The sequence below is a fragment of the Sander vitreus genome, chromosome 22, assembly GCF_031162955.1.
Source record: "Sander vitreus isolate 19-12246 chromosome 22, sanVit1, whole genome shotgun sequence".
In the NCBI taxonomy this organism is placed as follows: Eukaryota; Metazoa; Chordata; class Actinopteri; order Perciformes; family Percidae; genus Sander; species Sander vitreus.
The window spans coordinates 5312812-5435311 of record NC_135876.1 but is presented as its reverse complement, the minus strand read 5'-3'; the positions used below and the strand labels follow the sequence as shown (position 1 = coordinate 5435311).

Below are 122500 nucleotides of genomic sequence, written 5' to 3'. Positions count from 1 at the left end.
TCCTCTTGGGTCTTGAACAGAAAGAGTACAAAGCTGCTGGTGATGTTAAGACAGAATGAAGGTTGTCCTAGACGAGACCAACCAGAGGTGCTGTTGAGCGGTCGCTGCTGCTGCTGCCGATGTCCTAGAGAATGGCACTGCTAATGGACTATACATAGTATCCAGTCTCAACCCTCCCAAAGGCCCAGCAGGGTTAGCATTTAGCTAACAGCAACCCACATGGCTTAGCCTTTGACAGATCAACCAAGTTTTCCTTTTCATTTGGCCACTTTTGTACACATTTGACATTTCATTCAGCATAGTCCGTCACCCTTTTTGTATTTCATATAGCAGCGAGTTCCACTTCACTTTCTTCAAATATTCTTCACATTCTGCCACTGCTGACCATTTCTACATATTTAAAAAAAAAAAAACAGTGAACTACATCCCAACATTTCTGCTATTTGTCAAACTTTGGGTTCATTCTTACCAAAGTTTAAAGGATGACTGAAGGGAGGCTCGGAATAAACCCTAAAACAACCGGTTGAGTCATTAGCACTTACATGGATGTCACATATGCAGATTTTGGTAAGGATGTCTTCTTCATCTCTACTCAAAGTCCACTTACTCCTTTGTTCTGGAGCTTTCAGCCGTAACACACTTCATCAGCAGATAAAGGTTCCATCTTTACATTATTATTATTATTATTATTATTCTCCCACCCTCCCTGCTGAACTCGCCGTACACATTGGCTGATTGAACTTCCATCTTCTGATGAAGACCGTGTGATAAAGTCAAAATGTGAAGTTTGCTCAGTTGACATGGAACTGTATAGATGGTCAAAACGATGGCTTGAAGTGCAGAATCATGTTTCATGTTAACTGAGCAAACTCCATCCTCTGATGAGGAGGACCGTGATACAGTTGAGTAAAGAGAACCATGAGTGGAGATTGTTTTGTCAGCTGCCATGGCCATGATGCCCTGCACTGGTTTGGTTTGATGTCAGGGTTGCTATGATTGCTTGAAAACGTCCACGCCACTGAAGCAGAACTGGTAAAAGGTTAGAAATAACTTCAGATGGATGAACTGTGGACACAAAGTGCTGTCAGCAAAGAAATGGGCACTGAGCTTCTCCTGAAGAAAGGCATTAATGCTAATGATGACATTACATGGGATGTCATGGGATGTTACATGGGTTATTAGGACATTATCCATCTGTTTTACATGATCAGTTACTTTAAGGACTTTACTCAACCAGAAGTGGATGTCTTTCCTCCTTGCCCTCCTCTACACTCCTTCTAGTAGAAGAAACTATGTTTCAGTGGATTTCGAACTGCGCTGTTCAGGATGTGTGTACTCGGTGGCTTTCCGACCACGGCCCTCGGAGGTTGCAGCTTTCCATTCTCTCCGGACACCGCCAAGCAGAGAGCAACAACTCCTCATTGACGATGAGCTGGTTTGTGTCAGAGCAACATGGCACGAAATGATCAGATTCAGACAATCGGAAGGTATTTACATCCAACGGCAGCTCTCACCTCCACTCTGGAAGCAAGGTGGACAACTACGTAGCAGCACGTCAATAAACCACAAAGACAAACAACAGACAGACTGACTCAACCCTGCAGTGGTTCACAAGTGCACTTATTGCTGAACAATCAAGAGACTCATTGACTGGGTGTATTCATCACTGACTGCTTCACACTGTGCATTTAAACTGGATCTCATCATGGACTTGCTTGGACTTGTCCTAAAAGACAAGTGCTTCTGGTGGAACTCGGACACATCTCTGTAAAGTCAGTCCGTGTGTTCAGATGTATCGCAATCTGGCAAAAAGGACGTACACTTGACCGAAACAAACTGTGAAATCAGGTGCTGCATATATTTCTTTTGTCCTTTAGATAGAATGACACTACATTTATCATAGTAATCAATTATACAGTATATGTATATATATATATATATATATGTGTGTATATATATATATATAAATCTTTTTTCATTAAAAACTAAACACAAATAAAGAAAGAAAGAATAAGAGCAGATCCTGACTCTTATGTGTTGGTCCCTTAAGGCTTGCTAAGCTGAAATGACAAAATTGTCCTTTTGATGCACATTTTCATCTTTTTTTCCTTTTTTTTTCTTTTTCTTTTTTTTCTAGTAGAAAAGACCTTGCCACAAAAAAGAAAAAAACAAAATTATACATAACCTGGAAAATCTATGGCTTAGTAAATCTCCGTTTGCTATATTTAAATGAATGTACCTCCTTGTTGTTGATTATCCTACAGAGGAGAAAAAGGTTGACATGAAAGGAACAAAACTCAGAAATCCAAGAGTTTACATTTATAGGGCAACATCAGTAATGCTTACAAGTCTTTGTGTCTTTTTTTTTTTTCCAAAGCCGCCGCCAGCTTCTGTGGCATTATCTTTCCAAATGAACACAGTTTGAGGTGCTGGAGCGCGTTGTCCAGACTCGCTGCACGATGAGTTGTTGCTGAGGTGGTCGGTGTCGGTGCGTGTGGGTGGGGGGGTGGGGTCGTGATGGCACCAGAGAGTCGGCTGGACTGGGGGTGCTGTGACGGCGTTGTGTGTCTCTCCTTGCTTTCCGTACCTATTTCTTGGGTGTGCATAGTACGAGCTTGCTGTGTGCTCGGCAGGCTACTCTTCTCTGACACACACACACACACACACACACACAGTGTGTCTCTCACACACACACACACACACACACACACACACACACACAAACACACACCCCCCCAGCCGACATGAGAGGAGTTGGGTTGTTAAAGCACTGGCACTTTCCGGTAACAGCTGGTTGGAAGGCATGGTGGCAGCTGAGCGCTGTTGCTGTTGTTCTTGCTGTTTGTGGTTTAGCAGAGCACAGTATAGAAAATAGACACATTTATCCACTGTATATTGCATATGTTGATCATGTTCGCCAAAAATGAATGAGGTCATCATGTCCAGTTTAGTTTAGCAAAAAAAGATCCCCTGCCACCAAAAAGAAAATTAAAAAAACAAAACACAATAAATTAAACTGACCTGTCCGACTCCCTGGGGGAGTGACGGATATACAACAGTGCAAACGTGTTGCAGAGATGAGAGAGAACTATAGTGATGAAGGAGCCCGCAGGGCGGCTTACAGACCGTCCCATAAACCCCGGGTCCACGCTTCAGTTCCCAATGCTACTGTAAGACAACTCAACAGTAGGGCTGCACACAACGCCACCTTGACTCTGAAATACTCTGGATCATGGCCGAGTGGCTCCGACAGCTGCGGACCAGTGGAATAAAGCTCCACCTCTGTAAATCACAGAGCATGTTGGACCAAATGTGCACCGTTCATCCTGCTCGTCTTTGGATTTGACTAACAGGTCACTGAAGTGTGGTACGTGTTACACTGCTCAGCGTCCCTGTGATCAGAACTGATTATGCACCTCACGCATTCAAATATGTACGTATCATGCTAATGCCACATCACATGGATCTATCCAAAAGTTCCCTTGGGATCGTTTCCAGTGGGAGGACATTTCCCATGATTCACAGCACTCTTCAAAGATGTGAATGAGCGAGGTGCAGCCCTACTGAAGAGAAGCTTAGCTCTCTAATGCTGATATACAATGAGGCCGCCCAGCTTATTCCCAGCTGCCTGGCTGGCCTAACGGTAACCTGACGGGCTCTGAGCTATTATTGGTTGTGATGAGTGGTGGAGGCGGGACTTGAGATGGGTCCCATGTGATGAATGTAGCAAAGGAAGATGGAGGATATCCATTAATGGCTCGCAGCCCTCCCTCATTCGATCCATCCATCCATCCTGTGTGCACGTCAGCACACACACACACACACACACGCCTCCTCACGTTCAGGACTCATCAGTTTGTCAATGAAGGAAATGGGATGAGAAAAAAGAGCTCAGGGGGAAAAGTCTTCAGTTCCCTTCGAACCAAAGGGGGCACAGCGAATGAAAAATAATGAAGATAATAATACTGTAATGATAATGATATGGATGCCAGTCAGAGGTGTATGTGTGTGTGTGTATGTGTTTGGTAGGGATGTCTACATCTTGATGCCCTCCTGTTGGCTGAGCTGAGACAGGGTTTTCTTGATCCGCAGGGCGGTGAGTCGGGCGGCACTGTTGGCGTACCAACACTCCCTCATGATCTTGGCCATCACCCGCAGGGCCTGCAGAGGACGGAGGAGACGTTAGTTACAACAGGATGGGGATTTTATGCAGCACTTTCCATTCGGTCTTTGAGCAAAGCTCGGCTAAACCTGGACTGGTTCTAAATCCAGACCAATGAAAACCGGGACGTCACATGATCTGTGTGTGGGCAGACTCTTATTTGCAGTCACATGCTTCCTTCACGACACAGACTTTATACTTCCAGGTATAAAAGCTGCTGAAAATAAAATCATTTATCAGCTGTTTGCCGACACCTCTATCTGCTTCTGATCATGGTTTTAAAGAAAACCTAAAGCTTCAACAGCACATTTGGGTCCCGTTTTATCTGGTATATTCTGGGATGTAGTTGAATCTTCAGTTTACCCCTTGGTGTGGCTGTATGTGTGAGTCAGTCTCTCTCCGCGTCCGTCTGCTGAGACGCTAGTGCTCCATCTACAGTACGCACCTTTCTACAGTGCCGACACGTTCCAGGCCAGGCCACGTTCATCAGCTCTACACACACTCCTCAGCTGAAGCTAATAGCTGATGTCAGGGCTTGCACATTCAAAAGCGTTCAGACACGGCCTCATTTAACCTGACAGTCTGATGTATGGGCTAAATGGAGCCAACTCAAAGAGATGCCTCCAGGTCATCTAGTGCAATCACGTATTGGGTAAGAGCCTCTTGTTATTTTTTTCAGCAGTATGGCTCCTCTTCCGCCGCGTACCTGCCCGACGGATAAGTTAATGTCACATTGCTATGGGGTGGTATCTGGTGTGGTGGTATCGGAGTGATTTTATGATTACAAGTACGAGTGCATGCGCACGGTATCGGCGCATCCCCATTTTCAGTTTCAGTTTCACAGCCTGTTGAAAGTGTGTGTTCAGTGTTCGTACGATGTGATACACAAGTGTTTATAATGCTCCTATTTTTAAAATGAAAATAATTTGACAAAATGTCCAGAGGGCAGCAGTCTCTTTAATGGTCTGTCTTAGTGCTGAACTCACAGTGAACCGTGACTGACGGTGTGTACCGTTACAGCTCTACGAAGACTACAGCCAACGGCCAACTAGCATGTAGTTATCAGCAGGTGCCAACCTCCGGGTCTGACAAAGGAAGCCAATGAGGAAGTGCCAAAATATGAAGTTCCTCAAGTGGCCACGCGAGGCTGACTCCAAAAGAGAGTCAATCCCCACAGACCCCCATGTTAAAATGCCTAACTTTACAGCCTGGTGGTCTCTATAGCGACTTTCTAAAAGTCTGGAGTTAAAGTTGGCCTTTGAGTGGCAGGTGGCTGTCGTCACAAGAGGCTAATGTTAGCCGCTAGCTGTCTGCTCTGCTAGACTAGTGCTGGTGCCTTTTGGGGAATTTATCATGCAAATATCGGAGAAATAATATGGCTTGCTGTGCGTTTAGCGGAACTAAAAAGGACAGTAAAGAAGTCTGTGCTGTTTCTTTTGGTGAGTGACATTCTAGTATTCATTTATATGCTAGCATTAGCATTGTTTCTCAAGAGTCATATCACGCTGACGATAGCAACGTTACACATAAACTTCAGGACCTCAGGAGGCGGAAACTGGACGTGTAGACTGAAGCCTACAGTCTATGGGGAACAGACTTGTCCCTGTCCTACCTCACAGCTCTGCCAGCGGTTGGGAATGTTGGGCCGAAGCTTCTGCTCACACACCACCTTCCTCATCTCCTCCACCGATGGATCCGACTGGACCAGGTCGTAGTAGGGCAGCTGGTAGTCCTCATGGATGCCTGACAGAAAGACACCAGGTTCAAATACTCATCAGTGTGTCTGACCATGCATCTTCCCTCCACCACGCAGATGCTGCCATGTCATCATTCACCTCCCATAGAGCAGCGGCTGGCGATCTCCCAGAACACCAGGCCCATGGCGTAGATGTCCGCTCGCTTGAAAGACTCAAAGTGTTTCATGTTTATGGAGTCGTCCAGCACCTCCGGAGCCATATACCTGAGAGAAAAAAAGACCACGCGCTGTTAGCAAACATCACTCGTTTCTGTACCACACGGCATGTACGGAGTCCGTGATGTTACATCATGGTATACGTTGCTACCTAGCCTGATGAGCGGAGCTGACGGAGAGCTTTGCTCCTTCTACAACACAGATGATTTCCTCAAAGTATTTCTTAACAGCACTCCACGCACTTCAGCCAATCACAGGTCATTTCAGAGCGAGAGAGCAAGCGTTCCTATTGGCTGTTCTGCGCAGCATTGCCCGTGCGACAGAGAGGGTAGAGGCAGAGCTGCAGGAAGGAGGTCTCACTCTCCTTCTGGTGCTGTGTTGGCCTTCTACCCACTGCTCCCACTACACAACTTCCTGTCTTGAAGTCGCCGTGGTGACGCGACATGACTGAGCGCTGACAGGAGGTCACACTACAAGATCTTTCACCCGGAGGGTTACGTCTCCAAACTGCGTTTTGTCACCAAAAGTGACACTGGACATGTCCAGCCAGAAACAAGTGCTCCAAGTTGCCGATTATCGGCGATAAAATGAAGAAGAAAAGAAGGTTAGGGGGTGTCTTTGGCACACGTCTTACTGTTTGCAGCCTGTTTCTTCGAGGTGCAACACCAACTTTGGTCCATGTTTCAAATGCAACACATACAGTAAAGTTCCTACTGTTAAAGGAGACCCCTCCCCCAGGTTTCCCCTCAGCTCATGTCCTGTGCTCTCATTGGCTGCAACGTCCCGACACACAGGTCCAGGTATTGAGCCTGCTAGATATCTCGAAAGTGTCTATGAGGCATCTTTGAACAGTGTACACATGGCTCCCGAGCGCCGATTGGCCTTTGATGGGGGGGGTCGAGGAGCTCAGGAAAATCAGGGCTAAAGGGTTGCAGTGTGCACGAGCCTCTTTCTTTTCTGGCATTATGATGGTGGGATCAGATCAGACCATCAATATGTGACATGGATTCAGTCAAGGCCAGAGCTTTTGTCTCCACTGACCCGAGGCTTACTGAATTATTCAGGGGTGCTGGAAATCAGCCGCAGTGTCAAACCCCCGCCAGACATGTAGGCAGAGAAAGACATAAACAAGAAGAAAAAGAGGGAGAGAGAAAAACAGAGCAGGATGACAGCTGTGCTGTTATATCTGTGGGAGGAGGAAGGGAAAGAGTGCCGCTAACTTTCCATAACAGGACAGGAGACATGTGGACCGACAGTGGTTGTGTCTACATAACAGGACAGGAGACATGTGGACCAACAGGGACAGTGGATGTGTCTACCAACAGGGACAGTGGATGTGTCTACATAACAGGACAGGAGACATGTGGACCAACAGGGGCAGTGGCTGTGTCTACCAACAGGGACAGTGGGTGCGTCTACCAACAGGGACAGTGGGTGCGTCTACCAACTGGTACAGTGGGTGCGTCTGTTGTTCCAACCCCAGGCTGACGGCTCCAGTATCTGGTCCGGCCTGCATGCATCAGACCCCAGACTTCATCCCGCTTCATACTAGGTGGTGTTTAATGTCAAAGGGAAAGCACAGAGGCACAGATTTCAAGCTATCTGTGCTGTGCACAGCACAGCAGAGCTGAGGCAGTCTCTCAACAGTCCAGACAGACAGGCCGACAGTCTTTACGTTCACCGTCGCTCACTGTGACATCACAGCTGCCCACAGTCGCACAGAACGGAGTTTATCCCAAAAGGAAACTCGTCTCACCAGCTGACATTGTAACACTGCGCCGGTTTTTAAATATGCTCACCTTTGGTGTGCTCACGGATCGAAAAGTGCTCTATAACTGGGAAACATAACATTGATGACAGATTCCAGTTCCTCCAGTGGAGACAGAACACGCAGTCACCTTTTGGTTCCCACTCTGTGGTTTGGAGCGATGTCGATGGTGTCAGTGGCCGAGTCGTGGCGGACGGCCAGCCCCAGGTCGGCGATGCAGCACGTCCCGTTCTTCTTCACCAGGATGTTCTTGGACTTCAGGTCTCTGTGTGCAATGGCTGGCTTCCCTGGAGACAGACAGTGGCACATTCAACAGAAGCCCTGCACCAACCAAGAGTTCCATACATCAGCTATATACTGTAGAAATATATATTGGATATAAAAGAGAAAAAGGGATCAAGACAGTATTGATTTTTGCTTTGACACTTGGTTATCATAGTACAGCTCCTTTAAAAGAAGATTAGACATTTTTATATCAGGCCTTTGATTCTTCAGTCCAGTTTGATGAAGATATAAATCTGATGTCCAACAAGGAGATATTCATTTAGTAGTGTGCATTTCTTTAAAGTGACTATATGTAACTTTTAAATGTTTCTGAAATGTTCCATCTGATGATCATGAATGACCTGTCACAGCAAACGAGACTAACAGTGAAAAGAACACTATTTATATATAGTAGGGCTGTCAATCTATTAAAAAAATTAATCTAATTAATTACATACTCTGTGATTAATTAATCTAAATTAATCGCATACATAATTTTTGCCCGGTGCCTTAACCGATACTTTTTAAGAAAGTAAAAAAGAAAAGAAAAAAGAAGGGTACTAAACAACAGTCAGCAACATTAAACTTGTTTGTTTATTGCTAAGGCATCAACAACAACAACAACTTTGAATGCACCACGAGACTGTAGGTTACCAGTTTCATTGAACGCACCGTGTGTTTCTCCGACGGCAGCTGCACATTGTTACGTCCCGGTGTTGAATCCTCTACAGTAAAATACAGTCAAACTTTACACCGTTTAGCGTTAGCTGTCAGCATTTTAACCGTGTTTAATCCAGCTACTAGCTAGCGGTAGGCTAACGTTAGCTGCTGTCGAGTATAGTGTTAACTAGCTAGCGGTAGGCTAACGTTAGCTGCTGTCGAGTATAGTGTTAACTAGCATGACGTGCAGCGATGTTTCTGTTGCCTGTAACGTCTGTTTCAGAGCATCCGAGAGAAGCGCAGACATATCAGTGGCACCGAAATCCGCGTTGCTATCCAGTCTGGTAGATACCGATCGTGAAGCGCCGGTGCCGTATTAGCACCGGATTTCGGTACCCAACCCTATTCAGGAAGAAGATTTTTATAAGTAAATGTTCCAATCAATAATCCAGGCAGCACATTCTCGTCTCCCTCCTTCATTTTACAGTCCAATGGTGGCTAGAACGGCTCTGGGTCAAACGTCAATATGGAATGGATTAATCTGCGTTATTTTTTTTAACGCGTTATTTTTTCTCAGATTAATTAATCGAAATTAACGCGTTATTTTGACAGCCCTAATATATAGTTTGTATTAGTGCCTCTGCCCGGGTCTGATTTTTCCCGCAAAGTCACAGAATGATTTACGGCAGGTAGACGTCGCTACAGTAACACATTCTGAGGGTCACAGACTTCGGTGTAACACCTGAAAAGCCTGTTAGTGAGTATCCAGCCAGGAAAAAGGTAGCAGGAGATTTCTTTATATAGGCCTAATTGTATTTTAATTTGATTTTTAGAAGTTATCTGCTGTAGTTATGGCTGATACTGGGGCAGGACTAGAGCTGGGCAATATATCGATATTATATCGATATCGTGATATGAGACTAGATCTCGTCTTAGATTTTGGATATCGTAATATGGCATAAGTGGTGTCTTTTCCTGGTTTTAAAGGCTGCATTACAGTAAAGTGATGTCATTTTCTGAACTTACCAGACTGTTGTAACTGTCCTATTATTTGCCTTTACCCACTTAAACATTATATCCACATTACTGATGATTATTTATCAAAAATCTCATTGTGTATATATTTTGTGAAAGCAGCGATAGTCAACACTACAATATCGTTGCGGTATCGAGGTATTTGGTCAAAAATATTGTGATATTTGATTTTCTCCATATCGCCCAGCCCTAGGCAGGACCATCACAGGAAAGAAGGAAATTAAACGAAGAACTAAAAGCTAAAAGGGAGAAAGACAGATGACAAGCCAATCTCGATCGGGCTTTCAACAGATAGAGACAACCACGGGATTGTAAATGATTCAAAACCCACCCCGAATTGGCCCTCAGGTATGCAATATGTCTACTTCATTCATAAAATAACTTTAGATCGCACGATGTGGTTGTACGTCAGTAGCTGACATAAAATTACATCATCCTTCCATTTAGTGCCCGGTTTTTATTTAATTTCAGTCCGTGTTTGTGTTGGCCTGCTATGTTCTTTTCCCTTGTCGCCCTGTACTCGTGTAAAGCATCCGTGTGTTTCATGAAATGAGCTATATTCATCTAAGTTATTATTAGGTTGGTACGTCTTAATGCTTTGGCTCGTGACACAGTGAGGGTGATACCCAGTTTAGCTCACGATACATCCAAAGTAGACTAAGTCACCGTCTGCAACACTTGAAATGCAACGATGCATCTGTAACGTATTCTCTTATTGTAAATGAATGATTTTCTACTATAAGACCTCCCGGTAAGGCTAACTCAGTAAAACGGCACCGTAACGTAAAGACCTTTACCACAGCAGGTGTGGTAAAAACACTACCACTTTTGTCCAAAGCGGCCACTAGAATCAACACAAAACTGAAAGTTACAGATGGCCAAAAATCCAAAACTAATAATAACTGTGAAACTCCAAACAGTTTATGACAGAACCCCAGGAAGACCTGGAGCAGTGTGTGTGTGTGTGTGTGTGTGTGTGTGTGTGTGTCTCACCTTGTGTCCCCACTATCTCCATGTGGAGGTGTGCGAGGCCGCTGGCGGTGGACAGGGACAGTTTGATCATGCCCTCCACGGTGACTGTGTAGCGGTTCAGGTAGTCAAACAGGGAGCCGTGCTCGTGGTAGTCCGACACCAGCCACAGCTGAGTCCACGTGCCGTTATCTGCACACAGACAGACCACGGTTAAAGACGGACTCATCCCCAGTGTCAGTCTGCAGGACTTACCACGTTACCCATCATGCTCTGAGTGAGTAAATAGAAATATTGAAAAGAACTTGTTTCTTTACATGTTAATGAATCTGCACTGTGAAATGCGTGGTAACCATGGAGACAACAATCCCGGATTACTGGGTGATTACGATAACGTCTCAACATGATGAATATACGAGTTCTATGATGTGCAGATGTTTGTCAGACAGACCGAGGCTCAGCAACAAGGCTCGGCCCGGTCTAAACATTTTCCAACTGGTTTGAAATCAAGCCAAATTAATCGATTGTATTAATCGATTGATTGACTGATGTCTGCGTGAGCTGACTTAGTTAGTTGGTTAGATAGTTGTGATGTAGTCCAAATGTCCTTACACATTACATCACACATCCTATCCTTCACATCACATACAGATAGCAACCTGTGTGTGTGTGTGTGTGTGTGTGTGTGTGTGTCCCACAGCTGTAATTTAATTTAATTTAATTGACAGGGTTGGAATCCATCTTGATTCTCTGATGGCATTTCATTAGTCTGCTAACCGTGGAGCTGTTCTCCCTGTGAAGGTGAGTCGGCGTGTCCCTGCTGGCTCCAGTTTGATGCTCTGGAGGTTATCTGAGTCTATCTGAGTCTGAGTCTATCTGAGTCTGAGTCTATCCGAGTCTAGTCTCGCATGTCCAGACCTTCCTCCACAGCGCTGCGGAGGAAGGTCTGACTAGTCGACACAGCATTCCTGGATGGGAGAAAAACATGCTCGGGTTAATTGACATTTCTTTAAACCAATCACAATCGTCTTGGGCGGAGCTAAGCGCCGGACTCGGGAAGGAACTTGTTTTGGTGGAACATGTGTACGTTCAAAAGTTGTTTTAGTCGTGCAACAGAGAACTCAGATTGGACAGATAGTCTAGCTAGCTGTCTGGATTTACCCTGCAGAGATCTGAGGAGCAGTTAACCACAGTCCTCAGAAATCCACCAGAGTTTAGAACGCCAACACAAAGAAAGAGGAAGGGGACGTACATCCAGCCGAAAAGAGTGAAATCTGACGGAATTTCCGTCGGCAACGGAACAATCCCGGAAGTGGAACGCCGTGGATATAGACTAATCTGAGTATATCTAATTCCGTCCAAGTCTATCCGAGTCTATGAGGGTCTATGAGAGTCTATCTGAGTTAATATGAGTCTATCTGCATCTATGTGCGTCTATCCGAGTCTATCCGAGTTTATCCGCGTCCATCCAAGTCTATCCGCGTCTATCCGCATCTGCTGGACGCTCCTCACCTTTGTTGTCAGCAGCGATGAAGCCCAGAATGTTCTCGTGTCTCAGCATCACCGTCTGGTAGATCTCGGCCTCGCGGAACCAGGAGCGCTCCTCACGGGAGGAGAAGATCTTCACGGCCACCTCCTCGCCACGCCACTTACCCCGCCACACCTCCCCGAAGCGGCCCTTCCCGATGCTCTCCTGGAGGATGATGGTCCTGGCGATAGTCCTCTGGACCAGCAGTGGCAGGCCTGGAGAGAAACATTAAGAAAGCTATAGCAAGGTGGTGATAAAGGAGGAAACCTCCGATGTGCACGCCCCCCCCAAGTACGAGGCAACAGCATGATCAACAGGTCTGAACCATAGACTGCATAATATTAATGGACAGAGCATGTGTGACGTCACCCATTGGTTTGTGGAGACCTGCTATGAGTCTTCGAGTTTGCCGTTGCAGGCGCAGCCATCCTGGTTGCGGATGTTACGATTTTAGACGAGAGGGAGGAGCAAGGGAGGCGCGAGGGAGGAGCCATGTTACGTTACACACTTTCACTGGAAATCACATCATAGCCATGCCCTAAAACACCCCCTGGGGAGACATCTGTGCTTTTAGTCAAAGGGCTCCAGTGCGAGGACATATCAGGGACACTTTTGATAGAGGAAAGAAGAGAGAGGTTTACCAAAGGTAACAGATGTGGTGGGAAGAAGCTCCACTGTTGAGTGCAGGATCTCTTGGGGGGGGGGCACCTCTGAACACATGATACTCACTTTAAACATTAGATATTCTGCTCAATAACTGAGCACGTTCTGAGGAGACGGAAGCCTTTTTAAAAGTGCAATAATCAACATGTTGAAATACTGTGTGTCAGATCACCAGTTTGGTCAACTGCTGATGAGGAAACAGAAAATGAGAGAAGAAGGAAAATCCTTCTCCGATTTCAATAGGCACACACCCACACACCCACACTCTGACTCAGCAGTCATTAAAACAGCTCACACAGCTCTACCAACAAACACACACTTGCATATCGTGCAATATGGTGTAAATATCAAGAAAACTGAGTCCAAGTATTTGCTTGGCGTGTTTGAGGTGCCAGTCTCCACAGAGAGGAGCTCATTTATGGTGAGCATGCAGTGTGTGTGTAGCCTACACAGCCTGAATCAGGGCCAGCCAGTCAATAATTAATAGACTTCTACTGTACTGTAAGATGTGTGCAGCTGTAGACACGCACGCACGCACCAAAACAGAAAGAATGGCACCTGCGCGTATAAAACTAAGCAGCACACCTCTACCTCTTATGATTGGTCACTTTCAAGGCGATTCCACCCACACACACCTCCTTAGTTTACCCGGAGGTATACCGGCCTTTATTAACGATGTAGCACAAGACATCACTGTAAATAAAGGAATGTATAAGTGTCTCTCATCCGTTCTGTTGTTGGGATATGCTGTTGTTCGGATACTTGCAATGCTTGGTCATCTCACAGCTCCTGAGTCTACTGGGGACTTATTGACTTCATACAGCGCCAAACTCTACTGCTCCACTTCCTGCAGTTCAGTCTGATAACATCTGTAACCCATGCAGCTGAAGGCCGGGGACGGCGTGCAGAACGTCGTACCTGATCCAGAGCCCGAGGTGGTCATGTCATAGATGAGGTCCTTCAGCGTTGTTCCCACGGTGATGAAGGGGTGGTCCATGGAGGGGTCCTCTTCGTTGGGCACCCGGTGGTGGTGGTGGTGGGCTCCTGCACCGCCGGCCCCCAGACCCCTGTGGCTGTGGCAGACATAGAAGGCCAGGACCAGCAGCAGGCAGAACACACACACGGGGCCGGCAATCACCGCCGCCAGGGCCACGGGGCCCAGAGGCGGGGGCTTCACTGTGGGTTCTGCAAGACACAAGGGGGACAGACACACACAGGACATTGGTTAAGATCTGACTGGTGGGTGTAGGGGGTTACATCGGGCCAAGACGTCAACGTATGAGAGAGCTGGAGCACTTCTCTGGGAGCAGACGATGGCTGCATTCTATCTGTTTGGGTGATTCAGTAGAATAGCAGGAAAAACAGCTTTAACCACCGAGCAGCTGCTGCCTCTGTGATGAAGCACAGACATTAATGACGGCGAGGAGAAGACTTGTGAAAAAGGAGAGCTTAACAACAGAGAAGACGTGGTGAGGTGGTGAACGGATGAGCAGCTAACTGAGAGCTGAAGTTAAAGGTTTTGGATTGGGAGTGTAATAACTGCCAATTAACATTTTAAAAGACAGTGCTCGTTCAAAATGTGTCTGTTTGGAACAGGCCAGTTGCTATTTGGAACAGGCCAGTTGCATAGTCATATATATATATATATATATATATATATATATATATATATATATATATATATATATATATATATATATATATATATACACACACATACATATATATATACACACACATACATACATATATACACACACACACACACATTAGGGGTGTCAAAGTGAACGCAACGTTAACATTAGTATAAATACACATTAGGACAAAGAAAGCATATTAGTCGATTATCACGTCGATATGAGTATTAAATACTTGAGAAATAATCCTTTAAGGTTTGAAAAAAATCCTTTAATGTCAAAAATGACAGCCTTAATATTAACGAGTGAGAGTGTGTGTGTGTGTGTGTGTGTTTTTACCAGGAAAGATAGTCAGGTTAGGCTCTTTGTTGCAGTAGTCCGTGGTACAGCACATGGGGTAAATGCCCTTGTCTTGTTTGACGGACGGGGCACAGATGAAAGGTCTGTCTCGTGGAATCAGTTCATTTTCGTGCACACACTGGCGCTGCTCAGTGGTCAGCCGACCACCCGACTTACGGATGGCGACGAAGCAGACTCCATCGGTGAAGCAGCTGGAGTTGGCACTGCAGCGGTCACAGTAACACTGGAGGGCTGAGGAAGAAGACAGAAGACGATAAAAAAGAGACAAATGAAGCTTGAAATGTCAAAGCAGATAATAGACATAATCCAACAAAAGGTCACGTAGGTGGTGAAGCTTTAGATTTCAGAGCCAGTTACCTGGCAACAACACAGTTTATCACCTGCAGACTACAGGGACGTTTCTTACACATAGCACTTTACCCCGGGCCACAGAAACACCCGGGGTCAGCCCAAAGCCCTTAGTCATCCTTTCCACAACACTTTCACAAAAGTCAGATATTATTATTAACTATGAATAGTCATTTACTTCCTAGTAACAATAGACTAGGAAAGTCAATGTGCAGACATTGGTATGAAATGAACAGGGCTGTGCCATCTGCTGGAGCTGTAGAAAACATCAGCGACCAAAACACTCCTCTGCCACAGCTCATGTTTAAGTTAATTAGATATAGGATATGGGATTTTATATTACAGTGGTGCTCCTGTTGGAAGAGCTGTGCAGACATCTTCTTCATCATTGAGTGGGTTTCAACACAAATCATTGAGTTGTGTTACTTATGGCTAGAATAACCATAGACACTAAAAGAATGGACACAGTGACGCCATATACTTCGACGGACACCAGCAAAGTCACTTTTCCGGTGATGGCTGAGCGTTACTGCGCAGCCTCCAACTGAGCTTAAAGACTTAGATGTGCCGTGAGCAACCGGTCTGAAAGTTGGAAGTCTTCTGGTAGCTGTGCCAAGAGAAATCTCAATCATTCCTAATCTTGCAGAGACGGAGAGAGTAGGTATATGTAAGGAGATAACATGGACACAGGCAAATTATTGCTAACTAAAATGCTAGTTCACATTAGTAATTAAACTTAAACAGCCAATGTAAGTCCAAACTGCCTGCGAGCTTCTCCTGTACTGTACGGTAATTTCTCTACTGTGCGACAGAAAGTCGCGTGGTTATGACACAATCGTTAGCCTATTTTTACAAAAACGTCTGCTACGGAGCCATAAGGTGTGATACGAGGTAATGGAGCCTTTTATACATGGTCGTGTTTCTTTAGAAATAAACAATGGACAAATAGAGTCTTAAAACGCTTCAGATGTAAAGTTATTCGCTGTCAAAGTGACGCCAAAATGAATGGCAGTCAATGGAATGCTAGCGGGAGGTGATGGCTTGTTAGCCTACAATCTCCCCATAGGAGGTACGCTTTCCGGATGCTCGCTTACCCCCTTGAGAATAACACGATGCAGGCGTTTAACAAGAGCATCTAGTGCTCCTGATGGCTTTATTTCATTTGTTTTCATGTCAGAGACAGAGGAAATGAGTTGCAAAAATGTTGAACCGTGACCAGACATGACCCTTCATCTTCTCCAGGGGCAGTTAAAGCCATCACAAAGTCCAGCTGATGATGATGTGTCCATGTGTCTTCACATTGTTTGACTTTTTCTGTTTTTCAGTGTTACCTTCACTGAACTGATTCAGAGACATGATGGCCAGGTTAAAGCAACACAGACAGACCAGTGAATAATTCACAGGCTGTGCACTAAATTACTTATACTTTCCTTATGATACCCTTCTCACACTATTGTTGTGTTGTGTCTCTCTCACTCCCAGTCAGTCTTCCGCAGAGACGGAGCTTAAAGTACTGGTGCCAACACAATGGGCTACAGTGCCTTCTGATTTGTTAACAATAGGACAACAGCAGTGGAAAGCTGCAACGTGGTGCAACAGCTCCACAGTACTAACAGAAGATTTTTAAATCCACTGAATTATTAAGTACGTAAGTGAAAGAGAGGAAACACATGAGCAGTCTGAGAATGTTCAAATGATGGAAGTCAGTCCGTGCCAGAGGTGAATACCAGACAGACACCGTGTGAGGAGACAGTTAAATAAAAGCCAGCTGACAGTAGTCTCCTTTGACTCACACACACACACGTCTAGACAGCTAAACAACTGGAATGTCCCATGGGGTGTGGCGGTGTGTGTTAAATTAAAGGGAAGCTGGTAACAGGAAGTGGTGCTTCAATGTCTTGCTGTTTGGTGCCAGGAGCAGGAACGAGCTTTCTGTGATGTCATATGTGATGAAACAACACACAGCCTGCATGGTTGGATGAACGGGCTTCAGACTGTGTCCCCTTGCTGTGCCGGGAAGCAGATCCGAGACTAGATATCGTCTTAGATTTTGGATATCGTAATATGGCATAAGTGGTGTCTTTTCCTGGTTTTAAAGGCTGCATTACAGTAAAGTGATGTCATTTTCTGAACTTACCAGACTGTTCTAGCTGTTCTATTAATTGCCTTGACCCACTTAGACATTATATCCACATTACTGATGATTATTTATCAGAAATCTCATTGTGTAAATACCAATAGTACACACACACACACACACACGCTCAGCAGGCAGACAGGTCTGTGGATGAGTCAGCGGCAGACAGCCAAAGCCATTACTTTTGTTACTAAACAAGGAAACTCATCACACCGTCTTTCCTTCGGTGTCTCTTCCACCACAATGTTAGTCCACGTGCAGCTGGCTTAGCCTGCGCAGCAGTTTGAGGAAACCTTTATTAAAAATGAATGAATGGAGTCAACAAAGAAAACAAACAGGGGAAGGTTTTCATAAAACAACTGAACAATAATTAAAATCATTAAAAACAGCCCTTTCCATTGGGGGGGGCTGCACTCTTCCAATCAGAGCACTTCTACACATGAAGCATCTGCAGACAACTGTGCACACCACCAGAGACAACATTAGCACCCCTTTAGACAGCAGAATGCCTGAAACCCATGGCTCATGGTTCACTGATAATCAATATGTAATGCAGTAATGTTATGATAATCAATATGTAATGCAGTAATAATGTTATGATAATCAATATGTAATGCAGTAATAATGTTATGATAATCAATATGTAATGCAGTAATAATGTTATGATAATCAATATGTAATGCAGTAATAATGTTATGACCTTTCTCTCTCTCTCTAACATATTTCAATTCAATTTTATTTATAGTATCAAACCATACCAAAAGTTATCTCAGGACACTTTACAGATAGAGGAGGTCTAGACCACACTCTATAGTTAACAGGGCTGTTGGAACGAATTCTGAAATTCGAATATTAAAAAAATCAATACTATTCGAATGCTAAAATTACTATTCGAATATTGCTTTTTATGAATTTTTTTTAAATGTTTTATATGCAATCTTGCCTTTCTTGTTGCCTTGGCCTACACACGTGAACATTAAATGCTTTTGTTTAGTCTGATGAACAACGTTTTTGAATCGTATCACAATTGTACACGTTCCCTTAATGCATACATCCACGCGGTATCATCATCACAATACTATCAGAAATGGCAGAAAGCGACCTGAGGGCACACCTGACAACGTTACACCCTGACAAGCTAGGTGATCTGTCCGGGGAATTGAAGAATGACTTTTTTTTCTGCCTCTCTCCTCATCACGGGGCTTACCAGCTGTCCACCAGGCGATAACGGACAAACTGGCACGGTTCAAATGTAAAGATACGAGACCGATCAACGTCACGCAGGGGTCTGGATTTAAATATTTCATTCACGAGCTTGAGCCAAGGTACATTAAAGTTGACAAATTAAAGTCATTCATTTTGTCCCACTGTTTTATGGTTAATAAGAAAGCGCTCACCTGTTTTCAAAGGTTTGTTTTGTAATGTTAGTAGTCCCTCTAGTGGACAGATTGAGTAACAACACCACATGCTGATAGTGGCATTGGCGATCCATAAACCTGTGTAATATCGTAAATATTAATAACAGGATGAATTTGAGCATTTAATATTTGATTTTTCGAATATTAAATAAAATAACAAATGGAATTTGAATAGTATTATAGAGGAAGATTGACAGCCATAATAGTTAACATATATTGTTACTACACTTACTAGATCTAGTCTTATCCAGGGCGTTCAGGTTTCTCATGGCCTTCATCAATGGATAATCTACAGTACTACAAGTACCAGTATTTAAAAACTTGAGTAGGTCCGTACAATGTGAGAGTAATTGTAAGAAACTGAAAACTGCATTCTTTCTAAGTCTTCAGTGCGGCGCTATCTGCAGGTTCAGTCTATGCTGGACGCTGATAACTTCCTTCCCACCGCATTGATCCGTGAAACGGCGCTTTATAGCCGCGCTCGGTGTTGCATTGCTGGCTGTATGGTCGCCAGGCAACAGAGGAACAATACATTACAAAGCCGCCCGTCAGCAGGGGCCCAACCACTTTAATCCCTCCCTCCATCCACCCCCCTCTCTACGCCTTGCCTAGTGCTCCCTCCTTATTAACATCCTCCCTCATCCCTTTTAAACCCCTTTCACCCTTTTTAGAGTCAAGAAAAAACAAAAGAAATCTACAAGCTGCAGACAGTACCAGTCAATATTTTAGGAGTGAGTGTAATCTGCCGGGGCTGAGGCTGACGTGACTTCATGTGAATGGAGCTAGAGGAGAAGAGATGGGATCTTTCTTCAGTGGACTGTGTACACGTAGTGTGTGTGTGTGTGTGTGTGTGTGTGTGTGTGTGTGTATAATGTGTAATTCACTAATGGTTTTAGCTCTCGAACAAGCTCAACTTTTCCCCAAGGTTGAGTATGAAAACATTTGAATATGACACTCAAATACTGGTGTAGAGAACTCTGCTAATAGTCTAACTGCAAAAGCAACACACTGCGTTTTGGGTTTCTAAATATTGAATTAACTGGTCTGAGAAATGGTTTCGCTCAGTGGTGGCTTCGACATAATGAAGGTGTACTGTGAGAGCGCTGCTATGGGCCAGGTACCCAGAGAAACAGGGACAACAAACGGCTGCCTTCTGATTAGGACTCGATAAACCATTCTTCATAACACTGACGACGGGGGGAGAGAAAGAGACAGAGGAACACGGAGGAAGCCCCAGGAGTCGCTTTAAATGAAGAGACGATCAAGTTTAATCTAATAATGTAATACATGGACTACCAGCAGAAACGCCAAACACAGCACACAAATCAATACACACGCACACAGAGAGCGAGAGAGAGAGAGAGAGAGAGAGAGAGAGAGAGAGAGAGAGAGAATGCTGCAGAGTAGGGCTGTAATCTCCCAGTCGACTAATCGATTTATTGGTCGATACGTTCTGGCTCGACCAAAGTTCTGATTGGTCGATTTTTTGCCGTGTTAATTTCTTTCTCTCTTTTTTTTTTTTTTTTTTTTTTTTATTATTTTTTGCCGTGTTAATTTCATCAGGTGGAAAGCACTAATTGCTAACGGGGATGTTTTCAGAGCACCCCTGTTTCACAGGTAACAGGTCTTCAGAACACCCCCCTTGTTTTCCCTTTTTGGATCAGCCCAACCCACTGGAGACAGAATGAAGAAAGTACTAGAAGGCCTTGGTCTGGTGGTTTGCTGAATATTTATTTAATCGTGAGCGTTTAATTTATAGTCAGTCCTCCTCTACCATGTCAAAGACATCGGCAGTGTGGCAGCATTTTACAAAAATAGATAATGGAAAAAAAGTCAAATGCAAAGTTTGCAAGTAACAGTTTGCATATCACAGCTCAACTACAAACATGGCATATCACCTAAAAACGGTAAGCCAACTCGTCTGCGTTAGGTTGCAAGGACATGCACCGAGCTGCTGAAATGATAGTGTCCGTCAGTTATTATAACATATGACAAAAACAACTGTCTTATTGTATATTATTGTATAGTATTATGTTGCATATTCCTCAACAGTTGTTGTGCTGATATCACTAGTTGACATAGTACTATTTTCGGAAATCAAAGGTTATGATATTGCGAAGGTGCACGTGATGCAACGCTGTCAGAGCTGACAGACAGACTCGAGTGTGTCATTTCAGTGCAAAATAATTAGGTTAAAAAACGATTTAATATACTGCAAATAGCCTACTAGTTTTTTTATGTTTATATATAATTAATTTAGGCGGACAAGGCTACCCCCCGCAGCCGATTTTTAGTCGAATTTTCAGGATTTCAGTCGACCAAGATTTTCTTTGGTTGATTACAGCCCTACTGCAGAGACAAACACAGGGCTCCATCACTGGGATTTGGCATAATTTGTCCCCAACGTTTCCATCAACATATGGAACATACACATACACATTATATATATATATATATATATATATACATATATATATATATATATATATATATATATATATATATATACACATATATATATATATATATATATATATATATATATATATATATATATATATATATATATATATATATATATATATATATATATATAAGCACTGTCCCTGTTGTTATGAGGAGCACAGTTTGCTACAACATGCTCTCAGACGCTGACCAATAGGAGCACAGAGTGCTCCTCCTCGTCCAACTGTAACCATGGTGAAGCGAGAGGATGTTTCCTTTCATTTCAGTGAAGCAGTTACGGTTTGACTATCAGCCTGGGATCAGAATGAATCGTACCTGTGCACCTACTTCCTACTCCCTGGAGTCCCCCTGTAGAAGTAGGGCTGGGTATGGCAAAACGCTGATTAATGTCTGTACTACCTGCTATTAAAAAACGCCTCGTCATTGGGTACCAAAGTCCGATACCTAAGAAGCAAATCTCATCAGCGTCTCATCGGGTGCCGCAGCATGCTTGTGCCTGATCTAATCCCGCTGCTGATTGGCTTTGTGGCGTTACACGTCATACAGTAGGGCCCTATGATTTCCGCGATGCGGAAAACACGGACAGAATCGCGGAATCTACACACGAAAACGGAATTTTGTTATACACGCGGAATTTGCATATATTTTGTTGACATATTAAATAAACAATTTTTAACTTCCTTCACATTTTTCTGTTTAAAACAACGAGCAGAGACAGGTCTCTACCTAAACCGTGGTCAAATGGCACAGCCTGTTGCCTAGTAACCATACGTCGAGTTTGTTGCGAGGGAAAAAAACGTTGAAGCGAGTGGCGCCACCCGACAACCTTTTGAAATCAAAAGTTCATCTCAAGAACAAAGCTAGCTAAATCTCCAGTGGGAAAACCCCTCCAGGTTACCATGGAGGCAACGACAAAAATCAACAGATGCAAGGCGTGAGTTTGTGCTGACACACCGCTAGAGAAAATGAAGAGGATACGTCCGTTTCTTGTTAAACATTGCAAGCAGAGAGGCAGACCCACCCGCCGCGGGTCTTTGACCAGCACACGCAAAAAGTGCTGCGAGAGATCCGTGGAAAGAAAATCTTCGTTGTTGTCGACCAAAGCTCCGACAACCGAGATCGCAGTGTCCTCAACATTGTTACAGGTGAGCATCCAAAGCTTCTTCTTTTTTTTTCAAATATATTAACAGTTTAAATAAAAATGCTGAATGGTGAGTTTGTGTCACTGAGTTTTTAAAGGTCAATACTGCTTAGGAGTGAAAACAAATCAAGCAAATCCGAAAAATCCGAAAGGGCTAAAAATAAATCCGAAAACACAGAATTTGAAGAAGACGGATTTCATAGGGCCCTAATATAGGCAAGCAGGAAAAACACGAGGTCGACTCGACGGGGGGGGGGGGGCTCTCATGTATTGTGTATTAAGTGTCTGTTGAGAGATGCCCCACATGTGTAAAATGTCTAGGAAGAGATCAAAAAGGCGTGACATTTTATCCTGCGCGATTCTAATAGCGCGAGATGCAAAAAGACATCACAGAGCCTCCCTGAACATGTCCACCACCAGATTCCCCCTCATCACAGATTAGTGAAGAAGCAGGTAGCATTTAGTTTGAACTGTGCTGGGACTGACACCTGGACCCATGTAATGTTAGCTTTAGCTTATGACTAGAGATGTTCCGGTATCGGGAAGTACTGGAGTTTATGCACCGATCCGATACCACGTAATAAAGCCCTAAAGGAAATCTACATTAAAGTAGTTTATTTATGTTCTTTTTCCGTTATAACTGACTGTCAAACTGCATAATAAAAGAATGTTCTGTGGCAGAGAGTTTAACCTGAGCCAGACTGACAACAAAGATAGAAATCATATCACATCCATACAGGGATAGCAGTATACAGTTCTTAAAACAACATAAAATATATGACACACTGGTATCGGATCGGTACTCGGTATCGGCCGATACGCAAGTTCAGGTATCGGAATCGGTATTGGGAAGCAAAAAATGGTATCGGACCATCTCTACTTATGACTCTATAAGAAAATGCATTAAGATCTGGCAGAAAAAAAGGAAAAGCAGGACGAGTGCCATAGGAAAGTCACCAACCTTATTGTTAAAAGGTTTGGAACTTCAACCTGTGGTAAGAGGTCTTTCTTTATGTTGTAAAACGAGTGCGGAAAATCCCAAAGAGCTGAAAAATAAAACTAAGGATTTGTAAATGCTAAATGTAATTTTGTTTTTGTTAAATTTTTTTGTGAAAAAAAAAAGAATCACGATAAGTAGACTTAACTACCGATGGAGCTGCTGTTATTATATTATAATTATACCCTGCAGTTTTCTACAGTCTGCAGATTTCAGCCAGTTCTGACTCAACTGTCTGCAGGGTGAATCATCTGAAACGGTCTGTCAATGGAGCAGAAGCCGCTCCACTACCAGTCCATTCTGCTGCCAGGTACACAGTACGGGCATGTCTGGCAGACCTGCATCTACCTCATTATCTATCAGGGGGGGATCAGACACAGTATGCTGGTAAACCTGAGCACAGCTAGCAGGTGACTGATGCCCAATGACTGGCATCGCGTGGGACACATAATGAATAAGTTTTTAGCCATGTTTAAGTCCTGTCAGCTGTACTGTACACAAAGCCAATTACAGAAAAACGACTCAAATCTGCCCATTGATGCAGCCGCCCTTTCAAAATAAAAGAATGTGATGCACAGGAGGAGACTTCCACACTAGAAACAACCGGGACCATGATTACAGTTTTTTGCTAGACGACAGTGGGCACAACTGGAGTCACATGTGCAAAACTCTAACTACAGTCTGCCATGCCATGACTTTAAACACAACGCTGTGGATCTACAGCACTTTGTTCAAATGCTAACACACCGCTGTGAAAACTGGTAACCGCACATTCAAAACAGAATAGATTTCAGTCTGGTGCATTTCAAACACTGCTGACTGCAATTCCAGCTAAAAGCCTAAGCAGCTGTCTTGTTTTAGACTTGTTAGTGAACATATACGGTACTTATATAGAGAAAGCTCAGAAAGCTTGTATACAAACACCAAATAAGAATGAAACAATTATACACTGTACCGTTTGAGAGAAACCGGTAAAAGAGCAAAGATACCAACATGTCCACTTAAATTGTTCAAACTGTAAAGATGAAAAGTTGCTATGTTCTGTCTTGTGTCTGAGTGTGTGTCCTCTCAGTGTGTTCTGAGTGACAGTGTGTGTTGTCTCTGTGAGGATTGTTCAGCGTGTCTGGCTGCTCCGAGCCTGTTCTGAGACGCGTGTGTGAAGAGTTGTGTTGCTGTGAATGAGTTTTGCAGGTGATGTGAACTGTTGGTAGTGCAGACTGTAGTTAAGAGTTTTGCACATGGGGCTTCAGCCGTGCCCACTGTCGTTTAGCAATCGAAAAAACACAGTATGTTTCAGCCGGGCCGACACTACCTCTTTTGGTAGGACCAAATTTTGGACAGCGAGTATTCAGACAATGGACTGTACCGCTGATGGACATCCCAAAGACGTAAACACGATGCCGTCTTTAACAAAAAGGAGGGAAGAGTGCTCCACCCAGCCGTGGATTACTTTCATCACTACGGCAACCACTCTCCTGTATGGCATTAAGCTTAGAAACACTATCGTTATTGTTTTTTATCTCAACTTCAATTTGTTTCTGCCACTTGATGTTTCCTCTAATAATACTAAACTACGTGGTGCTTTTCTAAAAAACAGAGCACACCACCAGAGCTTTCACGGCATTTGACAAGAATAAAATCACGTACATCCTGAAACCTCCAGGGGAGGATGTGAGGTTGTTTTTGTTTGTTTTTTTAACCAGAAGGCAGCATTTCTGATGAAAAACACGACACACAGCTTCACCCGTTTCTGTGTGAACCAGCAGCCCAAGCTGTGTCTGTGAGGTGGACACAGAATTAGCACAAGGCTGCATTACATATAGTCATAAACATCTAATGTACTTTTACTTAAATGTAATTTTAAGTATTTGTATTAAGTATTAAGTGCATTGATGTTGATGGTTTTCAGGTAGTGAGTACCGGGACCCACAGGTGGTCATTTAAGTGGGTCCCGGGAAAATTGAGTGGGTCCCCGCGCTTAACTAACTTTTTGGTACGTCATATTGGAAGAACTGCAGCCAGCATTAGCCACACGTGTTGCACAGTGCTAACACACAGTCGGCACTTTATGCTCCACTTTTTCCATCATTGTCGGGTCACAGTACATCTGTAAAGCTCTCGTACAGCAGACAGAGACTGGCTGACAGCTGCACTTTGTGCAGACTGCGGTTGCACTACAGCGCAAGGCTTTCCCCCCCCCCCCCTCATTAAAAAATGAGAATTCCGGTCGATTCCAGCTACTTTCACGTAGCTCTGTCGTTTGTAAATTTGGTGTGCCATCAGTAGCAAGAAAAACGAAAACAAATCGGTGCTGCCTACACCGTGTTATCCTCCTGCTAGCGTTAGCACACAGGAGGCTGAAACAGGGCAGGTTTTAAACGTGCTTTTAGCCTCTTAACATGTTTGAAATGTCTTTACAAGTGCCTACCCATGTGAAGGGATTCCTTCACAGTGAACACAGTGAATCTGACTGCAGTAGATGTGAAAAAAATGCATAAAATGTGTGCTAATTCAGCTCTATTTAGTTCCGGTGTTGAGACGGCAAGATGAGTGCTTAGGGACCGTCTACAAACTACAATACCGAAAAGAGATACAAAACTATTTATTAATTTAATGATTAAATAAGGTAGTGTCTCCAAACTTACCTAAATTATAACGTGTCTCCTGCTAGTTGTACTACAGCACTTACTTTTTAAAAATAAGCATATGCTTATTGTTGTATCTCTTTTTGGTGTTGTAGTTTGTAGACGGTCCCTAAGCACTCGTCTCGCTGTCTCAACACTGGAACTAAACAGAGCTGAATTAGCTCTTTTTTGTGCATTTCTTTCACATCTACTGCAGTCAGATTCACTGTGTTCACTGTGAAGGAATCCCTTCACATGGGTAGGCACTTGTAATGACATTTCAAACATGTTAAGAGGCTAAAAGCACGTTTAAAACTTGCCCTGTTTCAGCCTCCTGGGTGCCAACGCTAGCAGGAGGATAACACGGTGTAGGCAGCACCCATTTGTTTTCGTTTTTCTCGCTACTGACAGCACTCCAAATTTACAAACAACAGAGCCAACGTCTTGAAATTGACCGGAATTCTCCTTTAACTTTATTTAAAAGTTGTTTTCTGCACAAGCCATTTTAACTAAAGTCTGTGAGGCGTAAAAGACCCGAACAGTGACTCATGGATGGTGAGTTTACTATATCTTATGTTCAAACTATGTTCTGCCTAAAAGGAAGTTTTTCCTTGCCACTGTCGCACCACATGTTTGCTCGTGGGAAATTGTTGTGTCGCTGTAAAGTGTGTGGTCTAGACCTACTCTATCTGTACAGTGTCTCGAGATAACGCTTGTTATGATTTGATACTATAAATAAATTGAATTAAATATAGCAACACACGCACACACACCGATGGGCTGCCATGTTAGTGTCCACGCTGCCCTGCCCCCCACTCCCATCCTCACATCTTTTCATGGGAGTTGATTCCTCCTCATTCAGCTCCCACGGTCATTTCCATAGGTCAGGGCCCCGCCCGCCCATCTGCCCCACCCCCACCCCCTCCATTATGGACGGCCCTTTGTCCATACCAGATGTGCGCTGTGTAAGTGTTGGGCACACAGACCCAGATGACCCCCCCCCAGCAGAAAGGCTGCTATCCGCCGGCTCCACCGTATGTCCTTGCAGCTTGGAGCTGGAGCCAAAGCTCAGCGCCGGCTGTAAAATGCAACAGATACAGCACACTGGCCTTGACTCTGGGCAAACATCACATCAAATGCCAGTTTTGGGCAGGAAACCAGCTCGGGGAGTGCAGAGGTAGCCTGAGAGCCTGACAGGCCACAACCTGCATCAACCTGACTGTGTCACTAAGGCAAGACACAGACCGATTTGTATCCTCCCCTGTGTGTGTGTGTGTATTGAATCTCTTAATAATAATACTGGTAAAAATGAAAAGCGGAGAAGCTGGTTGTAGCACAGAGTTGCATCATTTGCAGAACACTTGGACGAAAGCAGTTTTATCACAAAAGATGAACTAAAACGGAAGGCAGCGTTTTGTTCCTACAGACGGGCGGGGGGGAGAAGGCAGTGCATCTGGCTGATAAATATGCAGCAGCTTGATCTAAAGGTTAGACAGCTGCACACGCACGCACGAGGGTGTTGCAATTGTTGGGTTGTCTTTTTTAACTCTGTGTGAGTGAGACCGGGACACTGAAACACAATGATTCAGTTGGATCAGATTTTTATCTCAGTTCTAGCAAAGAGACAGAGATGGTTTGGGGTGCGGCGTCCCGCTCTCCTCCCAAACCCATGCCTACAACTAACTTAAAATAATTAGTAATATCTTACACTGCACAAACTGGCACACACACACACACAACCAGCCATACAGAGAGCAGTAGGGCCAGTGGATGAGACACCGGAGGAAGTTAATGGATCCAGAGAGGGCAGAGCTGTTTGAAGCAGCTGAGTCACCGCTCAGACTGAACCGGCTGACTGTCTGCTCGGCTGCTCCAGTCCGTACACACACTAAGTGCACCCATATTGTAGCATGTATCACTAGATTATCACGCATTACTGTGTTATTACTGATCTACATCACTGAATAGACCACATCTTGCACTAACTGTATTTTGACTCTTCACTACACCTCAGCATTTATCTAGACTGTCTATTCATATACATTGCGTTATAGCTGATCTACTTCACTAACTAGACCACTAGACTATCTTTTTATTGACTCTTTACACCATCTCAGCAGTGATATAGACTCTCTGTTCATGTATATTGCACATCCATCGACTTACTTGCACCTCACTACGTGCCAGCATTTGTAATGCCCACTTATTCTGCACTTTATGTAGCATGTTGTATTCTGTGTTCTTGCAACGCCTACGCTTTTCTTGGCCAGGTCGTCGTTGCAAATGAGAACCTGTTCTCAACGGCCTACCTGGTTAAATAAAAAAAATAATAATAAAGATCTCAATGTGTGGAGACATTTGTATGCATAGATTCAAATGTGTGAAAAATGGTTTCATGTTTTAAAAAGATGTGCACAAATCATTTCCAATGTGTGAGTGTCCGTTTGGGGGTTCACACACAACTCAAATGTACGTGTGAAACGTCACAGCCACAACTCAGATCTACAAGTATACCTACTTATAATGGGCAGGTTCAGAGGAGTTTAAAATGCAGGCCAAATCCATCAGTGTTTCCTCTGATGGATTTGGGTGCCACGGTATCAGAAACAGGGCAGACGCACAACGAAATCCACACTCACACGGGTCCCGTGAAATATGACAGCTACAGTTTATTGGGAAATAGCATTGTGGACACTGTTGATGAATTTACTGTTTATCAGACCCCAGATGAGACGAGAAGCTAACGTTAGCGAACACTGCGGTGGCGGTCCCTCTGCCTCTGACTCCCTGCTGCAGGAGAATGCTGTATTCCTCCAGCACGCTGTATTAACGTTAGTTTAAAAACGCTTTCCAGGTTAGTGGGGGTGCATACCGCTCAAAACCAACATGAAAAAACGTGATGTTCACTCAGCATTTTGTTTTGTTGTTAAACTGTGTGTAAAATTAGCGGTGACGTTAAATCACCGTACGGTACCGTCTATTTGCTGCATGGTTTCAAGGTAACGGTCGGTAGATAAGCCCGTACTTTTTGACGTTCAACACCATCCCTACTGACCTGAATTCCATGTTACAAATTATTCATTGGTTCATTTCAACCTATAGTAGTTTTCACTTGAAATGGAGAAGATCAATGACATGGACTTGGAGAAGTTCTGGATTGACCCAACAGAGATTTACTACCAATACGTCTGACATGAACTCTCACAGAAATAGAATCGGCAGCAGAGAGCAGGGTGGGGGGGCATTCATTAACGCCCTGCTGCTTTTCAATCCGTTGGCCACTGGCATGGCTACAACCACTCAAATTAGTCCTGGTTCCTTGGGCCGGGACAACGGGCGCCCAGGGTCACCCGCATGCCTGGCATTCCTCCCCTGTACGGACACACAGAGCCAGGAAACAACGCTACACATGCAGCTCACACACACACACACACACACACACACTATCCCCGCAGCCTGGTGGTGGGAGTGTGGGGGCATGGTGCAGAGGAAAGGAAGAAATATCAAGCTAAAAAAACTCCTCGACAGATCTGTTTAACCCTACAGAAAAGAGGAAGCACGGCTGAGAAATATCCCATTATGACCTGCTGCAGTTCTAAAGAAGTGGGTTATCTGTTAATTTCAAGAGACATGTCTCGTTTTCTCTTTTTTAAACTTTGCTATTACTCTTTATTAAAGCTCTAAGTATTGCTTATCCGATTAATCAATAATATAGATAGATATAATGATCAATGGAATACTGGACTCTAACTAATCCATAGCTGCAGCCCTAATCTCCGTAATGATCAACACTGACTATGACTATGTTATATGTACATCAGTGTTTTAATCTCCGCCACTGCTTTCTGCTTTCCATACGGACAGACAGCTGATGCCAGGGCGGGGCCATGAGGCTGATAAATAATGTCAAGATGTTAGGCTATGCCACAATATGTACATCCCCATATCTTCACATGTTCTCTAGAAATACATCCGTTTGATTTGAAAATGTTGATGCGTGTGATCATACCAGCGAGATGATTCTAGTGAACTCATCTGAATTCAGAGGGAACGCAGCTCGTACATGACAAATTAGAAGGCTTTCATTTTGAGGGGTTCAACCAGGGGCACGTTCAATCTCAAAACCGCGTGCACCGTTTTGCAACGGTTTCCGTGTTGAACATCATGTTCCCTCTGAACGGTGTGAAACGGCGTTGCGTTTTCTCTGGTTTGGTGGGTGTGTCTCTCATTTATTGGCTGCGTCCCAGGTGATACCCAATCAGCAGAGACCTGTCTGTAAACCACACAGCAGGGTGTTCCATGCATCCCCGTTTCAGTTTTATAAAGACGTTTTGTCGGGGCTGGGCCCAGTTCTCGACTGGAAGTGGATCTCTAGCCCCTCTGTCCCTACAAGTACCCTCTGAATAACAGAGGAGCTGCTGAGATCGGAAAACTGTGAAAACGGGTGGACACAAGTGAGACGGCTCCACCGACAGCTCTGCAAATAGACTAACACGTCTTGAAAATCACGGGATGGGCTTTTTGAGACACAGCCTCATTAAAATGAGAAGTGGATTCCAATGACGCAGTTTCAGCACATGCCTCGTGTTAGTTCCTGTTCATTTTTTGCATTCAAAGTGCCAAAACACGGTGACGCCTTCCTTTGTAGGCTACACAGTGTATACTATGCAGTGTGAAAGTGGAACACACTGTAGGATATATCTCCCAGAATTCATAGTTATTTCAGGAATCTCACACACCAGTAGAGCACCCTGGAGCATAGAGAGATGCACCGATCCACTTTTCTTCTGTTCCAATCCGAAACCTGGTTAAATAAAAATATTAAAAACGTACAAAGCAATGAATTTGAAGTGTAGGTTGAGCAGGCATTACATACAGCCAACTGTTACAGCGGTGCTCAGAAGTTTATGAACCCATGCTAAAGTTGACTAAAAAGAGGAATAAAAAAAATCATCTTTTGGAAATTGATCTTAATGCCTTAATTTAAAAAAAGAATTATAAAAAGAGGAAAAATCCAACCTTTAAGGACACCAATTTTCTTTGTGAATGAATAATGTAGCGTGAATAAATAAATGTTCTTCCTTAAAATACAGGGGGCATAAGTACTTACTTACACAGCAGCTTACACCCCTATGTTAAATTCCCATAGATATTGGCATGGTTTTATTTCAGTTAGCCTAATAGCTGGTTTGATTTGCATTGAGAGATGATCTTATGGAAAGTACCCCATGCCAATCTCTAGGTATGGTGAAGGGGATGTGATGATGTGGGGATATTTTAATTCCAAAGGCCAAGGGAACTTTATCAGGATGCATAGTATCCTGGATCCATGAAATAACTGGCCTTTAAAAATAAAAATCTGCCTGCCTCTATGGGAATTTAACATAGGGGTGTTCTTACTTATGCCCCCTGTATTTTAAGGAAGAACATTAATTTATTCACGATATATTGGTGTCCTTAAAGGTTGGATTTTTCCTCATTTTTTTAATTAAGGCATTAAGATCAACTTCCAAAAGATGATTTTTTTTTTTTTTTTTTAGCATGGGTTCATAAACTTATGAGCACCACTGTATATGTACAGAAATTGATTTGATCAGTAATAAAAGACAAGATCAGAAGTGCGTTTGTGTCAGACGTTGAATAGTTGAAGTGTGAAAATACAGCCGGGAATAATGTGCGATTTAGGGGCCCTAGAGTCGGACTCTCCTCGACCAGGTTCTGGGCTTCAAAGCAGTCACACCGTGCTAATGACACTGGTTTCTCTGCAGCGGCCCAACAGGCCAGGGGGGGACATTCTCCACCACCAGATTATGGAATCTGGATCGGTACGTGGATCGCCGACGGCGGCATCAGCACCAGATTGGATCTGCCCCTTCTCAACTGGACAGTGGCTTGCATTTGACTGAGAGTGCTGACACAACACTCATCCTTCAGACAAGCCACTCCAGCTAAACGTGGCCATTCACTTCCTGGGCCTAAAAAGGGGGCAGCTGAAAGGGAGGGGGGCACACTGGTGACAGAGCCAATCAGGCCGGAGGAGGCTAAGAGTAATAGTGACACCTCCCAATTCAGCCCACTGCCAGCACTGGGCTGTGTGCGCGTGTGTGCGATGCTGCAGGGGTGTGGTGCTGAACACTGAACAGCTACGTGACGGTGTCAATGATTCCTATCAATGCTTCTGCGAATGTACATTCAATCTAAATGGTATTCATGTCACATATGAGCTGTGTGCTGGTGCACGATGCTTTGTTCACATTATCTGCATCTCCCGTTTTGGATTCTCTTCTGAAGTAACTGGTGGAGCTCCGAGCGTGGAGCCAGCCATGACTATCCTGTTGATGGACAAAGAAAGCGGGATTCCCTCCCTTCTTGCCTGTCCTCGAGCCAACATATCAATTTAATAAGCAGCAGTCAGCTGTGTCTGAGGCAGCCGTGGGGTACCTGAGGACACAACGCTGCTTTCGGCATGGGGAGGTCCCGATGAGATCTGCTGACTGAAAAGCATGCTCTCTCTTTCGCGCTCCACACAAAGGAATGGCACACAAAGGAAGCGGTGAGTCTGTAAGTCAATAGGAAAAACACTATCTGCTATTGGTACATAATATGAGGAAATCTGCTGACCACTGGAACAAAAGGCACGCAGTCCCAGCTGCTAAATGAAAACGAGAATAAAGCATGGATGGTAGCAGCGGTGTGTCAGGGCCATTCTCTGATCAGAGGAGCTAGAAATGCCGAATCCAACTCACAAATCTTGCAAGTAATTCAATCCTGCTTATCAGGAACCATAAGCACTCCGTTCCAAATGGCTCTTTAAGGGACTCCCGTCCATCGGCATTAATGTGCCCAGTGGGTCTCCAGTCTTTAACATTTTCAGTGTCCTTCCGCTGCAATCACACGGAGGGAGCGATCATTGCACAGCTGGTTTCAAAGTCCCTTAGAAACGTGTAAACCGAACAAAGCAGCATTACATGGGCACATCTTGAATGGAGTTTAGCTGTATACTGTTAGACTGGGAGGATGAAGAAGAGATAAGTGTCCTCCCTCAGAAAGACTGTAGTGCCCCCCCCCCCACCAACACACACACACACACACTTAACCTTAAGGGAACAACATGTTGAAAGAAACTGTGTGTTACAGGCAGCAGGCATGACACAGCCACTAGTTAACACTGCTAACAGCTCAATAACAAACGAGCTAGTTAGACAGACAGGGGAACGCAGTCACAACGAACATTAACTCGAGAAAAGTCAGAAGTTTAATCGCCCACTTTACTCAGAAAGAGTGTGCACAAACATAGCTGAGCAGGATGCCCCTGTGTCTAGAAAAGAGAAACAGAAAGAGAAATATGAGACGGAGACTGTGAGCCCTCAGACCGCAGCTCAGCCCCGGGCTCCAGATCCGGGAGAAGCTGTAGCCACACGGAATATGAACAAGCAGAGCCGCTGCTGGACAACAAAGCAAACCTCTACCGTTAACCTAACGCTAGTGATGCTGCTGCTTGTTGCCAACTTTTGTTGAGCCGAGGATCTGCAGAGGACTGTTCCTCCCGAAGGGCCCAAAGCTGAGCCGCAGTCCAGAGGCTGGTCCCGGCTATAGTCCACCCGGTAAGCCCGGTGTGAGTGACTTGTAGCTGCTTCCTCCTCTCCAAACAATAAACATTCCTCAGACAATAAACATTCCTCAGACATGCAGCAGCAGCAGCAGGCTGGCCGCCGACCTGCGCCATCTTAGTTACACTCACTCACTGTGCTTTTTACGATTCTTGAACAAAGAGCTTTCCGGTGGAGCTGGTCCGACCCGGGACCGTTACTTCCGACAAACACACGCCACAACTTAAGATGTACAAACTTAAAGCTCTTACCGGTATGTTCTTGTATCCGTGTCCCGAACAGGAGGACGAACAGAAGGCATGGTATTGCATCCATCGTGGCTACGGACCAATCTGCCAGCCGACTGCTAACTTCTCAGAGCGCTGAGGAAGGTAGACGCTGATTGGCTAATAGGGCCGCAAGTCCCGCCTCCCGAGCGCTCGCTTGGGGAAAGATCGATGGTGATTTGCGGAGCGCCCTGCCACACCCCGCCCAATGGAGCAACTCTACCACTGCTGTAAACAAACACTGTTGCTGTTCACAATAATGACAGAGTAGACTATTTAATGTATGCATCTAATATAAGTATACATTTTATATAATACTTTTATTATATATTACCTCTGCAATAGATATTTTCTGATGCACGACACGTCCTAATCTTTCAACAACTACCTCATGAGCAAAACTCCTAAAACACAACCTATCATTACATCTGACTTAATACTTTATAAAAGTTTATACAAGATGTATTGCGTGTCAGCCTGAACCCAAAGGAAAACTCCAGTGTAGTCAAAGTGAAAACATAAGGGTCACTTCAACAGAATCCTCCATAGAAAAGGTTTAGAGCCAGAGGAAAAGAGTGAAGAAGAAAGGTGACACTCAGGTGATGGTCAAACAGAAAGAACATGTCGCTGTGTCTCTGACTGAGGAAACATATGATAATCATAATAATAATAATAATAACAGCAGCAAACAGAGATACCATTCTTCCCCAGATAACATATCCTCAATGACATGCTGTGGCTAGGCCTGTGTGCATCTCTCCATATGTCAGTCTTTCACACACACACACACACACACACACACACACACACACACACACACACACACACACACACACACACACACACACACACTCCCTAGTCCCTGGAGAGTGGGACAGAGATTGATGATGGCCTGTTATTTGATGTCCAACTGAGATCTGCCTGGCCTTGCACACACACACACACACACACACACACACACACACACACACACACACACACACACACACACACACACACACACACACACACACACACACACAAACCTAAAAGCTTTGCCTAAAAGCTGGGGAATAAGAATGGTATGGAGAACACCTTGAGGAGATAGATGAATCATGTACATGTCAGATACATATGTGGAATCTTATTTTAAATCCTAAATGTTATATTTACTTAAACAGATGTTTCTAAATGGAGGGCCCCTTCGGACACCCCATCCCCCTTAAGCACTCACACAAAGGCCCAGCTGCTCTCTGCAGTAGCCTAATCAAATGCTGTTCATGTCGTAGTGCTGATACCGGTTTTTATTTGCATTTACAATTTTGGCATTTAGCTGACGCATTCATCCAGAGTGACTTGCAATGTGTTGAACAGTAGAGAAAGCTCACATTTTGAATGACAAAATAACAAGACACCAACAGGAAGCAGTGTGAAGGCCAGGGATGATATTGCTGTGAACACAAAATGGCATTGCAAGGAAATAGGTGCAAATAAAGGATGAGCGGAGATACAGTGGGGGATGTCTGGAGTGAGTCCAGATGACCCAAGCGCTCTTTCATTAGTCAAATTAACATGTCTTCATCCAGGACAAAGAGGGGAAAAAGAGGAGACATCACTCATCATATTTGTAGGGTACAACACATGCACAGGAACATCTAGTCTGCTGAAAGGCTCAATAGTTGTCATGCTACCCCACCACTGTTACAGAGCATGAGGATTGAGGCGCTTCTTTTGCTATGTTCAACAATAGCTAACGTGCCATTATATACGAGATGGACACATTGAAAGTTTAGGAGGGGTGAATAGCTGTGGATGCGGGGAAGGGCCCATAGAAAATGCCTTTCTACAGGGCCCAGATGTTTGTGCTACGCCCCTGTCTACATCTGCTGGGCGTCCTGCTGGCCGGTGTGCAGGCGTGGGGCGGTGAGTTGGGTGGCCTCCGTGGCTCTGTGCCTGTGTGGGTTTCCAGTGGGATGTCCCGAGCTGTGGTGTCCATTTCCCGAGACTTGGCTGGATCCTGGAGAGCCAGTGCTGCTCTTTTTCTGTGTGCCGATCCGACGGCCACATTCTGCTTATTGATGAATAATACTTTTTATGAGGAAAATGACTTAATGTGCATTTTTTAATACTGTGCAGAGTGAGTTTAATCTGATGCTTATTTTTGTTTTTCAGTTGAAATGTTTTGCATGATGATTTGAAATAAAATATTAATATTTGTGTTGAATAACTGACAGACTATATATATATATATATATATATATTAGGGCTGTCAGCGTTAACGTGTTAATCGCGATGCGATAATTTTTTTTTAATCGCATTAATCACATGCCGGCATTTATTAATTTATTTTACACTTCACTCGGCTTTGCATCGTGCCTAACAGGCTACTATTTTGACCCTTTGCAGCACCGTTACTTATCATCAAGCTGCCACTTCCTCGTAACACATCCTGCTGCTGCAGGCTGCAGACATGATGGAGAAAGACAGCAGCAATGAAATCCTGAATGGCGTTTTTTATTTTCCAAAACTCCCGGACGGCTCGTAGACAAGTCGAAGCCATATGCACATTGTGTAAAGCCGAATTAAAATATCACTGAAGCATGTCAAGCTTGAGCTACCACCTACGGAGCTAAGCATAGTAGTACAGTTAACCAGCTAGCATGCTACCCACTCAGGCAAAGCAGTATTTTGGAGAGTGCTACTTGCCGACCTGTGGATGAAACCAAATCCCAAAAAATGACTACAGCTCTTGTGAAATGGGTGGCAACTAACTGCAGACCTGTCAGCATCGTAGAAGACTCAGGTCTTAAAGACGTACTACGGCTGGCATGTTCTGACCTGTCTCGTTGCCGTCGAGGGGGACAGTAGTTTTCACGGATACACAGCCTGTACGACACGGAGAAAGCAGCCACACTGGAACTGCTGCAAAGTGCTGCAAACGCTGTCTCATTAACTGGTGATCACTGGACGTCAGTGAGTAATCAACATTATTTAGGAGTTACTTCACACTATATTGACTCTAGTAAGGATAGGGATTTTTAGTTTTTTAGTTAGATACTTGGAGGAATTGTGCAATAATGACAGATTCACACATTTTTCTTTTGTTTACAGTAAATAAATAATTACAAATCTTAAAGTCAAGTTCATAAAGTAACTTTCTTTGCATTCATTTGATTCCCAATCAAGATACACTGGTAAGAATTGCTTTCGATTGTTAATATGTACTTAAAAACTGTTCTGAAATGCAAAATAATAGATTTTTAATCATGTGATAAAATCAGGGATTAATCGTGATTAAAAAAATTAATCGTTTGACAGCCCTTATATATATTAATGTATTCTGTTGATAAAGCAGGCTTTCAGCTGAATCATCAAATACAGAAAAATGCTATTTTATTTTGGAAAAAAAGGAAATGTTTGAACAGGAAAAAAAACACACAGCCTCTCTGCCCTGTAGTGTTTAACTAAAGGGAACGGACTGTTCCCTGTCCAGGGATCAGACTCCACCTGATATCTGGTGCTGTGGATGGAGCTCTGCCAGTCACACCACTGCTCTGCTTTTATTCTCTATTCTAGAAGCTGACCTAACCCTACAAAAGACACCAGTTCTTACCAAACACTGCAAGAAACAAATGACGTATCCACCTCGCTGCTAGAATTGAGTGTTCTTCTACTGAACTATGAGAGATGTGAGATATGATGTAAGATATGAGTAATGAGACTTTATCTTGGATGCTAGATTTAATCTAGCCTTTTTTATTGAAATAATTTATTTTGACTTTTGAATTGTTAACAATAAAACACATGCAATCCTCTCTTCAAAAGTGTTTCTGTTGTTTCACTATTTTTCTGTTGTCATTGTATTATACATATCACCCTCTACGAGTCTGTATGAGACTGTATGAATGTATGCAATTAGATTCAACTTTATAGGTACTGGGACACCAAAAAGCATTTAGCATCTAACCAGAAGTGCAAAGAAGCAGCAAAGGGTCCATGCTCTCCCAGGTCCACACCTGTCCCAGAGGAGCTGGTAACTTTCCATCAAGTCAAGGACAATTTGTCCTGCTGGACCGATGTCTGTGTGTCTCGGGGACTGTGCCATAGACAGGATACATAGACTGTATCCTGTCTATGGCACAGGCTAGGCATTGGGAAGGTGAAGCAACACTGCAGGGTTAAGTGTGGTGGCTGGGTATTGACAGATATATGGTACATGGACTGCATTTATATAGCGCTTTTCTAGTCCTAACAACTACTCACAGTGCTTTACACACTACAGGCAGCATTCACACACACATTCATACACTGTGGCCATACAAGGTGCCACCTGCTCATCAGATAAATATTCACGGATGTTCAACCACCGATGGTGCAGCATCGGGAGCAATTTAGGGTTCACTGTCTTGCCCAAGCGCACTTCAGCATGTTGACTGCAGGGACCAGCTCTACCTCTTGAGCCACAGCCGCCTGCAGAGACCATGATAAAAGCCTGCCTTGTCAGTGGGAAGACTGGCCCACCGCCGACACCACCTTTGCATTCGCCACCCACAACATGGGAACACATACTCCCATAGATGTCCACCTGCATCAGCGTTACCTCGTGGTAGCCTACGACCTCCATTTAAAGTGGCCGGTGGTGGTTGCCAGGAGGTCCGTTACAGCTGCTGTTTGCTGGGTGGGGCATCACCCTAACACCATCACTACGGATAACAGCCCGCAGTTTGTTTCTGCTGAGTTTGCAACCTAAAGGCTCTGACACACCAACCTGATGGCCGACCGTCGGCAGAAAAGGCTGATCAGTCAGCCCGTCTCTCAAAAAAATGCCTCGGAACACACAGAAGCGACGTCGACTTGAGCGTACGTTCTGCGCGTGCGCGAGACGTAATACATCTCCATAACAGCTAATCTGTATTGCCGCCCAAAAAATGAAAACCGGAAATGACGGAACATCTCTCTAGACCTAGTAAACACAGAGCACGCTGTCATCAGTCACTGTTTTCATCAGAGAGTGTTGATAGTAGTCAAGAAGGATCGTTGTTGTCATTACTTGCTGCACGGAAGAAAATACGATGGCTCGTAATAAGAAGATACTGGCTTGTCAGCTCTCGGGCTTCTTCTTGTGGAAGAAGCACTGATTCGCTAGTCAAGGGCTAGCACTCCACCAATCAGATTGGTCATTGAGTCCGACTTCCCACTGGCCGATTCAACAAGTCAAATCGGCCAAAATGGATGCCAACGGCTCCTCCGACTGACGACGGCATGGAACACACCGAACAGACTCGAGTCACCGACCTCGCCAGACGGTCCGACTGCCGATAATCAGGTTGGTGTGTCAGAGCCTTTTGTGGAGGACCGGGAACCGGGAACCACATCAGCACAGCCGTCTACCACCCGGAAGCAAACTGGTGGATGGTCTTCCCTTCTCAGCCACTCTGCCCTGCACCCTGCTGCACTAAAAGGCAATACCACACTCCATTACTGGCAGCTCCCAGCCCTATTGATGATGGGGGTGGGGGGGCCTTGGATCAGCTGCAGGCTCCTGCAGTTGTTGCACAAGAAGCAGCAGCGCCCCAACAGAGCGGCAAGGTCACAGGCTGTCATCGTCGGATGACACGGAAGTTTGACAATGGACGATGGGTGAGACGCTTCACACAACTGGACTTGGTCCGGTTTGCCGACATGGCCGAATAAATGAAGCGCTACATTTATTAACTGCCCCACAGTCATAGGGAGGCACATTTGTGTTTCCTAGGATGGCGAAGGCCTGACCCGCCCTACTCTGCCTCTGATTGACTGGTACCCGTTGTCTTTGTTGGTAGGATTGGTTAGGTTTAGGCAAGAAAAGTAAGAATGGTCAAGGTTAGGGTAAGAATGTCAGGGTTAGTCATCAGAGGAACAGTAAGGCAGAGTATGGTGGGACATTCCTCCGCCATCCTAAGAAACGCAAATTTGCCTAAGGGAGGCCGCATCCTGAATCCTGTGTGTGGTTACAGGACTGGTTGTCAGTCAACATTTTACTGATACGTCCACTTGCCTCACATTGACATGTGGTAATCGAAAATGTAATCCAGGTGACTTTACATTACCTACAAAATGTATCGGCTGTTGCAAATTAGTTGTGTATAAACTTAATTTCTAGGACAGGGTTGACACTTTGGTCCATGACAAGGAATGTAGAAAATTAATGTTTGCATTTCCATGGAATTTGCTGATTCATGGTCTCAACAGGATAAATTGGAATTGGTTGTTGTTGTTGACCCCTTTACTTTTCCATAGCAGTTCTGGCCTGATCGTCCACATTTACACAGTATTCAAAATTTAAACAATATAAATATATGTAAATATAAAAATTCATGACACATTGACAGTCATGCTCACCAGAGGATGAACCTTACAGAGGAACTTTTGCCCGATTACTGCACGCAGGGCTTTATTTGTTGTCTTGTTCCTCTGACCACAGCTCTGATCAGATGCAGTAGGGCCTGCACCATTTCGTCCAAATGAACAGTGTTGTAATATTGTACCGGTACCAAAGTAGCCTTCAGGCGGAGCATTTAACACCTTTTTATGGCACAGCATTCATTCCCTGGCAGGGCCCTTGCCCATTGGATCATGTTCCTTGTATGCTGCCTTTGCAGTTACTTGCTTTGAAGAGCAACTGATATATGGAATCATCTTCCATACTTCTCATGCCTAATAACCTTGCTGGGAGGTGGGAGCTCTAAAAACATCCCTGCTAAATGGCACACCGAGGAATCTGGGCGGATTCTGAAGATTGAGAGTCTGTGGATGGATGGATGGATGGAAAGATGGCAGGGGAGCAGGGGAAGGAGGCAGACTAAAAGCACCTGGATATTTTCCAGATGTCATTGTCCGCTAAAGCTAAAAGTAACACCTCTGTTAGCAGATGGGACTGCAGAGGCGGTAATCAGTCTGCCTACAGTGGAGGATATATCCATTTACATTATGCATGTTCTCAGATGCTCTAATGTAAAAGTATTTAAAACGCACCCCTGTTTAGTCAGTGACATGGCAGGGCATGAATAATTATATTCCCACTGTGGCTTTTTATACTTATATGTCTTATGAATATTCTGGTCAGTTTGGTATATTTGTAGGCTTAAGTCTGCATAAGTCAATGGGATTTTATGGAATATTATTAAGGAAGGTTGCTGTAAGATGTATCATCAAACTTTAAGCTTGTCATAATTTTACATCGCTAATGGAACTTTCATGAGTTCAATAATCAGCGTACTTTCTTCATCGGCTGAATCACAGGTGACCACTGCTCTAAAAGTACATATGATCCAGTACTGTACTTAAGTACAATTTAACAACAACCCAAACCTTCCAACCATATACGGTAGGTTGTTTGTTCCTCCCCTCTAATCTGACCCACAGGAGCATTTTCCGACCTCATATCTAAACCAGAGAATGTAACGGTCCAGTTTTAAACACATTAACGTTGTGAAACAATCAGTTTGGTTAGGTCAAGGCACCAAAACTACTTAGTTAAGTTTAGAAAAAGATGGTGGTTTGTTTCTCTGTTTCCTTTTCTTTTCAAACATGACCCCCGGTCTCCTGGGTGAAAGTCCTGTGTTTGTTTGACCCATCTAACCCCCCAACCTGGTTTTTGGCGCTCTTACCCCGATTTTCCACAGCCTGCGTCAGAAGCGGATCATCTTGCTGCCAGACTCGCAGATGTTATTGTCTCTACAAGTACTTTACAGAACAATCAGGTGTTTACTAAGCTAGTATCTACCTTCCACTCCAAGCACTCCTACAGTTAAACTCCATGCCTTCTCATTTCTGGGGTTGTCTTTACAAAAAAGATCTGTGATGTCTATTACGTTTTTCCATCTCCGAGATGAATCTCTTGTCATAAGTTGTGTTGTAGAGGAGACATATACTGATTCTGGGGGGGGTGTTTTAGTAAATTGACTGGATGTCTGAACGCCCTGCGGCTCACGTGAAAATAGACGTGGTGCGTATCTTTAGCGGAGAGTCGCTTCACGCGGAATATCATTGAGTTGAATGGCTGCGATTGTTCGCAGGGGCCGCAGTGCCTCTGGAACACAGCGCAAACGCACCCGGTGGAGAATAAGAGTTAAACTTCCTCATCTTACTTCCTGCTTTGCTCCCGTCAGAACTACTACGGCCACTAGAGGGCGCCGCCACTAGAAACAGAAATATAGGGCAGAATGATGCTGGAACAGACGACTTATGGGGGTGTTTTGAGAGGACAGTCTCCAGTTTTGAGGTACAGTACATGTACTTTACTTGGGTATATTCATTTTCTGCAACTTTATACTTCTACTCCACTACTTTTTACTCCACTACATTTATCTGACAGCTTTACATTTTAGATTATTTATTTTTTTATTAAAAGCTTATACAACACTAATAAATTAAATAACAGTTTGAGGCCCAAAGAAGTCAAACATTGCACACAACAAGCAGAGGTTAGAGAAAGGTGAAAAAAGGTGGAAAAGATAAAGTCAAAGGTATGAATGGTTTCTATTTTCTCTCTCATTAATCAGCTCATGACCTCCAATTTATCTGGTGACCCTTGGCATGCTGGGAACCACTGGACTCAACTTCCTTACTCCTAACATCTGCTTCAGCATCAACTGTCTGATCAGGTTACATGTAACGCTGTATCAGTCACTGGAGACCTTCTACTGCAGAACCACCACTTGTATTTTGATAAAAAGTACATTTTGCTGATAATACTTTTCTACTTTTACCTAAGTTTGAATGTAATGGAGTATTTTTACATTGTTGTATTGGTACTTTTGCTTAGTAAAGGTGGTCAGCACAATCAATCAATCAATTAACACTTATTTATATAGCACTTTACAGCAACCAGCAGGTATCCAAAGTGCTTTACATCAGGAACTAAGAATAAAACAACATATCATACAATAAAAAGAATGAAACATAGAAAACAGTAAAATCAGAAAAGGTTACATAGAAACAGGAGGAGGAGAGGGAAATTGTCACACCACTACTATGTATTAAAAGCTAAACAAATAGGTTTTGAGTTTGGATCTAAAAAGAGCTACATCTGTAATAGTGCGAATATCAGGGGGTAACTTGTTCCAGAGTCTCGGGGCAGCAACTGCAAAAGCTTGATCAGCCCCCCCCATTTATACCTTGACTTGGGAACCAGTAGATTTGAAGACCGCAATGACCAGTTGTGCTCACGCAGGGTTAAAATCTCAGACAGGCCATTTAAGGCCTTGAAAACAAACAATAAAATCTTAAAAACAATTCTAAAACGCACAGGGAGCCAATGTAAGGTGTAGAGAACGGGAGTGATGTGTGCATGTCTAGATGTATTTGTTAAAAAGCGAGCAGCAGCATTTTGCACAAGTTGAAGTCGTGAGATGGAGGTCTGATTCAGACCAACATAAAGAGCATTACAGTAATCCAACCTTGAACTGATAAAAGCATGAATCGCCTTTTCTAGATTGTGCCTGTTAAGGAAGGGCTTAACTTTAGCCAGGAGACGAAGCTGGAAAAAGCTAATTCTAACAAGTACACAATAGGCTCATAGAATATTCTTTCCTATACCTGCAACTCAAATCTTTGTCATTACACACATAAGGCCTCAAAACAACCATCTTAACCATCCACACTAGCAGAAGAAACACTGTAATACTCTAAATACTGCGTAAAACACTGATCAGACAATATCTCTCCCTCTCCCAAGATTTTCCTTATCACTAGACACACTATGACAAATAAACCCAACCTTCAACTCATACAAGGAACAGTACAAGGTAAACCACAGTCACTACAATGCACCAAATGGGTCTCTGGCACTGCCCAACCGTACAACACTCCTGGAAAGGAAACTGTCCCTCATATTGGACTCTCTCCACCACTCTGAGATGTATCATCAATCACACCTGCCATCCACATTACAAAAGTAATACTCATGGCTTTAACTGTCGCCCCCTAAACTGGAGAAGCAGCAAAAAAAAAGAAACATCTCAATATGGTTAGACCTCTTTATACAACACATGACAATGGAGAAACTAACTGCACACACATACACACACACACACACACACACACACACACACACACACACACATACACACGCACACACACACACGCACACACACACACACACACACACACACACACACACACACACACCTTTGTTAATTGTCCTGTAGTCATTGTTTTGTTTGGCTGTAACAAAGAGAAACCTGTCGACATGTTACGCTCCCTGTGGGCAAAGCCTATTAGCTTCAATGGTAAGTTGCTGAGTAAGGGGGTTCTCTGTGGTTTGGATGTTTGGACAAGTATAAAAGGAAAGGGTTAAACCAGGTGGGAAGCAACAGTACATCCACAGCCAACACGAGCAACAGCGGCATGAACATGAGGGGCAAGATCATCTTCTACGAGGACAGGAACTTCCAGGGTCGCTCCTATGAGTGCATGAGCGACTGCTATGACATGAGCTCCTACCTGAGCAGGTGCCACTCCTGCAGGGTGGAGAGTGGCTGCTTCATGGTCTACGACCAGCCCAACTACATGGGAAACCAGTACTTCATGAGGAGGGGCGAGTACTCTGACTACATGAGCATGATGGGAATGAGTGACTGCATCAGGTCCTGCCGCATGGTCCCCATGGTAGGTATACAATCACACTATCATTCTACTACGGGTAATATCACTACACAAAAGCTACTCCACCAGGGGCAGCTCTACTGATTTTGTACCTCCTAGAGTTAAGAGGAATTTAGGTAAGGAGTCCTTTTTGTATGTAGCAACAAGCCTGTGGAACAGGTTGCCAGGAAATCTAAAGATGGTCAGAAGTTCAGGAGGTTTTAAGCAGGCACTGAAAAAATGGCTCAGATGCCAATCTTAGTATGTTTTTTTTGTTACTGTATTGTCTTTATGGATCTATTTAATATATGTATGGATGTGATGATTGATGCTTGATCTGCTGTCACTTGCTCTGCAATGGAAATAAACCCCAGGGCTTTATTGTGTTATCCTGACTTTGTTTAGTTTTTTTAATATATGGTGCAAAGCTGTATCTTATAACGAAAAGGTCAACTAAAATCAATCAATCAATCAATCAATCAATCAATCAAAACGTGACACTATATATAATATCCATTTGTTTTTATTCCCTTCAATAAAACAGCACAGAGGCCAGTTCAGGATGAGGATCTACGAGAATGAGAACTTCGGGGGCCAGATGCACGAGCTGATGTACGACTGCGACAACGTCATGGACCGCTACCGCATGTCCAACTGCATGTCCTGCCACGTGATGGAAGGCCACTGGATGATGTACGAGCAGGCCCGGTACAGAGGCAGGATGATGTACATGAGGCCCGGCGAGTACAAGAGCTTCAGGGAGATGGGCATGAACGGCATGAGGTTCATGAGCATGAGGCGCATCATGGACTACTAAATATTCACCCAGTGTTTCAAATGCCAATAAATAAAGTAATTGATGCACTAAACACAAAGAAAAGGAATAAGCATTGTCTTCTTTGTCGTCAAGGAAATCTAGGATTTACTGCAGGGGCATTGAGTCTCTGTAAAAATAATAATAATTCATCAAAAATAATTAGTAGAAGAATAATTAAACTTTTTAATAAGTGCATACTGAAGATGGATATGCATGTGCGCACACACACACACACACACACACACGCACACACACACAAATAGAGGTGGAAAAAGTACTAAAATATTGTACTCAAGTAAAAGTACCAATACTTTGATGAAATATAGTACACAGTAACGTTAACCTACTGTTAGCTAGCAGCTGGAGTAAACACGGTTAAAATGCTGACAGCTAAATGGTGTAAAGTGTGACTGTATTTCACTGGAGAGGATTCTAACACCAGACTGTAGCTGCCGTTGTCTGAAAAACACAGACTCAGCCTCGTGGTGCATTCAAAGTTATTGTAACATACCCTTTTCACATCCAGTGGTTGTTTTTGCCGTTTTGTGCTCCTTTTTTTTTGTTTGTTTTATATTTTTGAACATACAAAACAGACAAATACAATTGAACAAGGTGCTCGTTTTTTATATATATATATAAATCTTTCGGTCAGGCACTGTTTTAAAAGTATCATTATATCATGTTGATAAGAGCATTAAAATGAGAAAAAATAATGGGACAAAAAGAAATCAAGGAGCATTTAGAATAGAGACAAATGTGCGATTAATTGCGATTAATTGCGAGTTAACTATGTCATTAATGCGATTAATCGCGAATAAATATTGTAATCGTTTGACAGCACAAAAAAATACCTATCTGAAAAATTACTCAAGTAAAAAGTAGTAAGTAGTTCATTTAAAATGTACTTTAAGTACAAGTTACTTAGTTACATAAAAAACTGTAAAATGGGGCGGGGGGTACTCTCCCTTGTAGTAAAAATAGGACAAGGGGTCATAAATCCAAAACTATTTTGTTTTGAATTAAAGAAAAATCTATACAAATGTATAAATATCTATAGAAATGTATACACATGTAATAACAACATAACACATGTCACACACGACATTTAAGACCCTTAGAAAGGTATAATGTGCAATTTTAGTTCAGACCATCCCATAAAACGTATTCAAACAATCAATTGAAAGTGAAAGTACCATACATTGTTAGTTCTGAGGGCCATCCTTCTTTTCTTCACAAACTCACAAATCACGTGTTTTGACTCCATAAATGGGTTAGACCCTAATGTTTACAGCCCAGACTAGCAGCTAGCTTCTACACACCAAAGTAGCCTGTATGAGATGTGTATATACAGTATCTCACAAAAGTGAGCACACCCCTCACATTTTAGTAAATATGTCATTATATCTTTTAATGGGACAACACTGAAGAAATTACACTTTGCTACAATGTAAAGTATTTACTTTATTTACTTTGCTGCTTGTATAACAGTGTAAATGTGCTGTCCCCTCAAAATAACTCAACACACAGCCATTAATGTAAACCACTGGCAACAAAAGTGAGTACACCCCTATGTTAAATTCCCATAGAGGCAGGCAGATTATTATTTTTAAAGGCCAGTTATTGTATGGATCCAGGATACTATGCATGCTGATAAAGTTGAATTAAAATAGCCCCACATCATCACATACCTTCCACCATACCTAGAATGCCCAGGTCTGGTGTAATGGTTCTGGGCGCGATTATTTTTCTTCCTTTCGGTTTTCGTTAGTCAAAGTTTTTTATTTTTTTTTACTCAGTAACGGATGGGATTTGTAATGTAGCGAAATACAATCCTTCACTCAAAACATAATCAAGTACCTTTTACCTTTTTTTCTCTTCCCTGTTGTGTGATGTGTTCCCCCTGTTCCCCCTTGGTGTTTCTATTGAATGTTACAGTTTTTTTTCGATTGCTAGATGACTCAACTGGAGGGCTCAACTGGAGTAACGTGCAAAACTCTAACTACAGTCTGCACAGCAGCAGTCCATGTGGACCAAACTCCAGTTTGTTTTTCATTGCTTGAACACAGTTTTCAAAACTCTACACACTTATCGCATGGCTTTAACCACAACGTGCACAACACTGTGGATCTACAGCACTTTGTTCAAATGCTAACACACTGCTGTCAAAACTGTTAACCTGTTATCAAACACTGCTGACTGCAATGGTTTCTTGTTTTAGACTTGTTAGTGAACACATACTGTATATACAATATATAGGGAAAGTTCTGAAAGATTTTTTTTGGAAATAAAGAAACACCAAATAAGAATGAATCAGTTATACACTATACTGTTCGAGAGAAACAGTGAACAGGTGAAAGAGCAAAGATACCATGTCCAGGTATGATGTTTGAGGTTACATAAGTACAAACGTGAAAAACACTACCTTTACTATAGTAAAACTGCGTTCTTACTGTTTTTCAGAAAGTAATGGAGGTGGAAGCAACGGAAACCCCACATCCATTTGTATTTAGAGATAATGCAGGTTCATGGTAAGAGAGGACATCCAATATTCTTTATTACGTACCTTTAGTGTTTAACTTTTTCCAGTTATTACATAAACTACTACAGGCCAAATACAGTAAAATTATATATCTATTGAAGCAAACTGCTGATTTTCATTCGTTTTTGTTTCCTAAAAAAATTGGTATGTTATAAAATAAAAATGTTCATGTAAAAGAATTTCACTCTTTTCTTTAGAAGAAGAAAAGAAAGAAATTAATTAAGAAAATATTGATTAGTGTGAAGTCACTCAAATTGTTCAAACTGTAAAGATGAAAAGTTGCTATGTTCTGTCTTGTGTCTGAGTGTGTGTCCTCTCAGTGTGTTCTGAGTGACAGTGTGTGTTGTCTCTGTGAGGATTGTTCAGCGTGTCTGGCTGCTCCGAACCTGTTCTGAGACGTGTGTGTGAAGAGTTGTGTTGCTGTGAATGAGTTTTGCAGGTGATGTGAACTGTTGGTAGTGCAGACTGTAGTTAAGAGTTTTGCACATGGGGCTTCAGCCGTGCCCACTGTCGTTTAGCAATCGAAAAAAAAACTGTAATATGGAAAGAGAAGTAGTACTAGAAAGAATGTACTGTTTTTTGCACTTGACACTAAGAAAAGTACTACAATAAAGTATATATATATATGGCTGACTGGACACTTGTCTTGTGTCCAGTCAGCCTTCTGATTGGTTAGGGGATTAGATTGTCACTTCCTGTGGCGGTGTGCGTTGGCCAGCTGCTGCAGCCCCTCACTCTCACACACCCCTCAGGTTCTCAGCGCCAGGGCTGGGTGAATGCTCTGCACTGGAAATGGAGCGGGTCATAGACCAGCACCACCCACGAAGTCATAGAATTATTATGAGTCATATTTCTATAGTTAGGGGAGGTATATGGCCGCCCACCAAGAGCCCGGTTCTGTTCGAGGTTAAAGGAAATTGATCCTCGCCGCTGTCCCAGTGAGTAAACTGTTGGCTCTCTGTATTTTATAGAGTGTGGTATAGACCTGCTCTGTGTCTATAAAGTGACACTATGAATAAAATGGAATTAAATTGAATCGTCATTTAAAAAGAATGTAAGCAGGCATTCTCCACTCAGTGTTTGTAGATGTGTGTTAGAACTATCCAATTAAAGTGAAAAACAGTTGAGAACAGTAGAAATTGCTCGATGGTGTTTTAAGCCCCCAAAGTCGTTTTCAAGGCAGTGCTGCGACCCTAACCCTAACCCATAACCCTAACCCTAACATTAACCCTAACCCTAACCATTGCCTAATCCTAGTGCCTTCCATGCAGCGCTGCCTGGAAGACAACATTGGGGGCTTAAAACACCAAACACCATAGAAATTCTATAAGCTATGTACAGAACACTTACATTCAGTTTCAGATCATCCAGCCATGATAGGTTAGGGCAACGTGTGTCTGTGTTTTAGTTCAGTCGTGAAATAGTGTTTGTAAGAAACAGGTGCTATATTATGCATTTAAAGCATCACTGATAGAAGGAAAAGAAATAGTGGAGAAATCTGGGACACCAGCTGGTTTCTTATGTTTCATGTCATAATACTGTATGTCAAACATTAAACCTGGACAAGACTCCCATCCATTCAACAGACACAGTAAAGGCTGACAGGAAAGGAAAATTAGAAATAATCAATTATTATGTCATTCATGCCCTTTTACAGTGATTATCATCATTTTGCATCACTGAGCTCCTGATGAATGCCAAAGACATCTTAAGGCGCTGACACACCAACCCGATTACCGGCTGTCGGACAGTCTGGCGAGGTTGGTGACTTGAGTCTGTTCGGTGTGTTCCATGCCGTCGTCAGTCGAAGGAGCCGTCGGCATCCATTTTGGCCGATTTGACTTGTTGAATCGGCCAGTGGGCAGTCGGACTCAATGACCAATCTGATTGGTGGAGTGCTAGCCCTTGACTAGGTGACCACGCCAGTATCTTCTTGTTACTAGCCATCGTATGGCAACAACGATCCTTCTTGACTACTATCAACCCTCTCTGATGAAAACAATGACTGACGACAGCGTGCTCTGTGTTTACTAGGTCTAGAGAGACGTTCCGTCATTTCCGGTTTTCATTTTTTGGGCGACAATACAGATTAGCGCCGCCTGCTGTTATGGAGACCTATTACATCTCGCGCACGTGCAGAACGTACGCTCAAGTTGGCGTTGCTTCGGTGTGTTCTGAGGCACTTTTTTGAGAGACGGGGAGCCGACTGATCAGTCCGACTGCCTTTTCTGCCGACGGTCGGCCTTCGGATTGGTGTGTCAGAGCCTTTATGTGCAAAGGAGTCATCAAAAGCTTCCCAAAAGCAACCTGAAACTAAAATAATTATTATTTTCCTTTAATGCAAAAAGCTTGTGTTTGGCACCTCAGGCCTCAAATTACAGTAAGACATAATAAATGTATAAGATATATCTACCCTGCAGTGTGCAGAGCTGCGGCAGACGTCAATGAAATGATTAATCTGCATACTGTAGTTCCAGCATACATCTGCTCCATGTGGTTAGAGTCAGTTTGTGGCAGAGGAAATTTAAATATGAAAAATGACTTTATACCTTATAATAATTACATATGAAAACTACAAGGCTAATATTCTTGCATAATTACTTGTGTAGTGTGGAGAGGTGTGAACCTTAACAAGTACTCAGACTTCTGAATGTGTAGAAAAATGTCTAGATGTGTATTGATATTTGTAAATGGGTAGAGCAATACAGTATGTTCACCATGTATATGTATGAATGAGAGGGATTCATATTTAAAGTGAAATTTGTAACAGTAAAATAAAGTGTGCAACAAAAAAAACTATGTGTTTTGCAGGTGATGTGAACTGTTTAGCTCAGGTGACTGTTGGTAGTGCAGACTGTAGTTAGAGTTTTGCACATGTGGCTTCAGTTGTGACCACTGTCGTTTAGCAATCGAAAAAAAGCTGTAAGAAGAAAGGAACTAGTCAGTATTTCCAAATGTTGATATAGCACTGACTATTTATGTACTATGCCACAGGGGCCTTTTTTTAAAAAACTGGGACCTGTTATAAATAGACTGTGTTCCACAATGCTCCAAAACAGACTGAATCACCTGTCTCTCATGTCTGCTGTGCAAATTGGATTTTACTGGCCTGATTAAGGACTTCTCTGCCAGAACAACTATGGTATATGGTGAAAGAAAGAGGGTGGTGCAAAGATGTTGCACATGTTGTACTGGTTGGCACGTTCCTGTAGCACTGCTGTCTAAAGTAAAGTCTGTGCGTGTAATATTCCTAGCACGCGTACTGTTAGCGCTGCGAGGAAAATGGTTACTATGGCTGGTTAGGACTTTAAAGAGGGTCATAAGAGTTATAAGAGTTGGAGACTGCAAGTTGCCAGTAGGTGTGAATGTGTGTCAGGCCTGTGATATACTGGTCCTCTGCCTACCCTGTCATGACTATCACACAGCTGAGTCGGCCCTGTAAAGCAGTATTACTAAGAGAAAGCAGCAGATTTACAGAGAAGAAATAGTGTGCACTGTAGCTCTGGATTACAGGCCGACAGGTGAAGAGGACTTTGCAGTGATAAGGCAAGGACAGGCTTTTCTTTGTACACTGATACTGAGTGGGCATGAGGATGGATGTGCATGTGACCGGCTCAGCTGATGAGCAGCTAACAGCCTCACTATGGTTAGGACAGGTATTGAAGGTCTGTTAGCATGCACAGACATTAATCAGATGAGCTCGAGGCAAGAAAGGGAAGACAGAAGGATGGAGAAGCTGTTGCCATGACATTCTAAAGCAGTTTCATTTTCCTTCAGCAATACCAATGCCTCTTTCAGAGTTTAAGGTAACAGCTTCTCTGCCATTTACAGGGAGCCAGCAGCTCTTCCACTGATTTCATTGATCAGCTAATTACAATGACAGAGAGAGATACAGAGGTGGTTAGTCCACAGCAGAGTTCAGCAGCTATTTGACCACAGATCTGTCATCTGAAACTTTGTCTATCTGGCCCGGAAAGTGCCGGCACAGTGTGTTCCTTTTGAACCCGAAATCAATTAACCAAAAGTGAGAATATCCAGCAGCAAGGTTTTGTTCTGCTTCCCACAGAGACAAAGCCTTGTAAGAGGCTGATAAGAAGAAGGCCCTAAGGCCAGCTACTACTCTGATCATGTGTTCTCTCATCCCAGCTTTCCTTTTCACTTCATCAAAGAATTTTGGAATGCAAAATAATGCACTTGGCAGAGATGTGCCACACAGAGCCATGATTCAGCAAGATCCCTGCCAAAACCCTACAGCTGATCGCAGTGGTCGATTGCTCCTCATGAAGTCACAGCGCTCGATAGCTATGAAAACCTGCAGGTTTGGGCCATGATGGCATGCAATGAGAAAGATGTAAATCGAGGTGTAGTCGAGGCAGAGCAGCCGGAGGATCAGAGGGTATACAGAGGTGGGGTGATAAAGGCACCATTCTCCCTATTATAAGTCAGTCATTTGGGCCTGAGCGCCGACAGCGGCGAAGGGCTATTTACTTTTGGTCATAGCGCTTTATATGACAAACATCATCCGATTTACATGAAACTTATAATGTGTGGTCGACATGTGATACTGAGCCGCCCCCTATACTTTAACCACGCCCACTTACTCAGGCCACTCCCCCTTTCATAACATTTGAACTGTTTAAGGTAGAGTCTTGTGTGAGGTGTCATTGAACTCAGCAGAGAGTTCCTTCTTCATTGGTGATGGTTTGGCCCGCCCCCTATGCTTAAGCCACACCCCCTTTCATAAATGCTGACCCATCTAAGGTAGAGTCTTGTGTGAGGTATCATTGAACTCAAAAGAGAGTTCCTTTTTAATTGGTGATGGTTTGACCCGCCCCCTATACGTTAGCCACGCCCCTTTTCACAGTCTTGTGTGAGGTATCGTCTCTCTCTGTCTCTGTCTCTGTATCTCTGTCTCGCTGTCTCTCTCTCTCTATCTTTGTCTCTGTCTCTGTCTTTGTCTCTGTCTCTCTGTCTCTGGGTGTCTTTGTCTCTGTCTCTCTGTCTATCTGTCTCTCTGTCTCTCTGTCTCTGGGTGTCTCTGTGTCTCTCAGTGTGTCTCTCTGTCTCTGTCTCTCTGTCTCTCAGTATCTCTCAGTGTCTCTGTGTCTCTGTTTCTCTCTGTCTTTGTGATGGACAGGATGTGTTAGCAGCAGATGGCGTCCAGGAGGCACAAGCAGCTCCTGATGGGACAGATGGACAGACTGGTCCCATAAACGCCCGGCGCCTCGCCCAGTCTACTGCATAGACAGTAGGCACACAGGTGGAGACAGGAGAGGAAAGACAGGAATCACAGATGATGGAGGAAGAGGAAGAGTCATTAGATGAACCTGTAATGACTCCAAAGGGAAACTGATTTGTGGCGGGAGCCAAATGTGAGACAGCAAGGATGACATGTGAGTAATGAGACCGCTAATCGGGGAGGGGAGGGGCTCTAAAGGTGTATTGAGTCATCAACTTCAGTTGTCCTCTATTGGAAAGCTAAATAAATGAGAATGTGGAGGTCATTGGTATCATGGTCCAGAGAAAAGTCCTGCAGTCTGACAGGAGATTGAATCAGTGTCAGACAGGTTATGAAAGGGCATTGCATTCACCAAAGAAAAGAAATCTGGCCCTTATATAATAATGATGACTCACTAGCACTTCATTAGGAGAATCTTTTGCGAGCCGTCAGATTCATCCGCTTTTTTCAAATGCAACTTTAACTTTGGAAAGCAAATGTGCCATTCGTACAGCAGTATACCGTGTTGATCTGTACCCAACATGTCAAGTCCCTTGAGGGTTTCCTTTGCATGTAACACTGTTTTTTTTAAATTTTTTACATAAATAAATCAAATCAAATCAATCAAAAAATATACAATATTGGATTTGGGCCCAAAGAATGAATGTCATTGTGATAAATACACTGAAAGGGTGGTCAGAATCAGTATCCGCTTTTCTGCCAAGTAGGTTTTCAAGGAATTAGTTTCAAGTGAACTGCTGCTTGAGCAGATAATCCATATTTGCTTACGTAGAATGACAGAAAGTACAGCAGACTGATTGCGGATGCTGCAGCAGCGTGAAAGTCACGGCCAGAGCCAAGGCCTCCACCGAGCTGTACATGATCAGCTTTGTTCTCCACATACTGATTAGACCTTTAGTGACTTCCATTTCCTGAATCATTGTTTTCTTCCAGAGAGAGAGTTGTTTATTTGTCTTGACCTTGTGCAACTTCCAGCTCACAGCGACCTTTGTGTCTGCCTCTGAAAAATGAAATGTCTGTTCAGAGAGCCAGGATTATGAATGTTAAGCACATGTGCTTATATTGATTTGAGATCAAATGGACCACATGGGCCCTTGAATCCAAAAGATTTCCATCACTCCTCTGATGTGGTTAATTTGTACCTTTTCATTTTCATAATTCGGACCATCATTCATCTGTAAAATAACATTGTATTCACTAAAGTACTTACTGAGACCTGGGGAAGTGGTGAAATGCATAATAAGAAGTCAGACAGTGTGCGATATTCGGAAAGATATTCTGGTTCTGGATATGGTGTTGGCTTCTTGACCAACCCGACTGTGGTAGAAGCTGCTGCGCCACATATGAAAAGCACTGGCTAACTGTAGGCCCAGTTTGTGCCTTTCACACATGCTGGTTGCATTTGCATTAGCACGCCTGATAAGTGCCGCTGTAAAAACAACATTGTACCCTAATGACATATATTCCTCTGCAGTGGCAGTAAACACAACAGGCCTGCTGATAATTGCTATATCTAGAGATTCAATGATATTTAGGGCTGACGAGAACCATCACCTTATCGTGGTGGAGAGATTTGTGTGTCCCTATAAACCTGAGGGCTGTGTTGTCTGGAGCTTTGTGCTCCTGGTAGGGTCTCCCATGGCAAAGTGGTCTCAGGTGAGGAGCCAGACAAAGAATGAAAACCCTATAAATAAACAAGGAAGTGATAGAGTGACCCTGCCCGGAGGAAGCCCGAGGCCTGCGTCTGGAGCCAGGCCCAGATGGAAGGCCCGTCAGCGAGCGCCTGGTGGCCGTGTTTGCCACGGAGCCTGGCCGGGCACAGCCCGAAAAAGCTACGTGTAACCCTCAAACACAGTGGTGGACACCGGTGGTCAGGGAAGCCGTCCGACTGAAGAAGGAGTCTTTCCGAGATATGTGATCCCAGAGGACTCCGGAGGCAGTTGCAAGGTAACGAAGGGCACGAAGGGCTGCAGCCTCTGCTGTGAAAGAGGCAAAGCAGCGGGTGTGGGAGAAGTTCGGAGAAGACATGGAGAAGGACTTTCGGTCAGCACCGCAAGGTGATCTGGAAAACCGTTCGCCACCTCAGGAGGTGGAAGCGGGGAACCATCCAAGCTGTGTACAGTAAGGATTTGACGCTGTTGACCTCAACTGAGGAGGTAATAGGGCGGTGGAAGGAGCACTTTGAGGAACTCCTAAATCCAGCTAATACGCCCTCTATGGTAGAGGCGGAGCTGGGGGATGATGGGGGATTGTTGACAATTTCCCTGGTGGAAGTCGCTGAGGTAGTTATACAACTCCACAGTGGCAAAGTCCCAGGGATTGATGAGATCCGTCCAGAAATGCTTAAAGTTCTGGGTGTGGAGGGGTTATCTTGGTTGACACGCCTCTTCAACATTGCGTGGAAGTCTGGGACGGTGCCTAAGGCGTGGCAGACTGGGGTGGTGGTTCCCCTGTTCAAAAAGGGGGACCAGAGGGTGTGTGCCAATTACAGGGGTATCACACTTCTCAGCCTCCCCAGTAAAGTCTACTCCAAGGTGCTGGAAAGGAGGGTTCGGCCGATAGTCGAACCTCGGGTTGAAGAGGAACAATGCGGATTCCGTTCTGGTCGTGGAACAACGGATCAGATCCTCACTCACGCAAGGATCCTGGAGGGAGCCTGGGAGTATGCCCAACCAGTCTACATGTGCTTTGTGGATATGGAGAAGGCGTATGACCGGGTCCCCCGGGAGATACTGTGGGAGGTGCTGCGGGAGTATGGGGTGAGGGGGTCCCTAGGGAGCTGTGCCGGCTTCTCGGCAGTAAGTCGGACTCGTTTCAGGTGAGGGTTGGCCTCCGCCAGGGCTGCGCTTTGTCACCAATCCTGTTTGTAGTATTTATGGACAGGATATCGAGACGTAGTCGGGGTGGGGAGGGGTTGCAGTTCGGTAGGCTGGGGATCTCATCGCTGCTTTTTGCAGATGATGTGGTCCTGATGGCATCATCGGCCTGTGACCTTCAGCACTCACTGGATCGGTTCGCAGCCGAGTGTGAGTGTGAAATCTGAGGCCATAGTTTCTCAGCAGGAAACCAATGGAGTGCCTTCTCCAGGTAGGGAATGAGTCCTTACCTCAAGTGAAGGAGTTCAAGTACCTTGGGGTCTTGTTCGCGAGTGAGGGGACAATGGAGCGGGAGATTGGTCGGAGAATTGGTGCAGCGGGTGCGGTATTACATTTAATTTATTGCACTGTTGTGACGAAAAGAGAGCTGAGCCAGAAGGCAAAGCTCTCAATCTACCGGTCAGTTTTTGTTCCTACCCTGACCTATGGGTGGCTGGCGTCTCCCTTAGAGATGGGGTCCCCTGCTGCTACCCCCGGGACCCAATAGCGGATAAACGGACGAAGATAGATGGATGGATGAAAAAAACTATGTGAGATTACACATGGCAAACAAATGAAAGCATCGGTGACATAGATATAGTGCACCATACGCTTGTAAATCTAGTTCGGGCACAGCCCAATGGAAGGAGAGCCCAGGGCAGACCCAGAGCACTTTGGAGGCTTATACCCACCATCTGGCCTGGGAATGCCTTGGCATCCCTCATAGAGAGTTTAGGGGAATGGGTTGGGACAGGGATGTGTACTTTGAAGATGGTCCATGAATGAAAAATCTAAACTGGATTCTACACCAAAATAACATTTATTTTTCAACAACAGACTTACAAAAAGATTGTGGCTTCACTTGATTGTGGAGGTATTCGGCACCCCCGGATGCAGCTCTGTTGTTTATGAGATGAAGAACAGCATGTTTAGTCCTCACAGGTCTGCAGAACATCCAGATGTTATACATTTACCACATTAAAAGGTGCTCTAAGCGATGTTGGTTGACGTCTTTTCTTGTTGATGTTCGAAGTATTGTCAAACAAAACGGAGGCTAGCTTGCCCCTCCCTCCTCCTCATCCCGTCCCCTCCCCCTCCCTTCCGCGCACTAACCACCCCACCCCCACCCCCAAATCCTTTTTGTCGGTTATTGGTTGGAACATTGTTTGTTATGTTTCGTGGTACAGGTTGGCGCAGTTTGTTTTTGTTGCCGTTTGTGGAGCCTGGGCTGTCTACAGAGACCATGTTTTTTTACAGTGTGTTCAGGGGACAGGCAGCTAGCGAATAGTGACGAGGATGTTTGCTGTATGTGACAAAAAATGTTGTAGCCTAAAAAACGTGTGACATCGCTTAGAGCACCTTTAACGCTGGCAACTGCAATATGTGGGTGTAAACATACAGGATTTGGACTCACAAGGCAGCATCAACAGGATGAGAAGTGGTGTGATACTCAGTTTTTGCTGTCACTATCATTCTCTCATATACACGTTACATGATTATTAGCTTCATGCATTTTTGGAGAGCAAAATAATGTAGACACATCCAACTGGATTTAAAAGCGGACTTGGATTTTACAGTAACTGCAAGAGAGAGCTGGACTTCATTCTCACCAAATATTGTAGGTGTGTGGATTATCTCTGCAAACATGGACTTTGCTCTGTTTGCACTATTGAAGTCCTGTCTCAGTTAAGACAAACTCTTCTGCTAAACATGCCATGGCTTTGTTTTGGGACATGTGACTTATCACATTCTATATATATTTGGTCCACTAAGAAGACACAGTTTGGACTCAGTTGGTATAACATTTCCTGTGACATTACAAATGCAACATAGCTGCAACATTCAGAAAATACATGCAAGTGCTGCCATGCCGGGTTTTAAACAACAGTGTGAAGTTGACAACATGCAAACTGTACCTTTGCTTTGATTCTCTGTAGTTTTATACAGTTCTTATCTGTGGAACAGGTTTGATATAAACCCACTGGAGGGTCAGTCAACAACATGAGTGCATTTTCTGTCATTAAATGTGTGACTACGCAGTCCACACTTATACACATTCATTCTTACCATGTATTCAGGTTTACTCACATTGAAACTTTTGGGGTTATGCGGTGAGCGAAAACTATTTCCTATGGAGCACGGGTCAGAATAAGACCGGGAGCAATTAGAAAACACTAAGCTAAATAATTGTTAACTCGATATCTAGAAAACTGATATAATGTGTTTATTTCCAACAACGTAATATTTCCACCTTTTGGCTTTTCACATCTTTTTTCTCAAATATTGACATAATCATCATCCTAAAAGGAAGCAGAGAAGACCGCCCAACAGCGAACCAGCTGGGGAAAGTTCCTCACTGACTTATGCTCCTCAAAGAGCAGAACGGGTTAAGGCTCTGACACACCAACCCGATTACCGGCCGTCGGACAGTCTGGCGAGGTCAGTGACTCGAGTCTGTTCGGTGTGTTCCGTGCCGTCGTCAGTCGGCATCCATTTTGGCCGATTTGACTTGTTGAATCGGCCAGTGGGCAGTCGGACTCAATGACCAATCTGATTGGTGGAGTGCTATCCCTTGACTAGGTGACCACGCCATATCTTCTTGTTACTAGCCATCGTATGGCAACAACGATCCTTCTTGACTACTATCAACCCTCTCTGATGAAAACAATGACTGACGACAGCGTGCTCTGTGTTTACTAGGTCTAGAGAGATGTTCCATTGAGAGATGGGAGCCGACTGATCAGTTTGACTGCCTTTTCTGCCGACGAACCCGTCGGGTTGGTGTGTCAGAGCCTTTACAGGACATTGGTTTGGCTGAAGGTAAAGGTAAAGCCGCACTAATCTGTATTTGTAGTCATGCTAGCAGCATGGCTCTGTAGGGATGGCAGTGTTGCTTGGTTGGCCCACCAGACTGAAATATCTCAACAACTACTGGACACATTCAGTATTGTCCAGACGTTCATGTTCCCCAGAGGATGAATCCTATAGATGATTTTTAGTGATCCCCCACTTTCCCTCTAGCGCCACTAGCAGGTTGAAGCTTTTGTTTTTTTTAGTGACATGTTACAATTAACCATTCTTGTTCCGCAGAGGATGAATCCTAATGACTTTGTGATCCCCTGAGTGAGGTCTTGAACAGTCTTGGATAGATTGCCATGCCCTATACACTCATCCATGCTGCCCCAAGGATTTGTCAATTGTGATAATGTTGGTGACCCCATAACCTTTTCTCTAGCACCACCATCCAACACTTTGGTTTACGACCAAATACCTGGCACTCCTTTCAGCCTCAGCTGATGTTAGTGTTGACTGCTATTTACAATTGCTATTAATTGTATTTCTTTACCTTGTGCAGTTAATGCAAACAACCCAAGTATAAATCGATACTCAATAAGATTCTCCTATCCTCGAAGGTTAACATTTAGATTACAAAACATTGGAAATAATACTTGAATAAGTAAATCTTCACCCACCTCCTACTGAAAGCTGCACACTCTCTAACTTCTGTTTTAGTTTTCAGTTGGGTGATGTAATTGACTTGAAACAGAGATCAGAGGTTTGAGTCCAGAAAGAGTAACTGATCCTCCTAAATGGAACATTTGATTAAAGAAACCATAAATATACAAATAACTCCTCTGGACAGACAAACTAGAAGCATTTGTGAGAGCTATACAGGATTTATGAAAACCCATCCAATATACCACAGCAGAGAAACTGCATTAATATGATATTTTCTATGTGAAGAAGACTTTATTGATTGCGAGGGGAAATTACATTTTTACACTCGCACCAACAGGACACATGCATTAATGGAGAGATGTCAGAGCGAGACTCTCCATGGACAGGGCTGTGTCCTCTCCTACCTGTCCACACTCCGTACCTGGTCCAGACGGGGACTTGAACCAGCGAACCTCACAGACTGAGCTGCTGCCACCACTGTGCTCTCTAACTTGGCACACAAAGAAAGGCCTCTTTCTTATCATTGTCAAATGGGAACATTCAAAAAGTCATTAGGAGCAAAGGAAAGGCCCGTGTGGATACCGACCTCAATAACAGTTGTGTTTGGTTGGTAATAGGTCACTGGTGAATTCATTAACCCTTGTGTTGTCTTCTGGTCAACTATGCACTTGTTGTCCTTCTGGGTCAAAATTAACACTTTTTTGACCGTTTTTTAAAAATATTTTTGACACATTTTCTGACGTTTTTCTCACTTTTGTCAATGTTTTTGTCACTTTTTTTCCATGTTTCCGATGCTATTTTTCACTAACACCAACTTATTACCAATAGTTTTACACGTTTTTTTTGGAATTCATGGTCAATAAATCTCATGTATAGGAGATTATACCTAATTTTGAAATGATGAATGATTTTGACTAATATTAGAGGAACATATATGTTGGTGGAGAATCACAGACATGTGTACGTCAAAGTTTAGTCAGGTTATGAAACCATTTCAATTTTTTCAAATGCTATAAAATTGAATACCCACAATTCAATGAAAGTGAATTTTCTTGCAATTTCTGGAGTAATTTGGTTAAAAAGAAACCCGTAGTTCTGATATAGAAGTTTTGAGAACGAGTCAAATTTGACCCTGGGACAACATGAGGGTTAAAGCATGAAGAAATGTAATAAAGCAGGCTTAAACTCCTGAGAGAATGTGGCTTTTAGAATCGTGCACATGTGCCACAGAGAGCCAGGAGAGTGACAGATTTCCCAACAGCAGCTGCTCTCTGGTAAAGGACGGTTTCTTTTGGGAGATGTTCAGAATGAAATCAATCTCATGTCTTTGTGTTAACTTTCTTGGTTGTGGTATTGCTTTTTTATATTTCATGAGATATGCATCCTCTTTCTTCCAATTCTTTTACAGAGTCAAACACAGTGATGAAGCAAGAAAGGAACACACCCAGGGAGCCTTATAAACCATGGACAATTTAGGTAAGAGGAATTAACACTTTATAAGGGTTATTAAGGGTTTATATGCTCAGGACAGGTGACTGCTTTAGTTACACTGCATCACATCAGATGGACAGACAGGAGAAATGAGCATCCTGCTTAAAGTTTCTTCCCCTCAGGGCGGCCATGTTGGCTGTAAAACCCTCAGGGCGGCCATGTTGGCTGTAAAACATCCACAAAACATCACAATACATGACTAGTTTTACATTTTGGTAGACTTGCTGATTAGATTTCTCTCTGAGAGTGAGACGAGAAGATGGTTATCAATCTCATGTCTGTGTGTTGAATGTGGAAGCTGGACACAGCACATACAGTATGTAGCTTAGCTTAGCACCAAGACCAGGGAGAAAGCAGGGAGAAGCAGCTAGCCTGGCTCTGTCCAAAGTTCAACGATACACCTACCAACACCTCAAAAGCTCAGCCTAAGCCCCTCCCCCAAACATCCATTGTCCAGTCACAGCCAGCATGCACAGGGGTCGGAGGGTTAGGGTTAGAAAGAAATACCATGATTTCATCATGTGATACAGAGACCATGTGTTGTCTGCCTGGAACACGCAGCTCATTACAGAGCACGGCGTCTACAAGATCTGCCGAATGTAGCCATCAAACGTAATGCTGGTTGGTCATCATCTCGACACACGAAAAAAGACTTGATGGAGCTACTGTTAGTTAGCTCGTCGATAAAAGAAACTTTGTTCACATATAGCTCCAACAAGTACCCCACTAAAACTCTAGATAGCAGATACAAGGTGTTCATTGTTTTAGGGGAAGGGAAGTAACCCAACAAATGTACTGGTTTTAACCCAAACCACCAGCTTTCTCTAAACTTAACTAAGTTTTGGTGCCTAAACCTTTTTATATCGTGACTGTTACGCCTAGGTATGAGGACGGAAAACAGTCTGTGGGTTGTATTTCCTGCCACCACAAAGGACATATATGGTGGTTTGGTTTGGAGGACTGGTTGGTTGGTTTGGTTACGTTTGAACTTTGGACACAGACAGGCTAGCTGTTTCCCCCTGCTTTTATGCTAAGCTAACCGTGTCCAGACACCAGCTGCATATTTACTACACAGACATGAGATTGATATCCATCTGAATATCTGAAGAAAAAGCAATGTTCCCAAAAGGCTGAACTATTCTTTTAAATCAAATCAATCAAAGACAACACTGAAGACATACAACATCGTGTAGTAACCAAATTCATGTTGGCTCCAGAGGACATACACATAATAATAATAATAATAATAATAATAATAATAATAATAATAATACAAATGATAATGGGTGGAGGAGCCGTGGCTACAGAGCTGCCTAGCACAGTAATACTTAATGTTAGAGGAAGGACGCTTTGTGCTGGACAGGCAGACAGACACACACACACACACACACACACACACACACACACACACACACACACACACACACACACACACACACACACACACACACTGAAGTACATTCGGAGTAAAAACACTTCATAATTGTCATCATGCAATAAAGAATAACAGCTATTTGCTTAAAAAAAAAAAAACATGGCACATAGGTGATCATTGTCTCAAATTCATCAGCTACACATCAAATATAGACATTTCTTAACAAATATAAAGTTATTGCATTTCCATTATTACTTCATATAAGACATTATATGCAAGGCATACTGTGGAAATCTTCTCTACCCAAAGTGAATTGTGGGTAGTGACGAGCTGATTGTCCTTTTGTTACCAAATGGCTTCTAGTTGAGAAGTGCAGACAGTAAGCATCCCTTCTTTAACGTTTCTCTGAGCTACTGGCCTCTCAGAGCTCCCCGAAACACGAACACAAAGATAAGAGGCAACACACGCCTGATGATGTCATAGTGATGTCAGCAGGGTCGCCTCAGCTTGGGCTTGGAGAGTATAAAACCTCAGACAAAAAGAAGATCATAAAAGTCTATCCACTACTAGGGTCTTAAAGTCAGGATGTCTAATGTTGACCATTCCTTTTTGTAAATCTCCCTCTCTGACTTTATGAAAAACTAAATGCCTGGAAGTCCAAATCAGACGCTAAGCATCTTCCAATGGTTTCCTGCCGACAGCGTCTGGTGGCAGTGCTCCTCGGGGTGTTGTTAAAGCTGCTTAAAGTTAAGTTATCATGAGGCACGCTGCTGCAAGCCAGCTAAATAACCTGTTGCATGTCACGGACGCTCAACGATAAACTAATCATCAACAACCTTTCATAATGTCAGTAATGACAACATATTGGAGCTCGTCAGCTTCAGAAGCATCAGTGAACGCACCACAGGCTGCTCTCATATCTACCGTGTGCTGACGATGGTAGAGTTGGGAACCACTGGTCTCACACCATCGATTTTTGACTCAGACTACACTGAAAGTTCATTGAAATTAATAACCCGACGAATTGAAAATGAAAGTAATTGTCATTTAAAATCCTGACATGGTTCTGAAGTGATGAGTCGTGTTTTGGAAGATGCCCCTGACTTGAGTTATACGGAGCACAATAACACTGCTACGGTCTTCTGTCATACATAGAATTATACAGTTGGCCCATTAACCCTTTATCTACATTGTGAATACTTCATCGTGTTGTGATAGTCATAGTTTCCACGCAGTCTGAATGGTACTTGATGACGCCACATCAGATTAAGTGTTAGCAGGTTTCTGAGCTGCTTCACTGGCTGCTGGGTAAAACACAGCACAACCTGGGCTCCCTTCATATTTCAACTTCTTGCTTTGGTCAGTAGTTACAACCCTTTGTTTCATCTGAGCTGGCTCAGCCCACGAGCATGGCACTAACACTGCTGAGGTTAGAGGTTCAACACTAGGTCCATATACACCTCACATGTATATACATCCTGCACTGTGCTACACACTACACACCGTGCTGCACCGTGCACACACTGCGCTACTACACACTGTGTGCACGCTCTGCAGTCTCGTCATGTACACACTCCATCTGACACATGGGGGTCACACTGAGCAGAGAAGTCTGCCTGAGTGACACCCACTCTTTGTGTGTGTGAGTGTGTGTAAAAGTGTACGTGTGGCAGAGGGAATTGTGGCTAATTTGTCAGACAGATGTGCTGTCAGACAGCCCAGCTGTCCCCCCCCCCCCACACACACCCACACACAAAGCCTCAGAAGAAGACAGAGTGAGTCATGAAATTTACATTCCCACCTAACAGCTTTCAGAGAGCTGCTGCTGGGACTAGTGGATAAACACTGCTGGTATGAAGTCTCACACACACACACACACACACACACACACACACACACACACACACACACACAAACACTTAATCACACATCACTGAGGGAGAACCAGTGTGTTGAATAATACTGTTCATACAAAAAAATTCCAGAATAATAGCTTTTCCACCGCCTTGATTGTTTGACACGCAGGTGAGCCAATAGGAATGATTGTCGAAAAAGGCACCGCAGCTGCTTCTTCCTGCTCCATGAGCGCACACTCACCTCAGGCCATCCCAGGAAGAAGGGGGGGAGCAGGGGGTACTTTGGAAGACTCAAGAGTTAGTGAGGGAGAGGCTAGGAGGGGATGATAGGCACTCAGACCTGCTGGAGAACAGGGGCTGCAGCCATGAGGAGGCCCAGTAGGAAGCACAGGCCTGGGGGCAGAGGGGAAGGCCCAGGGCCCCCGGACGAGTGGATGGAGGAGGTCTGGATCTCAGAATTGAGGAAGGCAGAGAGGGGGACATGGGAGACCAGCGTGGGGCTGGCATAGTTGATGAGGGAATCAATCTTCTCGGCCTCCTTACTGCAGGCTTCGATCTGGAAAATACAAGAGAGCACACTGAACACTCTTACCCACTAATTAGTTTTAAAATGCACTCTGGATTTATTATAGGCTGGAAGTCATCAAGTCATTGTCATCTACCTTTTATGATGAACTGTATATGAAAGCATGTCTGTTGATGTTGATGTGATGTGTTGATGTGTACGTCTACATTAGACCAGGGTTGAATGACAATCCCTGAATTTTCAGGGAATTCTTGCCAACATTTGCTCCAGAAGAACAGAAACCTGCAGGGACCAGTATTGTGCATTTTCCAGATCTTTTCCAGATTTCCAGGTCTACTTTTAAGAGGAACTGTTTTTCTCAGAGCACTACAGCGTCATCTAATGCGGGGGGTTTCAAAGTCTGACACGGTGGTTCCCCCAACACAGTTTTAAGGTGTTGATGTCATGGTTTACTTTCCCTCTTTGAACTGTACTGTTGGGGCAGCTGATAATAGGAGCTGTTTCCTTACTGTTTTGGCACTTTAGTGTGAGCAGAGATCCGTACAGAAACAACCAGAAAATACTGTTGTGGACACATATCATTCCCACACGTTTACATGTCAGATTCAACCAGTTTATTTCGGAAAAAGTTTCCCGACCCCTTTCAAAAGATGGTACTAAGATGGCGTCGTGGGCGGCTGTCATGTCTAGAGCTCCACCTCAACTTTGCTGCGGGCAGACCCCAGGCTCCACCCCCTCTGTGATTGGACCCTGAGATATTGACGGGCAGACCCCAGGCTCCACCCCCTGTGACTGGACCCTGAGATCCAGAACGGCAGACCCCAGGCTCCGCCACCTCTGTGATTGGACCCTGAGATCGTGACGGGCAGACCACAGGCTCCGCCCCCTCTGTGATTGGGCTGTGAGATAGTGACGGGCAGACCACAGGCTCCGCCCTCTCCTGTACGACTGTGTGCTCACCCACAGCTGCAACAGCATCATTAAGTTCGCTGACCGTCTTTGGACCAATCAGCGGCGACGATGAGGCGGTCTACAGAGCGCAGAGATAAGAGTGACGCTGCTGAGGTGACGGGCCAGTTCTCAGACGCCTGTTGTTGTTTATATTTAAATCTAAATACTTTTTTGCCTGAGTAAATATCTTGACATAATAACCTATACAAAGAATAATGAGCCTGGCTTAAATCCTCTGCCATACCAGCTGGTTGGGGCTAACTGCATTCTGGGATACTGTGTCAGCAGCCGTAGTATCCTCAATATAACACAGAACACTGCTGCTCATTTGGACTGTACTTGGCTGGATGTGGACAGAATTTAAATTAGAATAACTTTGGTGAATCAATGAAAAGCTAATCTGTCCGTCATCATTTACTTTCAGTTTTCTTTTGCATACAAGATTTAATTACATTTATAATCCTATTTAAGGAATTGTTTTGGCACTGCCTCCGTCAACTCGGGGATGAATATGACTTTACTTCTCACAAAGTCGGAGAAGCTGTTGCCTAGTAACAGCTAAACCTAAAAGCCACCAGAAGAAGCTTCCCTTAACTACCGTGAGCCTTGTTTGTTTTGTGTTTTTTCTTCAGCTGCCTCATCTGTCTAAATGTCAACGTTCTGCCTCTTCATATTTTCATCAACATTTCAGAAAAGTCATCAACAGGCTGCCCACATCCAGATGTTGGGTCTGGGAACTCACCATTGACAGGACTCAATCCGAGGGGAGGGATAAACGGTTGTCTTTCAAATTCCCTCTGCACGCAATAGGCTAGCGCTACAACCAGGCAGAGCAACGAAGAAGGCAGCGGAGCTAGTTGATACTCCGAACACATCTTCCTTTTTTAAGAATGACTTCAGTGCCGTTCTTTGTTCTTTTCTCAAAGAAAAGCTTAACTCCAAGTCTTCCAGAAGACCGCTGTTCCCAGCAGCAGCAGCAGCCATAAGCCCGCCCACCGACTCTATACACGATGTGATTGGCCTGACTAGAGTTTGGTTTTTCCAGCTCGCAAGCCAACGGAGAGTTGCTAGACTGCATCTAGATTTCTAGGCTACAACAGGCCCGCTAGTCGCTGTGAATTCTTACACTTTGGGCCAATCAGACATTACCCAGACTTTGCACTTTGGAGCTGGCACGGTAAAGAGCATCTGATGTCCGATCCAACAGCTCCTCTGGGAAATGTCTAGAGAAGTTCAGGTTTGCAGTGCATGTGTAAAAGTTTCAGTGGGATGTTCTCTTGGTCAGCTGCAGCTACAAACGGATGCTGTCTTCCGGGGGTGCAGTTATTGACAGTGTGGGCTCCGTGCTTGCTCCGACAGCTTGGCAGAGTAGCAGCTGCTAACAACAAAGGGACTTAGCGAAGGGTCCGTTGTTTCTTAATCTCTGAGGTTATTTCAAAAGCTCTTAACATAACTTCCTTTTTGGAAAATATAAGGTCACAGTGTTTCTTGCTATGCTCAATGCACAATACCCTGACATTAGCTCTCCTGGTGACGATTAATGATATAGTGTGCTGTTGTTTCTGCTGCCATGTAGTTGATCTTTTTATAGGTTTTTATGAAAAATGCCAGTTACATAATTAGTATGGCTGATCTGATGCAGTCTGATGTCTACTGTGTTTAAGATGTAGAAGCAAAACTTTGAAACTGACTTGCTCAAACTGTTCAACTACTCTAATTATTCTTCAGCTCAGAGAGATGTCTGTGCACTCAGAAGGTCAAGGCCTTTAATGTGAAGAACTGCCTTGATGTTGATTTCTGAGACGTTTTCTTCCGACAGTCAAACCAAGTCTAAGTTTGTTCTTGCAGTTTCTCTCTCTCTCTCTCTCTCTCTCTCTCTCTCTCTCTCTCTTTTCATGTCTTCCACTCTTTCTTCTTTTTCTGTCCATCCTTTAATCCCCCCACCACACAGTATCAGTCTATCTGCAGCTTTTGTATGAAACATATTCAACGCTTTTGGGCATGAACTGATTCTGCTCTAAGATTAGATCAGATTGCTACCAGATAGAGCCAGCTGCACTGTGTTTTTAACCCACTTCCTGGCTGGCACACATACACCGCTTCCTATTAGAATAACTTGACACGATCCCCTTTCATAACCTGAGGGTACAATGAGTTTTTATGTCTTTTACATCTACAATCAATTATCTATGGCCTTCTCTAAGGCGCCACATGGAAGTAGTTCTTTTGTAGATTACGGTGAACTTGTGTGTGTTGTAGCAGTGCTTTGCTATTGAGAACGAGGTAGCATGCTAGCGTTAGCCCGCTAACGGTTGCGGTTAGCCAGCTCGTTTCGGCTTGTGACATCACAAGCCGTGCCGATTTGGCGGCTCACCTGGAGACTGAAGGCAGGACACATTCAGAAACCGTTTCTCACTCAAAACAGCATGGATGGATTTTTTTCAAAGTTTGTATGCGTGTGGAAGCAACAGAGACACAAAAGAACACCCCAAATCCCAGAAAAAGTGTTTTTTTCATAATATGGGCACTTTAAAACATTCAAACAAGGTTTTGTGTCGAGTCCCAACATTCTAAAATCTTAATTTTAACTTAAAGATTTTCATTTTCACTGTAAATGCATATCTGTTTTAACTACTAATAATCGTTATCGGCCTAGAAAAAACAGTATCGGTCGATCCCTAGTCTGAACAGAAGCCTCACTCACTTTTACGTACGGCACTCATGCTGTTTGAACCTGTAACATTTCCAAAACCCTTTCATCATAGCACAAGTCTGTATTGAATGTTGTCACATTGACATTCAGGCTTGCAGCAGCACAAGGTTGAATACAAACAGAGAGAGATAAATGCATGTCTGGTCCCACCTTCTCTATCAACTCTCATGCACAACGGAAATAAAATTGGTTTAATTAACCAGGAAACAAGCATGAAAGAGCCAACTAAGTATTTAATGAGATCACATCAGTCTATAAAAAGGTTTGGTAACACTTTACTTGAAGGTATGGACATAATCGTGACATGACACTGTCATAACTATGACATGACACTGTCATGAACGTGTCATAAACGTTTATGACTTCTGTCATTAAGTGTCATTCGGTTTTTGTCATGAACAGTTGACACTGTTTGGGTTGTCTTGATTATGACAACTTGACATTAATCAAAGTGACATTACTAGAAGTTGTCTTGGTCATGACAAGTTGACATTACATTTGTTTGGGATGACTTGACATTAAACAGGATGACATTATGTCAAGTTGTCATTACAAAGACATAGACGAGATAGGGTGTTTGTGCTGCATTCATGGAGTGTCGGAATAATATCTGCCAGAGCAAATGAAACATTGGTTTGGTTCCCAGGATACCACGTATCTAGTCAGAGGCCAGAAGGGAAGTGCTTGAGCACCACCTGGGGTCTATCCGTGCACGTGCCTGGCTAACCCTCAATCAAAGGAAGGTCGCCTTCTGCACTGCTTATATGGAATAAGTGCATGAGAAAAGGAGACAGTTAAGGTGGAAAACCTTTATGGAAAAAATGATTTTAAAAATGGAGTGCAAATGTGCAACTGGTAATATAAAACAGACAGAAAAGGGCAGATCCAGTAAAAAGGGTGATAGTGCTGTAAGTAACAGTCAAACCTTTGTTAATGACCTGAACTCTTTCTGCTTTAGATGTGACACTACGGATGGCAGGACAGAATGTGAGGAATGTCCCTGTAGAGACATCAATAGTCATCAATGAGTCTTGAACTGCAGCCAAACAGGACTAGTGGACCAGGCCCTCTGAAATCCGTCTTCTTAAAGACTAAATGGAGTTTAATCATGGATAAAAAAATCAGGCCTGTGCCAACAAAGCTAGGCACAAATCTGCTAATCAATTTCCGGCCTCCGTACTGTGTAAAGCCATTGAACGAGTTCTGGCTAGCCACCTGAACGTCCCTGTGGCCACAATGCCTGATCCCCTCCACTTCACATATAAATATATAAGCGCTGTCTCTGTTACAGTTACCAAACAGCTAAAGATATGCCAGGGTTCTATTCTAAACACAATGAAGTCCTCCTGTAAAGGCTCATTGATCTCAAGATCAACACGAGGTTAGTCCTCTGGATCAGGGATGCCCACAGAGGGTCTGTGTCAGGGGAGTGGGTTCTTATTCTCTCTCTTTACAGGCCACTTCATGATCAATGAGAAACCCTTTACATTGAATAAGTATGCTGATGACATGGCCTTCTACATTAGGGGAAGCTGCCTATCTGACCCACACCCAGGTCCTTCAAACATTAATCAACAGTCAGCTTAAAGAGATCAACGTGGCCGAGACTAAATAATTCATTATCTGCACAAAACAAGGTCTGAAAACAGCCAGCTTCACTTGATGGCCAACATGTTAACATACCTCGGTACACTTCTGGATTCTAGGCTAAGCTTCTCTGAAATTAACAGCTCACAGCGACCTTATCTTCTTAGGAAACGTAGTGGCCTTAGTGTAAGCAGATTTGACAAATAGTTAACAAATCTATCGTTAAGAGAGATTTAACTTTTCACCGTCCCTCCTGGTACGGTCACCTAAACTGTAGATCTAAGGTTTATGTCAATGGAAATTAAAATAGTTGTCAAACCCAAAAGCTTTTGACCCAATGTGTTGTGTAACACAGCTTTTTATGGTGTTCTAACTGCATCTTGTTTCTTGCGTTTGGTGAGCTGAAGACAAAGATTTTCTCTATTCTACTCTGAACCACATGGAGGCGCTGTTGAGTAAATGTTTCCCAGGGGGCACCTGTGTACCAGATATGATTTAGAAGGGCAGTGCTTGATGAGCAAGGGGGTAAGCTTCTCCTCGTAGATCCTATGGCGCCATTTTGATGCTACCAAGCCGTCACCTCCCGTTAGCATTCCATTGACTGCCATTCATTTTGGCGCCACTTTGAAAGCGAATAACTTTACATCTGAAGCGTTTAAAGACTCTATTTGTCCACTGTTTATTTCTAAAGAAACACGACCATGTATAAAAGGCTCCATTACCGTGTACCTCACGTTATGGCTCCGTAGCAGGCGTTTTGGTAAAAATAGGCTAACGATTGTGTCATAACCACGCGACTTTCTGTCGCACAGTAGAGAAATTACCGTACAGTACAGGAGAAGCTCGCAGGCAGTTTCAACTTACATTAACTGTTTAAGTTTAATTACTAATGTTAACTAGCATTTTAGTTAGCAATAATTAGCCTGTGCCTATGTTATCTCCTTACATATACCTACGCTCTCCGCCTCTGCAAGATTAGGAATGATTGAGATTTCTCTTGGCACAGCTACCAGAAGACTTACAACTTTCAAACCGGTTGCTCACGGCACATCTACGTCGTCTCTCTCAGTTGGAGGCTGCGCAGTAACGCTCAGCCATCACCGGAAAAGTGCTTCTAATATCCTTCACTGGTCTCCGTCCAGAGCAACGGGATCTGTTGGTCCATTTTATATATGTCTATGTTGATGAGCAGTACTTGCTTTTATTACTGACGGAATGATTTGATCCCTCTCATGTTAGAAATACCTACTTATCAGTCATGCATCGTTATGACTTTCGTATATGATTTTGTCTCTGTGTGTGTGTGTGTGTGTGTTACCTGCAGTGGTGTTGGCTGCTGCTCCACCGGAGCAATGAGGACCACCAGCTGGTGGTCGATGCTCAGGTAGCCGAAGACGTCGCACTGTGGCACGGAGACATGAAGCCGCAGGACCTGCAGCACGTCATGGACCGTCACCGGCTGGTTCTTATTCAGCTGCAGCCAGGGGTCAGAGGTCAAACACGGGCGAAGGGATCAGACATACTGCATGTTGGTCACAGTTCAGTCACAGAAGGAACCAATACACAACATCCAGCCTTTAAGCTTCATTCATTTCTGTTCTTCATTTCTTAAGAAAGATTTCTAAATAGCAATGATATGTTATTCTGAAGAAATAAATCTTGTGACCACCAGAACTGTGGTGGTCACACTGGCAACACTGTGAGAGAGTCCGTAATATTGAACAGTCCCTCCAGAAAAACGCGATTATGTGATCGCATAATTCAATGCATAATCAGTCAAAGTCTGCATATTTATGCGGGGGGTGCTTTTTTTCAAATACGCTGCACTTTCGCCGTATAAATTGCCGATTTCCGCGCAAAATATGCGGGGCTTGCATGATTTCATAATCCCCACACAAGAGCAGCAATTTTCCCCTGCAGCCATGGGAACGTTATGAAGTGACGTTATGAAGTAACGTTATGAAGTGACGTTATGAAGTAACGTTATGAAGTGACGTTATGAAGTAACATTATGAAGTAACGTTATGAAGTGACGTTATGAAGTGACGTTATGAAGTAACATTATGAAGTAACGTTATGAAGTGACGTTATGAAGTGACGTTATGAAGTAACATTATGAAGTAACATTATGAAGTAACGTTATGAAGTGACGTAATTACGCGACGTGAACATCATCGAAAAGCTGCAAACCCCGTGATGAAGCCATGATGAAACCGCAGTATTGCAGTAATTGCATAAATATCCCGCATATTCCATCGCATTTGTTAAGAAAACGTGCCGCATAATCAAGGGTTTTTGCCCGCAACAATCACAAAAAAAACTTTTTACGCAAAAAGTAAAAGTAAAGTAAAACGCATTTTTCTGGAAGGACTGGTTAAAATCTGATTATTAATTTTTGTACTCAAAATATTTTTGGTTTGTTCGCAATAAAAAACTTTGCAAAAAGAATATTGTAGTATTTTGAGAATAAAATCATAATATTTTCAGTATTAAGGATGAATATTCAATTGTAAAATGTTTCAATATGATGCGTCTTTTCTCATAATATTATGACTTTCTTCTGTTTTTTCCTGTGTCATCATTTGCCTCTTCAATGCATTTCCTCCCAATGAAGGACAGAAAGGACAGACAGGAAGGACAGACAGGAAGGACTCCTCAGGCTGACAGTTACTGGGAACTCCACAGAGAAACGCGTCCACAGTGATTAGATGATCTCTCACTCTGCGCCCACGTCACCTTCAGCGCTCGTGAGGTCACATGACCGTGCCAATGGAAATAAAGAGGCAGAGAGACACGGATGGCTGAACGCAGCCATCAACAAAACATGAAAGACTGCATATGATCTGCATATGGCCCAGCAGTACACACTATCACTTATACACTTATATACAATATGTACAGTGGTGTGAAAAAGTGTTTGCCCCCTTCCTCATTTCCTGTTCCTTTGCATGTTTGTCACACTTAAGTGTTTCGGAACATCAAACCAATTTAAACAAAAGTCAAGGACAACACAAGTAAACACAAAATGCAATTTGTAAATGAAGGTGTTTATTATTAAAGGAGAAAAAAAATCCAAACCATCATGGCCCTGTGTGAAAAAGTGATTGCCCCCCTTGTTAAAACATACTATAACTGTGGTTGTCCACACCTGAGTTCAATTTCTCTAGCCACACCCAGGCCTGATTATTGCCACACCTGTTCACAATCAAGGCATCACTTAAATAGGAGCTGCTTGACACAGTAAGGTCCACCAGAAGATCCTTAAAAGCTACACATCATGCCGAGACCCAAAGAAATTCAGGAACAATTGAGAAAGAAAGTAATTGAGATCTATCAGTCTGGAAAGGGTTATAAAGCCATTTCCAAAGCTTTGGGAATCCAGCGAACCACAGTGAGAGCCATTATCCACAAATGGCGAAGACATGGAACAGTGGTGAACCTTCCCAGGAGTGGCCGGCCGCCCAAAATTACCCCCAAGAGCGCAGCGACGGCTCATCCAAGAGGTCACAAAGACCCCACAACAACGTCCAAAGAACTGCAGGCCTCACTTGCCTCAGTTAAGGTCAGCGTTCATGCCTCCACCATCAGGAAAAGACTGGGCAAAAGTGGCCTGCATGGCAGAGTTCCAAGGAGAAAACCACTGCTGAGCAAAAAGAACATCAAAGCTTGTCTCAATTTCTCCAGAACGCATCTTGATGATCCCCAAGACTTTTGGGACAACATTCTGTGGACCGATGAGACAAAAGTGGAACTCTTTGGAAGGTGTGTGTCCAAGTATATCTGGCGTAGAAGGAACACTGCATTTCATAAAAAGAACATTATACCAACTGTAAAATATGGTGGTGGTAGTGTGATGGTCTGGGGCTGTTTTGCTGCTTCAGGACCTGGAAGACTTGCCGTGATAAAAGGAACTATGAATTCTGCTGTCTACCAAGAGATCCTGAAGGAGAATGTCCGACCATCTGTTCGTGTACTCAAGCTGAAACGAACTTGGGTTCTGCAGCAGGACAATGATCCTAAACACACCAGCAAGTCCACCACCGAATGGCTGAAGAAAAAACTAAATGAAGACTTTGGAGTGGCCTAGCCAAAGTCCTGACCTGAATCCTATTGAGATGTTGTGGTATGACCTTTAAAAAGGCCGTTCATGCTCGAAAACCCTCTAATGTAACTGAATTAGGTCAATTCTGCAAAGATGAGTGGGCCAAAATTCCTCCAGGACGCTGTAAAAGCCTCATTGCACGTTATCGCAAACGCTTGGTTGCAGTTGTTGCTGCTAAGGGTGGCCCAACCAGTTATTAGGTTTAGGGGGCAATCACTTTTTCACACAGGGCCATGATGGTTTGGATTTTTTTTCACCTTTAATAATTAACACCTTCATTTACAAATTGCATTTTGTGTTTACTTGTGTTGTCCTTGACTATTGTTTAAATTGGTTTGATGTTCCGAAACACTTAAGTGTGACAAACATGCAAAGGAACAGGAAATGAGGAAGGGGGCAAACACTTTTTCACACCACTGTATATACACATATGTGTGTGTGTGTATATAAGTAGATCAGAACCAGAAATATCGTCTTTATTTCCTTGTCTTCCTTGTTTATCTTACTTGTCCAAACCTGTGTGTCCTGCTAGCAGCAGCTAATGTCTCCTGCAGCAGAGGTGTGCTCAGATCACGTCTTTCTAACTCCACTCCTCCACAGATTTTTTACTTTTCAGACGTGTACGTCTTCAACCGACGCGGACTCAAGTGACATCACTGGAGGACATTTATCAGACACAGTCACACCGCTCCCTCTGGACACACTAAAGGCTTTTCTTACTCGCCAATACCTGGAAACACATTTATGTCTGAGTTCCTCCCTAAGAGCAAATAACCACAATCCTAAAGTTGGATTTTAAAGTGAATAAATGAAAGAGAATGAATGAACTGGGGTTTCTCTGAGCAGTTACACTGGTATTCTCATGGATCTTCACTGCTGCAGATCAATCAGCTCTGCTTGTGTTTGTCAGGCTTAAAGACCTGTCTTACACACACGCACGCACGCACGCACACACACACACACACACACACACACACACAGTAGACTGGGGACTCCCCCCAGCGGTCAGCATCTGTAATTACATCTGAGACAGACTGTGTGTACCTTAGAGAAAGTGTTGATCTGCTCTTTGTTCCAGAGGATCTGCAGCATGCTGGCACAGATAGGACAGCAGGCTCCTGGACAGAGGTCAGAGGTCACGCTGGGTTACTTCAACACATCCTCCACAAACTGATGCTGTGAACATGTCATCCAGTATGTGTGGGAACATTTACTGACCAGGGGGGGTGACGGGCTGGCAGCCCGGGGTGGTCAGAGCCGGACAGGGAATCACACTGCACGCAGAGTCGGGAGCCACGTCAGACATGGCCCCCACAGCGTGGCAGGGGCCCTCGTAGTCCACGGCCACACGGTCAGAGAAGGCCTCACACACCGTGTTGTAGGTTTCACCGTTATGGCCACAGACCTGCCGAGGCTTCCGACAGGCATCCTGAGGACAGAGCGCACCCAGCACATCAGCACATTTACATACACATACACATTTTGATATGGTTGTTCCATGTTTTCCCTCATTGAGCTTATTCTGTCTTGGTGACTCTGAGCTTCCCACTAGTGCAACCATGAGGCCAAACTAACAGTGTTTGATATGTGGGAGTCAGAATGGAAAGTCTAAAGCCTTGCTAACACAACAAGTCCTCTTTTACAGTCAGATACTTTCTCCCCTCATCCTTGTGTATGTTTTAAACTTTGTTTGCTTTTTGCTGTTGAAATGTGAAGTAATTTGTGCTGCATTCTTTGCACAAAAGGTGCTTTTTAAGTAAAGGTCATTCATTTATTCAACTCCACTACACAACAGCAATGGACAAAACAAAGAAAATTCAATATTTGTTAGAGCTTTAGCAGTAGAGAGTTTACATTTTTGGCAAACTACCAAGGGTTCATCTTCTGAGGAGCATGAATGTGATAAGTACATCTGGATATTTCTTTGCATTATGGTTGTAGTTGTAAAGACGAGAGAGGAAGTTGTGTGTACATCCCATCCTGTAGGCCAGCAGCAGGGCAACAGGAGAATCAATCTATTGTTCACACACTAGTGATGTCCAGATGAAGCTTTGTGAAGCATCTTCTTTATTTTCTGAGCCCGCTTTTTTTCAAACGCTTCCTCTCAGTGGCACCATCAGGTTAGTGCATGCTCTGTCAGCAGCAGCAGCTAGGTGAGCAGTGAGTGTGTCTCCAGGTGTGATCCTACCTGGCAGTGGCCCATGTAGGCCAGGCTCTTCCCGGCCTGCTGCAGCTGGCACAGACTAGCGTGGAGCAGGCCGTCAGCGTCACAGGCCGGCTCCACGCTGCTCTTATCACAGGCTGCGGGCCGGCCGACACACTCGTGCTGCGGGCAGTCGGACCAGTCGCTCAGACACACACGGTACTTTGGGATGCACCTGGAACACACACACACACACACACACACACATATATGCATTTATATGTCGGTCCTTACAAAGGAGAAGCTCTCGCTCTACTCCACTCATTAGTGTGTGTGTGTGTGTGTGTGTTCTTGTGTAACTGTATTCGTGGGGTCCAACAACCGGGAATACAGTATACTTGTGGGGTCCGGACAGCTTTGTGGGGCCAAAATGCTGGACCCCACAACCCTAAAGGGCTGTTTGAGGGTTAAGACTTGGTTTTAGGATTAGGGATAGAATTAGATTATGGTTAAGGTTAGGGTAAGGGGCTAGGGAATGCATTATGTCAATGACGGGTCCCCACAAAGATAGTGAAACGCACTATGTGTGTGTGTGTGTGTGTGTGTGTGTGTGTGTGTGTGTGTGTGTGTGTGTGTGTGTGTGTGTGTGTGTGTGTAGTGTTTGGACACTGCTTCTGCTTTTTCTTTTGAACATTGTCACTGAAACGCAACACTTCCTGCTTCACATTAAATGAACGTACAAATATTAATGGTGTGGAGCCTTTCACAATGTTTGTGTGAGTGCACACAAGGATGCACCCTCCTGCCAATCATCCCACACTATTCCACCAGTCGACAAAAAAAAAAGAAATTGTATTCAAGAATCAGTTTTGCAAACGTTTGTTGAAACCTAACTCCCACATTGGAGACAGTGTGAGCGTGAGGCATTCTGCCCTTTGAGGAGCCAGAAAGCTTTTAATGTTAAACATCCAAGCAAGAAGCGTCACTGACAGAAAGTCCAAGTGACCGGAATGATTTAGTGAGAAAAAACATTCTTTCTGTGAGTATGAGACAAGTCTGTAGTAAGTAGACAATGAGTTCATATTATTGTTATATAATTGTTAAACAGGGAGACATCTTAGTACTGTTCCTACATCTTACATTATGATAGATGATACTTTATTTTATAAAGGTAACAGGTGTACAAATTACACATTAGTACATTTTAGATTTTTACATTATTTATTTTTTGTAATTTAAGTGACTTTACACTACTCAGATATTTGAGATTAGAAAAGAGTGAAATTATTTTCTTTCCTTTTTTATTTTAGACCGGTTTTGAGGTAAACCAGAATGAATGAAAATCCTCAGTGTGCTTACCTACAGTAAATATATTTCTATTATAAAAACATATATATATATATTTTTTTATTTTGTCTGTAGTAATTTACGTAATTACTGGAAATGTTGCAAACTAAAGGTACGTAATAGATCTGATTTTTTACAAGTTGTTTTTCACAACACATTGGATGTCCTCTCTTACCATGAACCTGCATTATCTCTAAATACAAATGAATGTGGGGTTCCCGTTGCTTACACCTCCATTACTTTCTGAAAAACAGTAAGAAGGCAGTTTTACTATAGTAAAGGAAGTTTTTTTTTTTATAGCTGTGTGTATAACCTCGGACATCTTACCTGGACATGTTGGTATCTTTGCTATTTTACCTGTTCACTGTTTCTCTCAAACGGTACAATGTATAACTGTTTCCTTCTTATTTGGTGTTTCTTTAATTCCAAAAAACATTTATGAGCCTTCCCTATATATTGCATATACAGTATATGTCACTAACTAGTCTAAAACAAGACACCTGCTTAGGCTTTTAGCTGAAATTGCAATCAGCAGTATTTGATAGGCACCAGACTGAAATCTATTGTGTTTTGAATGTGCGGTTACCAGTTTTGACAGCAGTGTGTTAGCATTTGAACAAAGTGCTGTAGATCCACAGTGTTGTGCACGTTGTGGTTAAAGCCATGCGATAAGTGTGTAGAGCTTTGAAAACTGTGTTCAAGCAATGAAAAACAAACTGGAGTTTGGTCCACATGGACTGCTGCTGTGCAGACTGTAGTTAGAGTTTTGCACATGTTACTCCAGTTAAGCCCACTGTCGTCTAGCAATAAAAAAATAGGAAAATGGGAAAAGTCAGGAACACAGGCCTGCCTAGAGTACAGGCTTGTTTCAAAGAATGGCCTCCCTGTAGTTGAGCTCAATAGAGAATAAAATCATTAGGAATGCTTTTTGTCTGCGGCTGTAAATGTTTCCTCAGATCTGTATTCCTGCAATGGCTGGGAGGTCAGAGGTTATGGGTGGAGAGCAGGGGGGAGGGATGATGATGATGATGATGTGTGAATGAACTGGAGGAACCACAGTGATGAGGACCTGAAACACCAACTAACAAAGAGCGATGGAAGAAGAGAGGCAGAAGTGTGGATGAGTGTGAGCAGCAGCTGCTCCTACCTCTGGTTTCTCTGGCAGGGTTTGCCAACGCAGGGGTTACTGAGGCGGCACAGGCCGAACACAAACTGGTGGTCCTTGAAGCCCATACAGCGAGCCACACAGGCGCTGGGATAAGTCCGCCCGTTAGAGGCACACACTGGGACGAAGCGGTCTGGACACCCACAGGGAAGGCCTGGAGGGGGACAGCGGGGATCAGCTTGAGCTACAATATGCTTTAGCTTAAAAGTGCTCATATTATGCTTTTTGGCTTTTTTCCTTTCCTTTATTGTGTTATATATCTTTTTTGTGCACGTTATAGGTTTACAAAGTGAAAAAGCCCAAAGCCCACCCCAAAGGGACTTACCATCTCCTACAGAAAACACTGTTCACAAACTGCTCCAAACAGCTCTATTGTAGTCCAGCCTTTACTTCAGAGACAAACGTGCGTCACTTTGTAACACACGTTATGATGCTCGCCTAGCTGCTAGCATGGCGCGCCCTCATACTCTGCTTCTGACTGGCTAGTAGTTCTTACCTAGCTACTGAGCATGTGTGATACCCAACAAAGATGGTACAGAAGTGCGATGCCTCACTCTGTAGCTAAAACAGAGAGCTCAACACACAAAAGAGGAGCTGCAGCAATGTGCAGTACAACGGAAATATGGAAACCTATTCTGGTACAACCTCTAAATACAATTATGAACCTGAAAATGAGCATAATATGAGCACTTTAAAAAAAAAATAGTCCGGACACGCACGCACGCACGCACACACACACACACACACACACCGGTAAAGTGTCTGCGGTCCTGGTCAGAGCTGTCGTAGCTGAGGCATTCTCTAGCGGAGCAGATGGCGTCCCCAGCAAAGCAGGAACAGGTGTGGCAGTCCATCCTGAAAGATGTCCCGTGGCCTGGAGACAACAACACGTCCACATGTCAGCAGCATGCTTCTGTAAGAAAGCGGACCTGTACAGAGCAGCAGGACCAGTGTCTGACTCTTGATTCTATGAAAGCGTGAGGGATACTTCAGGGAAACCTCAGGGAGTCGTGTCCCACTGCGAGTCCATGCAACTTCTGCTCTCAGTGCAAATATCACTCACATCTAATTATGAGTGGCAAAGATATGATGACAACTCTGATCTAACTAGTAATATGGAAGTGCGTGAACATTTTGCAAACATGGACAACTAGTAAGCCAAAGTTGGTCCTTTTAATAAACAGTATATATATATATACAGTACACAGTACAGTATATACAGTATATGGCATGTATCACAGCATGAGACTGAGGTTTGCCTGGATAACCTAACTCTGCGCAGAAAAGTTATTCAGATAACCTAAAACCTTCTTCTTGCAGCCAACTCTTGATCCCACTCACGATTCCTTCTCTTGTCCATGAAGCATGTCTTAATGAATGAAGTAGTTCTGATTTGCAAACTCTCATCTCAGCCCTGTGTGCTGCTCAGTGTTAACAAACTTGCACCACATAGGTAGACTTCTGCTGTATCTGGGCGTCCACAATGCGGCGTATCCGAGCCCCTAAAACAGAGACATTTGGAAACACTGCTGCACCCCGTTTTGGTTTGACAACTCCGGGGTTGTGTTCTAGTCTGGACGGACACAAACAGAGAGCTTTGGAAAACGACGCGAACAGTCAGTCAGTCTTACCGGTTAGGTAGGCTAACATTAGTTCTGCTACTGGAGCTACAACTCTTGTGTGGGCGGAGATTGTTGTTTCTTTCTCTAAACGCTGCTTCTAAATGAAAATGTAGTGGTGTAGTTGCAGCCTAAGACCTCTGTTGTCTCTTAGGGACCTGTGGAAACTCTTTGGACATGCAGACAAACATGAGGGGCATCTTACTCTTCCTCTGTCCTCCTACGATGCAGGGCTTGTTGGTGTCCACACAGGGCATCTCCAGACAGTTCTCCAGGCGCCCACTGGGACCACAGCTGCACACCTCGTGACACCCAGAAGGACCGGTGCGCATTGGCACCTGGATACGAGCGTCCTGCTGCACCAGAAACTCGGAGGCCTCGCCCAGTTTGCAGCCTGAAGACACACACGTCACACACACACACACACACACACACACACACACACACACACACACACACACACACACACACAGTGAGCATGGGTGCGATGCTGCAGACACGGTGCAGCGGTGTAGCAGTGACTCGTACCTGGCACACAGAGGTGTGGCTGACAGCTGAGCTCATCCAGGCAGCCCTTCCTGTTCACCTGGCATAAGTGGTTGCTGGGGCAGGGGTTGGGGTTGCATGGATGAAGGACCTCCTCCACGATGCTGTTGCCTAGGGAACTGGGGGCTGGAGGGAGAGTGTGACGGGGCAGGGGAGGAAAAGATGGGCCGATCAGATAGGAGAGTATTTAATGTTGGGGACAATGCAAACATGTACACTCACTGTTTTACAGTAACTGGGTTTCGAAATAAAAGCCCAATCAGAGGAATGCAACAGTTCCTGTGTCATTGCACTTACATGTGGCACTGTAGTGGATTAGGGTTAGGCTTATAGGAAGCTAATGTACAGCTCTTTTATGTGATTCTGAGTTGTACCTTAATGGTTGAATGCACTTTGTGCTAAAACCGTCAGCTAAATTACATATAATGTAATTAAAAATATAATATAATATATATATATATATATATATCAGCTGCAGTGGTGTTCTGCCTCCTGGTGGCCACGGAACTATTAATTTACTTTTGAAAGCCTTAAAGCAGTATGGTTATCAAATCTTCTGTGGACTTCTGTGGGATTCAAATGTTTCTTTTGCAGTAACAACACTATATCTTGTTGATCTAAAACTGCACTTGAACTCACTGAGGTATCTGTGGAGGGGGATGCAGCGTTCAGGGTCGTCAATGGGCGACAGCAGCTCACAGATCCTCTCTGGAGTCTGTCCTTCATGGAAACGCTTCATGTCCCCACACTGGGTCAGGATGTCCACACAATCTGACCTGAGGACAAACAAGAGGTGACTAAAACAGAAACAAATCTGTAAGAAGCAATCAACAGAAAGTGGTCGTGTGGAACAGGCTCGTGGAGAGGACGAGGGCTGTGAGCTGGACCGGGTGCTCTGCAGCTGGATGGGAACCTTCTGCAGTGAGCGTCCATCAGTGCTAATGTCCTGTGTTGCCTCTCGTCTTGATGCTGGCTTTAATCTCATGGATACATTGCATAACACGAATTTCTAATATCTAATTTGGAGAAGAAAAGAAATGTATGTAGACTATTTACTAAAATGTAAACACACGTAGGCGTATATAAGTCCCAAGCTGCAGCTGACACAGCAACCCAGTAGTTTGATTTTGCCCCGCTGGCCATAATATGTTGGTGTTAGCAACATCTACCAGATAAGCAAACCATGTTTGACTTCCGCACTTTTCACACAAAAGTCACATTTTACAGAGCTGATAAAAAAAAGGAAAGAAAGTAGAAGGACATGCAGCTCTTTGCAACTCAGAGATGAACAATACAGGGACACCAGGAGGTAGTTGTGGCTGAATATTTTGGGGTAGGGGTGAAAAAGGACCAGTGCAGCTACGCCCCCGAGATAATAAATCCAGTCTGACTGCTGTCAGAGTACATTTAACCAGATCTGATAACCAGCATCAGATCTTTAGAATAACGATGAATGCTGAACAACAATTACTGTTAGTATAGACCCCTGAAGTCCACACATCTGTCACTTTTGGTTCAGGCTGTTCTCATGGTATGTATTACTGTCATCCTGAGGTTTGCTGTGAGTGAGCCCCTCCAGTGTCTGCAGTGATTATGACCGGAGCACCTGGAATAAGAGCAGGGGGTCGGGGTGGTCTCTAGGTCCCAAAACACACTGCTGTATTTAAAACCAAACCACAATCTTTTTTTCTAATCTTAAAGTGCTCATTTTATGCTTTCTGGCTTTTTCACTTTCCTTTATTCTGTTAGTTCTATATATCTTTTTTTGTGCACGTTATAGGTTTACAAAGTGAAAAAGCCCAAAGTCCACCCCAAAGGGACTTACCATCTCCAACAGAAAACACTGTTCACAAACTGCTCCAAACAGCTCTATTGTAGTCCAGCCTTTACTTCAGAGACAAACGTGGTCACTTTGTAACACGTTATAATGCTCGCCTAGCTGCTAGCATGGCACGCCCTCATACTCTGCTTCTGACTGGCTAGTAGTCCTTACCTAACTACTGAGCATGTGCGACAAAGTTGGAACAGAAGTGTGATGTCTCACGCTGTAGCTAAAACAGAGAGCTCAACACACAGGGTGAAAAGAGGAGCTGCAGCAATGTGCAGCACAACAGAAATATGGAAACCTATTCTGGTACAACCTCTAAATACAAGTATGAACCTGAAAATGAGCATAATATGAGCACTTTAAAGATAAGTCACTCCGGTGCTGTCAGAAATTCCACCTTATGAATGCTGTGTGGACTAGTCAGACCCTCCTCCGCAGCGCTGTGGAGGAGGGTCTGACAAAGCGAGACTAATGGAACGGTCATAACTGGTAAGCTATCTAGGAATCTATTGATGAGAATATACGCAGATTTTAGGTTAGGGGTTATAGGTCAACTTAAGTTTCCCTGCACAGTTGTCCTCCTGCTCATTCACCCTGTTGCGAGTCACTACGGAGTAGTAACTGGTCACCTGCAGGGTGGTAGTGGACCTACTTGCATATGACGCTCCCTCTGGACTTGCTGTGGCAGGGTTTGATCTGCAGGGAGCAGGCCACGGCCTTCCACATGTCCGGCAGACACTTCCTGATGTCCAACACAGGGATGTTCATGAACGGCATCTTGATCGTCCCATTGGACCACAGCTTGATGTCGTTCATGGCGCCCTGGTCTGACTGGACGTTACAGCTGCGGAACAGCTCTGTGGGCCTGTGGACAGAGACAGACAGCGGTGATCGGACAAGAATGCAAAGTGAAAGCATACCTAGAAAGCTAAACATCAACAGTATATCAAACTATTTAACAATGCAAGCTTGGGATTGTATCTTTGCAACACTGTGTGCTCAGAGGGAGTCCCTCTGGATAATGTGAGGGTTGTTTTCCTCTTTCACTGAAGCAGGAAGTGTCTTTGATGTCTGATTGGTGGGTTTGGTCTGAAGTGAGTCAGCTAATTGGTGGTTTAAAAGGAGAAGGTTCCAGGCAGCAGTTTGGGTGTGGTTCATCATTTACTCCTGATGGGTGGATGCTTTGTTTATCTTGCAGCAGCCGTGTGCGTGTGTGTGTGTTTGTGTGTGTGTGGGTTGTAAAACCCTGCATCCTTTACTTTATTTAAGCCCAGCATGGTTAACAGTGTTTTTTTTCTCTCAAACCCAAACTAAATGTGGTGTCCACTGACTCTCAGTGATGGAGGATGGCAGTCCCAGCAGCTCAGTCGGGGCTGCTGCAGCTCATACAATCAGGCTCTTCATCTTCTTTTCAAACAAAGATCCAAAGCAGACAAGCTGTCTTGAATCCTCACAGTGAACCGTGACTCTTGTACACCGATACAGCTCTAGCAGCCCGGACTCAGGCTGTCTGAGGAGGGGATAAAAAGGGCACCAGCACACAGAGAGTTTTCTAGCATGCAAGGCAGCCTTATAGCGGTGCATCATGCTTGTCTACCACAGGGGCACCAGAGAGCCCTGCTGTGTGTTCTGTGAATATAGATATTTCATAAGTGTTTGGATCCCCTGCTGGCAGACGGAGAGAGTAGCTGGGGGTCTGACCTGTTGTTGAAGTTGGTGCAGTAGGCCAGGTCCTTGCAGCCCAGCTGGCACGGCTCTCTGACGTCAGCCAGGCAGTTGATGAGCTCCGTCTCCACCGGGTTGTACTCACAGAGCTGGTCAAAGTCCTGCCACGTCTGGCTGCCCCAGTTAGTGCTGATCTCCTGACACATGTCCCTGTGAGAGCAGAGCAGAGTCTGGTCAGAGTCTGGGGTTAGTGGTAGAGCAGTGTGTGTATCTGCAGAGTGATGTGTTGGGTTAGTGGTAGAGCAGTGTGTGTACCTGCTTAGTGATATGTTGAGGTTAGTGGTAGAGCAGTGTGTCTACTTGCAGAGTGATGTGTTGGGGTTAGTGTTAGAGCACTGTGTGTACCTGCTTACTGATATGTTGAGGTTAGTGTTAGAGCACTGTGTGTACCTGCTTAGTGATATGTTGAGGTTAGGGTTAGAGCAGTGTGTGTACCTGCTTAGTGATATGTTGAGGTTAGGGTTAGAGCAGTGTGTATACCTGCAGAGTGATGTGTTGGGTTATGGTTAGAGCACTGTGTGTACCTGCAGAGTGATGTGTTCGCTTTGGAGCAGCAGTGCAGCTTGGCACAGTCCATCTTGGCGGGGTGGGGGGTCTCCTCTTCAGGTGGGGAGGGAGGGTGGGCGCTGCCCAGGAAGCACTGCCACATGGGTTCCTGAGGGAGAGGCTGGGAGCCACACTCCTCGATCAAACCCTCCATGATCTCATGTTCGGTGCTCATGGTGCGAAGGATTCGCCGGCACGCCTCCTGGCAGTGGGTGGCCTCTGCCCGGTCACAGCAGTACAGACCTGTGAGCAAAGTGTACTCCATCAGGATATGTACGGCTCCCCCTCACCAAACAAGACATAGAAGAGTTGATCAATGTCAGCCTCTGCAGGTCTGCTCATGGTCACTGAATAAAGGACAGCCTTACATTGTCTGAGGTGTGATGGGAAATAACTGTACGTGTCAGGTACTTGTGACACAGTTCAGGAAGTTAGCATGCATTAGTTCCATGTGGAAATCTAAGCAGTGTTTGCAGGCTCCCAGCTGCTGTTTCTGTGAGGTGAATGGGTCCTGAGGGATGATCACAGATGGACTGACAGAACATGGTATGAAAAAGGATCTGTAGGATGTCTGAATGGATGCTCCACACCACAGGCAAACAAATATGACTTCCCATAAATACCATCCTCTCAGCGTGGCAAGTGAACCGGCCGACAACGCGGAGTCACATGTACGCTACAACAGAGACTTTCTCTTACAACTGAGCGTCTACGCAGGCGATTGGAATCATACCGATGTAAACATACCTACGGAGATAACAAGAACTTTCAATGACAAGGAACACAAGAGATACAATCCATCCATCCATTCTTGTCTCCTTTTCGTCTCCTCTTCGCCTCCTTCTTGTCTCCTTCTCGTCTCCTTCTCGTCTCCTTCTCGTCTCCTTCTCGTCTCCTTCTCGTCTCCTTCTCACTTTCAGTGGAGTTCAAGCCGCTCCCTTCCGGTCGTAGATATAGATACCCTAACGTCAGAACCAACTGAGTTCTATGTGTTCAACTAAACTTACAAACTGCATGTCTTATACCTATGTATATATACTGTATATACAGTAAACATACTTTATCATATACCTTATATAAAAATACTGGACATTTGCACAGTAGTAGTGCATTTACTATACAACCTTACATTGGGGAGAAAGTGTGAGAGTGAATCTGTGTGAATGACGTTTGTGCAGCAGCTTTCAAGCTAAAGTATCCATACGATCCACAATCAGTGGAGTGGTTAATGCTTTGTGCAGCACAAACAACAGTCCTCTCCATAGTACTGGAAGAAAGGCAGCGATACTGTGCACGTATGAGGCGTGTGTTGGACCAATGGCTCATGCAGGCAGTGACACTTACTGTCGATGGGGCTGCGTATTGGGTAGGACTTGGTGAAGTTGTCGACGCAGCTGAGCAGCTGAGCGCTGTGACTCTGACAGTACTCTTTGACAGCGTTGATCTGGGACACGGTGGGGGTCGAGTCGGTCCTGAAGATGGCCTGGCAGTACTCCCTGCAGGTGGTGTGACGCCCTGAATAGCTGCAGCATAAGGAGCCCACTGTAGGAACACACACACAATTTTTTTTTTAGAAAAACCAAAAACATTTCGGGGAATATCATTACTCACTTTCTGGTAGAGTTAGTTCCCTTGCACGGCAGCTGGATTCTCGTGAAATCACGAGATCACGTGAAAATCACAGGATCACATATCACACCAAAATCAATCCAGTCAGGCTTGTAGTAATGTGTTTGTGTCTGAACTACCAGCTAACCGAACCAATCACTGTCCGGGGAGGAGCTACTGGAAGCTGTGGGCGTGGTTTAGGTGTGTGTGACGAAACAGAGAGGCGACTGTTTGTTCAAAACAACATCGGCGGCTCCTAACGAGTTCAGCGTAGATGCTGCAATAGCGTCAGTTCTATCAGAACTGGAGAGGAATACTGGTGCTGAAGGCTTTTCTGTGTGGAATCACCACAATCACCTGCCTGGTATTTTTGGAAAACACTTTCCAATGACGGCTTCTCAGATGGTTCCGTGTAACAAACCATCTGATGCGTCAAGAGTAAGATGAAAAGATTGACACTCTCACGGGTGAATATTAATATTACCCTAAATGTCAAACTGTTCCTTTAAGAGAACCATCAGCAGCTTCTTTGCAGGAAGCATGAGAGACCTTGGTGGTCAATGACAGAAAGCCAAAGCGTGTGATGGAGTGCAGTGCTGCTTACTGCATGTACGGCTGCTGCCACCAAGCAGAGACTACTCCTAATACACACGCATTTCATTTCATCAGCTGCTCACTGCACACACTATACATGTTTCTGTTTACTGATACATATGATTTATGGTCAAAATAAATCTTGGCATTGATTGAGTGTTTGGTCCTGAGTGCAATGGCTGGAAACATACTCAGTGGCAGATACAAACACTCCTCAGATGGGATCAATCTGTCTGAAGCTGACATTAACCAGACATGAGATCAGGAAGTTACTGAGCTCACATCCTGCCAGCTCTGCTCTGCTCTCTGTGTGTGTGTGTGTGTGTGTGTGTGTGTGTGTGTGTGTGTGTGTGTGTGTGTGTGTGTGTGTGTGTGCACACGTTGTGTATTCACAGAAAGTTAAACACACAAGCCCATCTATTGGACCGAGAAGATAGTGCTGTGTTTATGTATTTAATGGCTGGAAGCAGATACAAGATTAGTGTTTGCAGTTGTTGGTGTCTTCACTGTTTATCCTGTGCGTGTGTGTGTGTGTGTGTGTGTGTGTGTGTGTGTGTGTTGTAAGAATAATATATTGTGTAAAAGTAGAATGTCCTGTAGCCTGGGGTGGCCTCGCTCTCTCCTCTTGTCTGGCATGTGTAAGATAAGACGTGTTGAAATTTACTGGAGCAAAAGTGCTCCTGATGAACATTTGATAAACATTTGGAACAGAATGCACCTAATTAGTAGTAACAGGTTAATCTTTGAGTCAGTTAATGAACACTAAAACTTGTGGTGCAGGGTGAAGTGACCAAATTGGAGTCAGAAAGACTCTGGCCTTTTGAGCCAGAGCAGAATCGGTTTTATTTATTCCTTCAGTGTGTGTGTGTGTGTGTGTGTGTGTGTGTGTGTGTGTGTGTGTGTGTGTGTGTGTGTGTGTGTGTGTGTGTGTGCGTGCGTGCGTGCGTGCATGTGTGTGTCTGTGAGAGGAACAACTTACTTTCATTTTTGGTGATGCAGCCGTAAAGGGGGTTCTAGAAGGAGAAGAGATAAGCGGTGGTGAAGCTGTTTCCAGTGACTAACTGAAAGCTGGCAGAGCCCCGACGTTTCCTCTCAGAGCGTCAGCGCCTGAAGGTGTGACAATGCTCTGCACACACAGGCAACATCTTTCGGATCCCTTTAACCATGTTAGGACCACGCTGGATTAATCTCAGGTTGGGAATCACTGCTCTACAGGTAGATGAATATGTTCTCGTCTTCTTCTATTTATTTATGTATATATGTCATTCTGTACAGGTATGGTGTTTTTCCATTTGCATTGGGTTTTTTGTTTAACAATGTTGTTCATTTTGTTTTCACTTAAAAAAACTTTAAATTTGTCCAACAGACACCTTTACCATAAAGGTTACTATTAGTATGTGTGAGGACCAGGTCATGAAATAAGTTATACTGTTTAGTTTATAGGAAAAGCCACCACCCATATATATATTATTTAATATTATTTATTTCATTTAATTGCATTATAGCAGTTCATGTTCATTAAAATGTGCATTGCTTTATGTTGTTAAAAGAGTCACTGTGCTCCCTGCACTCAGGCATTGTAGTAGAAACATGTTGTTGCTCCCTTCAGCCACAAGAGGGAGTATACCCTTAAATGAGTGCTTCTGTCAGGAGTAAACAGAGTCAAAGCATGTACATTGTATGGTAGTGCTAAGAGCAAACGCTGGACAGAAATGTGGTAACAATGTACGCAATGTCTGTGTATTTTGCAGGTAAGAAAACATAAAATGGGTAATAAGCAGATGTGTAGCATGGTGTCAGGAGATTGCAGTGATGGTGGGAAAGTTGGCCGTATATATTCCGACTGTGTTTGTTTAAGTGACACGTAACTTTCGTTGTTAGCCATGTAAATGTAGCAGCTAAGCTAACTTTTGCTGGGACCCAGCGTTGCTATATTTTATGTCTGTGTTTGTAATGCTTTTGCCCAACTGTGAATGCAGTCATGATGAAACAGAGAGCCACAGTAATAGTTTGAGTAATATGTATTTGTTTTGCATTAGTTGGAAAAAAGTTTGTTTAACTGTCAGGAGTAAACAGAGTCAAAGCAAGTACATTGTATGGTAGTGCTAAGAGCAAACGCTGGACAGAAATGTGGTAACAATGTACGCAATGTCTGTGTATTTTGCAGTAAAGGAAGAAAATACTAAGTCACACTGAGTCCTTATTCACGTGTGCAACATATGGTATTGTGTTTCACAGCAGTAGTACTACAAGTGCAATGCGTAGTAGAGGTACAGGTATTAGGAATAGCGGTAGCAATCTATCTTTTTATTTCATTCCTATTAGATCATGTCAGAATGAGAGAACTTGAGTTAAAACAGGATTCTGCTCTTGTAATCATTATCACAAGAAGCTGCAGCTGAAGTCATGTGATGGGACTTACCTCTGTGACTTTTTTGCAGACTTTTGATATGTCATTCTTAGATGATGCCTTTAAGGGAGAGGAAATGAAATCATGAAACCAGAAGAGAAAACTTTAGGACCTGAAGGTCTGAGCCAAAGGAGAGGTATTCCCGTTATCTCACCTGTCTGCATTCCCTGCGACACTCGGATGAGATAGCCAGCTCACAGCAGCCCAGCCCCACCCAGCCATCGGACTTCCTGGATACTCCTGGACACAAATCAAACAGCACACACCATCAATCATGTGTTATGTGAACAGTTTGTGGAGGCTGGTTGATTTATCACACAATTCTGGCCATTAATAATAGCTAGATATAGTATGTATTGTCCACTGCTTTGTACATGTTGTTCATGGTGAAACTTCTTTTTACATGGTACTTTTTTTTCGTCAGTCTGTTACCAGGGTATTTAAATATGACTTGGCAGATTTGAATTCAAACAGTTTCTGTGGTGATTGGAGTCGTTCCTGCTTTTGCTGCCATTGACTGATCTTCAGCCCCCCTTTACGTCACTAACCAATCACAGCTAAGCATGCACTCGGACAACCTTGGCCATCTTTCTCTTTCCGCTAATGCTTCGCCCGGGCACTGCCTACATTCCTGCTCCAAGATGAGCTGTTTTCATGCCATTTCCAAAGCTCTATGGTAGTGGTGACAACGGTTTCAATCAGCTGATAACATTCAGAGCAGTTGTCAAAATGTTCTCTTCCGTCTCTCTTTTGTTGTACCAAACAGATACCGAGCGGTGGATTTTGTGCACTGTTACACCCATATCACTATTCATTGTGTTAATGTTGAGTTCCAACAAGTCCGACAGACCTTTGCAGGAGTTGAGGAAAGGTATTCTGGAAAATAAAGATCACTGATTGAAGTTGGCACGTGGAGGCTTTTAAATAGCTAAAAGCAGCTGGAATGCAGTGAAGATCAGAGAATCGAGGATTGAGGGAAGGTCCTGAGGCCTATGTGGACGCTAGTGTTCAGTGGCTGAAAAAGGTAAGAATAACGAAAGCCTCCATCTGGAGGCTATTAGGCTTTTGACAGGTAGATTTGTTCCAAGCACAGCCAGCAGGAGTTACTCCTTTGATCCGTCGCACGTTTTGTGCTCTGGTCTGTGCCAGCTCTCCTCCCAGCTGTTACAGCTTCACTGCTGCCAGTTCTTCTCAAGAAACCAGATACACAGAGTAGATACAGCGCCGCTTAAATGCTATGTTTCATGTCTTTTCTACATGCAAGGCGTCTCCTTTTGATTAATAAGAAAATAGATCCATGAGCACTCAGTCAGGAGTGCATCCAGACACGTGACTGTCGTGTCTTATAAAGCTGATATGGCTAACATGTCAGCAAATAGTACTCACACATCCAACAGACATGCAGCAACATAAGCCTTAACTTGCACTCAATATTCTCTCTCTTTTAGCTCTGTTTTAGGTCTCCACCAACTCCCGAGGGAAATCTCTGTCTCTTTAGCTGCTAAATGCTCCGCTATGTTCACCAGCTAGTCTCTGACTGGGTCTGTCTGCTGCACAGTGGCTTTATCTGAAAATAGCAGATCAGAACAGAGCTGAGGGGAATTGCAGTCGGTGGGAATTCTCTGTGGGTTCATCCTTACATGGAACACCTTTCACGGGACACATTTGACGCATTGATCGTGTACAAATATTGATACTAAAACCAGGAGATGCCAATGTGAGAAATGGTAAAATGCTACACATACAGGGTTTAGTATTACCTGGAAGTGTGGAGTTGATGCACATCCAAAGTTCATTCTGGAAGACAAAGGAGAAGAACAGGTTCATGTCAGTTTAGTAAAACATGTCAACACTAAGATTTTGCTTCACCCAGAGTTCCATGAAGGGACTTTGGAGTTCACCGCTAACCATCTGGGCAGGAACTCGGACCACAAGTTCCATATCTGTCAATCGCCTGTTTGGAACTGAGGTGGGACAGAGTGGCAGCCATGCTCTGAGAAACAGTACCATTTTAAATCCCAACAAAGACACATAGAAGTGAAATGAACCATTAAGACCACAATGTCTCAAACATGTAGAAACAAAATGACCTCTTATTTTTTAGTTTTCTATGGAGCCACAGATGTCTTAAAGGCCTCTCCGCTGTCTTCACTCTCATACGGGAACAGGCGGGACGGGAACCATAGTAACAATTGAGCTGAGTTTTTATAAATAAATATGCAGTTCTACCCACCCTAAAAAACTCAACACGGGAATGGGATGGGACGGGAGTCATTCTTCCGGGATTGGGCTAGGACAGGAGTGGAAATCCACTACCGTGTCACTCTCTAGTACATACTTTCAGGTTAGGGGTTTCTTTTGAAAAGATATACTGACCAACTGAGGTGGCAGTAGCTCAGTCTGTAGGGAGTTGGGTTGGAAACCCAGGAGTTGCTGGTTTAAGTCCTCGTATGGAGTGTGGACTGGTAGCTGGAGAGATCCCAGTTAGGGGTGCAAGATATATTGATTCAGTATCTTTACTGCGTTGCGCAATGTTATATCTAGGGGTGCAAGATATTTCGGCGCAATATTATATCGAAAGTGTCGATAAGTATGCAATATTTGGTTTATATTGTGTAGCGGCACGTCCTGTCCGTTGGCTGTGTGGCTTAGTTGTGTTTGATTTAGAGCCCGCTTGAAACGCTATAATGATCATGTTTCATTGGCCAGTTACCGTGCCACTTGCACCGGTCCACTACGTGGAAAACAAGAAAACTTGTCTAGTAGCTAGTAACTTTTGTAATTTTACACGTTTAAAAATATTGAAATTAATATCGATATCGCATTATTCATAATCGATATCGCAATATCACATTTTGTCAATATCGTGCAACCCTAATGCCAGTTCACCTCCTGGGCACTGCCAAGGCACCGAACCTCCCCAACCGCTCAGGGCGCCTGTTCAGCAGTTGATGAATGTAAGAAGTTGGTTTCTCTAATTTCACAAAGAACAAACATTACATTCCCTGGATCTGTTGAAAATGAATCCTATGTTGGGTTTGTGGTGAAATGTTGTGGAAATTAATCATCACAAACGAGCTCGTCTGTCTCCTCCGCCTGAGGGAATAGAGAGACACAGAGAGGGCCAGCAGCACAGAGACACATGGAAATAGAAGAGAAGAGAAGTCCCTTTCATGCTCTTATGTTTTTACAGAAAAGTTTTAAAGTTACTGTTAACATTCCCACCGTGTCTCTTGGCCGGGGAACATAGGTTCCTATCAACTGGCGTCAGCATCGTTTGTGATGCAGAGCAAGGAGTATCAGCGTCATTACATGAAGCATAAACGTGATTTGTGATCAAGCAGGGGCCAATGATAGAAGAACATGAGGACAGGAAGAATAATGTTGCAGTTTAGATGAGCCAATGCAGAAATCCCTTTGGTCGACCCTGAGAGCCAGGGCCTTTTTGTGCACGTGTCTGATCAAAGGGAGGGGGAGGGGTGCGTGATCACGGAGGGCTTGTATCATGTGGACGTGCCGACAGTGTTGTTGTCATTACTTAGAATTCCTCATGGGGGGGGGGCGACAGAAACTACGCACTGTAGCTTTAAACAGACGTATGGAATGAAATTACTATTATGGCTGGATGAACCTGTCATTAAAGATGTGCCGGTATAGCAGTTTGACTGTATACCATGGTGAAAGATGATCACCATGAACACAGCGCAGCTCTGCAGCCTTCATTAGCACTCTGACTCTGTTTACTGGTCAAACAGAGACCACACCCACAGCTTTCCCTAGCGTTAGCATGTAGCTACTTGTAGCAGTGTATGTAAATGCAAACACTGCAGTAACGTCTGTTGTTGCTGACGTTAAGGTCTTGGGATCACTTCCTGCTGGAACATGACCAGGTTTTGGTTGAGAACCCTTCATTGGTGAAATCTGGCCCAAAGTAGGGTAACAAAACCAACATTTTGACAGCACTAAAAGCTAAATGCAATCAGTTACATGTTTATGAATAGCATTTCGTTCCCAATTCAGTTAGACCATTGACTGCAACCACGCACGCATACATGTGCATCGTGTATGCACTGTAAACAGTCTACAGTGTTTCTGCATCAGTTCAGCTGAATAACAACACACATGTTGGACACACGTTCATTTAACTCTGTGTGTGTGTGTGTGTGTGTGTGTGTGTGTGTGTGTGTGGTTCAGCCAGGTGCTCCAGTATTCTGGTAACCGCAACCACCAACCCACTTCCTGCTGAAGTCTAATGAGAGAGTTGATTCTAATATAAGTAACCCAACACGACATCACAAGATTACATAAATGACTCCCAACAGTTTGGATTTGTGTCGTTTCAGTTTGGATTTTCACAACATGCATCACTGGAGAACATACTTCCTCCAGTGAATTAAAGGACTCCAGTCTTTTCCTCCTGTGCACAATTACTGACTGAGCCTTTCATTACTAATGCAACAATCCAACCTGGACTGCAGAAGGAAACATGTTACACTAAGGTTAGCATATTAATAATGTTAGCGATCAGCTGGCTTCTGGGCTAACATTTGCAATTAGGTCTGTTGGCAGATATCTGTTAGCAGCTGCACTCTGCTTTGGAGAGGTTTAACCATACCATACGTTACTGGAAACAGCAGTTAGACAAAACAAGCTCAACTCAAGGATCCATTTACCATCGTGTCCCAGAGCTTTCAACCGTAACAAACGGACCTCACCGTGTCAGCTGTGTTATGTTTAAACTCTTCACTGGTCTGCACACCTGTAGGACTTCCTGTCCGTGTTGATCTGATGAAGACTATGTGACACAGCTAAAAGCTCTGGAACTGTCACACTTCCATGAACCTCTAACTGTGGCTGAGTTGCCATGAATAATCACTGAGCAGCACTCCTGTAATGGTACTGCTCAGCTTGGTTGGCTGCTGAAAGCCAACATGAGTGTGATGTTTCCAAGTGAATACAGCTTACAGAGGTTTACAAGTTCAGGGCTGTTGTTGTGTATACATAAATAATAACTTGTAATAACCTGGAAACGCCTTGTTACATATTTCGTTTGGTTGAATGCAAAGATTAGATTTCAAAGACGTTCCTTGCAGTAAAGTAGGGCTGTAACATTTTCATGATGATTTAAATGAACTAAATAATCACATAAATGTGAAAGTGAAAAATCACCATTTCATATACTGACATCTTATGACTTGTGTTGTCCAAGCAGCAGTAGCACAGAGTTAAGCCCTTCATTCATTCAGTCATTATTCAGCATATCTAAGAGTGATTTCAACAAGCCAAAGGTTCAACATGATTTCATTTTGACTTTTAAGGTGTGGACACACAGAGCCGATAATCGGCCATTGGACAGTCTGGCGAGGTCAGTGACTCGAGTCTGTTCGGTGTGTTCCGTGCTGTCGTCCGTCCGAGGGGCCGCCGGCCTTCATTTTGGCCGATTTGACATGTATAATCGGCGGGGCGGGCACTGCCGGCAGTCAGGCTCAAATGACCCATCTGATTGGTAGAGTGCTAACCCGGAAACGGGGAGCGGAATGAGCGTGACTAAAGTCTCTCAAAATCTGACGAAAATCTTTGAAACTGACCTTTGTTGATCTGAAATGAAGACAGATTCAGCAACTGCACGGCCTATTTCTCGCTTCAAATGTTTTCAGAAACACGTTTCCGTGAACTATTTTAGTACAATATGAGATCGTATTCTGAACAAGCCGCCATGACAGTCTGTCTTTGAATTTCCGGAGAAATAAGACCCACGTGACGAGTTCGTCCTATCAGCTGCCCGTTTTCATTTTTGGGCGACAATACAGATTAGCGCCGCCTGCTGTTATGGAGACGTATTACATCTCGTCTCTTCGGTGTGTTCTGAGGCATTTTTTTGACCAACTCGGGGGGACTGATAGGTCCAACTGCCTTTTCTGCCGACGGTTGGCCGTCTGGTTGGTGTGTAAGCAGCTTTAAGATCAATCACTGCATCCCTTTGAACCCCAAGCAGGTGAAAAGAATAACTACAGCTAGTGTAGATGTAATAGAGGGAGGGACTCACCATCAACTCTGGACAGTAACTGGGTAACCTCTGGAGGAGATGCTTCAGACGAGACTCACTCTTTATCGTGGCAAGCTGTGAGACAGGAGCAAAACACAGATTAACATAACATGTTCTATATTCATGTGCCTCCTAGAAACCCCCCAAAAAAACAGCTGATCGCACCGACATCATACACTGCGCATTCTCCTGGAGTCAGGGCGACTCCAGCGTCCACAAATAACCTTATAAATCTTAGAACAGAAAGACACTTCAGATCTGTTTCTTCAGTATCTACAGTAATACAGGTACATCCGTAGTTACAGTGCAACATGACTTGTGCAGGTGGTGTACATCATTTACCAGAAAGAAGAAAATAAAAGAATGAAATAAATAAAATGAAATAAGGCAAAAAGACTGGGCTAAGCTAACTTTATACCTAAATAAATGTGAAACCTGGTTTGAAAATATCAAAATGAATTTATTCCAAAAGAAAAAGGACAAAATCCATGAAATACATTTCTGTTTGACACTATTTGACTATTCTTCCTCTTCGTTTTTAATACTGACACGATAGCGGCTTCAACACAAAGTTCCTCATCAGCTGCAGTCATCCTGGTTGTTTTTCGGACAAAAAAAAAAAAACGCCACCACGCCGCTCCTCTATACGCTCATCGTCTCAAACACACCCCATAGTACATCAACGCTTGTGATTGGGCCGGAGCGTCTCAGGGCGCTGGAAATCTGTCCAAAGCGGAGGAGGACCAGACGTGTCTGCCAGAGCAAATACAACACGAGCTCGCAGATTGATCTGGTTCCCAGGGATCTGCAACACCGACTCTATTATTACCCTGTGCTGTTCAGAAGAATTACTTAATTAATTCTACTTTTTCACTGTTATTTTACACACACAGCAGACCAGTGATGCAGCTGGAGAGATGTTGGAGTGATGGGAAGATGGGGCTGCCTATGGCCAGGTGCCCCCTGAGCAGTTAGGAGGGAGGGGCCCAGGAGAAGAACTCTCCGGTCCACGCTTTATTCCTGGTCGGCACTGGACTGGAACCGACCACGTTCCAGTATAAATATATGATATGACTAGGGACTAGGTTTAAAGGGTCCAATCAATTCACTCTCAGAACCTCTGTCAATGTTAGATGATTCGGGAAAATCCCAAACTGCTACAGCTGACTCCCACCCTGACTGGGTTCTCTGACTGTTACTGTCAACAATCCAGGAGTCTTTAGAATGGACTTAACGGTGGTCTTATCAATGTGAATGCCCTATGCGACTACGGCTATTGCCTTCGTAGCAGTGTACATGTTGCTAGGATACAGCTGTCTTGATAAAGTGTAGCTAATCATTTGTCATCCGCAGCGATGTTATAATGGAGGATCAGAGGAAAAGAACAGGGCATTTCATGGACATCGAGATACAAAAATGAATGCAGCTGTGCAGGAGAGGCGTGTCTTTGACTGACAGCAGCTGGCAGGTAAAGCTCCACAGGTAACGACAAATCACGGACGGACGGCGTGTTGTCAGGACCACACCAGCGTCTGAACAGACCCAAGTCACATCTGCATTAGAGGATGGATACCCGACCCGAGCCCAACGGGACCCGACGGGACCGGACGGGCCAGGCCGGGTTCAGACAGATATTTAGAAATGATGTTCGGGTCGGGCTCGGTCACAGCAGCGCGATAAGGCATTGAACATTGTGTGTGTGTGTGTGCGCTACCTGCGTTAACGTGTGCTTGTTGCCCCGTGTGCGCTGATGCGCTCATCTGTTGACATTTCTGAATGCCTTCCTACAGTTGCTTAATAAAAGTGGGCTTTCCACACAAACAAACGTACGTAATGTGTCATTAGTATGAGAGAAAAAAAATGACATTTTAATTGTGTCGGGCTCGGGTCGGGCTGGGACAGAAATATATTAATGCCTGTCGGGCTTGGGTCGGGTTCGGTTAGTGCTCTGTCGGACGTGGGCCGGGCTCCGACAGAAAAAATGTGGCCCGATCACCACTCTAATCTGCATGTAAGTTAATATGCCTACCAGCTAATTGGCTAGCTTAGGTAGCTTGATAACTGACATTAGCAGTGTACTTTCACCGGTGAACGTTTGTTTGGAAGCTCGCTCAACAACTTGAGGTGGAGGACAAGACGTGTGCTCGTGTTTGTAAGTTAGCTAGAAAAGGAAACTTTAGCAGGAAAGCTAATGTGAGTTGTCGTTCACAGTTTGTAGCTCTTCTTTTTACTCCTTTTAAAGTGCAGCTCTATTATTGAGTCATTGGAAGTGATGCATGTAGTACATCACGTTCACTTTGATCCATGAGACGTGTTGCACCTTCAGCATAATATTTTCCTACACAGAGGAATGTGTCCAGGCCATGGGAAAGTGTCAGTCCCAACACACACACACACACACACACACACACACACACACACACACACACACACACACACACACACACACACACACACACACACACACACACACACACAGCCTGGGATAATGCAGCCACTGCCAACAGTCTCTGGCTGAAGTGTGAAGTCATGAAACCAAGTGGGTGAGATTTACAACACACACTCACAGAGATCTCTTCCCTTCCACAGCTATGAGACATGACAGTGATTCCAAACACTGCCTTTGAAAATTGATAGGCAAAGAATACCAAAGATGCTTGATGGTCTGCAGTTACAGTGTCGTGATTTGTATCCCCTCGAAGGAATGTGTCTTTTTCGTTGTCTATATGCTTTGTGGGAAAATAAAACCATCAGTTAAACAATAAACAAATATCACCCATTGGCAACTCTTGAGCAGTGGCAGAGCTTTGCCCTCTGTGAACGACAATACTGTGTGTTGTTTGGTGCAGCCCAGAGGTTTCTCAACTGTGAGGCATGGGAAGGCCGAGGGGGGGGAGGAGGGAGAGACGAAAGGGTGGGGTGAAAGGGACGGGTGTGTTAGTAAAATGAAGGCAAGTTAGTTATTGTAGTTTGGCTGCTGAACACCGTCAGCAGAAAGCTGCAGCAGCGGCTGAGGCGACATCAGTTTATCGGTGTTTTAAGCCCCCAACGTCGCCTTCCAGGCAACGCTGCCTGGAAGGCACTAGGATTAGGCAATGGTTATGGTTAGGGTTAGGGTTAAGGTTAGGTGCCTTGAAGTCAACGGTCGCAGTGCTGCCTGGAAGGAGACATTGGGGGCTTAAAACACCATTCAGCGCCATTGAACCTTTTCCACACTAATACGTTTTCCTTTTAAACCACATAACTTCTGCTTGGTTTACAGCTGGCGTCCTCACTACTCTGGTGTTTAAAACCCCTAAACGGAGACGTTTGAAAGCTCTGCTGACTCTACTAGTTTGGGAACTCAGAGGTTGGGTTCTATTCTGGACAGGCAGCAACGGAGACCTTTGGAAACGATGACGCACACACCCACGTCTGCTCCCTGATTGGGTCTCATCAGTCATGACGTGTCCCTCCCTGATTGGTCAGGCCCCTATCACGTAACCCTTTTCCAAAAGAAACAAACAACATCAGCTTTGACTACCGGTGGTAGGGTTAGGGTTAGGATTATGTGATTTTCCAGAGGTGGAAAGTAACGAAATACATTTACTCACGTTACTGTATTGAGTAGTTTTGTTGTGTATTTTGTATTTTTCAAGTAGTTTTTAAAATCTGTATTTTAAAATGTACTTGATTATGTTTTGAGTGACGGATTGTATTTCGCTACATTACAAATCCTATCCGTTACTGAGCAAAGAAATCGCGCCCAGAATCAGTACACTAGACCTGGGCATTCTTTTTTTTTGTGCGAACGTATGCAGCTTCTTCTTCTCTGGTTGCAAGTCAAAAAAGAAGTAGAAGAAGAACTGCAGTGTGTTCTCTTAATACATCCATGGTCGATGTGTCAGCGAGCCGCAAACTGAGCGGGAGACGTGAATGAGCTGTTATCCCTCAAAAATGTCAGCTCATGGGAAAGAAAGAGAGGTCGATACAGAGTGCCGAGTTTTTAACCAAACATGGACTTCTAAGTATTTATTTACTGAAGTCAAAGGTAAAGCCGTGTGCTTAGTTTGCGGAGAACAGATCGCTGTGTTAAAGGATTATAATTTGAATCGCCACTACAATACTAAACACGCAGAGAAATACAACAACTTGAATGATGGAGAGCGGTCAGGACATCTGAAGTAGGGCTGCAACTAACGATTATTTTCATAGTCGATTCATCTGTCGATTATTTTCTCGATTAATCGATTAGTTGTTAAAAATGTCAAAACATGGTGAAAAATGTGGATCAGTGTTTCCCAAAGCCTAAGAGGACGTCCTCAAATGTCTCGTTTTGTCCAAAACTCAAAGATATTCAGTTTACTGTCACAAAGGAGAGAAGAAACTAGAAGATATTCACATTTAACAAGCTGGAATCAGAGAAATCTTTTTTTTTTTTTATAAAAAAATGACTCAAACGATTAATCGATTATCAAAATAGTTGGCGATTAATTTAATAGTTGACAACTAATCGATTAATCGATTCATCGTTGCAACTCTAATCTGAAGCTTTGCTAGTTACGCTGCAAAAGTCAAGACCAGCTTTGTGATATCCCACAAAATTGCCAAAAACAGTAAGCCATTTTTATTAAAGAGTGTTTGGTGGACTCTGCCCAGAGAAAAAAGAGAACCTGCTGCCTGACATAAAATTAATATTGAGCAGAATTGAGTTTAGCCTATTCAGTTCAGTTCAGTTCAGTATTGGTCCAGCCCTCCACAACAGTCCCTGTTTCTCATGTGGCGCCTTTGGAAAATGAATATATATACACACACACATCTCATACATCTCGCTACTTAGGTGTGTAGAAGCTAGCTGCTAGTCTGGGCTGTGAACATTAGGGTCTAACCCATTATTTTTCTTTAATTAAAAACAAAATAGTTTTGGATTTATGACCCCTTGTCTTATTTTCACTACTTAGGAGAGATCCCCCCCCCCGCCCCGTTTTACAGTTTTTATTTTAATGTAACTAAGTAACTTTTACTTAAAGTACATTTTAAATGAACTACTTTTACTTGAGTATTTTTTCAGATAGGTATTTTTACTTGTTCTTGAGTAATATTTCATCAAAGTATTGGTACTTTTACTTGAGTACAATATTTTTGTACTTTCTCCAACTCTGTTCTTTTTTGTGCCTAATGTCCTCTTGTTTGTGCACTGGAATGGCTGAATGTGCTTTGTTTAGCATTCTAAATCTGCTCTATTTCTGTTTATTGTCAGTTTTGCTGCTGCAACGGTGACCTGTCCCCGATGGACTACTGAAGTCTTCACAAGGGTGTTAATATGAAGTTTCATATTAAACTGGGCCTACAATAACGTGTAGGACGGCCTAAAGCCTTTATACATACCCTTTTTGTGCATGTAATACTAAGCTGTTAAAGGTCCTATGACATGCTGCTTTTTGGATGCTTTTATATAGGCCTCAGTGGTCCCCTAATACTGTATCTGAAGTCTCTTTTATATAGGCCTCAGTGGTCCCCTGATACTGTATCTGAAGTCTCTTTTATATAGGCCTCAGTGGTCCCCTGATACTGTATCTGAAGTCTCTTTTATATAGGCCTCAGTGGTCCCCTGATACTGTATCTGAAGTCTCTTTTATATAGGCCTCAGTGGTCCCCTAATACTGTATCTGAAGTCTCTTTTATATAGGCCTCGGTGGTCCCCTGATACTGTATCTGAAGTCTCTTTTATATAGGCCTCGGTGGTCCCCTGATACTGTATCTGAAGTCTCTTTTATATAGACCTCAGTGGTCCCCTAATACTGTATCTGAAGTCTCTTTTATATAGACCTCAGTGGTCCCCTAATACTCTATCTGAAGTCTCTTTTATATAGGCCTCAGTGGTCCCCTAATACTGTATCTGAAGTGTCTTTTATATAGGCCTCAGTGGTCCCCTAATACTGTATCTGAAGTCTCTTTCCCGAAATTCAGCCTTGGTGCAGAATTACAGCCACTAGAGCCAGTCCCACAATGAGCTTTCCTGAGTATGTGCCATTTCTGTGTCTGTAGCTATTGAGGAGGAGAGAGGGGGGCAAGGTGGAGAGTGGGGGTGTGGCCTTGACCAACTGTCACTTTGCTCATTTGAAAGCCATGATTTCTCTCTCTTTCTCATGGGTGGGCCAAATTCTCTGGGCGGGCAAAGCAGAGAAAGGGGAGGTAAGCTTTCCCCTTATGACGACATATAGGGAAGATTCCAGATCGGCCCATCTGAGCTTTCATTTTCTCAAAGGCAGAGCAGGATACCCAGGGCTTGGTTTACACCTATCACCATTTCTAGCCCCTGGGGGACCATAGGCAGGCTGGGGGAACTCATATTAATGTTAAAAAACCTCTTAAAAGTGACATTTTCATGCCATGGGACCTTTAAAATAGCCTAATAAGTGTTGGCATGATTTTATAAATTCTGTTTTAATGTTAAATTCCTCAGGATGAACTGTCTCTGTGGATGGCTACTTTAGTGACTACCTTACCTATAGGCCTGTAAGCAGTAGGGATTTATATTTGCTAATAATATGTTTTATGATTCATGTTAGGACTTTTTAATTTTCGTAATTTTAGTTTTCTTAACAAATTTTAACAATAATTTGGAGACTGCCCTGCATTGACTCTGAGGACCCCCTAAGGGTCGCGGACCCCCTGTTGAAGATCTCTGCTTTTAACAGTTAACAGGTCCAGTATGTGGATCGAAACAAAGTTCATGAGATAAGCTAATGTGTGCTATACATGCTGGTAAATGTGCAGCTTGACGCCTGTAACATTTCCTCTGACGAGGTTTAGGCTTATTATTAAACTGTGCTGCATTCAGCCAAGCATCATACTAGCCCCATCTGGTTTTCTCTCTCATTTCTGCCACTGCTCCTGCAGTCAGGACTGACTTCAAAATAAAAGTGAGATTTCACGTTCATTCAATAAGTCAGTCAGTCAGTCAGTCAGTCAGTCAGTCAGTCTTTTACCTGTTTAATAAAGAATATATATAGAGAGAGTCTGTCAATAATAAATACATAAATAAAACTAAATGAATAAAATAGTAATACTTTAAAATGAAAAACTACTGCCTGCGAACTGTATTTCAGAGAGAAGTTGAATTTCAATTGTGTGACTAATTAATTAAACTAAGTAATAAAGAATAAAGACCAATGAGAATCAGAATGACAGCAGAGCAGCTCAGCGTGTCACTCAGATTATATCAGGACATTCTGATGTGGAATTTCAAAATGAAAGCCTCCTAATTTGTCATGTATGAGCTGCGTTCCCTCTGAATTCAGATGAGTTCGCTAGAATCATCTCGCGCATCAGTAGGTTAAATCAAACTGATGTTATTCTAGAGAAAATATGAAGATATCGAGGTGTACATCACGGCATAGCCTAAAATATTGAGATATTATGTATAAGCCATATCGCCCAACCCTAACAGACAGACAGACAGACAGACAGACAGACAGACAAACAATCCCTTTGATTTAGAGTAGATTTGCAAAAAGCACGCAGAGGTCAGAGTTGTTGGTGAGACTGGAGGCAGTGGGAGGACAGAAGAGGTGAAAGGGAGACCCAGTTCATTTCAAAGCATACTTGTGTGAAAAAGCCTTTAGTGTGTCCAGAGGGAGCGGTGTGACTGTGTCTGATAAATGTCCTCCAGTGATGTCACTTGAGTCAGCGTCGGTTGAAGACTACACGTCTGAAAAGTCAAAATCTGTGGAGGAGTGGAGTTAGAAAGACGTGATCTGAGCACACCTCTGCTGCAGGAGACATCAGCTGCTGCTAGCAGGACACACCTCAATCTCTGACTCTACTGTCCGTCGTTGCATTGTGGGTAATGTAGGCGCCAGGTTTGGAAAAGGAAGATTAAATAAGCATCAGTCTAAACCTGAGATGTGTCTCTGGAAGTTCTGACTGAAGGCATATTTGAGGCTGAAACTGATGGTGTAGGTCAGTTGGACCATCCCGATATTACACTGATATAGCAAACCCTCTGACCCTGAATACTCATATCACATAAGCAATACCAATACTTGTGGCCGGGTTACTCACAGTCAAATTCAAGGTAAGAAATAGAGTAAGAAAAGAGCTATTTAATAAGTGTATACAAGTAACATAGCCACAGAGCAACAAATAAAAAAGTTAAGAAGTAAAGTGGGATGATATCACTCTCTTTCTCTCCCCACCGTTTCTTTTTTTTTTTGAGACGTCTCATCCCTTTCTACACTGCTTTTTCTCCATCTTCCTCTTTCATCTAATCATTTTATCTGTTTTCTTTCTTTCTTTGGCTAGCAAAGTGGTGATGTCAGCCAATAAGAGCACAGTAAGTTCTGTCCTCACTTCAAAAGCAGGAGGAAGGTTTGAACTCTCTGCAGAGAAAAGCTTATTTTACGACCATAAAGAAGGACATGGAGGCTTCAGAAGACAGAAGGGGGGGGTTGGAATGGCATCACCTGCTCCCAATTGAAACAGAGTGAGACTTTTTTTCTGCACTTGAAAGAACCAAAAGACAAAAAAAAAACGTTGCACCACTCCCCTTCAAAAACCTCTATTCATGGGCCACCTATAATGGGCTGAGGAGTGGGCTTGTGTGTGTGTGTGTGTGTGTGTGTGTGTGTGTGTGTGTGTCTTTATACCTGGTCACAAGCTTCTTTGCAAGGCGACAACTCGACAGCATGTTGGCAGCAGGAGGGATCTGCAGACAGATGCACAGAGGAGTCAGTTGTGATGCTGCTGTTCGGGCATTAGTTTACAGTTCACAGCATTATCACAGGATGAACACCAGGGGAAAAGGCTCACAGTCAGTGATCCTTCAGACATCGACTGTGTCTAGCTGTGGGAGGATTCGGTGAAGATATAATCATCCTCCGACACACTGACTTGCAAGACAACATTTTATATCAGCCACATAAATTATCTGTACTTGTCTCATAGCTGGACAGACGTAATAAACACGCAGATGAAACACGGCCCGGTTCAGGTTCATGTTCCAGGAAAGGGCTGGCTCAGTCTCCCTGTATGTGGACGTCACATGACTCTGTAACACTCTATGAGCTGAGTGCTGCAGGCAGCTCTGTCTCTGCTCCTGTCTTTTTTTCATCCGAGGCTTAAAAAGGATAGGTCACCCCAAATTACAAACATGAGTCAGGACGTGGTTAGTCGGGTGGAATCCTCCGGCTCTCAGGGTCATGATTCAGAAAAAGGGGGGCAAATGAGTGTGTGTGTGTGTGTGTGTGTGTGTGTGTGTGTGTGTGGGGTGGGGGGGTAGTTTCAGGCTCTTACTCAAGTGGGCCAAACCATTCACTGCACAATGAAACACAGCCGGCAGTGAAGCTGACAGAGGTCACTGCTGGCGGGGGGGCACAGAAAGCATTAATAGTGCATTAATAAAGTTACCTCGCATTCAAGGTGCAAACATTAACTTTTTTTGTCCACAGGCCAAATGGCTAGAGAATGTTCACATGTTACCAGCCACTTCATAGATTACATTTGGGTTTTTTTGGCTTATGAGTGAAGCTAATCTACCAGCCACTTGCATATTTTACCTGCATTCATTTGTTACGGTCGTCTGTTCATACAAGAATGACAAAATCTTAACTGACCCACATCACTGCTTTTTAATAAAACAGAAGTTACTCAAAGAAGTCATGGGGAAAGAAAGAAAGTTAACGTTGTGTCTCTCCAGCAGTGGAAAAACACCTCTCCGCTGCTGCGTAACTTCACAATGCTCTCTTTGGAAATGAAACAGAGTTAATACCTTCTCCGGATCACAGCTGGCTGAGGTTTGGTAAAGAGTTGCAGTGTGTGTTGATAGGCTTGATTCTTTGCAAGGTTTCTGCATGTGCACCAGGTTCAGTTTAAGATGTTTAATGAAATGCGAATAGTGTTATCCTGATTTGTTTTGGACCTTGGAGTAAACTGAACTGTTCTTGCAACTCTGACTCTGCCTCTACCAGTGAATACAACAGTGGGAGGAGAGGACGAGAACGTGGATAAGAACGTGGACATGGAGGAACTCTTGGCAAACTCCAGGGAGCAAAGCCATGAGAGAACGTGAGGAGAGAAATGTTGCTAAGCTGAAGACACTGGCAAAAGCAGTTCCTCCGGGAACCAGAAGGCACGAGTGGGCCTCTCTCAAGCATCACGTGCTGATTGGAGCATTGAAGGTATGACTCAGTTACTAGACACACATTTTGTCAATCAGGAGGAAGGCCCCCAACACTGATAACTGTAACTGAAAGTGCTGCTGAGATATTTCAGTAAAGAGCAAGCGTGTCAGCAAGAGTTAAAATCAGTAGGATTCATCCTCTCAGCACTATGCAGTCTATACCAAATGTCATGGCAAGCCATGTAACAGTTGGATTTCAATCTGGACCAAAGTGTTGGACCGACCTAACCCCTAACCCCTAATCCCTAACCCCTAACCCCTAATCCCTAACCCCTAACCCCTAATCCTTAACCCCTAACCCCTAACCCTAACTCATATGGTCAGCCACTGAGCCACTAGCATGGCTGACAATCAAGGTTTCTTCAGCCTATTGCTGTATGCTGAGTTGGTTCATTTGTCGGCACACTTTCTGGCCTAAATGAACTCTCACTCCCACCCCCTCCCTCACACACACACACACACACACACACACACACACACACAGAGAAACAATGGCAGGTGACATAATAATTTCAGGGGGTTTGGGGGGGTGGTGTACAGTACGAGGCCCCCGGCTGGCTGCTAATGAGAGCTGGCTCCATTCCTGGTCAGCACCCTCCCCCCCATCCCCTCCCCAGCTACATTGTTACACTCAGTCTCTGGAATGAAGCACAGTGCAGTCGACCCCTCAGCTAAACATTGAACCTCATTCAGCGCTTCATTTACTAAACACTGTGGCTAGTCTCTATTTAAACATGTGTGACTGCAATGTGAACATTAATCTGTTGACAGTGCGTGTCTACATTTGGAAGCAAGACTAAATCAGTTAAAAAAGACAATTTGAACTTTTCCTAAAAGACTTGTGTCATGCTTTTCTATCTCTGTTTGGTGAAGAAACCCAAGCGATCAGACGGGATCATCATAGAGATCATGTTGTATGTACAGTATGATCGTACATACATCAAGCCCCAGGTCAAACTTATTTGGAAAGGAAATAAAGGCAATTGGCCTCCATATAAAGTGGTTTGGATAATGGGGATAAACAATGTTCCTGGATGTTCCTGGATCCCAGAATAAAGTGTGATCATAACTGATAGAAATAATGGACAATGAAAGTTTGGATTGATTGTGTTTAGTGTATCCCTTGTCCATGCTACAGGTAGTTTAGATCAGCCCTGACAGTCCTTCATCCTTCATTAATTACACACTAAATTACATTGTTGATGCCAGAACAAAAGATCCAAATATTGCAAATGTTTTTCACTTGTGCCTGAGGTGGAAAAGATGTTGCAGATATGTGAGAACATCAGATCTGTGTGACATTTCTCTGTTAATACATGAAATGTAAATAAATACGTCATATTTCCAACATAGTTTAATGGCAACCGAGAGAATAAGTACCAAACCTGTGGATGGAAACATACATTTTCTGCAAATTCTATTCAAACATTTGGATGGTAACTTGACTGAAAACTCTTCTTCCTTCATGTCATTAGTTTGCGACTCTCTCACGCCGGGCCTCAGGTGACAAACATCACACGGGAATGTCTGTAAGGAACATTTACATGATGGAGACCTTTATCTGACTCAAAACAAGTATTCCCAGAGATAAGGGATGTGTCAGCATGAGCTCTGAGATCTCATGGGGTCCAATGACGGGGGGGAGTTACTCAAACATTAGGGGGTCAACTGTGTTCAAAGTCCCACCTGCCAATCACATTAACAGTATTTTGTTTCAGCACGTGATGGTCAAACCTCAGTCAGTTATCTGTGCCATGTGTGTGAGAACACGCTTAGAAAAACAACTTCCCATCCAAACCACTCCCCACCTGACCGAAAAAGAGAGAAAAACATCTTGTGATGGCAATAACCATCAAAGTAGAGTTTAGATTCTCTGCCCGAGCCCGAGCTTGACGATATTTCCCGCCACTATCCTCGGTCTGTTCCCGTGATCAAGCATTTGTGTTTTTTTAATCATTACTTTATTAGTCTAATTGGGTGGGGAGAAAGCTATGCCATAATCATGCACAGCGTCTCCTCCACCCGCACGCATCACATCAGGTCAGCTGTGCTGTATGGTGTAACTTAAGTGCAACATGGAGCTTGAAGATGTAAAGAAAAAAATGAAAACAGGAGAATTAACTTTGAGCAAGTTTGGAGGAAAGTCGGGAGGTATGGAACCATTTTAAACAAGTCTGAGCAGTGACAACATATGTGTTGGCTTTGTCGAGTGCGTTAAGTGCGGCACGCTGCTGTGACAGCAAAAAAGAAACGGGGACGATGAACAGACACATGAAGCAGGCTCGCCGTGGCAGAAAGGATGATAGTCAGCCTTCAACGTCCTCTTTTGTTACTTCTCCAAGCATACCCCTTCTAAACAGATTTCTGCAGTTCAAACAACACGGAATTGTAGTTGAGAACGTCAGTTATAAACGGCCCACGTATACACAACGTGCACGGGCTCGGGTAGGGTCGGGCTTGATTTTTTTGGGCCCGATCTCAGCTTTACATCAAAGTGCATGAGAATTCCACATTAACTTCAAATCTGAACTCTCAGTGGTGACATGATGTGGTGTAAAATGGTGAAGGCAGGGCTGCTGGGACCATCTCTAGGGGCTTTCCGACCGGAGGGATTTTTGCAGTTCTTAGAACTAAACGTTCCTAAAACACTTTTTTTCGTCGTGTTCCGACAGGAAAAATTTGGGGATTTTTAAGTTCCTCTGGCCGCAGTAGCGTACTTTTTTTAGCTCCTACTTCAGAGCAGGGTCTTTTCCCTTTTCTCTTTTCCTAGGTGTACTTGATTGGTCGAACGTATAAGTCACGCCCACTGCCAACTCGGAACTTGCAGGCAGAGCAACAACTTTTTTTCAATTTTCACCATCTTATTCATCAATAAATTCACTTCTGACAACGTTCGTTTGTTTAAATATCACAACACATGTCCGTCATAAGATTATCGGGAACCTGTGGTTAACTGTCTTTTCGGAGTTAAACTCCACAAGCGTGTCCTGCGGCTCGCCGGCTGTCACACACACACACACACGTCCACAGCGCAGCAGCAGGCAGAGGCGTGGTCTGTTCCGAGTATAGTAAAGCCCCGTCTGTGTTGAGCAAAACATTACGTGAATTACTACGAGAATGGACGGAATGCTGCTTTGTTGTTGTTGTATGTGGCGCTAAGGTCTAGTGACGATGCTATAAAGACCGTTGCCGTGCTTGCGTCACTCCCTTGCCCCTCCTACCAGTCCCTATGGCCACTTGGCCAGTGGGAATGCAAACGGAAAAAAAGATTTTGGGGGAGAGTAGTTCTTAGAACTGCTTAGAAGTGTACTTTTCCTCCAAAAAGTACAAGTACTATCCGGTCGGAAAGCAAGTGTGGACTAGGAGAAATAATACGGGAACACTACAGTGGTTTCTGTGGAGCAACTCATGGAAGCTGCGAATTCAACATATGTCCCAGATGTTGTGAAACTTCTACAGGCAATAATGTCAGATTAAGATTTCAACAGATGATATCAGTGCCTGGTTAGTTTCTGGCTCACTGAGGCTCACACAAAGAACAGACTGCCTGTCGGGCTCTGCTCAGGCTCGGGTACTGCTGCAGTTCACTCTCACTATAGTCTCCCATTCCCATGCTCTGGTTCCACTCATCCTCGCTATCTGGGCCATATTTTGCTCATCTGCTGTTGTGAGTGGATATTTAAATGTAAATGTCTAGACCTCAAATATGGGATGACCCCACTTTTTCAGACTTACTTCCAGGAATAGCAAAATGTCTTACGCATTAACCGCATTTAGAAAACCTGAATATACACACTAATAGTGGTGGGTAAAGGGTATAAAGTAAACTAAGCTGGTTTTCAAAAAAATACCAATTTGGGTAACACAAAGATATTGCATGAATGCTATGTTACAGGTCATTACTTAATGTCTAATATCATAAATGACCACGACATTCAGCTGCATAGGCTAGGTGTTATTTTATAGTAACGTTGACAAACTCCTGCTGAGTATCAGGTGATACTAAAGACAAAGGTTTTGTCCTATCAGCTTCAAACTATCATATCTGTGAACCATGTGGCAGCTGTCAGTCATTCGTCTGATAGGCAGAAGAAGCAGAAACGAATGTGAAGCGATCAGATTTTTAATGTAGAGAGAGAGAGAGAGAGAGAGAGAGAGAGAGAGAGAGAGAGAGAGAGAGAGACGCAGCAGGAGCTCCAGTCCGCTCGTACCACAGGCAGAGAGGAGGCGGGCCAACTGATACAATGTGTGTTCATCCGCTCAGTACATTGGATGCTACAGTTGTCATCAGCCCATTAACGTCTACAATAATAAACCTTTTCCAGCCTTTTAAAAGGAACACGGCAACTTATTGGGACTTTAGCTTATTCACCGTAACCCCCAGAGTTAGATAAGTCCACACATACCCTTCTCATCTCCGTGCGCGTCGTAACTCTGTCCGACGGCTAGCACGGATCCTGAAGGTAATCGTTTCCATCTAGCCTACTGCTCCGAATAAGTGACAAAATAACGCCAACGTGTTCCTATTTACATGTTGTAACACTACTGCTACTTGGGCGGAGTAATATGCTTGCAGCACCTGAGAAGCCCCGAGCAGAGAGTAGCAGTGCTTCGCCTTTCTGAGAATATAGTTCCCAGTATGTAAACGGTCAGAAGATGGCTGTGTCTCATGTGACCTTGGTATTTGTACACGCTGTGACTATACAAATCACAACATGTAAATAGGAACACGTTGGCGTTATTTTGTCACTTATTGGGAGCGGTAGGCTAGTTGGAACCGATTACCTTCAGGATCCGTGCTAGGCTAAGCTACCGGTGGAGCCGTTGGAAAGAGCTATGACACGCACGGAGAAGAGAAGGGTATGTATGGACTTATCTAACTCTGGGGGTTACGGTGAATAAGCTAAAGTCCCAATAAGTCAGCTTGTTCCTTTAAAGCATGTGGGATTTAAAAGGGCACTCATTGGTTCAGCCACGACTACAGACGCATCCTCTCGTTCATTATCACACAGGATGGGAGCCTCACATGAACATATTATTGTTATTATTGGCTCATCGATGGAAAAAAAGTTTAATCCAGAAGAAGCTGTACACGATATGAACTCAGTCACACCAGAAACACTTAAAAAAAAAAAACAAAAAAAACAGCTGTGATTTAGGACCAACCACAGTCTAATTGATTTGGTAAAGGCAATACTGAACGGCTCATTAACATTCCAGAAAACATCCACAGCCAAGTTTCCTGTCTGTTGATTCCCACTGCTATAAACTACACAACCATAATAACACTGAGGGTGGACTTCAACTGTTCTGCCGAATCACAGCATGCAGCACTATTACAGAAAGATATTTCCTTCACAAACAAATCACAGTTTTAATCTGTGAACAGACTGTGAGCTGCTGCTCTTCCCTCTCTCTAAAACTGTGACATTACTCTGGCTTTCCTGTGTGTGTGTGTGTGTGTGTGTGTGTGTGTGTGTGTGTGTGTGTGTGTGTGTGTGTGTGTGTGTGTATATGTGATGGGGTGGGGATAGCTACAAAAGCTTCATTGGTTGTATGAGCTTATAATTCATGTGAATATTAAATACTTTGGCAGTAAAAAAAAAAAAAAGAGCCACGGCTATAAGCCCAATAGCCAGGCCCTAAACACAACGTCTGTAAGTGTTAAGTCTCTCACGTTGGAACTGTGTTAGGCCAGTGTGAACAGGATTATTATTGGATGGTTGTCATGATGAGACAGCAGGTCCAGCCAGGCACACGTGTCACGCTTAACAACACTTTCTAACGTTAAAGTTCAGCTTTGAAATGAAACAGAAAGCATTGACTCTGATTCCCTGGCTACGTTGAACAGATGAACAGCAGTGGCGCGTGTTAGTGTGTGTAGGAAAACTGCTTCCTGCATTCCTCAGAGCCACTGGGGGGGGGGGAGTTTAATGGATGGAGGTCAAAAGGTCACTTCCTGTGCATTGATTCATTGAGATTTGCCATAAAGAGAGGACGTTTTGGTGGAAAACACATTTCTCCCTACGCGTATTCATTCATCATGTAGAAGATAAACTATGCTCTCCGTGTTTCTGTCTCTTTTCACACAGGAGGTGTGAGAGAGATCCCTGAGAGGAAACTGAGCAGACAGTTAGGATTTGCTGACATTTGGTGACATGTGACACGACGCAGCTTCCCTCAGTGGAACATGGATACAGTAGAAGTAACGGTGTGGCAGACTGACCTTAGGCAGGCCGCCCTACGGCTCTGTGTCAGTGCTCTCCTGTGATGGACGCTAACGCGGCCTCAGGACTCTGAGACTCTCTATTGTTGTTCTCAGTTATTTTTTTTATAGTTTATTTTGAACATGTAAAAAAAAAATATATATAATATATATATATATACACACATACATACATATATATAATACAATTAAAATTACAGATAAATAAGGACATCTCAGCACAATCTTCCAAAAAGATTGTAAGTGATTCAATAAGAAATTCCCATGTTCAAAAAGGAGTAGGAAGAAGTTCATAAAATAACTTATCTGGTCCTACCCCCCCTCCCCGTTTTTCTATTTTTATCCTTTAGTTAAATACAAAACAATTTGATGCTTGACTTACTGTATTTATACATGTTTACATAAACATACACCGTATATCTACCTATCTACACTCACATAAACACATGCATACACATAGACACACATGCATACATACATGCATACACACACACATTTACACTTTACACTTTTTTTTCTTTTCCATCCATCTTCTTCGTTTCCGTCTATCTATATCAAACCGAATAATAACCCATCCAAACTAGACTTAGTATAATATGAAGGGACTGTGTTACTTAAACCGTTAGTATCTTTACAGTTACTAAATCTAACACAAGTTGACTTCCAGCTACAAGAACGTTGGCCATGGTTGAACTATCACAGTGCTGGCTGTTAGGCTGCTGTTCATCGGCTGCTAGATGTCGGCAGTCGGGAGGGCAAAGAGAGACCATGAGCCAGTCCGCTGGGCGTGGACAACTGCTTCGAGTCTCAACAAGAAATAGAGAAACGCGCTCATGCCTTTGTTTTTCATAGACTTGATTACTGTAACGGTGTCTTTACAGGTCTGTGTAAAACATCAATCGGACAACTTCAATGTATTCAGAGCGCCGCTGCCCGACTCCTCACTGAAACACCCCCCCCGTTCTCATAGCTTTTGTCTGGCACTGGCTTGCTATGAATCACAGAATTGATTTCAAAATATTGTTATTGACTCACAAAGCACTGCATGGTTAGGTAGCATATAAACGCACACACCCTCCAGAACTGAATACTAGAGCAGATGTCACACACACACACACACACACACACACACACACACACACATACACACAGCTCCAGATGGTAGTGTGTCCTTCCCCCTCATTTCATATGTGATTAGCTGAATCAAAGGAGGACGTAGACCTGACCTGTGTGATGGGAAATGACATAATGAGGGGCATATGGCCACATACAGCGAGGCACAGAGGGTGGTGGGGGGAGGCAGAGGCAGAGAGGAGGGATTCAACGCGTGGAAAAGCATTTCAGTGTGATGCATCTCCATCAGGTGGAGGTGGAGGTGAGAGGTGGCACAGTGTGACTCTTGACGGTGATTCTCCAGGCATCGTTTCAAAACTGGCTTTGTAAGGGTACCAAAGGTAAAAACTATTTCCCAGGACATTAGTCCCGTTTCCATCCAAATGCGTCGCAAATTTGAACCGCATTTCGAAAAGCGAATGAATGCTTGTTTTTCATCGAGATAAGCAGCATCTCCAGTCAGAAAGCCATTTTACCACTGCAGAAGAAGAGCGCGCAAGATGAGGAGTGCCAGTTGAACCCCAAACAGTGAAAAACAATGTCGAAAACTTGATGGAAATATGACGTTCCTGTTTGTTTGAGTCCCCTTTGAAAAAGTCGGATTCATTTCCATGTAAGCTGTGGTAGTGTCCGCTGTCAGAGTGAAGATCTGTGAAGGACGGTCTCTGGGTGGGCAGACCCACTGTGTCCCTGCCTCCAGTGCTTTTTTTTTCCCCCAGAGAAGAACCTGAACCCCTTGCATGGATAACCCAGGCTTACAGACTAATAGACCCTCAGCAGTGCTGCAGGAAGTTCTACAGCAGCAACATGCAGGCCAGCTTCACACTGATCACACTCACACGACAGCTACCATAGAGCATCTAACACACACAGCTCCTGCTCCAGACTACAGCCACTCCATCACTTGCACAACACAAACACAGCTGTTAAATCCATCTATACATGAGTCCAACATGGTGTCAGAAATACAAAAGTGTCCTTCAAAAAACATCAGGGCACACTGTAGGGTTTGTGCCAATTAAATGCCTTTACTCTACACGGCAATAAGTGCTACAAAAGACCATGGCATGGGGCGGACATCGGCCTCATCAGGTTGTATTTGGAATTTGGAATTAAATCAAGCCTCTTTCTGCATGCGTTAACTGTTTTGAACCATGTTTCCATTGCATGAGGTCGGCCTTCTTTAACCCCTAGGTTCATTTTGCGCCGGAATTGTCCTTTAATAACACATCGAGTTGACCGTTCTCTGGGATATGTTTTCATGCTAATCAAATGTGACCAGTTTTGGAGCAAACCGCTAATTAGCTTATAACGGTAGTCGTCAGGGCCACGCAAAAGTAAAAAGAAATCTCTATTTATACACCACTAACAAGGCTCAAAATATCACCACACTTCCACGGTAGCATAATGAGGGTCCCTACATGTAAACCGAAGCATTGAGAACTTTGTAAGTGTACAGACAGTTTATTAAAAAGATAGTTTAGAAAGACAGTACCTTCGGGAATACGGGCAGGCGCCATCTTGAGAAAACAGTCACGATCAGTCGAACGACGAATGCCGTGCAACCAGTAACTTAGACTTAGACTTAGACTTCTCTTTATTGATCCTTTTGGGATGACTCCCGCAAGGAAATTAGATTTCCAGCAGCAGATTTCAGCAGCTTACAAAACACTCTTTAAATAAAGAGGTATAAAAAGTACGAGAAGTATAGAAAAAATACAGTATAAGAATAACAATAAACTTTTAGCTAAATATTTTTTACAAAAAGTAAACAAACACAATAAACTACAGATAAATAAAGATAAATATATAGGACTGTGTATGGTATTGTGTTATTATACAGTTAATAACTAAATGACATTTAGCATAAATTAGCAGTTAAGAGCAGTTAGAGTGTCGAGGTATGTATGTGAGTAGATTATTCATTTATTGCACGGTGAATGAGTGAGTGGCTGGCAATGTCAGTAATGTCCAGGAGTTTGTTCAGTGTCCTCCTCTCTGCCACCGTCACCAGTGAGTCCAGCTTCATGCCGACCACAGACTCAGTTTATCCATCAACCAGTAACATAGCTCAAGCACGGCGTGATTGAGCTATCGCGACTGTTTTCCCAAGATGTCGCCGACGACTAGCACTACAAGCTAATTAGCGGTTTGCCCTAAAACTGGTCACATTCGATTAGCTTGAAAACAAATACCAGAGAACGGGCGACTCGGTACCCATGTGTTATTAACCCCTAGGTTCATTTTGCACAGGAATTGTCCTTTAACCCTTGTGTTGTCTTTAACATTAGTCTAAATAATTCATAATTTCTGCTTTTGTAACTCAAGAATTAGGTATAGTTTTCTATAAATGAGGTTTATTGACCATGAATTCCAAAAAGAAGTGTAAAACTAGTGGTAATAAGTTGGTGTTAGTGGTGTTTATACATGGTAGTGAAAAGACGCGTTAAACGTCAAAAAAGCGGCAAAAGTGTTTAAGAAAAAGTCTAAAACGTCACAAGAAGTGTTGATTTTCAGTTTTCAACCAGCAAATGCATGGTTGATGGAAGACAACACAAGGGTTAAGCTATTAACAAGCTATTTGTATAGAGGCGGAACATTGTTCCAGCAAACTATTCGCAGATTAATTAACATTGCTTTGCCAACGGTCGTATCGTTTCGATGAGCAGCGTTGGGATTTTGGTCTAAAGCCAAACCCAACAGCACCGCTGTGTGGCACCGGAAAAACAGGGCCGCTGCCTTCTGGTACTTTGAACTCAGAGTCTCGGGGGAACACAGCCAGGTCAGTCAGTCACTGGAACATTCTGAAACGTTACTTTTACTCATTGGGCCGGAAAGACAAACTGTCAACCAAAGAGCTGACCCTTAGTGTCTCTGTCTTTATATTTAGGCGAAAAACACAGGAAAGTGTGGAAAAACAGCGGGAAAAAAAACATTTGATTGCATAGTCAATTCAAATATCACTATGCCAAGGGATAGCCAAGAAATGCATCTGTGTATGCTGCACTTTCATCTTGTGTTCATAGAACTATAATTAGGTTTGCGGGACTCAGGCCCATGGCTGCTCGCAGTGGACATGGGAAGAAAGGGGGCTGCCGTTCACTCTGCTGCTGCTTCCCCTCCTCCCAGTCTGCTCTCAGGACTCAAATTGGTTCCAGATGCATTCTCTCCCGGCTCGCCTCCACGACCAAAACACAACAGGAAAGAAATGAAAGAGAGACGTTTCGCAAACTCCTACAGAAGTACGGAATGAATGGAATTTCTACACTAAATAAGTGAAGCCATGCTGCTGTTCAAATCTTTTGGGCTTTTCTGAGAGCTTCATGGCTGTCACAAGCCGCTGGAGACAATGTGCACCCCAAATGAGGATCTGAGAGCTGTGTTTCCTTTCATGTTCCTGGCAGATGTGTCAGGGAATAAAAAAATAAAAAAATAAAAACTGTACAAAGTGATATTTAGCCAGAGCAAATCCACATCCTGCACCCATGTGGACTAAACATCAAAGAGCAAAGCCATTTCTGAGCCCGGACTCTGGCTGAGCCGGGACAACAGCTGAACACGGCTCGCCAAAAGGCTCCAAAATGTAGCAGCACAGTGCAAAGTGGCAGCTACATGTTGACTCAGCCAATCACACGCACACCTCTGTGCTTTCTGAATGCCTTCACAGCTCCAGAGGATTCATTAGCACCTGGGGGCTAATACAGACACACATAGAAACTTTGATTTCCTAGTGGCTTTCTCACCTACAGATGGTGAAACATGATTTACACACACACACACACACACACACACACACACACACACACACACACACACCTACGTGACATAAAAAAAATTACAATAACTTTGCCAGCAGTTACTGTTTTTTTGTTTTTTGTTTAAATATCTGAACAGTTATTCCTAGAAGCTGAGTGAATTTGCTAATAACCAAAGAGGCGTCCATCGCGGTAACGGTCCCTTTTCACTTTTTTCCGATCCGCTATGTTGCTCTGTTTCCTTCCTATCCCACACGGAACCCAACACATCTACTTTCACGTCTATTAATCAAATATTAGCCGACGGAACCCAGCGGGGAATGAAAGCGTTTAAGCTATTTTAACTACGCCACAGTTGTCTTTAAACTTCAAAGGCATATTGTCGTGTTGTCAGAGCGCGCTACAGGCTAACCCCTGACTCTGATCCCACACAGAGCGCCATACTAACATTACAATCATGGATTCACTCAACACACACACGTTAAAATCACCACTAAAAACCTTTTAGGAATATCACAGATGCACTCTTTAATTCGGCCACCAAAAAATCCACTGAACATGATTCAATTTCACCTTTTCCAATTGTTTCCCCGGTCTTCCGACAGTGTGTTCACACCTAACGGCACACAGTCCGTGGTGGGCGGTAGCTCGATGTGGACTGGATCAAACGGGGCTTTTATTGAATAAAGTGCTGGCTGCTAGACATTTCGCTGCCCGGATTTACCAGAGGACTTTCATAATTCGGAATGCAACCTAATGACTTGTCTGCGAGATGCTCAGGTAACACTAATAAGCAAGGGAATGTCACATTGCAGGATTTGTGAACGGAGTTTGGCGTGGTGTTCTCACTACAAAAGAGCGAAATGTATCAACAGGATGCCGGCTGTCAATGAACAACAACAAGTGAGTCCTGCAGATGGCTTTACGCCTGAATTATACACTGTCCTGTCATTTATCAGCCAGTTCTTAGCAGTGCATTAAATATGGACGTAGGCTACAGTTCAATCACAGACAGACAGACAGACAGAAAGACAGACTCACCCTGAGCTCGGAGCGGCTGGCAGTGAAAGTTTACGGCGAGGAAGAAAGTGATTATCTGGAAACACACACGCATCTTATTGAAATCCTAAAGTGCATCGTGGACAAGAAGACATAGAAAACACTGGTGCTGTGACATGCTCCATTGGTCATCTGTTAACTAACTCTCTCTCTCTCTCTCTCTCTCTCTCTCTCTCTCTCTCTCTCTCTCTCTCTCTCTCTCTCTCTCTCTCTCTCCAGCCCCCGGTTTCCACAAGACATGCGCAGTACGGAGAAGGAGACCGGTTAACGGTGACCGCTTTTTGATCCAGAGACAGAGGAAACAGCTTTAAACAGATTTTGACCGTTTTGCTTGTCATGGATGTATATTTTCCCCATTGTTTTATAGATTACAATCAATAGCCTGTGGTGGAAGAAGTATTCAGATAATTTACTGTTACAGTGAAAGTCCTGCATTACAGTTTTTTCCAACTGCTTACACACAAAATCTTTTCATGTCACACGATTTTTGAAACCCTCTCACTCAAAGTGCAAAACTACACAGCAAATCTCCAGAAGCTATTTCTCAGCCTTTCACTCAGTTTTCAATTGCATACAAAAAAAATTTCAAAACACTACACACAATTCTCTACCTAAGACACGAAAATCTAACAGGAAGTGACTTGCTTTCCTTTTCTAAACACAACCAATCAAAATGCTACACTTATTTACCACGGCACACACACACACACACACACACACACACACACACTCCTCACATTTGCAAACACATTATGTCATAACTGAACACTAACCAGTGAGGCATTTTGCATTTTGTATGTGCAGTTTTGGAATTGTGTGTAGAGTTTTGAAAAAAGGAGACATAGTTTTGAAAACGTGTGTAAGCAGTTGGAAAAAAAACTGTAAAAATGTGACTTAAGTAAAAGTATGTAAGTATCGTGGGGAAAATGTAGTTCAAGTATTCAAAGTAAAAGTGCTCAATGCAGAAAAATCCTCCCATTTTAGAAACTGGAAACGAGTGTGAAAGCGTGAAAAAGGGGTCCACACACAGCATCAAGAAAGGGTGTTACAGTTTTTTACGATTGTTAACACACTAAAATAAAAATTTCCACACAATTTGCAAAATTCTACTCCAATGAGCAAAACACCTCCACAGATTTGCACAACGTTACACACAATGTCTGCTTCACCCTTTTTGCAAAACATTACACACAGTGATTTGTAAAACTCTACACTCTACACATTTTCACACCTTAGACACAGATAAGGATTGTGAGGTTACTTCCTTGTCGTTACAAAGCCCCGGCTTGCCAATGACCACACTAATGAACGAATTGGATAATCACATCCACCAGCTGTGGAAGCACACGTGCTAATTTGAAAACGCACACTCAGGTGTGCTATAAAAGGCAGCAGGTGAGTTCACTTGTCTTCAACAAAAATGGAAGGAGCTAGAAGCAGAAGTGGGAGAGTGAGAGTGAGAGTGAGAGGGGGAGCTCAAAGAGGAGGTAGAGGAAGAGGAGAAGAAGGACTTGAAGAGTTGATAGAACCTGAACAAAGAAGACGAGGACCAAATTTGACTCAAGAAATTCGTGCAACACTTATTGACTGTGTTATCAACCATGGACTGACACTGATGGAAGCTGGACGAAGAGTTCAACCAAATCTCAGCAGAAACACTGTTGCGTCAGTAATTCGGACATTTCATCGAGAAAACGGGTAAGCTAAACACACAGTACATTGAAACTGACGCTTGCTGTACTTATCATCAATATTGTTTACTGTGACATTTGACAGTAGGCTGCCTGTCTTTTTTTATATATCTTTTTTTACATAGGATTGAGGGTCGAGGACACCAAGGTGGAAGGGGCCCTATGTTCACTCGTGCACAAGAGGCCGCCATTGTGAACATGGTTTTGACCAATAATTGTATCAGGCTGCGAGAAATCCAAGCCAATATCACCAATGATGACCATATTTACAATAACATCCAACGAGTCTCTCTGGCAACAATCCTCAAGAAAAATCAAATATACATGAAGCAACTGTATCGGGTACCATTTGACAGAAATTCAGAGAGTGAAACATCTGCGCAATGAGTATGTGGAGGTATGTATTGTTCATCTTACTATGGTGTGGTATTGTGCACTGCTCACTATGTTCTGGCACAAGAAAATACAGTGCAATAGATATTGAATAGCATCGTATTGTCTTTTACTGTGTTTCAGAGAGCCTTGCAAATGGATGTTGCAGCAATTCAACATGAATTTATATATGTGGATGAGACTGGATTTAACCTTGCAAAAACAAGAAGAGGGAGAAATGTAATTGGACACAGGGCAATCACCAATGTGCCAGGGCAGCGAGGAGGTAACATCACCCTTTGCGCTGCTATTACACAAAATGGGGGGGGTCCACCACCATGCAAATCTGGGACCCTATAATGCAAATCCTTGCATTTCTTGACAGATTGCACGAGATTGTCACAGCATTAAACCAAGTGGACCAGATGCGGTACATTGTCGTTTGGGACAATGTCTCATTCCATTGGGCTACTCTGGTCCAGAATTGGTTCCATGAGCACCCTGATCTTAAGTCATACCTTCCCCCATACTCCCCCTTCCTGAATCCAATGGAAGTTTTTTTTTCAGCATGGCGGTGGAAGGTATACGACCTGCGGCCCTATGACCGTTTGCCCCTCATTCAGGCCATGGAGCAGGCCTGTGATCCTATCGAAGCAGCTTCTGTGCAGGTGTGGATTCGTCACACGAGGCGATTCTTCAACGGTGCCTTGCCAATGAAGACATAGCCTGTGATGTGGATGAAATCTTATGGCCTGATCCAGCCAGACGGAGAGATGATGAATAGTTACAGTATTCTTGTTGCTTTTACAGTAGTTTTTCTTCAGAGTCAAAGTGTATGTACTTCATGCAGTCATTTATTTTTTTATTTTGTTTCATTGATTTCATTGTTGGTTGATTACTGTAACTGATTATGGTAAGAAATACTGTAAGTATTGAAATAAATACTTGAAATATTCAGTCTGCAGCATCAGTGTTCAGTGCTTGGTAAGTTTATAGTAGGCCTAGTTGTGTACATTCTCCCTATATCTCAAACTAATCATGAAGAATGTTGTGGGTTTGTCACTTTTTTTTTTTTTTTTTTTTTTTTGGTCATCTAAATTATCCCTTACATAACAATGTCTGGCCAAAAATCTAGCACATGCCATTTCCTAAAATTAGTTTTTTACAAATGTGTTATTTATCACAGCAGTGTGAAACTGGCTGCAATAGTGTCTGATCACTGAGGGCTGTGTTGGTTAAATGAAAACTAATAGCATTTTTACAAATATGTGCATGTTTTGACTGAAGTGTCATTTTGCAAATCTAGGAATTGTGCAAATTTAGTGTGGTGTTTGGATAACTGATTTATATTTCGTTAAAAGAACCCGGTTTTCAAAATTGCGTGAAAACAATTGCAAAAAGCTGCAAAGAAAGCTTCACAACAGTTGCGTTTAATGGTCTAATCATCTCAGCTGGACTTGTGGACCATTATATTGTTGGCTAGTTTCATTTAGAATACATTATTCTACTGTATGAATGTTGCCCTTTATCACAGGGGAGTGTGATTAAGGGGGGAAAGAAATGACAGGACCCAGAAAAAAAGGCAAATGGTGCTTATAGTTTAACAGGATTACAAAGAGTTGATTCTCTGAACATAAAAAAGCTGTGCGATTTCCATAAAACCCAACCAGTAATTTATGTATGTTCTATTTTAACACACAAAGGGGATCTGGGAGCTGAGAGAAATGCTTGGAAACCCTTTGACTGAGCCGCTGGTCCACCAAGCTTCTGTAGCACACAGGCACACCAACACAGGAAGCCCACGCTCAATACACAGAGACAGAGCAAAGACTTCTGGATTCTGTCAAATTCTTAGGTAATTAATAAGAAAATCAACCGTCTGAAAGATTAAACCAAATTTGTATTGCAGGAATATGTTTGCCTTTTTTAATTTCCTGACCCATTAGCTTTATCAGAAACGTTATCAGTTGGTCCACAAACAAAAAGAGATGATGGATCTGCTGTAACAGCCCCGGTTGAACAGAGCCCATGCTCTGGTGATGACCAGGAGGCGTGGTTGAATGCTCGGGAAACAAAAGGTAGGTGAAATTTCTTTTGGTCGAATGAAGAGAGCCTGTCTTATTTGGGCTCTATCTTCACACAGTACTGTAGATGGCCTCTCTTTACACTCCCCTCATTCTCTGATATGCAGTCAGCACTTTGGCCCCCTGTGGCAGAATCAAGCTGACCATGAATGAATAGTGAGGGAGGAAAATGAATCATGTATTCATACACATGTACCCAGGTCATGGGAGGGATAGATAGATGGATAGATTGATAGATAGATAGATTGAAAGATTGATAGACAAAAAATCTTTTATTGCAATGCAAATATTTTAGCATCGTCATTCTGCAATCCAGAGTCCAAGACCTTCTCCTGATGCACAGTCAAATGAATCCTTTCCAATGGAAATCTGCCAGTCCAT

General features: G+C 43.7%; 3 protein-coding genes and 1 long non-coding RNA gene across 4 annotated transcripts; 2 read left to right on the top strand and 2 right to left on the bottom strand.

The window, feature by feature from the left end:
* Positions 1–2304: 2304 nt before the first annotated feature.
* On the bottom strand, positions 2305–34051 carry tgfbr1b (transforming growth factor, beta receptor 1 b). The gene is made up of 9 exons (XM_078280106.1): positions 33951–34051; positions 14938–15189; positions 13880–14146; positions 12283–12513; positions 10795–10962; positions 7973–8129; positions 5998–6122; positions 5775–5905; positions 2305–4161 (listed from the first exon to the last, which is right to left on the bottom strand). The coding sequence occupies exons 1-9, from the start codon at positions 34012–34014 to the stop codon at positions 4036–4038; spliced, it is 1521 nt and encodes a 506-aa protein (XP_078136232.1). The 5' UTR covers positions 34015–34051; the 3' UTR covers positions 2305–4035.
* Positions 34052–44327: 10276 nt separating this feature from the next.
* LOC144537075 (gamma-crystallin M2-like) lies at positions 44328–45387 on the top strand. The gene is made up of 2 exons (XM_078280497.1): positions 44328–44594; positions 45115–45387. The coding sequence occupies exons 1-2, from the start codon at positions 44334–44336 to the stop codon at positions 45385–45387; spliced, it is 534 nt and encodes a 177-aa protein (XP_078136623.1). The 5' UTR covers positions 44328–44333.
* A 19082-nt stretch (positions 45388–64469) lies between these two features.
* reck (reversion-inducing-cysteine-rich protein with kazal motifs) lies at positions 64470–118154 on the bottom strand. Its single transcript, XM_078281309.1, has 21 exons — positions 117955–118154; positions 104288–104346; positions 95658–95732; positions 91372–91408; positions 89766–89851; positions 89624–89671; positions 88181–88214; positions 86344–86541; positions 84978–85242; positions 84430–84603; positions 83381–83593; positions 81540–81676; positions 80883–81026; positions 80560–80748; positions 79487–79609; positions 78718–78889; positions 76269–76458; positions 75299–75509; positions 75125–75198; positions 71297–71452; positions 64470–64757 (listed from the first exon to the last, which is right to left on the bottom strand). The coding sequence occupies exons 1-21, from the start codon at positions 118025–118027 to the stop codon at positions 64536–64538; spliced, it is 2880 nt and encodes a 959-aa protein (XP_078137435.1). The 5' UTR covers positions 118028–118154; the 3' UTR covers positions 64470–64535.
* Positions 118155–118681: 527 nt separating this feature from the next.
* Positions 118682–120992, top strand: LOC144537533 (uncharacterized). The gene is made up of 3 exons (XR_013503861.1): positions 118682–119670; positions 119789–120060; positions 120180–120992. It is a non-coding gene; the product is annotated as an uncharacterized LOC144537533 (long non-coding RNA).
* Positions 120993–122500: the final 1508 nt, after the last annotated feature.

What these genes read in the sequence shown, in the direction of transcription:
- LOC144537075 (XM_078280497.1), top strand. Translation starts at nt 44,334, where the DNA reads ATGAACATGAGGGGCAAGATCATCTTCTACGAGGACAGGAACTTCCAG. An exon ending in CCTGCCGCATGGTCCCCATG is followed by an intron (nt 44,595 to 45,114) that starts GTAGGTATACAA and finishes TCAATAAAACAG; the next exon opens with CACAGAGGCCAGTTCAGGAT.
- reck (XM_078281309.1), bottom strand. Translation starts at nt 118,027, where the DNA reads ATGCGTGTGTGTTTCCAGATAATCACTTTCTTCCTCGCCGTAAACTTT. An exon ending in GCAAAGAAGCTTGTGACCAG is followed by an intron (nt 95,733 to 104,287) that starts GTATAAAGACAC and finishes CCTGTCTCACAG; the next exon opens with CTTGCCACGATAAAGAGTGA. An exon ending in TCTGCAAAAAAGTCACAGAG is followed by an intron (nt 88,215 to 89,623) that starts GTAAGTCCCATC and finishes TTCTCCTTCTAG; the next exon opens with AACCCCCTTTACGGCTGCAT.
- tgfbr1b (XM_078280106.1), bottom strand. Translation starts at nt 34,014, where the DNA reads ATGGATGCAATACCATGCCTTCTGTTCGTCCTCCTGTTCGGGACACGG. An exon ending in GGAGATAGTGGGGACACAAG is followed by an intron (nt 8,130 to 10,794) that starts GTGAGACACACA and finishes GTCTGTCTCCAG; the next exon opens with GGAAGCCAGCCATTGCACAC. An exon ending in CAGCCGCTGCTCTATGGGAG is followed by an intron (nt 5,906 to 5,997) that starts GTGAATGATGAC and finishes TCTTTCTGTCAG; the next exon opens with GCATCCATGAGGACTACCAG.